The sequence below is a fragment of the Embiotoca jacksoni genome, unplaced genomic scaffold, assembly GCF_022577435.1.
Source record: "Embiotoca jacksoni isolate LCO1_2020_lvr unplaced genomic scaffold, fEmbJac1.0.p SCAF_9, whole genome shotgun sequence".
Taxonomy (NCBI): domain Eukaryota; kingdom Metazoa; phylum Chordata; class Actinopteri; family Embiotocidae; genus Embiotoca; species Embiotoca jacksoni.
This window is the reverse complement of record NW_027185447.1, coordinates 15,951,456-16,078,555: the sequence shown is the minus strand read 5'-3', so window position 1 is coordinate 16,078,555 and position 127,100 is coordinate 15,951,456. Positions and strand designations below refer to the sequence as shown.

Here is a 127,100-nt window from a genome sequence, read left to right as displayed (position 1 = left end):
TCAGTGCACAGATATCGAGCACAGCACTTAATTCAAAATTAACACTGTCTTACGATAATGAATTAATATGCCTGAACCGAGCAAGATGAATGATAACGCAGATGCAGTTACACAAGAGACATAATGGATCAACAGTCATTTCGATTGCTTACTCAAGGTTTTGGTTAACTAACGAGTGCTTCAGATAATACTGTAACAAAGCAGACGAATTCTGAATCACTAAACGACAAAATTCATAGTCCGGTCCTTTTTTATTTTGATCTAATGTAGCCATTAGTTGCCTTGATGCAACAATTGGCGATATCTGAATGAACTTCTTGTGGTAGTTTTATGGAATTATTTTCAATTAACTTGTGCCTTGTCAATTTTTTTTTTGCCTTCTTAATACGTTTATGTCTTTGTGTCCTACTCTCCATTTCCAGTTTGTAATTTCCTTAAGTTAATGTTGGTATGTGTGCTGAGAGGAAGATGCGCATTCCTTTCGTTCATTTGATCAACATTTATATGAACCAAGAACTTGTGATGTTTGGTAAATGCTCAGTCACGTGTGTTTCTGCTCACAGGTTTTCTGCAACATTGATTCTCTGACCTGCTTGAACTTTGAGGGAGTTCAGTTTCCCTTTAAAATGTTTTTGGGGGTGTTTTTTTTATTTGTTGTTGTTGTTTTTGTTGTCAGTGTGATTGTAATCAGTTCCAAAGAAAGTAAAGCGATGTTACTAACAATATGTAGGTTTTGATTAGGCCTCTTAGGAGAGTAAATTTGATTAATATTTTTGGAAAAGTAAATGAGTGCCATGTAGCTCTAAATGAGGCGAGATTGATTCCACCTGTGTCAAGGTAGCACTAATTTCAGAGACCCCTCCTGATTGGTGACAGGGTGTAAAAGGTTTTGAAAGGCAGCAAATTGGTTGGTTTGTTTTGTTTCGGCCTTTCTAAAATGCATGAGGGCAGAGTTTTGTGTGTTGTTTGTGGCAGGTCTGAAATTTATTTGAAGAAAAGCAGCACCTGCCTGCTGGTCCAACAGTCTGACACCATCATGTGTTGTGGTAGTGGTCAGTATATGACCCGAATTGACTACTGCTTTAATCCACATCGCACGAACTGCTCATCTAAGTAAAAAGAAACGACAGTTCATCATTACTTGAAGACATGAGGGTCAGTCAATATAGAAAATTTCAAGCGTAGTCAAAAACAACTTCTGTTTGGAAAAACTGGAGAATCACCCAAGGTTTCAGAGGATAAATGCATTAGAGTTACCAGCCTCAGAAATAACCAGTCAACTGAACCTCAGATGAGAGCCCACATCAATGTTTCCCAGAGTTCAAGCAAAAAGCACTTCTCAACATCAACTGTTCGAAGGAGACTGCATGAGTCAGGCCTTCATGGTCGAACTGCAACAATTAAACTGAGGAGGAACAATAAGAAAAGGAGAACATCTACGGCCCAGAAGCACAATGAGGGGACATTAGCCCTCTGGATATCTGTGTTTTCACCTGGTGAGTCTGAATTTGAGATTTTTGTTATCTTTTTGTTTTTTTTTTGAGGAAAATAAGTTGGACAGATGATATCTGTGTGCATAGTGAACACTGAAAAACATCAACGAGGAGGTAAAGTGGTGTGTGTGTGTGTGGGGGGGGGGGGGGGGGGTGTTAAGGGGAGGGAGGCTTTACTTGTGACAGTGGTGCTGAACGGGACCATCATCAGTTTTTCAACAGGACAATGAACCAAAACACCTCCACAATCACCTGCCCAAAAGATAGGACTGTATATAGAGATAAAAGACACATCCCCAAGTCCTTCCACTGTACAAAATTGAGGCCAAAAACTCCCGGATACTGGCGCTACCATCTTGCGCTGGTGATGCCATTTGGAAAAAGAGTGTACAGAGTGAACAGGGGTTAAAGCCACAAAATCGAGATCACACCCATACAGCCATGCTTTTACTTCTGCTTCAAGTAATATTATCGATACTCGACTGTTCCTGTCCTTAACATGTTAAAGAGGACAAGGTACCCGGTTTTACCGAGGATGAAATGCTTGCGAGTTGCTCTTTGTCGAACCAGGCCAGGAAAACATGAATTCGGTGGAGCTGTGAATGCTACCATTACATAACTGCTGAAACTCCAGTGTTTCCTGGATTTTCCCAGATTATAAATCTATCTCTTGGCACCTTCCCGTTTTGTTGTTTCTCCCGGAAAACTCAGATTTACAATGACTCAATCTGACTGGGAACCCAAAGACACTACAACTGCCCACCTGGAAACTGCTCAAGTCAATCATACTAGACACAACCTTAAATATACTGATTTTTTAGGTCTAATATCTAATAATTATGGTTTTATTGTTAGATGGACCATCCGGAAACTAATCAGAGGGAGCAAATTGAGCTTATGACACCATAATGACTTGTTGAACAAATTTACTAACTTTGTATTTTACAACAGAAGTTAAATGGGAGTCCATGGAGCCTGAGGCTTTTTGGAGCCAGCCCCCCAGTGGCCTTTACTGGTATTTCACATTATGGCACTCCCACATAGGATTCACTTTTTTCAGCCATTGGTTTTCTAACTATTATGCCATGTTTCCAACTGAGCTGCCTTGTTATAGTTTAAAAAGAAATGTGTTTGATGATTAATCCAGGTGGGGGTTAACTAAGGCCTGATGGGCAACCTGGCTTGCAATATACACATATGTATGTATGTATATGTATGTATATGTATATTCATGATATTTTTACATCCCTGAGGGCATTCTGTAGATACAGCCATCTATCTATACCCTTTCTTCATATTTTCCATCAGTGACTTTCATTCCCTCTGTGATGGCCTGAGGGTGTGGCGAATAGAGGATGCAAGAAGAAGGGAATGGACCAGGTCTGATTGTATACCCATCTGAGGGCTGCTTCCGTGGACTGCTGGACCACCTCTGGACACAGACAAAGCACAAATGGAGTGAAATGGAGATGGCACAGGCAGTCTGTGTTCTGGATCCTCTTCAAGTCATGCATTTATTCTGAATGATCCAAAGTGCACCACTCTGTGTAATAAGAATAAACAAATAGCCACACCGCGTTGGATTTATTGTCTTACATCAATATTGATTTATTCACAGATGTGATGGGCTATTGTATGCAGATTGCCTGGTGCCCCTGTGGTGAACTCCTCATCTAATCCTTTCAGAGAGTAACTGTGCTGCAGGGGAGGAGTGGGATCCCCAGAGAAATGAGAGTGGGTTCAAACAGTCAAGAGAACCACAAAACCACGCATGGAAACAATCATGAGGCCTTTCCACCAACCACCGCATCAACAGAAGATATTCACTTTCTAAAGACTCGCAGCCTGGGTGGCAGAGGCAGGTAGAGTGTTTTGATATGATGAGAGTCATTCCGAAGAGGCATAAAGGCGTCTACAAGCTAAGATTGGAAGCGATAATGTGTCCTCCTGGGTCAGTGAGACCACACCACAGAGAACAGCTGCATCTGACCACATTATGGCTGGCGAGGGACAGAGATAAAGGAGAGAAGCTCTGGGCCCATAGTACTGTCTGAAATCAGATTTAGATTCCATTCTTACATTCAAATCATATTATGCTGCACTGCTATTCACAGAGTATCTATCTATCACACACATACTCACGCACTGTCAACATGATCCGACCATCTGTCAGTACTTACCTACACAGAGATTGGAGAGATTGGAGCTACTGTATTAGCTATTGCTTTGACTTCATTTCTTTTGTATGTGGTCTTTGTTGTAGAAAACAGATACAGAACTCTAAATCACATTTGCAACACATTAAACTACTCTAACAAGCATGGACCTTATCGCAGCATCTTTGCATCCCCTGATGAAATATTCAGATTTCCTCATGTACATATATGGAAGAAACAAACAATTCACTTCCAGACAATTTATATCCCATTAAATGCTCGCCAGAAAGTGGACTGACATGTTAATGCACAAGTTGTTCGTGCAGCAATAAATGCTTTGCTTTCATGACTAAAGTCTGAAATATTAATCTGAAGATACAGTATTGGGAATTGAAAAAGTACAACAGGCAGGCTGAGAAAACCCCTGACAGAAAAACTGTTCGTATTGTTTTTGCTGGGTGTGAATTTAAATCCCTGAAGTATCTGCTTGCTCTTCTTCTATTTTTTTTTTTCATTTTCACACAAAATAAGGCCTAAACAAGTTTACCGTCTACCTTATGGGGGACTTAACTAATTGAGTCTCTCTTCCTTTTGGCTTGTTTTATGTTACCACTGAGCTCCTCTAACTGAATTTCTTGATGTTTTTTGTAATCATTGCCGTCTCTACAACTGGAAGTTTTCAAATTTTGAGTTCTTGTCCAAAAGTTATTGGTCCCAAATATCTATTCTGCACAAACGAGACAATCTGTAGATAACAGATTCTCTCTCTTTACCCAGCTCTCCCTGAATGTCGAGCCAACAGATCACACCCACATCCCCCCTGCTGTGTTTATGACTGCTCTTGCAGTAAAAGGTCACTTGTTGATTGGTGCACTGTGTGACCACATAATCAAGGAGGAGGATGATTGGAAATGGCTCTCAGATGAGGCATCATTTGGCTCACCAGATAATGTGCAGTATTTCAAAGGGTGAAGCTGGCTGTGGTGTATATTTTTTCAGAAGTTGTTCCTTTGTGCCCTCATTTATTGCAAAATTTCACCAGCTCTGGAGAGACAGTAATCATCACCAAAGCATTCGTGAAAATATGAAACACGCACGTAAAAAAGTTACTTCTAATGTTGAAGAATAAATCTGTGCTTTGCTATTGCTGTGTTGTTGCTCTGCTCCTGACAGAAACACATTTTTGATCTTGTCATACAACACCAGCAGATTAAGGTGAGAATTTGCCAACAGTTTTGTCTCGCAATCACTAAACTACAATGGAAATATGGTAAACCTGTAAAATCAATCAAATACTAAACATATCTGCACATTGCAAATGGAAAAAAACACATGTTTTTCAAAAAGGTCTAAAATTATAGCCAACCTCAATTTTGAACAATGTAACTGATTAAACCTACTGCTTACGACTCAATAAAATAATTGCATATTTGAATGCTTTGAACAGTTTGTATTTTGTTTGGTCAAATAATTGGGCCAAAAACAAGAGTTCCACCTTATCTTTGCGAGACTGTACTTAGTTTGCCAGCATGTGAATTGGTAGATCTTGAACCCAGTCACTGGAAAACTGAGCTTCAAGTGATTTGTAACTTCAAACTCACTCAAATTAGATTGTTTACACTGTACCGGTATGTATACCGTTGCTTTGCACTGCAATTCAATATTGCCCGGATGGATTACATTTCTTTCTCTGCTCCCTTCTCCATTTGATTTTTACCAGTTTAACCTTTTCGATTTATATTCAAAGGGCTCTTACACCACCGTGTGGCAAGAGCACTCACAGGATTGCCCCGCTGTCCCAACATGCAACGTGGCGTGACATATATACCCACTACTGTCTGATACTCAATCTCTTTTAGCTCTGTTTCGGTGTCCACCGACTCTTTAGCTGCGAAATGCGCCACTATCCTCAGCGGCTTAGCAGCTAGCTAGCAGCAGCTAGCTCACGTTGCCTGCTGTTTGGCGCAGGCAGAGTAATTAAGAATTCACTGAAGTTTAAGATCGACTGGAAAAAAAAAGCTGCTTCATGGATACAGCCTTGATAAAAGCAGGGAAGGTAAACCCAGATAGTCACGTTAATGACCATTAAACAAAAACAACGAGCTTAAAGAGGTCAAAACACTCAACAGATCAGAGGGTAAGGATTGGGTAATAATGTGCGAGTGATCAAGCAACCCCACATTACCCAGACTCTTTCAATTGATCATTTGAGAATATAGAAATATTAATTATTGCAGCTTTTTGTTTGGTGATTTTCTTTTCTCCAAGGTGACTTTTATATATTGCAATAAAAAGTAAATTGTTTTTCTGTTTCTAAAATTTTGAATTGATGTGGCTGGAGATTTAATAACTATAAAGTTATTTCTTTATCTAATTTTTCTCCTTTTTTTTTCAGATAATAAATGGAAATGTCTACCTTCGATGTGCTCTTGTGTTTAAAATCTATCTCCAGGTCAGATTTTTTTCAGTCACTTTCAGACAATTAACCTGTACTCCTCTGATTCTAACTACTCCTTTACATCCACTTAACTGTAACCGTATGAATGCCAAAACTTTATAAGTGGCAATTATTGCACAATCTACAATCTCACTCACTTTCCTTGATGAGTAAAAAGGATGATGCCACAGCAAGTCCTTTCTTCACTTCATGGAATCGGGAGAAGCTGTGATGTCAGGCCATGAGGTTCATGTTCTACAATGATCACAAGCTATAATCGTAATCTTAAAAAGTGAAAGAGCATTAGACTTTCACTTGGAGTAACATTAAAGACCGTTCTTTCTCGCGAAGAAAATTGGTTGACAAAGTCGAAGCAGCCAAGTGGACTCGCTACCATGGCTGTAATTGATGGACACTTGGCATGCTCTGTGCGCCTGGCGATTTGTAGAATCCATAAAAAGAGATGTTGAGGTAATTATGTTTGTCATGATATATTGAAAGCAGGAATCGGCAACCTAATCAGAATGGCTGACAGCTGTAGCATGCAGATGCTATCAGACCTCTTGTCCATGGTGATAAAATGAAAGCGGGTCATTTTAACAGGTAACAGCTGTTCATAGCTAATTTGTTCAATTATGCGCAGAGAATGTAGGCGGAGGTTGATTCTCTGCCCTGAGGGACCTCCTCCCTCCTCTCTCTTTGCTTCCAGAGTGTGCTGAGTAATGGAAATCCCTATCCAACGAAAAAACAACAGCATGAACACTCAGGTCTGTGATGATAAAGAGAACAAATCTTACGCTATAGTTACTGCCAACATAATTATTTAGAGTGATCAATGGGCTCTTTGTCTTTGGTTGGTTGGCCTACTGCGGCTTTATGTAGCCCATTCCTTATAAGCGAACAACTGTGATCATATCAGGCCTGAGAGAAAGCAGCATCATATGTCCAACACTGACATGTCTGAGAAACCACTGGATAATCATGTCTGCCTCGCTGAGAGGAGTGATGTCATCCATTGCACAGGAAAACTGCATTATGGGATGATGGTGATCACTCAGAATTGTAACGTTATTCTTCGCGATGAGAGTTTGTCTCAGTCCAGATTGATTTAATGCCGTGAAGTTTCCCTACAGCATGGGCTTACCCTGACCTTTTAGAGACAAATTTGATTTGGGAACCTGCCTCCTGCGTAGCTGCCCAGTCACTGTGCAATTGCCAGTCCAGCACTTGTAAGCCAGTAAAACCACCCTAACCAGTCAATCATCAGTGGAAATAAGCAGTTGGTTTCATTTTAACAGGTGCCATGACTTACAAAATCCTCAACATAAATCCTTGACATTATTTTTGTCAGAAGATCTTAAGGCAAGTAATAATAGATTTTAAAAGCCCTCCATTTTTCTCCTGTTCTTGTAGTCCTTTAATGTGCACAGTGAACAATAATTTGCTGAAATGTGTTAATTTAGTGCTTTAAAACACCACTAATTAGAGCTGATATTTATGGCTGTTATTCATTTCACCTTTGAATTTCTCTCTTTTTTCCAAGATCACTTTGAAATAGCAGAGAAACTTATAAATAAGTTTGCTTCCTACGAGCACATTGTGTTCTCTCATGGTCTCCTTTACACACACACGGGCATGCATGCACATGCACACGCACGCACACGCACACACACACACACACTGCCTGGTAAAAAAAAGTAGTGGGAGTATTTAAAAAGTAGAATGTTGCTGATTATAATCCTGAACCAGACCGTTCAGATCTGACAGTAAGGAAATGTCAAGACAGACTGGAGTTTTTCCCCCTGAATTATTTACTTAGAAATCAAACCGTCATTTCTGATTCTGTGAGATAATATATAATCTTGCTATCTATCTATTTATTTTCATTGCTTCGCCGTCCAAATTCAATCTTGGATATTTTCAGACTTTTGTCTTTTTCTGGCTGTTCTGTTGTCTGCATAGGAAGAACATTTTTGCTGCCAACTGTGGATATTCTTACTATATGCACATATATACATAAGTGCAATAATTGATCCAAAATATGAGATGTACTGTATATGGATAAATAACCCCCCCAAAAAATATGCAATCATATGCCATTAAAATGATTGCATTTCATTAAAAAAAAAATCCACCAATGTGTTTCCATTACATTCATTAGCTTTCAACTCCAATGAGCTAATCTGTTCTCTAAAAGTAATTTGAGCTCACTGTGCTGAGTTTTAAAATGTCAAAGGTGCAGCTAAGAGGACATTTCAGAGGTGCTGAAAAAGGCCGAGTTTGAACCCTTGCATTAATATGGATGAGGCCAACAGTTACGTCCTCACCTGTTCAACGTATTTAAATATATGCCCTACCGTCCTATCTATGAACATTGATTTTGGATTATTGTTGGTATCTTAATTTTTAAAAGGGCTACGAAAAACACTCCTCTCCTAGCTTCAACTCCATCCACACCTTCTCCTCCAGTGATCTGAGCAGAGTTCAAAATATAGAACAACCGATAGTTGTAAGGCCAAAACCTCCAGTAAGCCTCTGACTGAAAATATCTTCAGATTCTGCTAAACAGGTAGGTATGTTTTCCTTTTTTTTAATCTGAACTATTTCTGTGGGGGATGCCTATTCATCTGCTCCACTCACTGTGGTAAAGTTGACAGCCAACTGTTTAACAGTGGCACATCACACTATTGTTTTGTATTAGGCTATGTACTGTAAATGAACTACTGAGCAGACCAGCAAGGGAAGAAAACATCGTCTACTATAAATTCTGCTCATGATGAAGATGCGGTCAGATGGCAAAATGCCTTACTAATACACACTGAGAATGTGTTTTTTGTTTGTACCAGGCTCGTTAAAGACGCACATAAACATACTGTGACAAGCATCTCGCTATCACCAGGGGGTTCTTTCCAGCACGAATGACAACAGTCAGCCGACATAAGGTTTCCAAGGTGTTTATTCCACCTAATACAAACAACCCAAAAATACTCCACAATTTCTGTTTCTTTGTGTGTCTAGCAGCCACCCTGCTACTCCGTCCTCTGTCCCTCGTCTGGTCACCTGCTTGGGTTTTTATCTGGGTTAGGGAGGGACAATCAGGGATTTGATTCAGCTGGGGCTAATTATTTCCCCTTCCAGGCACCGTTCCCTGAACCACTCCCCCAATCAGTCCCTCCTGCAGCTGAGCAAACCACGCCCCGCCACCACACATACATTAGAACAACACTGGTTATTTCACGAGACTTTTAGCCACAACAGATTGCAAAGTCTGTTTGATGCTCGATTTGTCGGTGTTCCCACTGCTTTGGCCCACATTTATGTTCAATTGGTTGCCCTGGTCTCCTGAGGATGTTTCCCTGTGATTGTATCGATCCCCCTGCCATAGTGAGGTTGAAATCAGCGCATTTAAGTAAAATGTTGCGACAGCTATTGGAAGAGTGAAATCTGACATACACATTAACACCCGCTCTCGGAATTAATTAACATTAGTGATACTTTTCAAAAGCATGTATTTAATTATTTGTGTTGTGTAAAGTCATATCCAAAAATCCATATTTAATTGCAAACACACATATCGGTGTAAAAATGTATGCATTTGTGGATCCATTTGTACATGGTTTTGAGTCATTTCTGTAATCTGTAATCTGATATATGTTCTCTGACCTGATAATTGTGCTTTGTAAAGTCATTCCCCAAAATGATGCAGCCATTTGCAAAATTTGCATAAATTAATCTGAGTAGCTAGCGTGTTTTGGTTTTTAAGTTTACATAAAAAATGTATTGTTTTACAAATGTGTATAGTTTCACCACAAAAATACATAGTGATAATTACACAGTTGTTGTCGGGATCTCCACCTGTCCCTGTTTGTCATTCCCTCTGTTTCCCCCGATCACCCTTCTCCTTAATGTTTCCTGTCTTCTCCCCTGTTTGTTTTTTGTCTGTCATGTGTTCTATGTTTTGGTCTGTGTCTGGAAGGTGTGGATTCATTCCACTGCAGCCTCCAGTCACCTCTCACTACCACGCCTCATTCAGCTGGCACAGCTGGTTCTCATTCCAGTAATCACCACCTGGCAGTATATGAACCCCGGTCCTGCGCTCCATCTGTGTCAGTCTGTCTGTTCGTCTCGCCTGGCACCACGCTGCAGGTCTGTCAGGCGGTTTGCTAGTTCTGCGATTCTGGTTCTGACCCCCTGTCTGTCTCCTGCCCGCTGCAGTCCCACCTGTGTGCAAGTCTGCCTGCTACCCCGTGGTACGTACCTGCTGTCCAGTGTCGATCCACGAAGAATGCACGAAGAATCCGTCCTGTGTCGTTCCTTGGACATCACCAGTTGACGTGTCTTGGCAATCCTGTGCAAGCCACACAGTCGAACATGCCTGCTGTCCTGCGTCGGTCCACTGAGATCACCGGGTATCCAGCCACCCTGCTCAGCGTGGGTCCCCGGAGACCAACTGCCTGCTGCAGCCGCGATTCCGCCCGAACCCCACGCTGCCCGGTGTGGAGAGCGGGCACGTGCCCACAAGCGAGCCTGTCTCGGCCCGGTGAGAATTACGGGGACTACCTTACCTGCCTGCACGGGTTCCGCTGACTCTCCCTCTCTTTCCGGACTAGCGCGAGTGCCTGACCTGACACAAGGTGGATCCCAAGTTGGGAAAGAGACGATTATTGGTTTCCAGCCATCCTTAACTATTTGTGTTTTTTTTTTTTTTTTTACACGTTCAGTTTATTTTCCCCCTGCTCCATTGGAAAATAAAACTATCTGTTTTCTCGTCACCTGCTCTGTGTTTGCGTTTGGGTCCGTTCACCAACACCACCTCATAACAGTTGTAGGTCCATTTGTACAGGTAAATTGTGTTTTATAGACTTTTTTTTTTGCTCACTTCCTGTCAGTCCAATCAGAAAAAAAAAAAAATCCACACGCGCAATGTGCGGTGACTAGCAGGTGGTGACACACGAGCTGACGCAACTACAGCATGTCAAAAGGAAGTTAAAACAAGAGTCTGGCTAGTATCCTGCATTAATACAGCATGAGACAACTACAAGTTGGCTTCAACCAAAAGGTGAAAGACGAAGTGGAGCATCTTTCTTTAACCCAACGCTTGTGATTCAGGCTCCGCTTCATCATTGTCATCTCCAGGTGGCTGTGCTTGCTTACTGGCATTTTCTCACGTTTGCTAATTTTGTGTTATCTGTGGTATTTCTACACAAGCAATGTTGTATGTGAAACATGAACAGCTGCTGTCAAGTAGTGGGAACTTGCAATGTTAATGAGTGTGTGTGTGTGTGTGTGGGGGGGGGCATTTGCCTCGTGTATGATAACCAGGGAAGGTGTCTACTATATTTAAACCACATGCGAGACTTTGCGAGTGCTATTGGGACTCCAAAGGAGTAATATTCACTGTTTTTAAGAATGTATACTGCTCTTCTAGAATATATCTAATGTGAAATATATTCACTCATCTTCACAGCTGTCAGTCAAAGACATTATCTGGTGAGCAGCCAGCAGCCTCTCATTATGCAAAATCAAACAAGGCAGTGGAATTGAGTTTGGTGTCCCAGTGTAACATAAGCAAATATAGCCTGACAACTCATATTGGAGAAGACTTAGAAGTCTGCCTATGCCTGGATATCAAGACAACGAAGACAACGGTTTGGGCAACCACAGGCATGAGATACCTTGTCTGCAGAGTGAACAGAACAAACACGTCTCTAAGCCTCAAATCCATGAAATCTGAAGGAATACGAGAAAGTGCTTTGGCATGATCCATACGGAGATGTCCATCTGTATACGTGTGTGTGTGTGTGTGTGTGTGTGTGTGTGTGTGTGTGTGTGTGTGTTTTGTGTATAAAGATCCTTGACTCTTTCAAGCAGTAGAAGTCACAAAGTCAGTGCTTGCATAAAATCAAGTTGCAGCTGGTCTCCTTAGAAACAAAAGTTGTATATTAATATGCATTACAAAATTCCTATTTTAATTGGTACAACTCGGTTATTTTTCAAAATGTAACATATGGTGTTAAAAGATATGGACTGTGGTCATACACGCAAGAGAGAGATGTCCTAAATTCTCAGGTTCTGCCACTGTCAGACATCCTGGTTCTGATGTGATGCACCAGTGCCCCCCTGTGGGGCCACTCTGCTCTGCCCTTTAGGTACAGTATACGCTATGCTTTCTTCACTGACATTTGCTTTAAAAGGCCACTACCACAAACAAAGTAGAAAAACTGAGGTATAGAAGGACAAAATTTTAAATTGCATTGTTTCATACAGAGCTTGATTTTATGCCACTGTGCTTTAGCGCTCCGGCAATGGTACACTGTTGCTCAGGAGTTCACCTTCAAACTGTGCAGTTCATCACTTCAAAATATCCCATATCCATAAACTGTCAGAGCAGCTAGTGAATAATGACAATGGAATTTTGTGACTATTGTACCATGAATAGCTTCATCCTTTCTGTCCCAGAACTCATAAATAATACTTTAATTTCCCGGAATAGGCAAAGTCATTCTTGTGACATGATAAGAAAAAGAACCCAATGATTAAGGCCTGATTTGTAATCCAGGTGTAACGTCAAGAGGTAGGGATAAATTTATCGTAATGAAAAAAGAAAGCGTGATTATTGTATAGGTGATGATTTTTGGCTCGTATTATAAAATATACTGATCAACCATAACATTAAAGCCACCCACAGGTGAAGCGTTAAGCATAATCCAACGGCCCAGTAATAAATCCTCCCCTTCATAAGGATGATAATGTTCATTTGTTATTCAGTCTGAATAAGAGGTTTCATTTTGGAGATGGTTGTGGTGATGTTGAACTGCACTGGATTATACCAAGAAGTGTTCATTCAATTTTCTCAACCAAACTAATTTAAATGGGAGGGATAAAGTTTAAGAAATACCTCTCGGTATAAACCAGTGCAGCTCAAAAGCACAACAAACTACAGTCTCTAAAGTTACCACTAAAATAAATCAACCCCTCTTACAGCTGTTGCTGTAAGTCCTCAACAACCAGCTCCTTTTCACTGTTAGTGAGGCAGTTGGGGGTATTTACACCTCAATCACATGACAGTTTTGCAGATTTGTTTGCCTTTAAACCTCCGAAACAGTCCCAGTATAAGCTTAATGTGTCCCCTAAAATGAGATACTTTTCTCTTTCGTGTTATGTCTCCGTTTCCCCCCGTGTTCTGTAGCCGAGGTCAATGTGAAATTCTGACTTCTTTTTTTACTCAATAGCTCTCGGAGTTGCATCATGCCAATGAAATAGTTTAGAACTGAACTGTATAAAGTAATTTAAAAAAGAAATACAGTTTGTATTGTAGCACCTCTGAGTTAGCATGACATAACGTTCTCCTTGAGTTCAGCTAAACTTTAGAAATGTTAGACTCATACATACACGAGAGAAAAGGGAAAAGATTATGGTGGCATAATGGGATTTAAGAACACAATGTGACATCTGAATAAACCTTCAAATCTCAAAGGTAATTTTTGTCAGTTGTGGGCTGAACCTTTTCATTAATATTGCTGCCACTACCAGTCAAGCAGATAACAGGGAGATTGTCAGATCTAAAGATTAAGATCTTATTTATTATGGACAAAACATAATTTATGTTTCAAGGTGAGAAATAAATTAATTCTTAGTTTTCTGTCATCTAGCTGTAAAAGCCTTTCAATTATTTTATTTTGAAGATCATTCTCCCTCTGCTGTGATACTGAATAAATTTAAAGTACGTAACGTTAGAAATGTAGTTTTTAAAGGAATGAATTGGCTCAGACAGAGACGATGACCTGGAAAACTTTCACAACACACAATTTCACTTTTTCTGGGAGGACATTTTGGTTTGTGATGTAATTCACTTTGTAGAGCAGTGTGTGGAAAAAATATCACTTTAATCAGAGCACAAGATGGAGAGGAATTGATCTCTTGAGGTTATAGAATTTAATGTGTTGTTTCTTTTAAAAAATACAGTTTTATTCAATCCACTTAATTGTAACCTTTCACAATGTTTGCAATGACATATGTGCTTCCTCCTTTTCTACCAAAACAATGTGGGATGAAATGATTGAAAAAGAAAGAAAGAAAAGTAATTTATCTCTGCTTGTTTATCATCTAATTACAAATGTCACTGTTTCAGCAGATAGAACAAGACAATTAAAATCTCCCTATCAGATCTATATAGTCAGGTTTTTAATAGATTGGAAAATAATTACTATAAAATGTGGAAAATCCAGATAATTGCTGAACGGATAGTTCAGATTTTTTGACAAACAAGATACGAGTTCGTTGCTGGTAGTAAGAGTAATGTGTGGACTTATGCTCAGTTCTGTGGCTAAAGAAGATAGCCCACTGCGCTGGCTGCTGGTGAGACAGGATCCAAAAACAACAGATGGGACCAACATTTCAAAGCATGGCACACAATTCAAAGAAAAATGTGACCCAAGCACAGAAAACAGAATCTTCATCATATTTCTGTTGCTTGTTTCTTCTCTGAGGTCTTTGCATATCGTGAAAATGTTTGGCTTAATGATACTTTATCACTAACAGTGATAATCTCAGGGCCCCATGTAAAAAATACACTGATCAGCCACAACATTGAAACCATTGGCAGGTCAAGTGAATAATAGTGATTACTGCGTCACCTGGCACCTGTCAAGGGGTGAGATATATTAGACAGCAAGTGAACAGTCAGTTCTTGAAGTTGAAGCAGGAAAATATGTGATGCCCAGATGAAGAAAAAAAATGGCAGGTCTTGTGGGAGGTTCCTGGTATGCAGTGGTTAGTATTTACCAGAAGTGGTCTATGAAGGTAGTTTTATGCAAGCATTTTAAGAGCAGATTTCTCACTGCAATCAAGTTATGCTGGTTTTGGTCTCAAGAATTTTCAGAAAATAGAGAAATCTCAGAAATTTGCTTAAGAAGCCTCTATCGTGTCACAAAGTTTTGATTGGGCAGTAGAGCTGTTTAGTTGCAAGTCAAATATTATTCTCACTTTATATATTTTTACTTACAAACTTTGATTTTGATTGCAGTATAATAAATTTAACATCAAAATTGTCTCTTCTGCTTGCATAAACATGACACAAAACTACCTTCATAGCGGTTTATGGAAGAACAACCTTGAACCGGCGACGGGGTCACGGTCGTCCAAGGCTCTTTGATGCATGTGGCCAGCGAAGGCTGGCCTGTGTGGTCCACAGAATAGTTACTGTAGCACAAATTAGTGAAAACCTTAATGCTGGCTATGATAGAAAGGTTTCACACCACACAGTGGATCACTGCTTCAGCTTATGGTGCCACAGTCTGGTCAGTGTGCCCATGCTGACCCTTGTTCACTGCTGAAAGAACCAACGTGTGAGAAGTAGCTCATGGAGCAATGAAAGAAGGTGGCCTGGTCTGATGAATCACATTTTCTTTTACTTGGACGGCCTGCTGTGTGTGTGTGTTTTATCTGTGGATGATTTGGCATTGAAATGCATAAGGAAAGAAGACAAGCCAGCGAAGGCACTGTGAAGCTCTGGCCAAGGTTTTATTGGGAAACATCGGGTCCTGGCTTTCATGTTGATGTTACTTTTTGACATATACCACGTCCCAATACATTGTTTCAGACCTCGTACACCCCTTATTTTCAGCTTTATTCCCTGAAGGCGGTAGCCTGTTTTAGCAGTATAACGTGCCCTGAGACCCTCGACATTGTTCAGGAATGGTTTTGGGAACATGACAAAGAGTTCAAGGTGTTGACTTGGTCTGTAAATTCCCCACATTTGAATTCGATTGAGCATCTTGGTTTTCTCAATGACTTAAGGATCTGCTGCTAACGTCTCAGTGCCTGATGCAACAGGACACCTTTATGTTATGAAGTCCATGCCTCAAAAGGTCAGAGCAGGTGGTGGCATGAGGGAGTCTGTACAATTATTTGGCAGGTGGGTTTAATGTTGAGACTGATTGTTGTATATGAATGTGTCCTCTAAATACTGCAGGATCTGCATTTAATCTAAAATAGGACTGAAGATTAAACTATGTCCAGTCTTACTGCGCTTCAAGACTGAGTTAGTAAAACTGTTTTAAGCTCTTATCCCATTACAACTGTTTGCTAGCTCATTGCTCCCAGACAAAAAGATTATAAACCAGTTCTGCCTCTATTTGTGCCCCTGCAACACTCGACCTCTCTCATTGTATCATCTACCTAGCACAGAAATTAAGATAATCAAACCAGAGATACTTGGTGTTTTTTGTTTTAATAGAGAACATTCTCTCAATCCATTATAAAATAGCAATTAAAAACTTTTTTTTTATTCAGATATTTACATATAAACAAGTTACTGTGCAAAATTTACAGGACATTGGCATCATATAGGCATATCATCATATCTTTGTCTTATTTTTCACATATTTATATGCATGAAAAATAAGACAAAATCTCAATTCAAAGTTATCAAATGACAAATCTACAAATAGCAAACTTAAGTATATACAGTAATAAAATTTGCAGATAAACATTCTTTCATAAAATGACAGGTATAAACACCAAAATTTGCATGTGCACTAAAAATATAAAAAGTTATAAAGTGGGTATGTTTATCTGATTGACGGCTTTTAGAAAACTGATCTGTCAAAGTGCAGTCTTCGTTCTCCATTTCATGTTGAATCAACATGACCTCTATTATTCATAAATATAAAAATGTGGACATACAACTTATTGAAAAAAGTGATTCACTCGTGATATTTAGATTCATTTCTTTAAACGCCCTTTTTAAAATTTATAGCAAATTAATCACGCAGCCTGGATATTTAACATCCCCAACAAACCTTTCCAAACTATAACATCCTAGTTTTAGATTTTCCATAAATTTTGATAATTTTTTTTAATAGTACATGTTTGAGAGGGCAATCCATCATAGTAAACATCCTGCTCAAAGGTATTTAAACCAAAATGTATTTACATACACCATTGAACCCTCTCATTTAAAAAGTCTTCGGTTCTGTGGGTGACACTGATTAAAGGCAGTGAAATGAATGGAAAGCTCTGCTTCTTGGCAGACAATGAGCTTGCTGCCACTACATTTACCACACCAGAAATCTGCAGACTTTTAAAAATCAATTTCTGCAACGATACAGTGGCAATTAACAATCACTTTGGAGAGGATGTTTACCGTGATTCAAATTGGGTTCAGTTCTTGGAGTTTAATCATTACTGAAGAAATTCATGAAAACTGGCTGCTGAGGAGGTGAGAATAAATTCTAACAAACAAATTTAGTCTTAGTCTATACTACAGCTTATAGCCATAGCATATAGTTTCCAAAATGATCAAACGGGTCTGAGTAGTGAATGTGCTAGAATCAGAGTTAAAAAGAGGAATTTCTCCTTCTACCTCTGTCGGGAACTCTCACCATAAAAGACGTTGATGGTAAGAGTTCTAAGACTAGCTGTACATCATGCACAATACATGACATGTATATAAAAAAAAAAATCTTTCTTTCCAAGCAAGCAAAGACAGACAAATAAAGCAAACAGCAAAATAATATAGCACTCATCCTACAAATTTGGAGAGAACAGTTGGATAGATGAAATTATTTCTAATCCATATGGCTTAAATTGTTAAGAAGGCAACTCAGCAGATGAACAAGACCAGTCAGTATTAGTCTCTGTAAAACAATCCACAGGCATTGCTAAAATATAGTATAAATGTGTGATAAATTAAAATCTCAGAGTTTTTACTGCTACAACACAGTGTCACTGAAATGACACTGAGAAGGTTCTCAAATCTGAAGTGCTCAGTTCAGTTAAAGACATTTTTCTTGTGTGCAGAATGAGGCAGTGCATGAGTGAAGTGTGGCTGAGTGCAACTTGTCTTTGAAGAGCAAATCGAGCTAAGAGGCACACTAAAATCAGGGCCAAGTTCCAATATTTGCTCCCTCTCTGCGTGGAAAATACAAAAGGCCTGTGCTTGGAAAAAGTCTTTAAAAGTTGATGTCTCTTCTGTGTTCCAGATAATTCTCCTCCCACAGACAGATGTCTCATAATTCAGCAGTGGGTGATCAAAGAAAGTACGGGGCAGGAAGGGTCTGAGCTAACGGTCAACTCTGCTTCCTGAATGCCGCTGAGTCAGACTAGTCATTTCAACGTGGGCGCTATTTGAGGAAGCCTTTATAGAGCAGGTGGGAGTGATTGGTCCCTCTTTCGTTCTCCAGACAGAAGAGCAGGTCCCTGAGGTTGACTCTCGTGATGCGCTGCCGCATGAACTGCCTGGAGCCTGTTCCACTGGAGCCTCCAGGCTGGGAGGGGCCTGACCCTGAGCCCTGCAGGGTGGCACAAGACGTTTATTATTTTTATTGATTTATTATGTAGGACTGGCTTCCAAACTTTTATGGGGCCGATCAAATTACATCTGCACTAATATATATATATATATATATATATATATATATATTTAAAAAACAAATGCCTTGTCATTCCGTGCCAAATTTCCATATCTAGGTTTCATTAACACCAACAGCTTTTTGTTTTAAGACGCATAAGGTTTGCTACATTTACACGAGTAAATCTCATCAGCGTCAGTGAGCAACAAGTGTTTACTATATGTAGCCTCCACTTGGACAGCCACAACACCCTTCACACCTAAGGGCAAATTTATAGAATCACCAATTAACCTGCCATGCATGTCTTTGGACGGTGGGAGGAAGTCGGAGTACCCGGAGAGAACCCACGCAGGCACAGGGAGGACATGCAAACTATTTTCTTTCGGTTAAAATGGATTCTACAAATATTGAAAAAAGTATCTTTCAGGAATATCTGTAAAGATTCTCAGTCATCATAGTCAAGGTACATTTTATCCAAACGCAACTGGACTTGTTTGAGTTTCTTGAAGACTTTTGATTTGAAAGAGCAGAAGAAGCCTTGGGGATGACAGGTGAAAAGACACGAAACAAACAAGTGCAGTTGCCTTTGGATAACACTTTGATCATTTAGGTAGGTAGGTAGGTAGGTAGGTAGGTAGGTAGGTAGGTATATACTTTATTAATCCCCGAGGGGAAATTTTTAAAAATTTTAAATTTAAATTAAATTTAAATTTAAAATTTAGGCATCTACCCAGCCCTATTAGTTTGTTCATTTGAAATAATTCAAAATAAGCACATTCATCTATTTAAATGGTTCCATATTCCTCACCTCTGCACTAGAACCCCGAACAGGAGAGTCCATTTTCCGTTTTTTCCTCGGGCCGATTGCTGCCAGCGCCGTTAGGTTGGCTTCTCTCTGCCTGATCTGAGCCAGCTCCTGCTGCTGCATCTGAAATATCCAGATCAATCTCACAGACAAATGGAGCATAATTCTTCACAAAGACAGCAATTGTATAGTCACTAATTTTAGCATGTACTTACCTCTTTGGCCTTCTGTTTAAGTCGGAGTTGCTCGGGGTCTTCTTGCCGTGACCGGGACTGCAGTAAGGTAGAGGACATTTTAATATTTCAAGATGGATATGTTCAATTTATTAAATCAATTGTTTTATTCATTCACTCTCTCATACTTAGCAGATCTGTTATCCAGTGACGGTTAGCGGCAGAGGAAATGTATATTAATGACACTGACCCCAGATCACTCGCTCACCTTCTCTATGCAATTATGAGTGTGTGTAGGATTCTTCATGCCAATTATACTGTGTGTCCTTGTTTAAAAGCTGTTACCTTGGCAGCCTTCAAGAGGATTTCTCTCTCCTGCCCTTCCTTCCTTTGTTTCTCCATCTGATCCAGCTGCTCAAAGAATTTGAGCTGGGTTCGCACATCGCTGGCCCGCTCATACCGCTCGTCCTCCTGAAGGTGGCATAAAGTAGGACGTTGCACGGAAAGACGGTAAGAAATAACAAAAGATATAAAAACAGGGTGAGGAGCAATTGCCTCCCCTCCGCTGTCAGATTACCGTTACCAATTATCACCTTGAAAGTCATGTTCTTCTGCTGCGCCACCTGTGACACCTTTTCCAGCAAGTTTTGTAGCCGCTGCTGCGTAGCATGTGAAATGTAGTTGATAACATCTGTGCCCAACTCGCTGACACCAAACTTCTTTCCTGTTAAAACAGGAGTCAGCGTGGATAAAGATTTAAACAGCGTCAGCCCGAAGCCATGCTGTATCTGTTTTTGTCTATATCTACATCTCTCACCGATCTCTAGTGCTATCCGGGTAAGCGAAGGGGTGGTAAGGAAAGTCTCGTCCTTACAGGAACGAGTCACCATGCCAACAATCTCGGAGTTGGTTGCTAAGATACGGGCACTCTCTTCCGACAAGTTGACTCCTGCCATTGAGGCCACATCGTTGATATCATCATCATCCCTGGATGAAATAAGAAGTAAAGAGACACGACATTAACAGCAACTTAGTTTACACTTTTTGTTTTGTGCACATGTAGACAGAATAATTTGGGTCGACTAAGGGTTAGTTGAGAAAAGTATCTGCCAAAAAAACGTTTCATTAATCGTTTAGTCGCAGGAAGGAAAAAAACAAAAACAAAACTGTGGCTTGTCAGTTACGTTATAAATATTATAACATTTTAAAAAAAATGTATTTTTTTACCGACCGAGTTTACCCCACCCCTAGGAAAGTGGCCTTGTGGGTAACCTGGGTGTGACGTATGTCCAGTGATGTTGTTGTGAGAAGTGAGCGACTATTATGTGTAAGGGGTGACATTAGCAGCACGTAGTCGCAGCCACTGAGAAGTGCATGCTGACAGCGGTGATTAAGTTACTGTCAGCGGCTGTAGAAGGTCTGGAGAAGTCCAAGTTTCAGTTTAACAGTTATCTGAATGTGATGCACTGCCCCCACAAAAGGAAATAAAGGCCTGGTTCATGCAACGATACGACGATGTTTGTGCCTCATTTCATCTTTGCAGAGTTGACACAGACAGTAAAAACATGTTACAGAACACACACACACACACACACACACACACAGTCAATAATCTGTTAGTAGTATAAACAGAATTTTGAAGGCTATAACACAAAATACTGTGTTGACATAAATTAACAAAATGTTCAGTGTCCTTGCTGGTTACTGCTTTTGCCGTTAGCACTGTCCTTAGTAGGCGGTGTCTTTAACAGGTGGTGTTAATGTTACTTATTTCATTCTTTGTCAGCTCTAAACCCTTGACTGAAATGAAAAGTTGACCATTTGCTGAAACTAATGATCATTAGTTGACTAATATAATCTTTAGTTGGAGGTAGAAGAAAAAACCTCTAAACTCAATAGTTTCATTTAACTGTAGTGGTATCGACAAGATTCAAGGAAGGAATTAATGAAGTTTCTCTTTGGCAAAAGAAAATACCAAAGACTGAGATGAGCACGCGTCAATAAAAGGAAGAAACTACAAGACTGTCAGTCCAATGACACTGATAAACGTTTCAAAATGTGTAGTGCTCAGTTCAGTGCAGTTCGTACATGGAACTAAAACACTAGAAAGACATTCCCAGAGCAGCACATTGTATGTGAGATTAAAAAATGTTCAACTTTAGTGCTCCCTAATGGTAGTATGAAAAACACACTGAACAAAGGAATTGCACCCAGGGAAATTAAGATCAATGTCAAGAAAGCTAAAAAAAAAAAAAAAAAAAAAACTTCACTAAATTAAGAGCATCTCATTCTTTCATTTAAAAAAAAAAAAAAGTGGAAAAAGAATAATTTACAGATGTGCAGAAAATGTGTGCACTATCAAAAGGTAGTGTAAGGGCCGTCTGTAGTTTAAATGTCAGTGGACCTATGGACCTTTAATTGTCCTGGAATGTGGATGATACCGAGACCAGTATTTAACGGACATATATGAAATTAGTCTTTATACGTCACAAACCTGAAAGTCCCCCCTCCTGCTTCCTTCAGCTTGTTCTTCTGAGCAGCAATGAGAGAAGCCTGATTGAGTACTTGTACTCCTCTGGCCCCTGGAGCCAACGTCTGCTTTACTGCAGGAACTAAAAGTCCAGAAAAAAAGGACAGAAAGCAAGTTTAGATTTCTGCAGCTTACTGAGAAGAATAAGTTGTAGTTGCAGTTAACATTGTCAGTGTACACGCACTATAAATATCTGAATATAAATTCTACTCTAGAATCAAATCTGACAACTTTGTATCCCACAATTACACACAATAGCCACAAGATGGCAGCACCTCCACAGTGAACATAGTAAATGGGTGGAAACCACCACACTGACTCAGAGGGAATCATGTGAGTCTTGCCATGGAGCAATAGTAGATTTACACTGACCACTGACAAACAAACTATATATTCAGTTCAGTGCATGAACGAAATTAAACAGCCCCTTGAAAATTTCTGACTTATGCTCCTATTTTTGAAATCAAAAATACTAGATTTTGCAGCAGCTTTTTTTTTTTTTTTTTTTTTTTTTTTTTTTTAACTTGTTTTACAGTTTGCGGAGTTTTATATGTTTTATGTTGTACAATTGCAAGCTCCTGTAAATATTGCATAGGTTGGTTTAATTTGCATTATTTCATTCCTGAAGGCACTGATTAAAGAAGTGTGAGTATTTCTCAAACACACACCTGTTTGCAGCTGTTTGACCACCTGTGGTTGGCCCACGATGATGCGGCTTGGGGTTTGTCCTCTCAGCGTTACCATGGGAGTCTGAGCCAGAGTCACCTGTGGCCTCACCATGGTCCCCTGCTGCTGGGGCACTATCTGAACACATTCACAGACAAAGAATGAGAAACACAATTTAAGCAACACATGGAAATGGAAGTACAAAATCTTACATGCAACATTTCCCCTTCTATGTACATGGCCAATCACCGCATTCAAACATAGGTATTTTTTTTTCCCCCAGTAGCAGCAGAATTACCAGTCCAGGTTTACTGTGAGGTGTCTGCGTGAGGCTTATGACTGTGGTTTTGGTCGTGGCAGTGCTGGTGGGTGTGGTGGTGGCGTTGGAAAGAGGAGGTCGTAGCACCACAGCGGTGAGAGCCGTGGAGGCTGCCGCAGCAGGCTGAGTGCTCGGCTGAGGCAGCAGGCTTTGCTGGATAAAGGCCTCGGAGTCTGGGGTCATCTGGCGGAGTGCAGGGAGACTTCTCTACAGGCAGAAAGAGAGCACGGACCAAATTTGCATTAAATAAGTGATTATTGTGAAGTAAGTAGCAACACTTTGGGATAAATGGTGCCATTCCTATTATATACTGTACTGGAAACAAACTGAAGTGCAGAGAATTCAGGTTATTCGATTATTGTAATGAGAAGTTTATAAAAGCTGTTTTTTCTTTTAACATTTTTAGAGACGGGGAACAAATTGTCTGCACTTTTCTTCTTTCTTCGCTTTTGATTTTTTTTTTTTTTATGCAACAGAATATGTTGAATAAAACATGAAAATGGCATTGGCAAAAAGGATGGGACCCAGAACCTCATATTTTGCTGCACAAAATATTGAAGCAATCCATGCAAACAAGTGATTTCTGTTGCTCTGAGACTTGTGCACCTGTCAACAGGTAGTTTGGCCCACTGTTCTTAAGCAAACTTTTCCAGAAGGGTTCCTTCTCCAGCCTGCATGTTTTTTTTTTCCATTGATCAGATCATGGCTCATAAAAGGCCACTTCAGAGTGGTCCAATAGTTAATTCTAAAATCTGTAATTTGTCTAAACGTTTGCATACAACTGTATCTGCTGGTGTGTCATTGATCTCACCTTGAGGAATGGTACGAGGTACGGCTGTGGGGAAGAGTTGAGCTCCCGGTATAACCTACTGGTGAAATCTTCAGGTTCGATCTTTGCTTCCTGTTACAAAAAAAATAAATATATATATATATATATCTATGTATATATAAGCGAGGTAAGCAGACTGAAAGAATGTCAAGTAAGATATGAGGATGAGTTTTAACGCAGATGGTGAAAGAGGAGTACCAGCAGGCTCTTGACCAGCTCCTTGACGTTGGCCGTAGTCTCAGAGGACTGTTTTCCACTCGATGCCAGCTTGATCAGCGTGGACAGAAAGTTTCTGCACTTCTTCACATTCTCAAGTGTTTCCTGCAAACATAAACATACAAACAGCATTTCTCTAAAATATTTACACCAGACTTGTGGTAGGAACGCAGGACAGGACACAAAGATTCCCTCAAATGAAGTATCTGCGTAGTTCATCATTTCATTTTTGACAGATTAAAGAGACAAAAGCATTCATGGTCCTCTCTTACAGCTGTGACAGCTGTCGGAGTGACAGTGGCCCCAGTGGCTCCGAGGGGCCCCACCCTCTGTGTTACCGCTGCGGCTGCAGATCCGGGCTGCACTGTGTTGGGCGTGCCCAGCATCTGTCCCGTGGCGGTGGCAGTTCCTCCCAGCATGATGGTGTTCTGTGTGAGTCAGTGAATATGCGGTCATGAGGTGGGACACAGGAAAGTGATATGGTCAGAATAACAGTTTTGACACGTCTGGTTCCAGGGCACAGTACAGTCAGCTTTTACTAAGACATAATGCAATTGTTTTCCAAGTTTTGTTTTTCCAGGAATGAGATAAGATATTGAATGTTTGCTGTCACAGATAGCTGTACTCTGTGAATACAACATACAGTCACAGGTGTGTATCCTAAATTACATGATTGGAGCTTGCTATAAAAAATACAATCTGCAAATCAGACAAGGAAACCAATGGGGTTTAGTAAAAATGTATTCAACTTCAAGGGAATTTCCATGGCCACCGAAATGATTCTCAAGACAGATTAATGCAACCAGCAAGGTTTTCAATGTGAGAAAACATGCCAGCTGGAGAAGAAATGAAAATAAATATCCTGAACTTGATACAAAATCCCAACTTTTCCTAGTAGTTATTGGGCAAAACAAGATGACCATTAACCAATAAATATGGGCCCTGTTTTTATCAAACATTTCAGAGCAGGAAATAAATCTTAACTAGTCCAAAGAGACACGCATTTAGCCCTTCTTTAGCAACAGAATTAAAAACGTATTTTTTTTTTTTTTTTATTCTAGGAGTTGTTCCCTGAAGGTGGATGATAACAGGACAAACAAGCACATTCCATGATGAAGGGTAATTCATTTGAAATAACAACAAGCTCTTTTAAGCATACAGACTGCATTCAAATCTTTTGTGATTCAGTTTGTTTGTCCTCCTGGATATTATTTTTTTTCAGTGCATACTGTTGGCAATCCTAATGGAAGCAAACGTATTTTGTGGAACCCCAGACCACAATGAGCGAAGCAAAATTTGGGGGCTGACTGTGTGAGGTCAGTAGACACAGGGAACATTAAAAAAAAAAAAAAAGAAGTAAGAAAAAGGGCCCTTTAAGGCATTTAGGAAAAAGTGAAGAGCTTCACTGGTTTTATTGAGGTCATAGAGAGGAGCGCACTTTATGTCTAGATTGATGTGGGAAGGAGGGAGTCGATGGGCAGTTATGATCACGATGCCATTGATGTCACTGGCCTCTCTGAGTCATTGTAGGTGAATGTGCACTGGACGCAGCCGTGACAGGTAGAAATGTTATGTAACTTGAAGAGCAAATCCGGACCAGAGAAAACACATTTGATGTTTGCAGCTGCATTTAAACACAAATCTTGTTCTATTAAAGTGTAACGTGACCAATCCAAAGCAAGTTCCATATAGAGGAAAAGGTTAGCTTTAACCTGGTAGTTCAGTAGTTACAGATTAGTTATTGTTGTCACAAACCTGTCTTTAAGTCATGGAACAAAATTATTAAACTCATATCAGTTACCATGCTTTATGGTGGGAAATGACCCTTATAGGTTCTTTAATGGCATTTGGAGCTTCATGATTTTTTTTTTTTTTTTTTTATTTGTCTGGGAATTACATATTCCAAAGGGGTGTATGGTGGAGTTACCTGCAGTACAGGAGGCCTCTGCAGGGTTGTGGTGGCTGTCACAGTGGTCTGGACTGTGGAACCTTGTTTAATAATGGTGGTCGGGGTGACCGGCCGAGCCAGCAGTGATGTACCTGGAGCCTGGAGACCAGCAGGGGATGTGACAGGAGATATTAGACTCCATGAATGGGAAAGTGATGGAACAGATGATAATACACTATTTATTGTTTTATCCTCCCTTATAAAAAGTTATCCTTTATAATAAAAAAAAAAAAAGGGCAAACATTTTTTTTTTTAAATATTATTCAAAAGTTGTGTAACTTTACAATATATACTGTATCAGCTGCTTTTAACTCCCATAGAGGAGAAAAATAAATTTAAAAAAAAAGACTTTCTTTTTTCCATTATCAGTTCTCCATTTGGTCTGTTTCTTTAATTTCTTTCACTTTCCTTAAAGTTGGATTCAAAACTGACTCCATACTAGCTAAAGGACATTGACACAGTAAAAAGGGTAAAAAAAAACAAAACAAACAAAAAAAAAACCCTGACTACTACAGTAGCTGCTAGATTCAGTCAGTATACCATGGAAATTCTGACCCAGTGCCGTATATCAAATTTTGAATCACTTCTTAACATGAATGAGTCAAATTTTCGGTATGTGACTGTGTTCATGTGTCCAGCAGTCCTGTACCTGTAGAGAAGTGATCTGGACAGGTGGTGTGCTGGTGGGGGCTGCAGGCCGTGGCGTCATGGCGCTTTGTGACTGCGACTGTGCCTGCATCTGAGCCAAAGTCTGCTGGTGAATCATCAGCAGCTGCCCACTCTCACTGCGAACCAAGACCATGCCTGCATGTGGCAAACATCCAGAGGTTAAGATGTCAAAGGTCATTGCTTTATTGTCCTGATCAGTCTCACCAACACGCTTGTATGTAAGAAGTTTCTGAGATGAGGGTTATGGACTAGGAGGCCTGCACATGTCCAGCCAGGTACCGATCAGGGCAAAATGAGCCACAAACATGGTACTAAAAATCAAAAGCATTTTGAGCCACAACACATCATGTTGGATGTTGCGAGTTCTGTTGAAACTAAAGTTTTTCTTGCCAGCAATACTTTATATTATATGAGTGTATTACTATGCACTGGAGCCTGGTGTTATAGCCAGGCCAATTCTCCATCATACAGATGACTGCTTGTGTGATAAGTGACTGGACTCTCGTACATAGTAATACACTGGCCTACAACAATGTAGTGAAAGTTACAGAAAGTCCAAACTGGAGAATTAAGGAGTGAAAACAAAAACACGTTTTGTTCTGGAAATGGACACATTAAATGCTGTGATTAAAACATTGTTGTTTTTAGGATTTGTTGTGGCGTATTTTGGGCAGACCAGTTAGCAAAAAGTTTGGATAGGGTAGCTCTGAACAGACACTCTGAACACTTTTTTTTTATTATTATTATTATTATTATTATTGATGGAACTAGATATGAGCAATTCGTATTTATTTAAGTCACTGGGTTACCCCTTTATTAATCCTGAGGGTAATTTTTTTTTTTTTTTTTAAATCCTGCCACTGCAAAACCTTCAAGTGACATTTAAGGACCGAGACAAGCAGTTTAACCCTTAACCTTTACACTCTCTTAAAACACTTATATGCAGCAACACGCCATCGATAGGACAACAGTATGCAATTGTCTCAGACAAGCTAAGACAAACAAATAATAATCAACAGATTGCAACAGAATGCTACTTTGATACCCTATGGAGGTTTGCTGGTTGCCCCTCAAGGCTTTAAATCTGTGCTGCAGTCAGGACCTTGTCCACCTCTAATCTGTCATTTGTGGCCTCAAAAGACAACCACTTCCGTGTCCTCTTTGCTCCCCTGCAATGTGTCTCAAATCATCCCTTTCCTACAAGAGCAGCTAAGAAAAGTGTATGAGTAAAATAACATTTGTGGTGGATAGCAACAAGTTTCTGATTTTTTTTTGTATTTTTTTTTTGCAGCCCCGAATCAGCCTAAAGGGACAGTGTTTCACGGAAAACGTTCCCGATGTTCTTAAACTTGTTAACTACGCGACGCAATTACCTGGAGGGAGCTGGATGTTTTGGATATTTGGGGCGTTTTGTTGCGGCTGAGCGAGTCGAGGTGCCAACACTTGCGGAGCAATAGCTCGTACTCCACCGGGAGGAGTGGCGGCGATTGTTGACGGAACTGAAGTCCTCAAGTTTTGCAGAACAGTCGGACTCCTCGTGGTCGCCGTCGTCCCCGTTGCGACAGCTGAAGCCACGACGTGGACGCCGGTCTGCATTACGGATTTTGCGGAGTCGAGTTTGTGGACAAGAGAGCCGGCCGTGGCGGCGGCGGCGGCGCCGCTGACAGCCGGTGGGGTCAACCCGGCGGTCGGGTTGGCTGCGCTTTGCGAAGCGTTAGCGGGAGTTTGCATAGGTGGCCTCACAAGAGTGACAGTCGGTACGGGTTTCGCAGACGGCTGAGAGGAAATCACAGACGAAGTCGCGGCGTTTTGCGCACTCGAGGTAGTCCGAAATATAGTACTCGGTGTTGCAGACAAAACTGCTGCTCCTCCTCCTTTGCTCACGGGAACAGGTCCGTTGTTTACAAGCGTGACAGCCGGCTGCGAGCTGCCGCTGCCGGCGGATACGCCTCCGGGAACATGACAGTTCACCGCCACGGTACTTCCATTCAAAGTTTGAACGCCGCTCGTCCCAGGTTTCCCGACATCTGGCGCCGCCGTAACAACTCCGCTGGCTGTCCCCGGCTTGGACTGACTCTGAGCGGCTGTCAAACTCGCTCCCGCCGCTGATGTGATCCCGGTCGCCCCGTCCATGCTTGAACCGTGGGGACCCCCACCCCCCCACCCCCCGCTGTTACTGACACCTCCTTGCGGTCCTACCCCTACAGCAGCGGAAACACATCAAAACAAGGAGGGGCGGGGGGGCGAGGGCGAGGGGGGGGGGTGTCGAGCAACTCTCCGATTCGCATTAGTTTCGGGACACACGCAAGTGAAGCCAAGTTAGTTTGAACAACGTGACCAAAAATAGCTGCTGTTAGCTAACCGGAGTGCGCAGCTATCTCACCTGCTTTAGCAAGCTCTTGTTGTGAAAGTCCCATTTTGCTGCCCTGAACATTTGAACTTACTACCTGCAGCTGAGTTGCCGACGTGTTTTGCTGCAGATTGGACCCTTGCCGTTATGTTAACGTGACCCGCTCCTGTTAGTTCAGACTCCAGAGATCCGGCTAGATCACTAACTACTTTTTCGTCCAGCTCTGTGTTGAGGAAAACATCATCCAGCAAATCGGAGCCCGCCGCCATCTTTGCCCAGCTACGCTCGTTCGTGAGACGCATGCGCCGATTGGATGCACCCGTCCGTGACGCTGCCTCACCGGGCGCTGTGATTGGTTCGTCCAAGAAAATAAAGCTTGGAACAAATGGTTGCGAGCTGCGGTGTTCAGTGCCAGCGCCGTCTGACTGCCTGACGGGGAAAGCGACGACACCGCTGGCTGTACCTAGGTGGACCTTATCACACCGTGGGGACTCTCTTAAGAGTTTCTGTGCAATACTACATAACCCTCCACACCTGTGCGCATTACCGAAGCATTCTGTATGCATTTGGTCTTATCGTAGACTCTGAGCTACTCAAAATGGCTGCGTGGATGCTATGTTTTTTTGTTTTTTTTCCCCATAAGAGCCGCAGCAGCCGCCTCAGCGCTCATAGACAGACTAGTGAGATGATGCTGCCTGCAGGTGAAACTCTTTGAGAGTGCAGATCAGCAATAGGCAACCAGTTTGCACAGTTGTTTTTGCAGCATTATGCCCAGAGGGAATTATTTGTGGCAACTTCTTGTTAAAATTGCATGTAACTGATTACATCTGGTCAAAATATAACACACATTCTCCATGTAAATGCTACAAATCATAACTACGAAGTAATGCACATATTAGGCAGGATGACTCAAGAGCATATGTCTCAGTTGTCAGGGGCTCAGTGATTAGTAGTTGTCCTTCCCAGGTGAGAAAGTCCCAATCAGTGGGCGTGGTTTAAGTCACCTGTGGAGGCTTATAAATTGTTTCCGGTTCCTTCAAAGAGGCAGTGGTGCCATGAGATGTGAGTGTTTGTTGGAATTCATTACAACTGTCCTGAGTATTTGCAATTCATGGCATCTACAAAGCCTTATATTGGCTGTAGAATAGGGTTAATTTCAAAAGCCCAAAATCGTTATGAAGGGATTTTGTATACAATTGATAAAACAAACTCCACAGTAGTGCTGGCAAAAGGTGAGTGGTGTAGATGTGTTTCATGTCCGGTCAGCATGTCGAGCAATAAGTTACTTTTTGTGTGTTTTTGTCAGCACAACTGAAATGGAAGTTTGTTAGCTTTATCAAACTTTTTTTTTTTTTTTTTTTTTTTTTTTGAACCAGTCAAGTGTTTTGGAACAGAAGGACGACCTACCGACAGGCCAACACCAACTAAAGAAGATATCTATGAGTACATCACTTTCAGGGGAAGTGATATTAAAGATATCACACTTTGTGAACCTCCAAGATCTCACCATGGCCTTCCTACAGATCCTGCAATTGTACAGGTAGACAAGAACTGCGTTGCTCATACTCCGAAGCAGAGGACAAAGTGTTTCAATACCTAGTTAATGTGTCTTAAGTGGCTTTAACTTCTCGTGTTTAGTCATCCGGTGCTGGCTCTTCAGGCACCTACTCAGCTCTTGGACCATTTAGCCCCCTCCCTGCCTACAACCAGCTTGCTGCCAGCGCTTTACTTAATCAGCAGTATGCTGCAGCTCTTGGCCTTGGTAAGTCAGTGTGTGCAAATTTATTCCAAGAAACAAACCATTAAACCCACACCACTCTCCTTCTTAAATGGGTTGTTTACATGCAGAGTTTGGTTTACGGACGGTGTTATGTTGTGTTCTTCATGCAGGGCCTATACATCCGGGCTTACATGTTAGGAAGGGCCCCATGGTGGAAAAGGCTGTTCAGACGCTCCATGTGGAACGGGTTTGGCAGAGGAGAGGTTTGACTCCATCCCAGGAGCAGCGATGGGACAGGAGGAGGCCCCAGAGCACCAGTGGGGAGAGTTTCCAGGCCAGAGGGGCCACTGGGGCTACCAGCAGAGTTGCAGTGATGAGAGGCAATAAAATACTATATTCCACTAATGGGGTTAAAAAATGACAAGCTTGAATTGTTTTAAAGTCTTTGATGCATTTTACAACTGTATACAGTAGGAGGGAAAGGGGGGGGGTACATGGATACATGTCCATCTGTGTGGTGATGAGCAGTTAAACAAGAGTGGAGATTCTGTTTTTGAATTTTTAGGCCCAGGTGTAACCGCTTCTCTGCAGGAAACTCGACAGCAGAATAGTGAAAACAGGCTGCCACGCAGAAGACGACAAGGTAATTATTAAATCTGACTTCCTGTATGCAATTCAAAAAAAGTCCAACCATCAAGTGCATTGTTTATGTTTGTTTTCTTTTTAGGAGCTCGAAGGCGCAGGAACCGTAGCAGAGGCCAGCTGATGGTGACTAATGTTCCATCTCCCACCCTGAAGTTTGAAACCGACTTTGATTTTGATTTCTCAAATGCACAGTTTATTAAGGAGCAGGTCAAGAGGGAGTTGCAGGACCGGATGAATATGAATGGTTGGTCATCAGCTTAAGTGGGCACAAAACCGCTATTGTAATTTTGTTTTTCATCTGCTTTTTTTTTTTCTTGTCTAGGGAACATGATCAGTTTAAACCTCAACATTATTAATAACAACCTATTTTAGTAGTTGCAAAAAGGCACATTCTGATACCATGATTTGGTCAGTGGCACTGTTAATGTTCAAATCTTGCTTTCACGTTCTCTCAGAAATGTTAGTTTATTTCCATTTTGTAACAGGTACTTGAAATGAAACTGAATCAAACATGACTTAAGAGTCAAGTGAGACTTTACAAGTTGTATTTTTTACTACTCAGTTTGAAGTACTGACAAGGTTTTCGGCTGATGATTATACCAGCGCATGAGCTGAAAGACTAGTAAATAAGCCAATTTAAGACATACTCTCTTCCAATTGGCTTCCTTTTTCTGTTTTCAGATGGAAATTGTGAGAAAGAGAAGAAAGAAAAAGTGGGATTGCACATGACTGAAGAGAAAAATCCTTTTGGACCAAAATGCTACTATGATAAAGCAAAGTCTTTCTTTGACAAAATCTCATCTGATGACAGGTTCAGGTAATCTAGTGTCTTTTTCATCTTCATTATTCAAATGTTGTTGTTTTTTTCTACATAATGGAGCAACAGGCTTATATATTTGTGTCAACCAAAAGTTTCAGATTAACATGGGCAGAGGAGCGCAAACGTAACCTGGAGACATTTGGGGTCCCTGGACGGTTTGTGAGGGGCCAAGGCTTCAGAGGTGGATATACTGGAAGTAGAGGACGAAGCGCTGATCAGATGCTACCTTCTTACAGACCCAGGAGTGGGCTGATGTAAAGTTTGAAGTGTGATACGAGGCACCAAAGCCAACCCAATCTTTTCCCTTATTTCTTTATGGGACTCCATGACCGTGATCAGCAGAAGTGCCTCTGGGCCCTGTATGAAATGGTTTGTTTGGATTTTTTTTTTTTTTTTTTTTTTGTCCTTCTTGTGGCAGTAATCTTCCCCCAATATTGCCATGACTGTATTTGTTTTCTTGTGATTTGACCCCATTTTTAATGTGGGCAATTGTTTCTTGAAAACTTTTTTTTTTCTTTTCTTTTTTTTCTTAAAGGGGAATTATAGTTTAAGTTTGTACCTTTTGTTTTTTGTCAAGAGTCTCCACTCCTAAAAAAAAAATATGTAATGCAAAAAGTCTGGCTTCACCTTGTGGGAGTATCAGTCTTATTATTTGTAGCTCCATGTACTAAATTAACAATGTTACATACTATAAATATTAATACAAAATGAAATACACCTAAGTGAGACTACTGTAAATAAACTACATACTGCTGATCCACTTGTCTCATTTTCTCTGAGATTACATCACATCTATGTAAACCTTGGATTCTAATGCAAGCTATATATCTTTAATCTGGGACAGTAGCAGTTCTTAACCTCTTTTGTTACTAACAATAACGGGTCCTTTTTATCATAAATATATTGGAAATGTTGTCCGACCATCTAAATGACAAGCCACAAAAACTGTAAATGGATCACTTGTCATGAAAATTGCAGAAATCCCTGATTTCCAGTGACTCATGGGAGGTAAATACCTAAATGCTCGGCAGATGTCAGGTGCATGGTGCGAACAAATATGAACACCAAACTGTGGTAGAAGCCTGTGGAGTATTAAAACCATTTATTGGTAGGAAAAAAAACAACTTTTGCAACAATTGCTGTTAGTGCACTGAGCAGCGTGTATACAATGTAGACTGATTGGCTTTCATGAATCAAAGGATACCCCGTTTACAGAGGGAGAGTGGTAGGCTGCTTCACTGTCTGGGCTATACCAAAAGCGGAGGGACAGGGATGTTCCCCAATCATGTAACTGTTTATTATTTGTGTCACTATCTGCCTGTAAATCAACGTGAATATTTTCTTGAAAATTACACGTTTAATTTCATTCAGATAAATCAAGTTGCTTTTGTTTCTTTCCATTGAGGACAGAGAGCTGGTTTGGTCAATACCCCCTTTTTCCTGGTAATGGAGAAACTATGTAACCAAATAGAGGCTGCGCTCAAGATAATAAATATTAGAATAAAAGAAGCGCCTTTATTTCCCATATGACAAAATGTCGGTGGCGTTTTCATCGGCGCGCCCCAGGAGTAAAGGAGAGGTGACACAGCAAACGATACAGAAGGTAAAAAAAAAAAAAATCTTAAAGCGTCGCGGCATTTCTGTTTCAATATTCTGGTATACGAATGGGAGAGTGTGATCCTCCTCCAGTGCAGACAAAGTAGCCTGTGGTGAATATCAAAGAAATGGCAACTGGTATTGTAACGTTACAGTCAATTGAAGGTGCGAGCCAAACAAAGCCATGATGACGGTGATGTAGGCGATCGTTAAAAAAGCTCAACACTGGCGGGATACCTGCTTCCCGGTGATGCTGTCATTCTCGCTGATTCTTCCGACAGTTCATATTTTTGAATGGGAAATAGATTTCAGCTGTAGGCTAGATTTTTGGGAGTTCTTTCCAAGAATTTTAAAGCCCAATACCTTTGCTGGGTTTGATTATAGGTGCTATTTCCCTGGCAGACACCGTTTTCTTGTGTTTAGGTGGTTATAACTTAGGATAGGTAGGTGGTTATAATTTAGGATAGATGGATAGATAGGCTACAATAATGTAGGATGGAGGGAAATGTGCAACACAGGACAACCCCGAGTCCTATATTACCATGCTGCTTCTTTTCCTTGACGGAATGGCTGTTTCTTGCAAAAACGCACAACCCATCATTAAAATAGAGACCTTCAAACGTTGTCCTAAATAGAGAGTCTGAGAAGCTGCGTCTTCATTTGCCTCCGTTATTAGAAAAAAGAAAAAAGTGACCTAGAAAAAAATATTCCAGGGCTGGTTGAAGTTCTGAGACTCCAGGACAGCAATCTCATAAGAGTAATCTGTATTTTAGTGGATACATTGCATTGCACTGCGACTTGAGATACTCCGGACTGAAGTTGTTTTGCTGTCTCCCAAAGATGCTGGATGAAAACCATCATTTAATACAATGTATAATGGATTACCAAAGCAAAGGCAAGACAGCTGAATGCACACAGTAAGTCTTTTTTTCCCCTTACTGATCAGTGCTTTGTGAAAGTATGGTATGGTAAAAAAAAAAAGTACTGTGCAAAATGTTCTCTTTTTGACAGGTATCAGCAGATTCTGCACAGAAATCTTGTTTACTTGGCCACAATAGCTGATTCAAATCAGAACATGCAGTCACTACTTCCTGCAGTAAGTCTGTTGTTTCATTTTAGAAACATACTGGAGATTTGTCCAGTCTTACATCAAATACAGTATTCTTAACATCAGTACATAGGAGAGTGAATGAGTCAAATAAAGAACAAAATGGATGGAAAACAGAAAATAGATGCATATATTATGAACAAATCTCATCAGTGTCATTCAGTTATGACTGCCATTGCAATTAACATATCTCCTCACTTTTAGCCTCCCACTCCCAATATTTCAATGGGTCCTGGTGGGATGGGCCAGAGTGGGGGACATGCTCCAAGCAACCTCAATGACAACATGGCACCAGGACTCCCCCCCGCATCACTAATGCAGAGCCAAATGACCAATGGTGAGAGTTAATCATAAATGTGCATTTTACAAAAAGACTCTGGCCCAGATGAACATTATTTCCACAAAAAGTCACAGCCCGTGTGCAAACTTGCAGCTCCATTTTGTTGTCTGTCCCCTGTCTTGTTTGCTCGTCTGATCCTGACTTTGCTGCATGTTTGTCTGCGGATACATGTCTTTTCTGCCACAGGGATTCTCTACTTTACTGCCTTATTGCCTGCAAGTATCTGCGGTTTTAAGTTCAGCTAATGGACAGTCATATCGTAGCTAAAGTGACTTTCGCTTTCTTCCTATTGCTGATTAATTTTTACATACATCTTTAACATTCATTACTCCTTGTACAACCATGCAAGCTTCCTGTTAAGATGAACTGAATGTGGGACCATGATTAACATGATATGGCCTCACATGGGGACGTGTGCTGGCTGCTCTGACTGTGCGTGTGTGTCGTCAGGCCCCAGCCATGCCCCCATGCAGCAGCAGTGTGGTCAGGTGCAGTCGGCCATTCCCACCACATCCCTCAGCCTGCCAGCCAGCAGCTATGGTAGCTCGGTCTCCGGCTACAGCCACGGTGCGCCCTCGTCCCAGGGTAGCATGATCCAGGGCCCTGGGCCTGGTTATGGTTCTTCTTCCTCTTCTTCCTCCACATCTTCATCCTCTTCCTCCTCCTCCCGCAGCAACCTCAACATGCAGTCCAGCCAAGGTGAGCCAGGTTTAGAGGAGCCCCAACATCAGGATTTGGTCTCATTTCAGCAACACTTCCAGGCTTATGAATTGAACAAAACCCTTAGGGTTTAATTATGATAAACTATACTCGATGCGAGATGCCTCATTTCTTTCTATTTTGTTATTTGGGTATAATGCAAAATTAAAAGAAGGGAGTGATGAAAGTAATACCTTTCAAGTGTTTAGGATAAAATATACTGTAAAAAGATGGATCTGTGCATATCTGTCCTTAAATTCCCGCCAGCGTCACAATCAAAATAACACATTCAGTTCATCAGAGAGGTTTCCTGCCTCTTCCCTTCTCCCTTTTGCTCCAGTTTTAACTTCTTCTTATCTCTGACCTCTGACCCTGAGATGCAGCCCTTCTTTCCCTGGATGTCCATGTGCATTTATTGTTCCTCTGTTTATGCACCGACTTCACTTGCTTTGTTTGCATTTCTACTCCAGAGCAGCATCTTGAAAGCATCTCTTCAAAGACACTTTTCTTTAAGAGACCCCCTGACTGCTATGGACTCCCTTTTGGCTTCCCCCTGTGTCCTGATTGCCATGGACGTCCTCCTATGTTTATTTGTTTAATTATGTACATTTCTGCCAGTCTCTGTTTTGAGAATCCTACATATGCTAATATGCAGTTTGAATTTATTTCTGTATTATAATGTACGAGATCTCTCCCACCGATGATCCCACCTCCTCCTTAGTCTCCATGATGCACCAACAATCTGCCACGCCACACTACTCCTCAGCCCAGGCTGGGGGCCAACACTATCAGGGACAGCAGGCCATGGGCATGATGGGTCAGAGCAGTCAAGGAAACAGCATGATGTCTCAGAGGCCCATGGGATCCTACCGCCCTTCGCAGCAAGGTAGGTGGTCAGACTTCTTCATGCTACTTTGAATCGACACTCGGCTCAGTGAGTTTGTTTGGGTTGTGTTTGAGTGCTACATTGATGGATGGATGTGTTTGTGTGTTTGTATGTGTGTGTGTAACTGACTGACTGAAATGGGTCATCAGGTTTCCAGGTGATCTAAGTGTGTCTTTGGATGACTCGCCTCGAAGTTTTAAGATTGTTAGAAATGCTCCTATTGCTGCTGAAGCTCCTAATTGGTTCTGTCATGGTATTATGATATTAATCAAAGATCATAATCTGAGAGGGATATTAAACATCAGCATGTGTCTATTTCCAAGAAGGAGACTGCAGATGTTTCATTTGTGTCACATTAGGTTCCTGTCTTTGTAAATTGCTTAACTTGCTAAGTCAGCATGTGCCTAATAATAGCTCCCCTCTGTCCTGTTATGTCTTTTGAAGGGTGTAGGCTAGGCACGTACCATGGCTGTAAGTCCTCATTCAACCTGATACACTCTTGTCTTTGCATTACTGGGTGAAGTATTTCCAGTTTGAACCGTGTTATGAAATTGTTGTGTTCATTTTTTAGCTGTGTGACTCGCTCACCAGCCTCTCCCTGAGTGGTTATGAGGCTGTTGCTGAGGCTCTTCTATCAACTATGGCTCGTCGGTCACCTCTGGAAGTATAATATATGTTTCTATGACATTGTTTTGCTATTGTTGCAGAAGTTAAGATGAAAATGTTTTCTATTGTACTGTTCATTTCTGTACGGACACTTGGCTCCATTGTGGCTTGAAAAGGATATTACACTGTGGATGGCTCGTGTGTTGCATCTTCCAGAGAATTTCTGTTCTGTCGGTATTCTATGTTTGTTGGATAAAACTCAAAGAACAAAGTGAGACTTGGAATCTGGAGTTTCTGCACACCACCCTTGAGCAGAGATCAGATGCCCCCTGATAACTGGCTTTCTGTAGTCCTCATTTTCTCCTAAAAATAATCACACTCCATTTAATTTATAATGGAATTATTAATTGCAATTACATCACTTTGATTGGTATTCCTTAAAATTGTGGTTGGCCCAGAAAATGTTCCTTTATATTATTATATCAACCCATAAAAAATCATAGCCAAGGACTTGTAAACACACCCTAAAAACATAATTATACGTGCCACATCAATTTAATTTATCCATAGTCATTTGTAATAGTCTCATAAATAAATGACAGCCACAACCCCTTTGGTGGCCACCTCAGCGGGCAGTTGGTCCAATTGACTGTTAACCAATCGTGGTGTCGCCTGTCTTGTAGGATCTGCACCAATACATGGGACAAGACGCCGCCATGTTTTTCTGTTATTGCTGGAGACAAAAAGTACTCAACAAAATTAAGTCTGATATTAGTCTCAATTCTGTTTCCTGCCCGTGTGTCTGTGTCCGTACTGTCTCCATTTGGTGTGCCGAAATTTCAAATTTCAGATAGTGCTAAAGCAGTGTGTTGAGGAGAGAGCGCAAACTTCCTCCAGGGTGTTTCTTAGCGCTACGTGAATAATGGTGAAGTGAGTAGCCTTGAAAAATGCAGGTTCTGCTTGTGAGTTTGTCGTTGCACATGTATTATGAATGTTTCGCCTGCAACATCTGAATAATAATGTCTCTTCTGTATGTCATTGGGTTTTGCCTTAAGCGGAGAAGTCTTTGCATGAGTTGAATCGTGTTCTCTGCAGGTCATGGGGAGTACTCATATCAGCAGTCTTCATATGGTGAGCAAGGCTACGAAAGGTCGTTTGATGAGTCTTCACAGCATTACTATGAAGGAGGTAACAAGGATTTTTTTTTTTATTATCATTAACTGTTTTTTTTTTATATATTTTTTTCCCAACTTCACATTTCAGTTTGTCCAAGTGCTTCCAAACAAAACCATAGAAACAAAACCATAGTTAAGTGTTAACTCACAGAATTAATGGCTGACAAGTGTACCTGGCATGTATACCTCCAGGTAACTCTCAGTACAGTCAGCAACAGGCCCAGTACCAGCAGAGCTCTGGCCAGCAGCAACCCTTCAGCCAGCAGCAGTACTCCTCTCAACAGGGCTACAGTGGGCAGCCACAGGGATACGGTGAGAACAACTCATATAATCTAGTGTGTGCATTCAGGCAAACATAAACACACACACACAAAACAACCAAACACACAAGCGTCATGTAAATCCTGTACCGCAGGTCCCGGCCAAGGAGCATCTTCCCAGTATCCTCAGTATCAACAGGGTCAAAGCCAACAGTATGGATCGTACCGCTCCTCCCAGGGAGGCCCTGGACCGCAGACACAGAGGCCCTATGCCTATGAACAGGTACATGAAAAATCCCCGTTACTTATTTGCTTTAAGATATATGCATAAGCTGTTATTAAGGCTAATGTTAGATAGAAATCAATCAATTAGTTTTTAACTATTTAATTAAAAGTTTGAAGAAGACTATGTATATATATATATGTATATATATATATATATATTTATTTATTTTTAAAAAAAAAATTTTTTTCCTTCTTATCACAACAGGTACTTCAACTTCTAATGTGTGCTTAGTTAGGTATCCTGGCAGAAATTTTGGGCTGATGGATAAAAACACAGCTATCTATGGAGACTCCCTTTGCCTCAAAGAGCCATAATTGTATTTGACCATGATCTAAAACATTGTTTCCCGTTTCCTTATTTAATTAAGGATAAAAGATAAAAGCTGATTTATGTAGGGATATTGTAATGCAATGGACAACGTAAAAAAAGATACTTACTGTGTGTCTGTCTCAAGAAAACTAAATTTAGCTGAAATCTTTTTACATTTCAGGGTCAGTACGGAAATTATCAGCAGTAAGGCTGTTGGAAGAAAATGTAAGATGGAACGCCTCAACAGTAAAGCATTGGGCTCAGCTGTGGATTAGATGATCTGGCTGCATCCGATTTATTATCCTCTCATTAATCATCATTCTAGCTAAGAATAAATAATCAAATTAAATGTAATGCTCCCCTCTTCTGTTTTGCTTGATACAGGGTTGCAGCAAGTAGTTGAAGGTGTGAAGTGCTACTGGTCCCCTGTGAAAAGTCAGGTGGCCTGTAGAGTCAACACGGTCAATGTAAAAATGTTCTATGGATTAAATAGATGAATAAAAAGGAGCGGTAGAGTTAATATGCCTCAGCAACATGCAAATATTCCTCTCTTTCTTTTTTGGCTTGACTTGCCACTTGTTTTTATCGTATCCCCTACCTTCATTCTTTTTGCTTTTTTTTTTTGCAAACCTACTTTTATGATTTTATTTTATTTTTGCTTTGATGCACAGAGCAAGACCTTGGTTTGTGAGGCTGTGCAGCTATAAAAATCAAATTAGCCTTGAAGGAAATGTTCCTTGATATTTGTTTAATAAACTAGGTCCAGCTCTTGCTTTAAATCCTATCGAGGCGATGTTATATCTTATGATAAGGAATATTAATTTTAAGAAGGTGAAAAATGTTGGTACTGGAACCTGATTTGATCAGGGGGGTTGTCTGTGTTAGTCAAACTGTGATGTGTTGCTGTGTGGTCTAACATTATGTGTTTTCACTCTACTGATGTCTTATGACATAGCTTACTGATCAAAATTTAAAAATGTGTATCATTGTCCATGAGAATTCTACATCGTGGTAGTATTTTTGACAGTATACTTTCAACGGCATTGCATTGCACAGACTGTTATTGTGCAGAGTTAAGAGGTATTATGCTGTGATGCCATTCAGTAAGGATTTTGACATAAAAATGCATTGACACTTTGTCTGCACTTTATTTTGCAGTGATAGTTTATGTATTGTCTGATATTTTGTATTGTAGTGCGATTCAGGCTGTTTTTAACAAGCGATACTCAAAAAGCCAAAGTAACACAGGAACAGGACAGTAACATGTCCTGCACCTCTACTTCAGTTTAAGTGCAATAGACTCAGTCATTCATGTTGAGATTGGTTCTTATGGTGAACTCACACTTTCTATCATTATTTGTAATTTCTTGACATACAACAATGACAAAGACAAGTGTCAGTTTGTCTCTAGTTAGTCAGTGTTATGTCACCGTTTTCAATGTGAGATTTAAGACAATTATTTCTGTATTTATGTGACATATGGATAGTTTATATGAAGTCTTTCGTCACAAACATAAAGCTTACTACCTACTATTTTTTTTCAGTGAAAACTTTGACCTAGCTAGAATAGATGCAGTATTGTTGGAATGTTTTCAGTGAACGTTTTTTTTCTTGTTTTTGTTATTCTCACAAACTCTTAAAGATAGGATAACATTCTCTAAAACATTCTGAAACATTTTAATAATGTTATCACAACACATTTATATAATGTTTTCTAAAGCACGTTATCCTGCTCTAAAAGAATAACATTCTGGGACCACAAAAAAAAAAAAAAATTGCTATTAAAAACATTAAGAATTAGGACATAATGTTGTCACAATGGTATAAAAAACATTTTGAGAATGTTAACACAAAATATTTTTATAATTTTTTGTTCTCAGTTCCCTCTAAGACATTGCATAATATTCTCAGATCTATCTATCTATCTATCTATCTATCTATCTATCTATCTATCTATCTATCTATCTATCTATCTATCTATCTATCTATCTATCTATCTATCTATCTATCTATCTATCTATCTATCACAAAATCAGCATGTATTATGTTATTTATTTATTTAAAAGTCAGACAACACCTCTGTTCATTTTGCAAGTCACTGTTTCTTACAGCTTGATCAGTAATGAGGATTATCACTGTGCTTGTGAGGGTCCAGCTTTGGTTAGGTTAGGTTAGGTAGTTACTTTATTAATCCCCGAGGGGAAATTTGCAGTATTCTGTTGTAATTTAATTTACCTCAGAGGGGTAAAATAACACAATAGTCATTTTGCAGGGGTAATTAAGAATGGGAGATACCTGGCTGTCAAACAGCTAAATAACTATGTACCACTCAACACTGACAATCACAGGCATCTCTATACTGTAATGAATTGTTATCAGTATCTCATTTTACTGTGAACTGAACATGTATGGCAAGTCTTTTCCAGTTCAATGTAGTGTGTCATCACTTGTGGGTGGTATGCCTTGTGTGTGTGTGTGTGTGTGTGTGCGTGTGTGTGCGTGTGCGCGTGTGTGTGCGTGTGTGTGTGTTTGCACATATGTTTGAGAAGGTCAAGTTTGATGTGCATAATCCAAATATGAATGTTATCAATTTATCTATTGTAAGACTGCATTGCCGGATCTTTTCTGCTGTCTTTTGTTACTATTTGTTATATAAAAATAAACTGACATTCACCTTTTGTGTGTCTGTAATTTGTGTATTTGTCAAGGATTGAGAAGTCACATTTAATGGTAGTTATTATCACACTTAAAAGTACAGTTATTAGATCAGAGCTAATGTGTTAAAACTTCACAGATATAGTTTTTTGGAGACTTTTGTGAACGAGTTAATATATTTGAAGATCTCTCACCCTTTCCTGTCCTGTCCTGTTTTCTCTGTTCTCCCCGTCTCCACACATTCCAGCACAGAAGGTGGCGGTAGAGGGCCTCAAAGCAAAAGCAAACGGATGCCTTTCTTTGACAATCGACTAATCACATATGTCGCTTCACGGCTTCGGTAGTTGCATGGTTGCTGTTATGTCCTTCTTGAATTGACTTGATGATTTTACCAGTTTTATATCCGTGAATTAACCCTTTTTTTGGGGTTGTTTTTTTTTGCGATATGGTTAGAGGCAAAACGGTTGAGTTGACATTGACAAACCGTAGTTAGCGACTTTTAAATGCATGTCGATTAAACGGACGGCACAATGTTGGCAGCGTTGTCGAGAGTTAAAAGCTCTCGTTGGCCTTCTTCGGACACACTTTTAAGATGCGTGTTGGGACGAGAAGCTGGAAGGGACGAGTGGAGCTTGTTCAGTCTTGGTTGTTCTCCAGCATCAGCGCTGTGGAGACGGACAGCCGGTGGTGTCCGAGATGTCAGCACATCCAGCAGGCTGTCCGCCAAAGTCCGAGGAAACCCGAAGAAGAAAGAGATGTCTGAAAAGGAGCTGGTATGTATTTGAGCTTTATTGTTCATTTCCGCAACCCAGTTGCAGTTGCTTGACAAAATTGTCCAAAATACGTTTGAAGTCAGTCTGTTATTTATGTATGTGGAATTTTTTTACAATATTAAAAGTAACTGTGGAAAACACGTGTTCACCTTAACAAAAGTCTCCTATTGTTTTGGTAAAAAAAAAAAAAAAAAAAAAAAAAAAAAAAAATCCGATAAGCCTGAAAGCCACTAAATGGTTCTTATCTGGAAGCCTCTTGATCCTGTCTGCCACTCTTCCACTGAATATGCCTTCAAGTTTGCAGGATTCCTTTTTGCAATGGCAGATTTCCACTCTCCTGATGTTATGTCGTGTTATGTTAGTTGACTGTGATTATTTCTTGATGTGGCCCACAGACCCGTCACTTCATAGACTATCGGCGTGTGAAGCTGGCGGCTGGTTCAGGTGGTAAAGGCGCCTGCAGCTTTCACAGTGAGCCCCGAAAAGAGTGGGGCGGACCGGATGGAGGGAATGGAGGTGATGGAGGAAGCATCATTTTCAAGGGTAAGTTGAGTGTCTAAGTGGTTTGGTGTGTTTACCATGGGTATTCTACCACTTCCCCATCCTCTCTTTTAACATGATGTCAAAATTCCGGACTGCCCACCATATTGTCTGGAATGAAATTAAGATTTGAACTTTGGAAGAATGTTTCTGCATTGTGCCATAACATGGTTTCATCCGTATATCTTTATTTGTGTGCTTTCAGCTGACCGTTTTGTGAAATCTTTGGCACAAGTAGTTCCGGTTTACAAGGGAGAGCATGGCCAATCAGGTAGCAGAAAGAACTGTTATGGTCGGAACGGCAGCCCAACTTACATTTGTGTGAGTTCATGCATTTGACCGTGAATGTTATACAATTTACAGGCACTCGCATGTTTCTGGCCTGACTTAACCCCTCCTGTGATGTTTTTCCATTTATTAAGGTACCATTAGGAACTGTAGTGAAAGAGAAGGGCCAAACCATAGTGGACCTCGCTGAGCATGGCCAGGAATATCTGGCTGTATTCGGGGGGGCTGGAGGAAAGGGGAATAGATTCTTTCTTTCTAATGAGATCCGAGCCCCAATGACCGCAACCCCAGGAGTAGCAGGCCAGGAGCGGGTCCTTCAGCTGGAGCTGCGCACCATAGCCCATGCTGGACTGGTCAGAAAGAATATCGATTTGTCAAGAGAAGACTGTTATGTGGCTTTTCAACATTGCAAATGAGTTAAACTATTTTTATTGTCTTTATCCAATCAGGTTGGGTTTCCAAATGCTGGAAAATCCTCACTTTTGAGAGCCATCTCAAATGCCAGGCCTGCTGTGGCTGCTTACCCTTTTACAACACTCAACCCACATGTAGGGATGGTCAAGTACAGGGATCACGAGCAAGTGGCAGGTAGGTGGCTTTAAGCCAACCATTAATATATTATCAGATTACAAATATTCATATTATTCAACAATGTTTTTAACAGTATTTCACTGTATGTGTTGTACTTTTAACTTTTTCTCTGGGCAGTTGCTGACATCCCAGGCATCATTCGAGGAGCCCATCTAAATCGAGGCTTGGGCATCTCCTTTTTGCGTCACATAGAGCGCTGTCGGTTCCTCCTCTTTGTCCTGGACCTGTCATCTCCAGAGCCCTGGACCCAGCTCCAACACTTGCGTTATGAACTGGACCAGTATGAGCCTGGTCTGTCCCAACGGCCTCAGGCTATCATAGCCAACAAAATGGACCTACCCGATGTCCGGGAGAAGTTGGATACTCTTAAAAGCCACTCCACCCAGAGAGTCATCCCCGTGTCGGCTCTCACAGGACAAAACACAGAGGAGCTCATCCTCCACTTGAGAGAGTTGTATGATGGCTACCTCCAAGGTAGTGAGGAAGGCAAACCCACGAGGTGGTAGGAAAAACAATGTGTTTGTGCTCTATAAATATTTCCCTGTAATATATAGTTACACTGGACAATATGAAATGTATTTAAATTGTTTAATAAAAAAAGAAAATTGTGTTTCATTGGTATAATAGTGCTCAATACACTGAAATTGTTTTGTTTTTTTACCATACAGTTTTTGACAAAGAGCAGATTATTCGAAAAAATGTATGTAAGCAAACAAGTTTCCAGTGCTACTTCTAAGTTTTGCTTGACGTTATAACAGATATTGAACAAGGATTTGTTCAGAACACAGATGTAGATTGAAACCGAGAGCAAAAACAATTCCTAAAAGAACCAGCAGAGGTCATGAGTGTTACATCATTTTAAATGATTTACATTTTAAAATGAAACCTCAGGGGTAATTAAGTAAATAAACGTACTACTCCGTGACATGGACATTTGAGGGCTTGTTGGGATGTCCCATATTCAATCACTGTAAATACAGCTCGGCAGAAAATCTTGCTTACTGGAGAAATTGTGGGGAGTAAAACACAGAGCTTAAGACATAGGCTGATAGAAAAGCAGAACAGAAGCAAACTTGTACTTGTTCATTGGCTGTCATTCCAGAGGGGTAGCTGGTTTTAACTGAGCTCTGAACTCATCACCATATTCTGTATGAAGCAGGTTTTGAATATTTACTGGGTAGTGCTGCAGCTCTTAACTAAACCATAACTCAGATGTTCATGGGTTGTTTTGTCATCAGCCTTACATACAGTGCATCCGGAAAGTATTCACAGCGCTTCACTTTTTCCACATTTTGTTATATTACAGCCTTATTCCAAAATGGATTAAGTAATTTGTTTCCCTCAAAATTCTACACACAATATCCCATAATGACAATGTGAAATGTTTTTTGAAATTTTTGCAAATCTATTAAAAATAAAAAAATGAAAAAAAATCACATGTACATAAGTATTCACAGCCTTTGCCATGACACTCAAAATTGAGCTCAGGTGCATCCTGTTTCCACTGATCATCCTTGAGATGTTTCTACAACTTGATTGGAGTCCACCTGTGGTAAATTCAGTTGATTGGACATGATTTGGAAAGACACACACCGTCTATATAAGGTCCCACAGTTGACAGTGCATGTCAGAGAACAAACCAAGCCATGAAGTCCAAAGAATTGTCTGTAGACCTCCGAGACAGGATTGTATCGAGGCACAGATCTGGGGAAGGGTACAGGAAAATTTCTGCAGCATTGAAGGTCCCAATGAGCACAGTGGCCTCCATCATCCGTAAATGGAAGAAGTTTGGAACCACCAGGACTCTTAGAGTTGGCCGCCCGGCCAAACTGAGCGATCGGGGGAGAAGGGCCTTAGTCAGGGAGGTGACCAAGAAACTGATGGCCACTCTGACAGAGCTCCAACGTTGCTCTGTGAAGAGAGGAGAACCTTCCAGAAGGACAACCATCTCTGCAGCACTCCACCAAGCAGGCCTGTATGGTAGAGTGGCCAGACGGAAGCCACTCCTCAGTAAAAGGCACCTGAAGGATTGTCAGACCATGAGAAACTAAATTCTCTGGTCTGATGAAACAAAGATTGAACTCTTTGGCCTGAATGCCAAGCGTCATGTTTGGAGGAAACCAGGCACCGCTCATCACCTGGCCAATACCATCTCTACGGTGAAGTATGGTGGTGGCAGCATCATGCTGTGGGGATGTTTTTCAGCGGCAGGAACTGGGAGACTAGTCAGGATGGAGGGAAAGATGAATGCAGCAATGTACAGAGACATCCTTGATGAAAACCTTCTCCAGAGCGCTCTGGACCTCAGACTGGGGCGAAGGTTCATCTTCCAGCAGGACAACGACCCGAAGCACACAGCCAAGATAACAAAGGAATGGCTTCGGGACAACTCTGTGAATGTCTTTGAGAGGCCCAGGCAGAGTCCAGACTTGAACCCGATTGAACATCTCTGGAGAGATCTGAAAATGTCTGTGCACCGACGCTCCCCATCCAACCTGATGGAGCTTGAGAGGTCCTGCAAAGAAGAATGGGAGAAACTGCCCAAGAATAGGTGTGCCAAGCTTATAGCATCATACTCAAAAAGACTTGAGGCTGTAATTTCTGCCAGAGGTGCTTCAACAAAGTATTGCGCAAAGGCTGTGAATACTTATGTACGCGTTATATTTTCGTTCTTTATTTTTAATAGATTTGCAAAAATTTTAAACAAACTATTTTCACTTTGTCATTATGGGATATTTCGTGTAGAATTTTGAGGAAAAAAAATGAATTTAATCCATTTTGAAATAAGGCTGTAACGTAACAAAATGTGTAAAAAGTGAAATGCTGTTAATACTTTCCGGATGCACTGTACATAACATTGATAGTTAAAATGCATGTATGTGTTGTTTATTCATTTAGTTCTTGTTTCAAAAAAGGATCAGTTAATGCAAAAATACTTTTTATTTTGATGGTGCACCTTATCCTGCATTCAGTTAAAGGAGATTAATAAAACAAATGGGTGCCCCAGCCAGCAAAGGAATAGTAACTGTGTGATATATTATTTTCCAAATTTGCATTAAACAATTAAAATAAATTATAGTTTACAGTGGGGCAAAAAAGTATTTAGTCAGCCACCAATTGTGCAAGTTCTCCCACTTAAAAAGATGAGAGACGCCTGTAATTTTCATCATAGGTACACTTCAACTATGAGAGACAGAATGGGGGGAAAGAATCCAGGAAATCACATTGTAGGATTTTTAATGAATTAATTGGTAAATTCCTCGGTAAAATAAGTATTTGGTCACCTACAAACAAGCAAGATTTCTGGCTCTCACAGACCTGTAACTTCTTCTTTAAGAGGCTCCTCTGTTCTCCACTCGTTACCTGTATTAATGGAACCTGTTTGAACTTGTTATCAGTATAAAAGACACCTGTGCACAACCTCAAACAGTCACACTCCAAACTCCACTGTGGCCAAGACCAAAGAGCTGTCAAAGGACACCAGAAACAAAATTGTAGACCTGCACCAGGCTGGGAAGACTGAATCTGCAATAGGTAAGCAGCTTGGTGTGAAGAAATCAACTGTGGGAGCAATTATTAGAAAATGGAAGACATACAAGACCACTGATAATCTCCCTCGATCTGGAGCTCCACGCAAGATCTCACCCCATGGGGCCAAAATGATCACAAGAACGGTGAACAAAAATCCCAGAACCACACGGGGGGACCTCGTGAATGATCTGCAGAGAGCTGGGACCAAAGTAACAAAGGCTACCATCAGTAACACACTACGCCGCCAGGGACTCAAATCCTGCAGTGCCAGACGTGTCCCCCTGCTTCAGCCAGTACATGTCCAGGCCCGCCTGAAGTTTGCTAGAGAGCATTTGGATGATCCAGAAGAGGATTGGGAGAATGTCATATGGTCAGATGAAACCAAAATAGAACTTTTTGGTAAAAACTCAACTCGTCGTGTTTGGAGGAGAAAGAATGCCGAGTTGCATCCAAAGAACACCATACCTACTGTGAAGCATGGGGGTGGAAACCTCATGCTTTGGGGCTGTTTTTCTGCAAGGGGACCAGGACGACTGATCTGTGTAAAGGAAAGAATGAATGGGGCCATGTATCGTGAGATTTTGAGTGAAAACCTCCTTCCATCAGCAAGGGCACTGAAGATGAAACATGGCTGGGTCTTTCAGCATGACAATGATCCCAAACACACCGCCCGGGCAACGAAGGAGTGGCTTCGTAAGAAGCATTTCAAGGTCCTGGAGTGGCCTAGCCAGTCTCCAGATCTCAACCCCATAGAAAATCTGTGGAGGGAGTTGAAAGTCCGTGTTGCCCAGCGACAGCCCCAAAACATCACTGCTCTAGAGGAGATCTGCATGGAGGAATGGGCCAAAATACCAGCAACAGTGTGTGAAAAGCTTGTGAAGACTTACAGAAAACGTTTGACCTCTGTCATTGCCAACAAAGGGTATATAACAAAGTATTGAGATGAACTTTTGTTATTGACCAAATACTTATTGTCCACCATAATTTGCAAATATATTCTTTAAAAATCAGACAATGTGATTTTCAGGAATTTTTTTTCTCATTTTGTCTCTCATAGTTGAAGTGTACCTATGATGAAAATTACAGGCGTCTCTCATCTTTTTAAGTGGGAGAACTTGCATAATTGGTGGCTGACTAAATACTTTTTTGCCCCACTGTATATGTTGCAGTGGGTGGAGTGGTTGACATGGGTTGCGGTAGCCGTTGCCCTTCAGACATCTGTAAAGGAAGGTTAAGGGACAGAAACAGCGTCCAATGCCGTTGTACCAAAGAGGTAAAAGCCTCTTTCGACACCAGCTACTGTTGCCTGGCCTATATCAGCCTCCTGCCATGGGGTTGATGTGGTTTTTGGAGGCTGTTGTGCCATATTTTCTCAATGAATCAGATATGACGAAGGCACTCATGTAAAGACAAGTGCTTTCTCGACACACAACAGCCCACCTGGTGCAAATTGAAGCCAATTTGACTAGTACTGGCATCCTGTTTTGTGAATCAATATATAATTATCCTCCCTCTCTCTCTCTCTCTCTCTCTCTCTCTACAGTTCAGCCTTCTACACTGTGTGATTAAAAATGACAGTTGCTAGCTTTCCTGCAGTTGTCCTTATTTATTGAATTGTTTTGCATGGTCTTGTTTTCAGGCGTGGTGGAGAGAATTTGGGACGATCTTGAAAAAGACCCACAGATGGAACTGCAACTTCCACCCGGTGTCCTGCTGGCGTCCCACTGCTACCTCCAGGCTGCCTACTGACCCAAGTAAACAACACGCACCGTATTTACAAGTGCAGAGAGTGCACTTACTTTTGAGATCAGCGTTTAGCCGATTTCTCCAAAGACCCCACACATTTGCAGTTTGTTTTTTTTCACACTGCTGCCTGCATACTGTAGCTGCAAGTAAATTCTTATAGTTTGAGGTAAAATAGATTGTAACTGATGTTTACATAACATTCAGTTTACCATTATGTTTTTATACTGAGCCCCAAACCATCAGATAAACTTTCAAACTTTTCGGCTATTTCAGGCGCAACACATATTCATACTCTCTCATTTGGGACAGTTTCCTCAGACTAATATTTTGTGGGTACAGAGATTATTTGTCACAAAATGTCACCTCCAAAAATATTTGTCTTTGCTTCCAGCCTTTTGCCAAAATAAACACCTCACGTAGGTTTAAGATTTTCATCCTTCACTCTCTGACACAACTGAAGCATAGATTAGAAAACTGTTGTTCACTCGTTAGCAAAAGGATCTTTCTCATTATTGAATGATTTTCAGAGCAAGAACAATGTCCAGTGACAAATGACAAGAATGCCTTTTGAAATAGAGAAGTTATTGATTGATATCATAGCCAGTATGGCTGATAGGTTTATGTAGGCAACCGTGACCGAATTTTGAATATTAGTGCAAAGGAAATATCTAGGACTGAGTTACATGTTGTCTGAAATGGTATATATTCAGTCATTGGTACATATTTTCACTGCATGGTCCTCATGGCTAATTAAGACAGAAGACAAGTAGTCGTTTTTTTGTGTAACCACAAAATTGTGTGTGTGTGTGTGTGTGTGTGTGTGTGTGTGTGTGTGTGGACATCTGATATAAGGGGGAAAAAAAATTCACACCTTAAAGTGATCTTTTCTTTTTTTTTATAGACTGGACATGTACCCACCTGCAGACTCAGGCTTGTACAAATATTAACACACAAACCCACACATGTAACACAAAAACAAATGTAAAAAATAACACCTATTACCTATTGTTAACATTCCGTCTGAAAACAACGAATTAATTCTTCTGTATCATTAATCGTCGTACTTTCGTGGGTGTGTTTTGTTTGCACAAGACACACCTGCATGTCGTTAACAGTTACTTAGAAAAACAGATCTGCGGAACCGGTTTTTTTTTTTTCAAACACTGTTGAAAGCCTGACAGCTTCTAATAGGCAGAGTAAATGAATGACACATTTGAACAGTATTATATAACTAGCAAAAACAGTGCATGAAAACTCTCCTAAAATCAATCTTGAGATATCCCCAAAAAAAGTAAAAAGCATTTCCCTATTGTCACTTTAGATAATTATTGTATTAACATTGATTTACAGCGAAAGACAAATGTATGATACGCATCATATAGACTTAAAAAAATAATACTTTTTAGGCTATACTTTGGTAAGTTTTGATTTTCCTAACAGTTCCCACAATACCCGTTCTTCACCATTAATGCTTCAAAATACTACCATAATTTAAGATCCCATCTCACCATGACATGTTCCCACACATCCGACTACATAACTACAGCCCTTTGTGACTATTTTTTTTTGTGCTACCGTTTTCATTAAACCCCTGTGTGTAGATATAGGCTTCATGTCACAAAATAATAAAGTGTGCTCTTGATTTTCATGGCACTCAATTGGATTTCTGTACAGTAGTAAACTTCATCATCTGATCAACAAAGAGTTAACAAGCAATTAAAGGGATAGATCTGAATTAGCCGGGATTAGGGGAGGATTATTTGACACAAGACTTTCGTATTCATTCAAATGTTAAACCAACAGACAGATATTCAGATAATCTTTGGTAAATGTGATGAATGATGACGGTTCACTATTTGTAAAATATGAGACATGTTTTCTCCTTTATCTTACTCTATGCGCTTGTTATGTGTTGCAGGTAAAGCTATTTCTGCGTGAGCTTTCTCGACTCTTCTTATCTCTAGAGAAAAGCGTAATGCCATAGGACACGATCGTAAGACCAGCACCTGACTTTGAACAAACACTGATCATCAACAAGTGCAGTGATTTTTTTTTTTTTTTCCAGTTTAGTTTAATAGTTGCAACATCCTTTTGTCTGAGTATATGTCAGAAATCGTTTCATGATTTCCAGTTTTAAAGAGTCTTTGTTTAGGCTCACTCTCTGTTCATCATCAACATTGCTCATATGAGCGATAAAAGCGTAAATAAATTCTCCAAGTGTAGCTAAAGGTAGTAAAAAATTACAAGTCACCAGAAAGATGCCAAAGGAATCTGATATTGTCTCAGGTAATACTTATACTTCAGGATTGGCAACTTGGATAAAAAAAAAAAAAAGAAGAATGCATTGTTTACAAACTTTGATGAAGTGTTGATGTAGTTGTATGGCTTTCTGCTTCGATGAAACTTAGTGCCTGAAGTTTATGAACTGTAGGAAGTGCTGTCACTTGGCATACAGATTGAAGCCAGAGTGCTAAACTTGAAATCCAGGTTCAAGTCTGGGTCAAAGGGGAAATCTGGCATGGAAATGGCATCAAGCTCAAAGTTGTGCTCCAAGTCTCCCTCCTCAACATAGACATGAGGTAAATAGTCCTCCAGTTCCTCGCCCGGTGACTGGAGAGTGTAAATCTACAACATACACAGGGGGAAAACAAAGAAAAAGGAGATATTAAAAACACTTCAATATTTCCTCAGCTTTGTAGGATTGTGTACATACTTGACATTACATTCTTTAGTAGAATTTGTTCACAGTGTTGGCGCTGTCCCATCCATATCTTGAAAATAGAAGTAAATAGTTGCATTAATTTGCTTGTTTTATATGACAACAACAGCAACAGAAGTCTAATAACAATAGATGTCAGACAAAAACACTTGTAGTTTTATCTCTGAGGATATAAAAAAATAAACATTTTGACATGTCACATGAAAAGGGCAAATAGAGTAGATTGCAGTACCCTATGCTGAGATTGTCTCTGCTGATGTCTCATTGTCGTGGTTGATGATGCACCCATGGACTGCAAAATAAAGCACATATATAGTTAATACTTTTGAAATATGTTAGAATTCAGAGACAGAAAAATGTAATGGCTCAGTAAAATTCTTGAAATTTGCTGCTTTTAACCTGATAGAATTACTCAATGATAACAACAGCAACAATAATTACAACAACAATAATACAAATTTTAGTATTGTGCATATAGAGTTCCTGCAAGTAAAAGTTTTTTTTCCATTGAGCTTTGTCCTTGGGCCTAAAAACCTTCAAAGTGGATTGAGGATTCTTCACTTACTGAGTCAGTCATCACTTGTAGGGAAAGAAAAGCATGTCAGGTCATCAAAGTGTGACATACAAAATTTCATAAATACAGCAATGTTTTCTGTATTTGTTTGTTGTTGTTGTCAGTAAATCTAAAAGTTAATTTGTTCTTGCTTAAAAAGTAAATAAGAACAAAGCTTAATCCCTTTCAGAAGTATATAATTACATTTGTAAAGGGAAAACAATTTCCTTTAACACCGAAGAACTGTACTTTCAAGCAAACATTACTTGAGAGGAGGAGCAAATATTATGGTGTATATTTAAGCGCTGTTTTCAGTTGTGGTTATAGCGAGCTAGCAAGGATTTAACAGTAGAATGGTTTAAGTGGAAACAGCTCAAAGTAAATTAGAGTGGCAATTGTCTATTGTAGTGAAGGAACCTGTAACCTAGTGCAACGTTATAATTTTAGAAGTAACAATGGAGTTCCATGGCACAAAAAAAAATCAAATACATGAGGCTTTTATAATGGGATAAATTCATTTTTTTATTTTCAGCCTTTTCATGAGATTTGTTGACAAAACAAATTGTAGAATACCACTAGACTGATTTTATAATCTAAAGTATGATGCCAGTCGTGCAAAAATTATGATATCAAACTTACCCGATGCAAATTTTTCCTTTGATGTTGCTCAAGTAGGGTGTCACTTTGGCACGTGGCGTACTCTGCTGAAAAGCCACGTGGCACAGTCCCACTTGAGGGCTTAGTGATTGACTGCGAGTTATAATCAACCATAGATGGCTGGAAAAAAATTCCACATTTGTCATGATACATAAGTGAGTTTAAGAATCTTCTTCATGAGTTTGTAATTATTACATGAATGTGTATTTTACAGCGCTTACCATTCTCAACGGCGTAGTAACTTGATGTATTCGGATATTTTGCCTGCTCTGATTGCTCTGTAACGGCTCAAACAACACCTTGAACACAGTAATACAGTTTTACAGTTTTACAGCAGTACCTGACAGTTATATTTATGCTATTTTAATTCAAAATACTTTTGCTGTAAGATAAATTACCTCCTTAGAGCCAGATGAAAGGAAAATGAGCCTACTTTCCAGTTATTTTTTTACGATTTAATAGGCACTTGAACATTTAATTGCAGACTTTAAAATAAAAAACAACCAACTGAAACAAATGTATGTGTTCACATATGTATTATTTGTGTGTGCGTGTGTGTGTGCATGCATGTTAGTATTAGGCTACAGTAATAAGCAGGTATAGGTCATTTGGTAGTAAAGGTATTTACTTTGCAGTCAGTTCCCGGTGTCTCAGTGTTAGCAGTCATTAGATGTTGTCCAGAATTGTCGTTGGGGAATGGTATGCTCTCCTTCTTACATGACATCACAAGAGCCACAAGTAGCGAACCTATAGCATAAAGACACAAATAGTGTTTTTTTCCTTACTTCATCTTTTACCAGAGGAGAGGTTCATGACCAAATTAGAATTTAAAAAAAAAAAATGTATGTCAGTTTCATTAAAAAGGTTTAGGTTAAGTGTGAAAATATGTTAAATGTTTTACTTTTGTTGATAAACTAGTGGCAAAATTATCATTGATGATAATAATCAATTATTTTAAACTTATGTCTTACCTGCAACCAGTAACATGCTGAAAAAAATAATGCCCAGTGCCCCTCCTGCCATTACAGAGCTTTGATCTCTTTTTAAGCGACAGTTTGGCCTTGCTGTGTGTAAGCATTTACACACAGTAACTGACAGGTTGTGGACAGCCATCTTCCCCTGAAGGTCAGACACTTCTAGCTGCAACTCATGGTGTCCAGAGTGAACTGTCTTCTCTTTCACCAGGTTGACTGAATACCCTGTAAATCCAAAATGAAAGCATTATCCATCATACTATAAAATATGGCTTTTAATTTGAAGTGAATAGAGGACATCAGGGCTTTCTCAGCCTCGCACAAGTACTGGCCCCACTGTTGTGGTCCCGCCAAAGATTCATCATTGACACACTGTCAAAACTAGAGGTTTATTTGATACCATTGGCATTATTTTGTGAGCTATTTGATCTTGGCTTCGTTTAGACTCTAACCGAATTGTCCTGAACAAGAGCTCACCTTGCGCAGGGTCAACCCTCCACTTGTCCTTCACATTTCCATGAAGTTTGAAGCTGAAAGGCCCGCTGTACGGCTTTTCATCCAGATCCAAAGCTGTGATGTTGGCCAGAGAAGGTCCACCAGATTGGCACATGTCAATTGTGTTTATAGCCAGGAAGGGAGCATTATCATTCTCATCAGTTATGTGAATGCTGAGAGTTGCGGTGCCCGTCAGCGAAGGTTTACCTGTTGACCAAAAATATGCATTGTGCATTTTTAGCAATGTGTTGAAGAAAGTGTGCAAATTATTTACATTATACAATATTCATCAGAGTCATACCATTGTCAACAGCATGTATTGTGACTAAATAGATGCTGTCTTTAACAAAGGAGGACTCTCGGTCTATGATCTTTGACGTGGTTACTTTTCCAGTCTTGGAGTCCACTGTGATCCAATCAGCTGGATCCTCTCCTTTTTTATATCTGTTTTGGGTCAGAAATGTCTCAATGAAATTCTAATGTAGAATGTTATTGTAAGACTGATATGTGTAAGTGTCTTCGAGACTTACACAACTGTGTTTCCACCGGTGACATCAGGGTCTCGAGCTATGAATGTCTCCAGGTTATGTCCTGGCTCAACATTCTCATGCACCACAGCCTTTTTGTTCAATATATCGAAGACGGGAGGCTCATTGACATCCTCCACAGTCACTGTCACTTGATGGCTGGATGAGCGTTGTCCCGGTTTACCAATTAGGGTGCCACTTTGAGTGACACCACTAACAGTGATTACTTTCCAAAGACCAGTAGTGCTGCGATCCACCACTTCGCATGAATAATAGGGGATCTCATTGTCCACAATAATGCTAATGTTCAAGGTAGGACTGTCTTCGTAATTCAGAGGCTGTAAAAGGAAAAAAAGATCAGAATGTTGTCTCGAGGAGAGATGTTAAAATTCATGTCATCATGTAACTTCACATCACATATTGCAGGGCTTTGTAGGAGCTATCTCTAATTTGAAAACTAGTGCAGAGCTCCGAAAAATTGAACATCTGTTACATTCAGGGCTTTTCCAAACAAGTTTAGACAATGCTCATAAAGCCAATCACAGCAAGGTAAATATCTGCATTTCATATTATACAGAGTTATTATATATGGTGTCTGATGACACCTCCTGTGTTTGTGGATAAATGTGTACGAGGCATGCTCTATGAGCAGAGCATGCACATCAGAAACTTCTGTCGGCAGAGCCGGCTAACCTTCGTTTGGGCCCCATGCTAACTTGGATGGGGATAAAATAATTATATTGTGCAGCTCTTCAAGACATTCAAATTGTTATCAAATCGAATGGACCGAATTGTGTTAGTGGAACGAATAATGTTATAAGGGTTGTGATGCTCAAAACCAACATTGATACAGCTAAGCGCGTCTGTGGGTACAAAAGTCAAGTCAGAAATTCAACACGACTGTAAAGCGTGATAAAAAGTATGTGGCTCTTTTTTTGGCCAATGGCTTTTAAAACTGAGCTTGTGGTGGTTAATAAAAAATAAAAATGAAAAAGTGACATCAGAGTTTTACACGTTTTCACCTCTGAGTGTTCGACTGTCTCTTAAAAACATTCATTCAGTGTACTCTCTGTATACCTTTTTCACATACAGTAGTCCTTCATTTGTCTCTGGATCTGTAGTGATGTTGAAGCGGTTGTTGTTTGTTTCTCCTTGGATTATATATTTTGCTCTCCAGGCTGCTGTATGCTTGGTGTCTTCGTCTGTAACTTGTAGACGTGAAACAAGAATATTTTCTTGTCCTTCTTTCACTCTTCCTGGACCCTAAGGTAAAAAATATTTTGTATAGAAACTGTTGTATTAAAGATAACAGGTGTCATTTCCTTACTTGACATAATTGCTTACTGTTTGTTGTGTGATAACAGGAAGGTGGTTATTTCCATCTTCAATGTTGACTGTGACGGTGCCGGTACTGGAGAGCACCATTGGTTTTCCATGGTCTTTGGCTTCCACTAAAATGGTGTATTTCTCAGCTATCTAATGGGTTAAAAAGACAGCTCAAATACATTGATATCAAACACTTTTGATTTGGTCACATTTAAGGAAATGTAAATTTAAAGATGGACAGATTACATTTTTTTTTATTTATGAATTATGCCATAAAGCGAGGAGACCTCTCACCTCATGGTCCAGACATCCGTAAAATGAAATAGTTCCAAATCCAGTACCAGTACCAGGCAGCTGGGTTATGTAGAACTCCAGCCCATGGGGTTCAGGAGTGACTGAGACTATTCTTAAGTCAAAGCTGTTATTGTCCTCATTTCTGTCATCATCTGTTGCTCTCATGGTCATCACTACAGTGCCTGTTAGTATGAGAAGAAAAGAGTTTTGTTTTATTTCATTTTTGGTCATTGTGACAAATTGTGTCATTTCATAGTAGTAGCAGTAAGGATTACATCAGGAAATTGTTCAAAATGAGAAAGTTACCTTGTAATGTAGACTCTTTTATGCTGGTCACATAATTTGTATGGTCAAACCTTGGAGAGTTGTCGTTTGAGCCCTCAATCTTTATCTCAATTCCAAGCTGTGTGTCAACTACATGGTTTTCGCGATCGATTGCCTGAAAGATCAGCTGTAGTGCAAAGTTAACAATTGTGAAATAATAAAACTACCATCTTCCATACCCCAAGCTCACACACAAAAACACATTTCATCCGGGTATTTAGGGACACTCATTTAATGCTTTCCCTGGCTTCTCACCTGAACCTTAACCATCATAACTAGATACCTAAGATTAACCCTTACCCTAATCTTAGCCTAATTCTAACCTTAACCCCAAAAACCAAGTCTTGACCCTCAAAATTCCAGTCACCAGCCAACTGATGTTATTACCGCCCACTTTTTTTTTCCTCACGCACACACACACACACACACACACACACACACACACAAACGCGCGCGCACAGACCCGCACACGCAAACACCCACCCTTTATACTTACTTATTCAGATTGTCAATGGAACAATGTTTTGGTTGTTTTCTAATTTCCTCTCACCTTAAAAACTTTGAACTTCTCATAGTCCACAGGTTGATGGACAGTAATCTCTCCTGTGTGACTGTTGATTTGTAATACACCCTTGGGTTCCTCATCAACACCTTGACCATGTATCTTGAAAAGGATTAAGTTCTTCTCAATTTGTATCTGTATTGAATGCAAGACACAACAGCATCAAATTTTGTAGTGATCTTCCTGAATCCGTTCGTATGTACAATTTATGTTAATGCTTGGGAGGTACTCACCGTGCCCAATGTATATGGGAAAGGTCCTTCGTAGCCTTCATTAATTGAAAAGGAATCTATGATCCAGCTTCTTTTTTGTCGCAGCAAAATTTCTGAAGCTGTCACATGGACTCCCAAACACTGCAAAACATGGCATTACAGATGTACTATATGTTTATGATAATTTACAGTTTTAAAAAAAGATCTTTAAACACTGAATGTGATGTCACTCAGTAAGTGAAACAAGTCACTCAGTGTAATGTTGACAGACATAATTAGCATCGGTTTATATGATGCTTAAATGTTTAATTTGTAATCTCAACATTGCCCTGATTTTGTGGCCGACTTTGAATGTTGAAAACCAGAACTATGAAATAATTCCACATATCTCTGCAATTCTTAAGTGTCTCATGGTTCTTTCAGTTCTTGCACATTGACAGAAAAACCTTTATTAAGGGTAAAACAATTATTCATTCTAGTTTTGTTTATGTTGTTTGTATCTTTAGAATGAAAAACAATTTTTAAAAACACTTAAGGTATGATGATATATAAATCAGAATTAAGCAACGAGCAAGTAATGTTTTAAAATATTAACCAGAAAAGTGTGCCACCTTAGATATATTCTTACCAGTACAACAAGAAGACTGAGGTGCATTCTCTCCATATTCTAGCCAATCGACGTGTTGTTTTTGAAGGAAGTCCTTCACATAACAGATTCTTCTTTCAATGTGCAGGAGAGACAGTTCAGCTTCGTGCCAATGGAGGTTTTGGTCTTGAGATACCTATAAGTGGGAGGGGCTGTGGGACAATAAATGACCTCACTGAGTTAGACCTTATCGGTTCAGCCAGGCAGAAATTTCTAAGGAAAACTATTGCAATGTGGGTGTGTACATACAAAGCACTGAGTATGTGCCTGTTTGTTCTGAGTAATATGATTAAAATTCTGTCCTGTTTCTGATAAAATAATTCTTTATAAATTATAATAATGGTTATTATTTTAATACACCATTTATTTATTTTTAAACATTGTTACAAAATGGTTTACAGTAGTGCTAAACAACAAATTAAAACAATGGTTCATGTCGAAAGAGGCATGAGTGAAACAACAATGTGTCTCCGGTCAAAATTGTTATATTAAAAACACATGAAATCTCATGAGAACAAATACTTTTTTTTTAGGTTACCAAAAGTACTTTACAAACACCTACCTTGTCACAATGTTGTTTAAGACTGTAAAAATATAACATTATGAAATCAATATTTACATGAATACAAAGTATACTATTTAAAGTATAGTTTTATATTAATGTGTTTGATTGCACTGTAAGTGTCAGTTCAGCCAGGCAGACATGCCTGACATGTAACACTTTATAGGTTCGCTTATTTTTATTTTTTTTTATTTCCCTTTGTTGTAATGTTCCTGTAAACCCAGCTCATACTACATTTAATGGCATAAGCTGATCTGACAAAATTGTAAGGACTGATTTCCACTTTGTAAATTTTGAAAATATTTTAATTTTGTCAAGTTACATCAAAATTGTTTTTGAGCCATTATCCCAACACCACTTTTTTTTTTTGTATCTGTCACAACTGTTTTTTGATGACTGTACTTTTCTAGGGAGGGATGAGTAATGTTTTAATCATACTGAGAGTTTTTTTTTTTACCTGTGAAAAGAAACCCAGAAAGAAAGCATTGTATGACACCAATTCAATTTTATTTCTACAGCCCCAAATCATAACATAATTTTAGGGCATTTTACATTGTAAGGTAAAAACCTACTAGCATAACATAGAGAAACCAACAATTCCCCCTCGAGCAAGCACTTGGCAACAGAAACAGAACCAGACTCAGTTTGGGCGGCTTTCTTCCTTGAACGGTTGGGGTAATGAGAAATGCAGGGCATAAAAATGCAGGGAGAGTGAAAGAGAGGAGAGTAATAGTTGGGAAAATGTAGGGACCAGAAACCTGACTGCACTCTGATAACCTACCAGCATACTCTTAACCGCAAGGTTAAAAGTTGCTTTTTCAGTGCAGTACATTTATATTTTACTTCAATAGCTCATTGTTCAGGTCATGTTAAATATGGTATAATATCAGAACATAGTGCTGTCATGGAGGATTAGGGTTGCATTGGCAAACATAAAATACAAGATATTTACAACTGGACAGCTTTGAAATGTCTTTAGTGGTACTGAAAGCAAGAGCAATTCAACAACATTGGTTATGTTTTATAAGTTAAGTACAGAGCTTATTTCAGAAGCATTGCCCAAACAAGCACATTTTTCAGCTTTGGATTTAGTTACATTGAAAATGCTTGCCTCATCTACCTGACCAAGCAGCCAAGGTCATAGTTGATATAGCTTTAGGAAGATGTGAAAGTAATGCTTGCCAGACCCTAGCTGTAACGACTGCAACTCTCCTCGCATTCTTATGGAAATTGTTGGCTTTTTTGACATATTTAGAAAAGCAAATACTTGATCCTCTTTGAAACAGAGAATTGTGTCATCTTTTTCATAAATACAATTGATAATAAAAAATAGATCATGGAAAAAGTAAGTACACTTCTACATTTGACAAACTTGAAAATCCACAAAAGTAGAATCAGAGATTCCATAGTAGGTGCCTTTGATTTGTAGGGTGACACATTGTGTTGTTGTGTTAGGGTGTGGTGTCATCAGGCCAAACTCTAAAGAGCTCCTTCAGGCCTTCAGAAAATAGGTTGTGGATGTCTGGGAGTCTGACGATGGATTATTTTTTACAATTATTTTAATACTTTTCTCAGTGTGGAAGGAGCATACATGCAGCATAGCTGTAAAACAACTGCTAATTTGTCAGGAACTGGTCAGCCCAACAAATATAGGTCAAAAGCAGATTGTTTGATGCAAAAAGAAGTCTCCAGCAACCCCAAAATTTCATCCATATATCATAATATCCATCTCAAACAACTGTTTCTGTCAAAGTACATGTGCCCACAATCAGAAAGAGACAAAAAGTTCAACTAAATGGGAGGCGTGCCAGGAAAAAACCTTTGCTGTCCAAAAAGAACATTAAAGCAAAACTATAGTTTGCCAATTCACATATCAGCAAAGAACAGGCCTTTGGAATTTTAAGCTTTCGACAGACAAATCAAAGATCAACTTTTTTTGGCCAAAGTAATTTTAGACATGTTTGGAGCAGATTAAAAACAGTTTTTCAGAAGAAGAAAATCATACCAGCTGTGATACATGGTAGTGGAAATATAATGGTTTAGGTTTCGGGGTGCTTTGCTTTCTTAGGGACTGGGCAGCTTGCAGTCATTGATTCAGCTAATAATTCTGCATCATATCAAAAAGTGCTTGGCGATAATGTGAGGCCACCTGTCCAAAAGTTAAAGTTGAACCAGATCCTGATCACACGAGCAAATCCACCAAAGAATAGTTCAAAAAGAAGAGCTGCAGGGTTGTGGAAGGGTCTAGTCAAGGTGGAAAAAAAACAACGAAATCGCATTGAATTGTTTTGGATGGATTAGAAACCTTGCAGCTGATCTTGCAGCTAAGGGAATTTCACATTGTAAAGTTAGCAAAGATTTCCAGGCTGATGTTAGATATTGGTCGACAATTATACAAAACACTTGCAAAAAGTTATTTCTGCTAAAGAGGGTGATTATAGCTTCTAAAACCAAGACTATACTTAATTTGTCCATAGAATAATATTACATCTATTGATGTTTTTGTAAAATACATGATTGAAAAAACTAATTCACCTTGTGCTCAGATACTGTATCTCAAAGAGGATCAAATATTTGCATTGTTCCAGGATGTTAAGAATTTTGTTTTTGCATTACCGTACATGTTCAAGCCTGCACCATATTTAACAGTGTGGGATATTTTGTGGTGAAGTGCATCAGTCATCCCTGTGTGGGAGATTGAAAACTGGCAAAATATAAAGTTTGCAGAATGGCAAACTTGATTTTGGAGACAAAGTGAGCTTTGTGGATGCTGAATAAATACTGAATTCATACATTTTGATCAGACATTCTGAAAAAAACACGAGTATCATTGTAACCCCAATCCATTAATTGAATTATAGGGCTCTTCTCCTTTGTTAGCTGCATCTATAAAGATTCACCTCAAGCTTTGTTTGTAGTACCTGCACCTTCAGTGGGTTTTTTTTTAATTGTCTTGCTGTGTTTTAGTTGATAATGTTTAATTTTTTTTGGTTTTTAAGTTGCCTCGCTGGAGAGAATTTCCACTTGCGAAATAAGGGTCATGATGCTTATTTGTCAAACAAGTTCAGAGTTTCACATTCATCTTTGTGCCACACCTTAGCTACACCTGACCTCTCTGCCAAGTGTGTGTATAGATAAAAAAAACAAGTTCTGAGACTTCTGTTGAGAGACAGATGGGTGTCAGCTTGCAGAGGGCACGCAAAGCCAAAATCTAGAAACACACTGAAGATTGTTTTGGTAGCAATGCAAACAGCTACTGTCTTTTAAGTTTTAAAAGCAGTGTTGAAAAATGGGCTAATGTACACAACAGGTGTGGTAGGTGGGGTTTTCACAGAAATTATAGGCAGGGTTAGAAAACTGACAATCCAACTCAACTTTCTACCCCTAAAACCCATAAAAGAAGAACCAGAGGTTCCTTGTAAGAAATGTTATTGATTGTCATTAGGTTAGGCTCGTATAATGCAAGTGTAAAATGAATTAATGCAAATAGTAGTAGTGGTTAAAATTAAAAACTGCAGATAAGGTTGTCTTCACACCACACAGTTAATAGTTTCTTACAGTATATCAAGTTATATTTTGGTATAGTTTTATGAAAATCATTTCAATAAATCAATACTTCTTTGCCCCTGTCCAGTTAAAATAGTCCACCCAAAAGATTGCTGACAGCATACCCTTCAGCAACAGCAAATTTCTTAGCAAATGCTATATTTGTTTTCTAAAAAAATATGTGAAAGACAAAAGATACAAAAATGCACACAAGAAAGCTAAACATCGACTGTATTATTTAATGTTGTACCAGATCATTAACAACAGGTGTTGTATCTCAAATTGTTGTCCCCAATTGTTTTCCCCGAGTCCGTTGATAGAAGCAGTCTTTAGGCATTTACCGGTTTTAGTTGATTTTTATTAAGCGTAGTTTACAAGATATCTTGGAGAGCCCAACATCAACCTGAGGTCTCTTTGTTGGATTCTGACTTCCCCCTTTCCGGCACATACACTTATACTATAGGAAGAGGTGTTACCTACAGTGAGTCGGGAACATTTGCATAGTATGTTTGTCTCAGTACTTTTCCACTGTCCTCCGTTTGAACCACATCCCCCTTTTGATCTGATAGTGAGTTGCACCCCACTGTGACCCCAACGTGATAAGTTCCTGCATAAGCAATGTGTTCTACAATGCTTACAGTCAGTACATATTTTGAGCTTCTGTGCTAGGATATGTTTACAACAATACAACACATATATATATATATATATCATATCATATCACTTACATATAGGTCGTACCATCACTACCAATCTTAAGGTGTAGACAAAAGGCTGTGTATGTAAATGTGAGTGATACTGCTTGGCCAAACCAAAAGGTCACAGTAGGAGGTCTGCAACCTGTGGGGTCACATACAGTTGTTCTTTGAGGCATTATCAGACGGCTGTCTGGAGGATTCCAGGGGGTGAAGGAAGACAACCCCCACCTCCACCAACCAACAAAGAATACATCAATATACATGACTTTTAGGTGGAAGACAACCCAAATTATATTGTATTATCGTACAACATATGAGCCCTCATATGCACTAAGCAGATCTATATTCCACACAGGCCACTGACATTTACAGTTTGTAAGAACAATACCACTTGTTCCTTCACATAGTAGTTCCTGTTGGAAAGTTACTGAAACCAGTTTGATTTCTGCTAGTGCTTGTCACAATTCTTTTACAACCAAGTGCTCTTGCAAAAGTGATTCGTAGAAAAAAAATTAAGAAACCTCTAGACTTGGAAAAAAAAAATATGCCGTGAGAGCAATCACTCTTATTGTAACAAATTAAAAAAACAAACAAGCAAACACACCCCGTTTTTGTCACGTTATAACATTTCAAAATCACGAGAGAATGGCACGGTGTGCATTCATTCTATCTTTCTGCAAGCGAAATAGAGCAGCTTCTAAGTAATCCTTGTTCTGTGGGTAGCTGCCAGAATGCAATACCTGCTGTAAAATATGCAAGATGTTTAAGTCCATAATGTACAGAACAAAATCCAAGCATTGTGGTACATTGTCTCCCCAAGGATCCAGTCACATCATTTCATTGATGCAGATCACAAACAAGAAGGGAAGAGTGACTTGCTTGGTTTAAAAGTTCCATTTCAGCAGTGCCTTTTAAAGCTGTATGTTTTTTTCTTGACATGTGTGGTCACAGATCTTTCCCAAGGTCTTGAACTTTGGCCCCAAATCATCAAGAAACTGCAAATCATCTCCCAGGTTGCTGAGTGACAGCTCATCCAGTGACTGGCATATGCTGTCCTGTCCCTCATAGGCGTACAGGAAGGGTTTGTAAACTGGGTGGTCTTCATGGTTTCCATCGACCATGTACAGTTTCTGTGGGATTTAGGAGTAAAAAAGAAAGAAAGAAAGAAAGAAAACAAACGATTTAGGTACAACAGGTAGGCAACCTTAGTAAATTGAGTGGTTTAGTCGTTATTTTTGTATATGGCCTTTATTTAGGTTTAATGTGATGTTTAATCCCATTCGCCATGATTGTTTACTGTCTGCCCATCATTGCAGTGTAAATAGTGCACTTTATGGAATTTGATCATCAAAAAAGTTAAGTGCCTTGCAAGACATTCAAGAAGAGTCCCTGGTGATTAGCTCTGTGTGACATGAGATTAACTTCTCTTACCTGGTCAATTTGTTCTTCAACACGCTGATGCGACCGCAGGCTGACAGATCGTCGGTAATTTGATGCATTGCTCTGCTGACAGAGAGGAGGATTGTGAATTTATTGCCTTGATATAATGTAAATGCATGGACTTTCCACTGCTTAATTAACATACTGTTTCTTCAAGTTTATAATGTTGTACCTATTTATTAATAAATATTAAGCACTACTCACCCGGTAGCTGTTCATCCTGGATGTATTCCATGTAGCGAACTAAATCCCCCCCCCCAAAACAACAACAAAAACCTGTTAATTTGGTCCTCTTCCTTCACTTGACCATCTGATAGTAAAGGTATTTGCAGAATTGTCCTTACTTTAGTCATAGCACAGTATGGTAGATTTGTTTTAATACAGAATTTTTTTTTTTTATTTTTTTTTTTATTTTTTTTTTTTATCTTTATCAGGATCCATTCCACTTATGTCACTGAGAGTAGACTAAATATTATACTAATAGGTATTTATAACATTCAAATTACTGTGTACCTCTCTGTCTGTAAAGTATTTTAGGAGAAGATTTGTTCATTTGTAAAAGCTAATTATTTAAACTAATAAATTGACATAGTTTTGAGATATTGTGCCGAATAATTGCCAAACCGAAAGATAACCCCATGAACCAAAGGGGGGAAACCTCCTGCTGCTATTATGTGTTTTAGTTCCAGCACCGTCTTGTGGATTAAAGTAGGCAGTGTGCAGTTTCAACACAGTAATGGAGCTCAGATTCCATGTCCTCAGGAAACAACAGAGGGAGCTAAAGTATTGTCATTACAGTCATATTCACTCACCATGTTCTGCCCATCAGGGCCTCTGAGAGACTCTCTTGGAGTCATACCCATCGATTGCATGTAAGTGTGCATCTGTAGGGGACACAGTCAGACTAAATAAGGGTTCAAGAGTATAAGTAGTAGAGGACAACCAGTCCTCATTTCTTTGTCAATCTGCATGTGCAGTTAAACACTAAAAGGGAATTTGTTTGTGAAATCATCATTTCAAGTCCTGCTCCTGTATTACATTATATCAAATCATAATTCCATAATCCCTTTAGGCACTGAAACACACAAAAGAGAATATTTAAAGACCTGTTACTCACCGTGCTGGACTTTGAGCTGTTGACCCTTTCTACGTTGTGGCTCATTACTTGGGCCGTCTCAGACATCTAGTTGAGCAGAACAAATTAATAAAGCATGCAGTAGACTATACAGTACCTAACAACAAAGCATTTTAACAAGTCTGAAAAGGAAAATGCAGCCACAAGGTTAACTTCTGGATTCTAATACTTGTAGGTTCTTGGAAGTGCACGCAGTAATTCATTTCAATTATAGCTTCATTGGTACATTAATTACATTTGTAATCTATCTGGTACATCTGCCGCACATCATTGTCTCACATTCGAAGGCTACTGAAGCGCTTCACGGCTAACTGCAGTAAATGTGGTCAATACATCTGTAAAGGACAGTTCCTCTGTGTCTTCTTTGTATCCTGTCATGCTACTGTTAAAGTTCATCCTCTGTGCTACTCGTTACACAATACTGTGCAAACCCTCCTTTTTTCCATAAATGACTATCCAGAATACAATTTAACCACCATATTGTATTCCATACCAATCTGGCATCAAAGTAGCCAAATGTTGATTAGAGCTGTAATTATTTAAACAGACACATTTTCTAAACCACTGATTTTCTTTAAGTAACTTTTTATATTTCCCAGCTGATGTCTTTAAACTCTTGCCTTTAGACCCACTGCTCACAATGTGTGTCTGGGAAAAATTGAACCACTAAATGAGGAATAAGGTTTAAAGGTTGAGAGGAGTAGTACCTGCATGGTGGACCGCTTGCTACCATCCGTCACATGTGTAGGACTCTGGGGCAGGGTGGGCTCAGCCTGGCAAAGAGATAAAATGTAAAGAAAATCACATTAAAAAAAAAATTTTTAAAAATGCTTCCTTTTTTTTTTTTTTTTTTTCAAAAATTGCGATGCAGTTTAAGTAGTTTTATGGGTGATTGTTATTGTTTTTTGCAAAATTGCCAGAATCGCTAGTTGAGGAAAATCTGTTTTGTTTCTTGCACTTCTTGTAATATCAAGCATTTTGGTATATTATATTGTATTTAGCAAATTTTTGTTTTCTGAACTGAACGAACCATGGGTTCAAAGTTAAACATGACTCAAAGTCATAAGTGATGTAGCTCTACAAAACAGAGAAATGCATTGGCTACATCTTCTGTAAAAATAAGTGCTTTAAATGCTTTTTAAATAATATTAATTTGACACATATTATTGGCAAAAAAATACAAAGTGCAATCTCCTATGTACAACTAGGAATTGTAATTTAACACCGACAGTGCTGTATCCTGTATTGGACTGATGCAGAAAAAATGCGACGATTGGTAGCCTAATTCTCATTGCAAGACCACATTTCCCATAAACCCCGGCCCTTCTGGTTTGCTTTTTTTCCCCCGATTAACTGGCATGCATTGTTTTTAATGTAATGACTGGTTGAAAAGCCTCACTAAAGGAAGAGTTGCTTTTCTTGATGTTTTGTTTGGAAAGGCTTACTTTGTGTCTTAATGCCCTCAGCAGAGCTTCTACTGAGGATGCAGTCATTGTGTTACCCCCTCTCTCTAATTTGCTCACACAACACAACACAACACAACACAACACAACACAACTAGCGCACCTTGCATGCGGCGCTCCCTCCTTCTTGGTTGTACATGATAAGAGTCTGTTCGCCTTCATCTGGTTCCAAGTACTTAAACGGCTTCTCTCCCCGATCACAAACAAATATGAGAAGCAGTACTGCAGACACACATCAAAATAACACTAAGAACAGTGTACATGTTCCATTTTCAACAAACTGACAAAACTGTATAATTGCCATGGGTACCATTACCCTGAATTAAAGAAGGTTCCCCTAGTTGTAAGATCAAGCTGGGTTGGAAAGCAAAAGAGCAGCATTTGCCCCTCCATCATTACCACCATTGAGGTGCCCATGAGCTGCTACAGTTAAGTTGCTCAGTGGTCCACAGATCAGACTGTGGTTCTTACTGGGAGCTTCCAGTTTTAATCGGTGTAACTGTGCGACAATGGTCAAGGTATTCCTTTAAAAACACATTTTATTCTGTAAAACCCTCCTGAACAGAAAGTGTTATAAAGTTTTAAAATAATAGTTATTGCAGTGGAATCGTAGGCCATATACAGGAGTGTAGTAACAGGATTACTAACATGGAGGATTACTAACAGGAGCAAGGCCAGCAGACAGTAAGTTGTAATTTTATGTCGGAATATTAACTTCCGTTCACACCGAGACAAAGTCCTGAAAACTGAATTATTTTGATCTGATGGATATCTAGGCATTATCAGACTTTGTAATGGTTACATTAAGCTGTTTGATTGTTTTGTGTTCAAATCATATATGCAGTCACTGATTCCCATACTCACTCAAAAATAAAAGCAATCCCGCAATTATCAGTCCAATGGCAGCACCTCCAATACTGGATGAGAGCGGACGTTTGCTGCGGCAAACATCACCATTTCCACAGTCACATACCATAATTTTCAGAGTATCATCTCCAATTATATTCTGTTGGTCCTGAATTTTCAGGGGCACCGAGTAGTTACCATAAGGCAGCGACTTGACACTAATGAGGCCGGTTTCCATACCTGGTGGAGGATTTAAAGAGAGGTGTGTAGTAGCCGTTTGACTGTAAAGGTTTTTTAAAATTTATTAATTTTAGTTTTTTTTAAACTAATAACAATTTACAGATACTAACCAAAGGCCGGGTCTAGTGTCCATCGCTGCTTCAGAGTTTCATCACCCCCCAGGGAGAAGGCGAAGGGCCCACTGAAAGGATGGTTATCTTTGTCCTTGGCAGGCACTATGAGTTTGTTTACCTTGTTTGCGCACATGATGACACTATTGTTGACCAGCCTAGGCACGTTGTCATTGATATCCCCAAGGTGGATGTTTATGGTGCATGTACCTGTGCCTGGAGGTACACCTTGGAAACCACGGCAAAGGAAAAAACATTGCTTCATTAACCAAAGCATTTACTTAACCAGACATCCTGTTTGTTTATCATTACAATATATAATGGAGTTTCTTTATACCATTATCTATTGCCCCAATGATGACTTTATAAACATTAGCGTCATCCACAAAAGGTGACTCTCTGTCCATCTTCTTAGTTGATGTGACTTTTCCGGTTTTCTCATCAATTTTCACCCAGTCGGCTGGATCACTTAACAACTCAAACCTGGTCATACAAGGAGAAATCATTCAGTACAAATTTTGAATTGCACCTTCTGGAAACCAAAGTTTTAGATCTATTTTGTGCTACAATCAAATGGACAGTGGCAATTTCCAACTTAATGTGGGTGCCAGTAAAGGTATTAGCACACAAAGGCAGTCACAATATAAGTACTATGTTACAATACAGCATGCCAGGTTATCAGGGGATTTCTGGAAGAAATGTGTGAAGTTAGAAGCCAACCATTGCTTTGGAAGCTTAGTTATTGCAGATGTATCAACATTAGGTCGTGGTTATTTGGTAGCCAATACTATAAATTACTTGAACAGCTGCTTAAAAAAGTTGGTTTTAAATAGTGTTTTGAAAATGTTTTCATAATAAGCTCAGCAGGCGTCCATTACGTAGTTGCCCTACCTGAAGCTATCAGATTCGATATCATGAACTTTTGGTGTGAACAGCTCCTTTCCTGGCTCCTCTTCTTCCTTCTGGTACACATCGACTGTCTTTTTCTCAAACTCTGGTGGGTCATTGGAGTCAATCATTGTCAATGAGATGCTGACTGAATCTGGAGCTGGAGGCTTAGATGATTTATCGTTACAAACAAATAAGTCTTCAACGTTTTTTACTCCTATCTGCAGATCGAGTAAAGTTGTCCGTTCAAAATTCATCTCCTGGAAGAAAAAAAACACAAATTTAGGTCAGTAATAGTGCAGATGCTGTTTAGGATGTTTATGATAAAAGATTGTTGGACTTTTAGCTTGGCCCACAGGAAATGAACTAAGTTTTTGTCAGTGAGAAAAGCTAAATTACCTTTATGATGCTCAAAATACCATCATTTGATTTTGGGTCAGTTTCAATTTTGAAGTCCTTGTTGTGTTTTTCATCAATGAAGTAATACTTGGCACGCCAGCCATCAGTATCTCGAGTGTCTTTGTCATCTACCGACACTCTCAAAACACTGTCATTGGTGGCCATTTCCATTGCCTCGCCTACGAACTACAAAAAGCAGAAAAGTTTCAAATTACCGTCATACATCACTCTAAAAAGCAACTTAATGATTATGACAATAATAATTCTTGCCTTCCTCTGCTTGAATATTGGTCGATGACTGTTTCTGTCAATAATATTGAGAAAAACCTCTGCATCAGAGAAAAGCGGCTTTGCTCCATGATCTGTTGCTCGAACAACAATTCGATACCTCTTTGCTTTCTGAAACGTATAGAAAAGATTGTTGGAGATATATTACTAAATCAGAATGTGTGTGCTTGTACATGCAGCTATCCACTGATTTAGATACACTAAGTCACTCAGGCTCACATCGTAGTCAAAACATCCGCTGAATGTGAGTTGGGCCGATATGTCATTAAGCTGATCCAGCCCAATCTTGGGCTCTTTTGGTTCCTGTGAAAACACACTGAAGGCGATTCTGGAGTTGTCTGTGTTGTTCTGATCACCGTCCCAGGCCCGCAGCAGCGGAGGCAAGTACCCTTTAAGAATATGAGGGAATGAGGCCAAGAAGAGCAAATGTGTTAGGAATAGGAATGGGAGAAGTACTGTTCGTATGACAGCAGGAGACGAGATGAAAGATGAAACCCAGGTTTAAAATGATTTTTTTTTTCACATCCCGGTTTAACCCATTTAGACTTCATGACAATTGTATAATAGCCTTTTATTTCAATGATGTTTAATACTCAAGAATGCAGGCAGAAAATGTGTATGCTCACCTGCTGGCATATTTTCCTGTACATTTTCTGTTAGTCTAGCTTGGTGAAACACAGGCGCGTTGTCATTTAAATCCTTAATTTCTACATCAAAAGCTAGTACATTGTCTATTGGCTTCTTGCTCGCTTTGTCCAAGACATCAAACTTGATCTGTGGATAAAAGCAGTCATGTAAAACGTTTTTTTATTGGTCAAACATCAATATTAGGTCTATTTATTATCAGAGGAATTGGTAATTTATTATTCGCTCACGTGGAAGTTTTTCTGTTTCTCTCTGTCGATAGGTTTGTGTGCAAAGACGTCTCCACTAGTTTCATTAATAGTGAACACTCCCTCCGCCACACCGTCTCCACTTATCCTGAACATATATTCTTTTCCTTCAGTCTTGTCATTGAACATCTAGACAAAACACAGACAACTGGGCTGTTCGTTTTTGGCCAGAATGCAGAGCTGTCATTGATTTCGCATTTCATTTCCAAAATGATGTCTTTACCTGCGAAATCTTCGTCGGGTATGGGCCTTTAAATTCCTCTTCTAGTTCAATCGTAGACAAGACCCATCTTCTTTTGGAACGCACCAAAAGGTCCTGATCAAGCCAGAATGTAGGGCAATCATACAATTGTTATAATTTATGTCAAAAGGAAGACATTTTAACAGGCTTTGCGATTCCAAAAATGAAACATTTACCCGTCTGACACGTCTGTTGTACGCGCGACCACGAGACTCCACCAGGGCTGCGAGCGCAACCTACACGCATCAGGAAGACAAGGTAGTAATAGTTAACTTGTGTCATCACAGATAAATTTGAAAGTGCTTTTAATCCAACATAACTTCAAAATACTTGATCGCTGCCTCTTACCACACTTTATTCACTGCTCATTTACAGGATTCAATTTATTGATCTAATCTTTTTGTTTGTGCGTTTGTCTCGTTTTCTCTCCATTTTATTTTATTTTGCTTGCAAGATAACAAATGCCGATACCTCTATGGATCCGTTCTTGTCCCTCGCAGGGTTTTTGGGAACTTGAGAAAATTCTAGTTTAAATTGGGGGAGAGGTTGAGCGCACAAATCTCATTGAATTTTTTTTATTTGCCTTTAAACACAAGTGTTTTGAGGACAGCACATAATGCCTTTTACAGTCATTTACAGCACTGAGAAATTAACATAAAATTATCCAAAATTAATCTTACAAATAGTGGAAAGATATGAACCCCTATTTTGACAATTAGTAATATATCTAGTGTCAGGCGTGCAACTTCTGTTTTTGATGATTTGCAGGTAACGTAATGCTTGTATTAGATAGCAATAGTGGAGATATGACAGGAACTATGTGAGAGAGAAATGCAACAAAAGTACCCAGCTGACATCTTCATTTCCAGGACACAGGGTCACCACATTCTGAATCGATCATTTCAGCAATGATGATGTTAGATGTTTTGTTTTTTTTAGTGCTTTTTTGTGCAATGGCCTGCAGTCAAAAGTTCCAAATAATGTTGCAAGTGAACCTTAAGTTTAGAACTTTCCATTGTGAAGAATTTAATGCTTTTACAAACACTGACCGTAGATGTGGAAGAAACGAGGAGAAAAAAAAAAGATGAGGAACGACATGCTCAAAGAATCCCAACCCATCGCAAACTTTATGGTGTCCATCTAAACTCCGAGGCCACTACGGCGCCGAAAACTGAGATTTTTCTGTCTTTTTATGTTTTTAGACTGGTAGAGAGGACAGGTGTTTCAAATCACATGGACTTAAATTGCTGAAAATATTGGAGTTGTCGACAGCAATTAAAAACTCTTTAACCAGGCTAATCAACAACAACATGGCTGTCCCCTGCTTTACTTGATGTCTACCTGAGAGCGCGCGTCAAGTTGTGCATTTACAATTACCTTTGGGAGTACCATTTGTTTGGCGCAATAGAACCCATATTGACTGGAAACTGAAGTGAAACCTCTACACACCTAAAGGCTTACTCACTGAGACACTGGCAGTAAGTGACCCAAAAAAAAAACCTCAGCCATATCACGATAAATATCGCCACAGCAGAAATAGTTGGTGACTCACTGAAAATTATGCAATTTAAAAACACCAGCGCAACAAAGTTCATAAAATGAAAACGTACGCATTATAACTCAACCTAATCCTATAATTGTTAAAAATGTATGTCTCTGGTATTGTATTTCATGTTATAGTTAAGTTCTCAGTCCACGACCTGTTTTCCCCTTATGTAATGCATAAAACTGGTTTTGCTTGAATTGTTAATTCAATGCCTGCAGCCATTTTAACCTCCAGTGTTAACAGGCACCAATGCTCTCTCCATGTAGACATTCTCTACTATTATTCTTAAAATGTACAAGTTATCGCAAGCAATGCAAATGTCTCAACATATATTTTTAAAAGACAAATCAGATATTCAAAGTGATTTTCATATGCGATATTATACAAATCGTTGTTTAAACAGTATGATGCATTGTTAAAACTTGAGATAATTCAAAATTCAATGCCTACCAAGAGAAAAAGGGAAATGATCCTCATCTTGGTCCACACTGCTTGATATCCTCTGTCGGAGTGCAAAGGAACTCAAAGGTACCTTGAATAAGAGTGCTGTGAGGACAAGCCCACAATACCTGCAGGCAGCAGATTGGCTGACTATGCAACAACAAAGGGCTGTTTGTTATGTGCAATGCGATATGTTAAATGTCATTTTTGAACATTCAGTTTTTTGTGTCGGACAAGACTAGCTGTGTTTTATACATACTTTTATACATACTATGCTTATATATGTGTTTTGTGAGAGTGTTTAGTTGATACGATAACAAAAACTTTTCGTCTGGGTGTGCTTGGAAGCAAGGCTCAGCTCAGGTGTACCTCCCTCCAGCTCTGTAGCTCAGGTTACCATGTGTTATTTATATCTGGCTTACATCACATGTAAATGGAGCTCAAATTCATAGGTCCTGTACATATTACACAAAGCAGCTGAAATCACCCTTTAACCAGACTTCTACTGTATTCTTCACTCTCACATAAAGCTGTCAGTCACTTACATTTGATATATTCTGTCCTTTTCATGCATCCTCCCACATGAGCACTGATTGTTGATGCCATTTGGCTCTAGAGTTATTCTATTGTTCTAGCGCCGGCTCAATGACACATCACTGAAAATAAATAGTGCCACATAACTATTTTGTAATCCACCACTATATATCCTATATTAGGATAATTGTCTCCACCTCACCAAAAGCCACACTAATTCACAGGGGTTGGAGGCTCTGTATCTGTTTTTTTCATCTTTGCATGGATGCCATCAAATATACTTCCGTGAAGCTTGAGGTAGAAAATTACCATTAATTAAGAGTGGTTAATAAAAGACCACACCTTGAAGTGGCTAAAACCTAGATGATAAATAAATGTCATTAGTGATTCATTATTCATTCAAGTAGGTTAGAGTCAATGTAAAAGGCATTATTATTAGAGATTATGTTATTCTTCTACTGTCAGATGTTAAACATACTGGTCGTCTCTATGGTTTGTTGGACAGTATCATGGGTGTGCTTTTGGAAACCCAGCATTCATAACGACAACATACATGAATAATTCACAATTCTAGTTCTCAGAAAAAGAAGACCTGCTCTACCAGTCAGTGTCTCAAAAGGGTGGGAAGGTTCATATATTAACTCAAAAGCTGTTTACTAGTAACTGAAGTTAAAGTCTTGGCATGACAATAAACAGGAGAGCTCCTCCCTATTGATATAGCCCCAGGACACCTACGGGTATTCTGTTTGTCACGCTATGATGGTAGTTCTTCATGTGAATCGGTTGTGCTTTCTTTTTGTAATGAGCCACAGGTCTGGTATGTGGGAATTTGGACAACGTTTTGAGTTATGTCTGGTACATATCATAAGATGATTGTGCTGTCTAATACACTACAAATTTCCCTGTCGCTGGTATGTTTTTCTTTACTTTACACCAGGCCTGGCCAACCCGCGGCTCCCGAGCCGCATGCGGCTCTTTGCCTGGTTTCATACGTTCATATCGAAGTTTGTGTTTGTTTTTTGTTTTAAAATCTTTTTATTGATTTTGCAAATACTTTAGACAGAGGTAGGACAGGATTACCCCTCCAAAAATTTGGGATATACAGAATAGTACATTCAGTTGTAAGTCTCTTGGAGTGTTTGTGGTTTTTTTTATGTACGTGTTCGCTTCGCTTGTTTGTGGACTTGGTTGAACTGAGAGTTTGTGTGTGTGAGACAGTGCACACAATGTTCATTGTTGAAAATGACTGGCCTGTGGTCTTAGTACTGTAGGAGTCAATTTCTGTCATTATCATGCTGGTGTGTGACATTTACAATAAATCTGGCTGAGCAGAGGTGTGTGTGTGTGTGTGTGTGTGTGTGTGTGTGTGTGTGTGTGTGTGTGTGTGTGTGTGAGGAAGGGATGGGGTGATGTTCATGTGTGCCCATGTGTATGATGTGGCTCTTTGCGGTAACACAGTCAAAAATGTGGCTCTTAGTCTCTGACTGGTTGGCCACCCCTGCTTTACACCATCTAACAAAAGGGATTGTGTGGAAGGAGAGCTTGAGGACAAGTTCTTTGAGATGTGACGCTGCTGTGGTCTTCCTGTGTAGGAACCACCATTTCTTTCCATGATCTCAAACTTTTGAAAGGTTGGGGGTGCTCTTAGTTTGGCTATTTGTTTATGATCAAAGCCATAAGAGGACTGTTTCATCAAGCGCATAACATCTTCAATATCACCTTTGATGACCTCGAATTATCTATCTGGCGATACCTATGGTTGTAAAACAAGCTGTGGGGTGATTTACTATTGTTGACACAGGTTGAACGAACTCTTAATTTAATATACTGGTGATCAGTTGCTTTGATTACAGAGCATGATTGGGCTCTAAGGAATCGGGGTATTGAGAGAATAGATGCTTTAAGCTAACAGAATTAAACTGATGGCTGAATGTGTTTTTTGACATTATTTAGATGAGACAGCAGAGTAAAGTTGGTCGACGCAATCATGTTTTCAGGTGTGAAGGGCTCTATTTTCCTGTAGGTGTAAAGCCTGCTAAACGGAAATGCAGCTTTAAGCAGAATTTTGTTGCGTCTGCAACTGTACGCTGTGTCCTGGCACCAATGTGTGTGTGCTTAGTTAGGCACAAAATTGTGTACGTGTTAAAACCTGCTCTGACTGAGTCTTAAAGCAGTCACCAATTTTTGGGGGTTTTCGATTTCTCCAAAATCACAGAACACCTTTCTGTTTCCTCCTTCATCTGCTGCAACTGAAGATTTATATCTGAAGCAAAGTGGATTTTTCAATGTGACTGAGCCAGATTTCTTGCTATAATTTACGACATATAAAAGCGGTGTTACCCAGTGAGAAGTGTTTCATGAGTGAGCCGCCAACAACAACTTGTAGAATCTTGTGCATTTTCCATGGGGTTATCTTGTAAAAAACTTGATTAATAATTTTAATATGACTCGAAGACAGGATCAATCATGATTAAACTGTAAATATGTGGTTTTTTTAATTAGTAAGCTATTTCTCAAAGATTGCAGGTTCAACAGTAGAGCAGCTATCTTCACAAAAAGCCCTGGCCTCAAACAACTCTCACTAGATTTTTTTTTTTTTTTAAGTTTTTTTTATCAGAAGCAGTCTTAGTCTTAATTATTAAATGTATTTTGTTTGTAAATCTAATAAAAACAACTTGCAATATATGTATATGCCTTATTGAGAGGATTATTGCAGTGAGTTTTCCATTTTTACCCCTCGCAAAAAGAGGTGCAAAAGAAATATTCATGTTTGTGGCTTCTGTCTATTTAATCAATCATGTATTAATTAATGTATTTACAATATAGCAGACCTCTGCTCCTGTGATTAAAAATCCACCTAACCCTGCATGGACAAAGCTCAACACAACACAGTTATTTGTTACTGTTACAGCTGTCAGACGTGGCCCACAATTATATACAAGCCCTGGTTACTTCCAGTGTGCACAAAGGCAAGAGGTAATAGAGAAATGAAAAATATAAACAAAGCACCCTTCATGGATTTATTCTTCCTTCATTTCTAACTAAGTGAATGGCAGAGGATAACACTTACAACTCTCCACACTGCACGCTGAACAAACACTGCGGCACAGCATGAAAACCTTCCTTAATGTTTTATCTGCGCTTTGATTCAGGAAAGTGGAGCCCAAATAATTTGGTAAACTGACAGTTTGGGGAAGGGGGAAGAAAACTGATCCAGTAGTTTTATTTCCTTCTGTACACCCATAGGAACTTAAAAGAGCAACAGATTTACCTGGGTGAGAAAACATGCCTGGATTTGATTTCCCTGAAGTCTAAAGAGTGGTGGAAATGGCTCTGAATGAGCTTGATTCAAGAATGAAAGTTTGGAAGTCATCACCCAAAAAGACTAGTGATGTAGTAGGTAGCAAGGATTTCACTGTCGGGCACTCCATATATAGGACTAATGGATACAATCACTGACAGTGGTCTGGGACTATGGTTCATTCATTTTGGCCTGCCCAACGGACAGAGCGTGTCACAAAACAAACTCCTTCGGGCACAGTGCAAGCAAAAAGCAAATAGCAGTCCTTGGTGTGATGAAGGGCAAACAAACCAGCCACAGACCACAATGGCGTCAAATAAAATGTAGTAGATGACAATTGAGAGTAAGCTGAAGGCGAACATATAAATCGAGTAGAACAGGAAAAGTGTACAGCACAACAACAAACAGTTTGTGTTGGCACAGTGTATCCTTGTAATTTTACATTCACATTTTTCTCCCTTGCATGAATGTGAATACAGCACTGCGCTTCGTAGACAACACTTATTATGTGATATTCGGAGCACAGTGAGCTTGTCATCGCTCAAATTAAAAGGACAGATTTAAACTTTACAAGGGCAGTACAACCACTACAGAAGTATGAGAAAAGAGAAACCAAAAGCCACTCGTAAAACACAGGAAACTTGAGCAAACACACAGTACATTCAACAGGTTTACCCTCTGCTTTATTTTTATTTCTTTAAATTTGTTGGAAGACGTTCAAATGGGGAACAGATACACACAATAATTAACACTGTAAAAGGTTGTTTTGAAAGCTGCTGTAGAATTGACCTGGGAAATACCTAGTGTTGAAAATCCACACCCTCACTCAAAACTTCACATATACACCCTCACACACCCTCACACACCCTCATACATACACATACACACACACACACCCTCACACACCCTCATACATACACACACGCACACACACACACACACATACATATATTATACTCTATACACAAACAGGTTTGCCATTCATTCTCCATGTGGTCATAATTATCCAACCCTCACATGGAACACTGGAGTACGTTTGTATTAAGTTCAGGTATCACCTGCATAGTTCAGTAATGCAACACGTTGTACAGCATTTAAAACATTTGAAGTAGTCACTAACTTTAACAAAATGGCATGCATTTACAAGTACAGTTCCATTCATGATGCTGAAAATAGTTTACACATGCACACAGCAATAGATTTTTTTTTTTTTTAATTCAAAGAAATTGCAACTTTGTGGGTTTTGCTAACTCTGTGTCATTTTTGTCATATACTGATCTTTTAAAATCGTGAAATAAAGATACATGAGGCCAGAACTTAAACTGGATCTTTGCACTTTAAAACTCTTTACAGTCAGATCTCCCTTTAGGGGAGCAGTGTGTAGAATTTAAGGGCATCTCGCTCTGAGATAAAAGATCGCAACCAACTAAATACAACTCACTACTTCTACATTGGCTACGAGGACCCGCTCACTATATTGATACAAAGGTCTCATTCCAAACAAAAACCCAATGATTCTTCGTTTCAGGTCATGATGCTATAACGAAACATAGTAAAGAATATTATATTGCATTTCTGCCAGTAGATCCGGTTAAATCCTCCACACTACTCCTTTAAACTAAGAGCTGTCAGTTTGGAGTTTTGATGTTTTTAACGCTCACCGCAAAGGCATTTTCACACACAGAAATTCCAGAACAACAGACTGAATAGCTCGCAACAGTTTTAAGTGAGGCACACCTCAATCTTATGAAGGGCGATATTATCCACGGTAATCTAATTGCCAATACAAAACGTGAGGCAAAATGTACTCAGAATTCAGGTATAGCGTAATAAAAGTTAGAAAGTATTATTTGTTTTATACAGTTACTTTAGATTTCAGTTGTTTTCTTTGTAGAAGTGCGTGTGTTAACCCAATATGACATTCTTCCATTTTTCTTGGCATGGCTGTTGGGAATCTGTAATTTTGAGAGAAAATCCAGAGGGGGGAAGTTTCCCTCCAGCAATGAGAGCACAACTTTTGTCATTTGAACCCATCCAGAACATGTTGTTGCAGGAGAGTGGAATGACTTGTATAATTTGCATAAATGTCTTATGGCACCACTTCCAAAAATGGCAGCCAACAATTTGATAGAGTTGTCTCCAGTTGGAAAGAAAGTTCAATGGTAACCAAGAAAACATTCAAAAGACACAGCAAATCACAGCCAGGTCAGCCATGCTAGGGTTTTTACCCCATTACAAAGGTATGACAGAGAGAGATAGAGATTTCAGACTCTGGAGGGAATAAAATTCAGTCTTTATGATGATTAGTTTGAAGGCGTCTTTCCTCCTCGTCTTCCTCTTCTGTTTCTTCATCCCTGGTTTGGGGGACAGAGGTCAGCAGCAGAGTGTCTGCATGGACTTCCTCATCGTCCGACTGGATCACAGGTGTGTCGGCTCCACCTGCGCTAGTATCACTGGAACCGGACGATGTCGAGGAAATGCGAGACTGTGAGCTGCGGTAAACTTCATTCTGCCGTTTCAAAGGTGCACGCTCCCTGTAGACAACTTCTGCATCTTCATCCTCCTCATCTTCATCATCATCATCCTCACCCTCTGCAAGTAGAAGCTGTTAGAACACAGTTGGAACCTGTTCTGCAGTCATTGACAATGGGTAATTTTCACATCTGAATGGCCAAAACTGAAAATTCAAATCACCAAAAACTCTCATATCATCTTTTATTTTTTCCTTTTTTAGATGTTTCGACATAAGCAGGATGTATAGATCACCCAGATGAGTTTCAGTCTAAACAGTGGCTTTAGAATGTGTGGTTGATCAATTTTACCCAAAATGTCATAAAGAGCTTACAATGCCTTTTTATCCAATCTTTCCCAAAGTGTCTTTAAATATGGAAAGTTAACAAAAGTGGCCTAAAATGTCAACATACCTGTATACTTAAAATAAAAAATAAAAATCAAAGACTCGAATTCAATACAGCATAGCATTGTGCCATTTGGCTCTGAAGCAGTTTTTATACAAAATTGTGCACATGCTGTCTGTGAACACTAGTGCAATCCTGTTGTTTTTGTTTCAGAAGTTGCATCCCTTTATAAAATAATACATATATAATATGACACAATATATTCATAAAAATGATTTATTTAATTGATATATATTTATATATTATAATATATATCTTAATTATATATATATTATAATACATATAATATATATAAATAAATAAATATATATATAAATATAATATATATATATACATATAAATAAACATATAAATTAAATAAAGCATTTTTATGAATATATTATATAATATTATATATGTATTATTTTATTTATTTAATTTATATATATATTTATTTATTTATATATATATATTATATATATATAAATATATTATGTATATAATACATATATATAATACATATCATATATAAATAAAAAGTAAATAAATGTATAAATTAAATAAATAGTTTTTATGAATATATTATATCATATTATATATGTATTATTTTATAAAGGGATGCAACTTCTGAAACAAAAACAACAGGATTGCACTCGTGTTCACTATTTAGATATATATATTTCGATATATATGTATGTATATATAGAATGTTTTTATGAATGAACAACTGAAATTAACATATATTTACAGATCTTTATAATGTTTTCAGAGCGTCAAGAATCTTGACAATTCTGGGTTAGTGGTACTCGTCCTACAGTAGTTTTTAAGAAAATCTGCATTGGAAAATCGATTATACGAGCGGCTGTCGGACACTACAGTGGCAGTAGTTTGTTTGTAGCACGGAGGCAAACAGAGCACCTGGTGGTGGAGATGTCAGCGCTCCTTCATCTGTTCCTGAGCCTGAGTTAAGGAACACATCGAGGGCTTCTTGGTCAGATATGTCCATCAGGTCCATCTGTTCCAGAACGTCCACGTTCACCTCCATAGATGAGATGCTACCTATGGGGGCTGCAGCACAACAGCATATACAACATAAATACACACTGAAACAAAAACTGTATAAACCATTTGAATATTGATACGATATCATACAACATATAGTGGCTTTTAAATGCCTAGAAACTATGTATGTAGAATATGATAGTAGCTTCATATGAATCATTCATAACAAGCAGCTGTAAAACTGTGAGTCATCAGCTACTAACTTTTAAAATGTTTCACAATCAATGGCCCCTGGGAGGTAGAGTAGACAGTCACTCACGTTTCCTGCTGTCGATCTGCAAGTGTGCAGAGGGCAAGTAGTTGTCCACATCATGCTGGTAGACCTCTTCGAAAAAGCGCTGTCTCTCTCTGAGCTTCAGGTGCTGAGCAGAATCATTGTCTAGCAGCCTCTGAGAGTTGTCTGTGTCAGCTGAAACAAAAACACAAAACACATCGAAACATTCACTTAGAACGGAATGTTCTTCTGCCTAAGGTGGAGGAACTGTTGCTTAATTGTAATGCGCTACTCTCTTCTTCAAGGAAAACATGGTTCGCCATGTTCCCAAAGAGGGAGGCAGAGACCATGACATATATTATCTCTGGTTCGCGTACAACCAGGGTTTTTTGTTGCGAGTCATTCCCTCTCGTTCCCCCTCATCTCGCGCCTGTCTGCAGTCACTTTGAGGAAAAGTGTAAGATTTAATACTTGAATTAGATTAGGTTTATTGAGCCAAAAATGCTTTTGCCTCACGCGGCCTGTTCTCTTTATGCTACAGCTCTGTAAATTAATGACATGACAGAACAATCAATAGTTACTTCCTTGAAATTAAGGCATCCACTGGCTTAATACGACAGACAATTAAATAACCACGATCAAAATGTGCCTTTAACTACACTATACATAAACGTAAGATGCTAGAGACATGCTGCAGGTATGGAGATTGATGCAGTACATACACGATTCCACAGTGCCAAGACGATTGTGCAATGACAGCTAATAAAGTAACCTGATTTATATAGCACTTAAACAGTTGTTTAGACAGTCATTTCAATAAGATGATGTTAAAAGAAAAATGTCGTTCAGTGAATACAAATCAATATGTAAACATAAAAACTCAACCTTCAATAAATAACATTTCTACAACTTTGTAAGATCAGATAAGCTCTACTGTAGAGCCTTTCATACAATAAATGATCATGCTTATATGAGTAACTCCGCGGCCATAATACTTTTAATCCCACAATTAGTCCTCCCATATGCCTTCCAGTCAGCTCTTTTTATGACTTTTCCTGAGGTAAATTGTTCTCATAATGTTAGTCTGACCTCTAGTGTTCATGATGAGACTCGCATGCAGTTTGAAAATCAATCTGACGACAAATGAAGAATTTTAAAAGTGCATCAAAATAACTATGTGGACGACGAAGTATTTGCTTGAATACCTGCGGCACTTAGACTTTGAAGTGATCCTTTTTGAGAAGCTGGGCCTTTTCTTTTTTATTTCAGTGTTTGAAATTGCCAGCATTCTTTTTTGTCACATTGACCTTTGCCAGCCCGACAGGCTGTGGTTGTGTAATTGTAGTACATCCTTCTCGGCACACATAGAGCCTCTTCCCCCTGGGTGCCATGAGCTGACACTTTGACTCATGTCACCAGTGGTTTTGGGTGGTGTAGTACATGTGTGTTTGTATAAATCGGGTTAGTGTGAGCATGTTCACATAGACGGAATGCGTTCTTATGCCATCATTGTTTAGTTTATGCTCATTTTGTCACCCAGTGCGTATTACATGCACAACAACCCTCCGTGACTAATGTGTTTACATGATGCCAGCAGATGGCTCCAGCAAGCACAGCAATGACATTTACTTTACTACAGCTACATTCATACCTTTTGAGCAACCCTTTTCTCCTGTTTAAAAACAAACACTGCTGCACATTTGTGTCAGCATCCCTCTTTAGCTGGCTCCATCTCTGAAGGCCCAGCTAGTCAAACTGTCAGTCACTCCGCCACCGCCCTGCAGTGGTGAGTGTCCACTGTCATCCACTAATGACAATCCTTTCTGCTGTCATTCAAGCTGTCTGTGGAGGCAGGAAACCACTCTGTTGTTCACTGTCTCTCTGGCCCATATTTCAGCAGTTGTTGACACACAGTCGATGACATAAAGCTTACAGTGTTGTTAAATATAACGCAGTGCCCAGACATGAATGTATCCAGATGGAGGAACTAAATATATTTGAACATGCTGAGTTGTTTATGCTATTGCTCTGGGTACCAGCATTAATGGCATCAGATATAACTGATAATTAATTATAATTTAATTATAATTTCGACCCCACTTCAGCGTGTATTCAATTGCCATATTCCAGTGTTTTACACAACTGCTCGATATGTAGCTGCTGGCTTATCAGATGCCAGAACACTGTACAGCACTTTGTCTTGAAAATGTGCATATCAGCAGTTGTTTTGCCTTTTAATGCATCAAACACAAATGCGCTCACATGTATATGACTGGCCACTGTGGCCCATCTTCCCAGATGGCACTGTGGCAGAGGCTGAGCCACCTTTAACTTTTTTTTGCGGGGTGTCTTTACATTGTATTGCCAGAGCTCTCTGAATTCTCACCCCCGTTGCGTTACTTGACAGGCCTGAGTCAAATGAATGAGACGTCTGCAGGGTTTTTTGTGTGTGTGTGTGTGTGTGTGTGTTTGTTTTAATTAGTTTGTTTTATGGAGGGGCTACAATGTGGCTGAATGCAGCTTTTCAGCATCATCATTAAAACCCCAATTGAAGGTGTACTCCTGTCAGCCATGTGTGTTCATATATTTATACCATTCCTATCCCTAAAATAGTCCAAAATAGTGGATAGAGTAGATTTACCTCTGGCTCCATTAGCCCACACCTCAATAAATATCAACATGCCACTGTGCAAGTCCCCTCGTTGTCCCAGCCTTGTCCTTTCTGTCCAGAAAGACAGCACATTGCGAGAGGAACAGCAGGGCTGAGTCTTGGTGTGGTATTTGGTCTTGCAAAAGGTAGAAATTTAATAAGGGATGTGCTCTTTAAGGAGTCAAATGGCCTCAACATAATAACCTGCCCAAACCCTCTGCCCCCCCCCCCCCCCCCCCCCCCCCCCCCATTGCCACCTCCTAGTGTCCATGATCATTCAGCAGTCATCATTCGGCAGCAGCGGGAAGTTTGAGACGGATAAACCAGTTACTAAAGGCTGTTACAGCAATGATGAGGCTTGATGATGATGAAACTACACAGCTTATGTAAACCTCAGTTCTGCCTGTTGGCCTTATAGAGGTCTCTGTCTCTCTCTCTCCCATTCTCTGTGACTCTCTCGTGCCTTCCTTTTCTCATCTAAAAATCATATTTCATTTCTCAAGTGGAGATGGCCAGTGGACATGTCCAACCCACGCACAGACTCAGCTGCATGTCCCCACCTGTCTGCTCCTGTGTGGGAGAAAATCATGTATGTAAAAAGGCTGACTCATCCAGATAACTTCTGAGTTTCCTACCACCGTGCTGTGGAAGACGTGTAGGAGGTTTCCATGCAAATTGGCTGAGCGTACATTACTAGCATGCTCTGTGTGAGACTCAGATGGTGTTCATTGCCTCCACAGGGGAATTTTTTGCTTTTTGACAGGGGTTATTAACCCCGAAGGATCCTGCTCACATGGCTGTTGGCACATCAAGTCTTTTGTCCCACTTTCAATCCAGTGCCCACTGACATTCAAGAAGATTTTGTGCAAGGGTCACAAAGTCTGATTGAAATAATCATGGTGTTAAACTAGGCTAACTATTCAGTTCTCAGGCTGCTGCTTTATCCTTATCAAGGCTACAAAATACAGGTCATATGGAAAAGATTTACTTTAGGTGGGTGAATGAACAGAGAACAGCTGTAATGGCTGACTTTTGCTTTGTTATGAATGTGTTGGCCTCAGGCTATTAAGAGACATGTCTTATAAAAGATAAAGAAGAAAATAAAAACCAGGACAGCAGATGAAAGGAGAGGTACCGGGCTTCAAATATGCTGGTTACACAAAGGCTTAGTGTATGTTTGACTGCTGACACAGCACTTAACCACATCATGGCACAGTTACAGCCACTGAAGGGCAGTAAAAACAACACTGATTGAGAGCAAATTCAGATTTTTTTTTGTTGTTTTTTTTTTGTTTGTTTTTTTGTTTTACTCCTGCATGCAAAAAGTGGCTCAGACAGTGTCTCCCATCTCCTCGGATCCATAAAGTGACTCTCACTTTAGATATGTGGGTAGGTAGTTACCTAGTTAGCCAGAGAAGTTATTTGTATCTTACATTTAAGCAGATAAACACACAGTTTAACACTTTCCTTACACTTTTGCACTCTTACTTTTGGTGTTATGTATATGTATAATATTACGGGACCTTCAGCCTCAGAGACACCACAACTTAAATATTTCCAAAGTTTGAACGATTCCAAGTTCCAAGGAGTTCATTGGTAACAGTGACAAATCTAGGGTAACGTCCAGGCAGATTCCAGCTCATTTCTCAGCTGCCATCAGAGGAGCCTTTGGAAAGGACAGCTTTGTTTACCCGTTTGGACATTTTTGACAAAGAAACCTAAAAAATGATGGAGGCCATTGTACTGGAACGCAGTTTATTATGTGTCTCCCTCAACATAAATACTCACTTTTTTCATCTAATGCCACGATTTGGACAAATATAAGAGTGACGAATTCACTCTTTGTGGAGACAGAAAGACAAATGTTGTACCACTAACTAACTTAATATTTTAACAGCTCCCTTTTGAAATTGTGATCGGTGGCAGGACCTATGCCCCCTACCCAGAAATCCATGCTCCATCTCAGCCCACACTGCACCACAATTACTTAGGTCTTATTGTTATATAATACGTGTACAATCATTCAGCTGCACACCCCACACTGGACTCCTACTGCATTGTAGTGCATGACGACTTAGCGTACTGCCGTGTTTGTGGTGTATGTAAACAGGATTTTCATGTTCCCTGAGATGGAATGGAGAGAAGGAAGGAAAGAAAAAAGTTACTCAAAGAAAGCAGAATGCGGTTATGCAACCTGAGTCAAGTAATTGCGGTGTCAGTGATTTGAGGTAAAAGGCTTTACAAGGTTTGCATGCCTCAGCGAAGCCAGAATACTGACAAATACAAGTGCAGCGACAGCATGCATTTTATGTGCATTTGTTGTGTCAAAGAAACACACTAAATATAAGTTAATTGGCTTCAATACGGCAAGAAAGACAGCCTTTTTTTTTTCTTGTTTCTTTATCCCTTTTAAAGTGCACATTTTGTCAAACATCGAGATTCATTCTCTTTCAAACACTTTCATTCTTGTATTGATGTGTATCAGATCATCAGCATTCCTTGATGTGTAGGAATCTAACACAAGATTAAGAGGCGGTTTGTGTGTTTCAGAGGAGGTGGGGGTGGGAGCTTCGGGGCCAGAGGTGACGGTTAAGCCGAAGCACATGATTTTTTTTCATCTTCTTCAAGTGTTTGATCATGTGGTCTTTTCCACTGCACTGCTGTACTCCTGATAATCTGCACTGCTAGTCTTTTTATTCCCTTTCAAGTGTTACAAAATACACACTGGGCCCTCTGGTTGTTTTATTTTCAGCAGTATTTTCCCTCTCTGTTGTCTTCTCTGTGGACACATCAGCAGCACCTTTCAATGATAAAAACATTCCTCTCTAAATACGGGGATCCGTGTCATTTTAATGCTACAGTCATACATTAAGAGTCCTGAGCACGGCTGTGGAAGCAGGGAACAAATGTTCCTATTGAACCAGTGAGTCACATGGTGTTGCATTCAATTTCCTTGTTGCAAGTGGAAAGAAATCCCATGATCGTCTTTCTGTTTTCAGTGAACAGAGAGATTGGGTGTTTATGTGTGTGAGAGAGAGAGAGAGAGAGAGAGAGAGTAAAGCAATAACACTGCATGGCCAGTCACATCTGACAGCCCATCTATCTCAAACTCCACCCCTCCTCTCCTCCATCTCCCAATTCCCCCCGGGTCCGGCGATAGTGCCGCACATCTCGCAGCAGTATACAGCCACATGATTTTTAGGAATCACTGCTACTATTTACAGAGCCAAGCACTCCTTTCTGCTGGCCTTGTAGCCACAGCAGTCCATCAAGCATAAATCATTTATGAGTGAGATCACTGCACCACAACAGCCACCTCCCCTGCTTCCCCACTCCCCTTACTGTCCACACACATATCCATAAACACACTGCCATGTAGCAGAAAATAAGTCAACCTGGCCATTTACCCTGTCCTGCCTCTTACTCCAGCACCCAGCACCACCATCATAGCCTACGTCATACTGTAGGAAGCACAGCCTGAAGCCTAGAGCGAGGAATACTGTACATGTTCATATTATATAAATGTACATGTGATCACTCTTTTGTCTTCTCAACCCACTCACTGTCTTCAAGTTAGGGCTGGTTGATATGATGTGATAACTATATTCTTGACAATATAACAACATACTGAAATTATTATTACTTTTAAGAACATACAGTTGCAACAAAATAACTGCAATGGTTTCATATGGCAGCATAAACATAACAGTTGGCCTTCAAATATCCTCGACTGTAGAGCTGCTTTCAGCCATGCTTGTTACTCATGTAATGCACTTCATGGTATGACGTCAACAAGTCTAAATATTGCCATTATCCCTTTTTTTTTTTATCATATTAAAAATTATACCAATATCATCGTGAATGATATGATATGGCGCAGCCCTGCTACATACACTTTATTAGTTTCTTCTCATCTTCTGGTTTGCACGATCCCGATGCTGCGATCATATCTTGAACATTATCTGACCCCCCCCCCATCCCCACACGGTGCAGTGTCTGATCAGATTTTGTATTCCCAGGCTATTCCCCATTCCCAAAGCCATTAGGGCTCTTCACCCAGGGCTAAATGCAAAGATGACCTCCAGCTATGCCCACTGCTCCCTATTTAGGTCAATCAAAACAGGGCTTTTAGTAGTCTCCTATAGCACTCTGCCTGTAGTATGTATACATTAACAAACACTCAGAACACACAGAGACATCAAAGCAGTAAATTGCATAGAGAAATGGCAGACAGTGGAGGTCGTCAGTTCAATTCCAAAACATGACAGTGTTTCTCTAGAAAGCAGGTCAGTGTCAGCATGTCTTTCCTTCCTGCTTTAGCTTAGTCAGACTCTAAGAAGTACTTGTTATCCCTTCAATGTGATTAAACCACATCTGCATCAACAATGTTGCACCAGCATCAAGGCTGTCAGGCCAATGTAGTTACAGAGATGACCCGTGGCTGTTATTATTTCCTTGGATAAGGAGACGTGCATAAGTGTTCCCTATGAGGCTCGGAAATAGAAAGATAAAGTGGACATAAGTAATTTTAGTTTTCAGTGAGTAACGATTTAATTAATCCCTGGGGAGAAAATTACATAACAGCCTTGCCGTAACCTTTTGGCCATAGTGAATGTAACATAAGAAAGTATGAGTCAACATTAATCAGTACTCTTATCAAAGAGTTATCTGTTTCACAATAAAACGTGTCTCATGAAAGAGTTCACTGTTTTTGTTTTGGGAGTCATATGAGGGTGTTATAAGGAAGAAGTAGGGAATTTGCAACCTCTGCGCAGTTTTTTTTTATTGAGACTTTCCTTCACCAGGATATGCTGAAATGTGTTCTGACAATTAAAGTGATAAATGAATGCTCAAAGCTGAATAGGAGGCAGCGTATACAGTTAATGTTAAATTACAGCAACAATGCAGAGTAATTCCCTGTCCGGGACATAAAGTTGTGTCCCACATGTAATGCGCTGTTGGTTACTTACATGCCAGACGCTTGTTGTGGTTGGTTGACCCAGTAGACGACATGATCCAGTGATGTGGGACGACTGGTTGAAGAGTGTTTACCTCTGAGTGTGTGTGGAATTTTCTTGTCACCCCTCCTGTCAAGGCTCCAGGACAGGATGCTGGTGTGTGTAGTGGATGGTCATCTAGTCATTGCATCTCTTGACTTTGATAGCAGGACGATCAGAGACAGTACGTCCACTTCACCCTTTAGCTCGCTTCCCTCTCCCCTTTCGTCTCCTCTGCTCTGCCTTTCTGCTGTGTTCGCTGATCCCCCCCCCCCTCCTTTCTGATCGCCTTTGCTGTTTTTTTTTTTTCTAGGTTTTCCCTCTCACTGCTTCACACTCATCTCAGCTGCCTTTCTGTGTCACACACACACACACACACACACACACACACACACACACACACACACACACACACACACACACACACACACACACACACTCTCTCGCTCACTCTGTCAGATAGGCTCAGTAGGGTTGTAGGGATCTGTGCAGCTTAGACACGAGTGGGTGTGAGTATGTCTGTGTGTGTGTGTGTGTGCGTGGGAGTGTTTGTGTGTGCGTGTTAAGGGGGGTGATAGTGGGCTACGGCATTGTGGCCTGTACCAACTAGTGACTACGGGGCTCAGCAGGATCAGGAGTAGAGACTTTTTACATAATATTGATGAGTATACTAGGAACAAATCACTCTTGCTTTACTTTATATTTAATTATTAATTTACTCACCTTCTTGAATACTTTAGAAATGAACTGTGATAATAAAAGCATAACAAACAAAAAAATAATACATTTACATGACTGACTCTATCTCCTTGCTGTAAGATGTACTCTATGAAATCTTTGTAAAAAATACTATCTAATACTGTTCCATCATGTCATATATTATATATACATTGTCCCTTTTTCTATTGTTTTTAAAATGTTTGTTATTTTTTTACTAGATATTCTTTGACGTCTTTTTCTAATAATTTCAGTAAAAGAGTATTCTAGCAAGATTAATGGTAATATTAATAATGGTAATATAGTATTGCACTTAAGTAGTATTTATTTAGTAAAAGCACAAGCACGAACATACGTGAAATTGATTTTATGCTGAAAGTGCAGTAACATGTATACGAATTTATTATTGTTTTTCCCAAATTATTCAACACCAGCTCACGACAGCCCTTTTGCCATTGTAGCTATCCAGAAGGATCCAAAAACTGTCAACTCCACAGTGAGTTAGGGATTTGCAAACAGCAACTAACAAGACTCCAAGACTACCAAGAGTCCAATTGTGGTCCCATGATATGATTTCGTCACAATTCCTTCGTAGACACAATGCTAATTCGATTTCAAACAACATTAGAAGACATATATTGCAATTTATTACCTTTTATTATAAAATTATTTCCCTGAAGAAAAACTCTCAATTCAATGAGTTTCTTGCAGCAAAATGACACTGTTAAGCAGACAGACTGACCAACAGTCATTGAACCTCGCACAGTGTTGCTTGCACCTGAAAAATTTATTTATTTAATATATAATAAAATATCAATAATTGGAATCTGTTTATCAACACATTACTGTCACTTAAAATATTGCGATGCTACTGTGTCGGTAACCCTAACCCGTATTTAGAAATACCTTAAAGTGCAATGCCAACGACAGCTGATGCTGCCTTTTAAAAAGCTCCCAAAAAGTTTTTTCACTGTGATCTCAATTTCTCCTCCACACTTTAATTATTTTACAGCTGGTGATTTTGGAAATATCTGTCATATAAAATTTGTATCCAGACACACAGTTCTACCGTGCTTGTGGTTCAGGTTATACACTAACAAAACCCTCACAGTATGCTGTCACATATAATTTCATCAGTTTTATAATTTTGCATGCATCACGATGAATTAGATATCTGTAGTGGATGTTACAGAAACGCATCCCGTAGTTGTCGAGATACTTGAGTCCAAACCTGAACCTCAACCTCCTAGTGGTGCTGCCTCATATATTTACACCACACTGTCGCCACCTTGAAAAAACCTCTTTCAAACCCCATGCCTACAATCTTTAAAAGGCTTCCTGTTAATTATTTGAGTCTCCCCTTCCAAACTGAGATCACCCTGATGTTATAATGGGGCTTAATTTTTTTCATAATCCTCATATTCCTTCAACTCCAAAGACAACATTGAGACAAATATTTTCACCTGAAAAGCGCTGAGTAGCGCTGTCTATGACAGGGGTCTCCAACCCATAGTTCACAAATTACCAGTAGCCCACGACCCGGTTCTGAGTAGATCATGGAAGGCTCGAACAACATGTAGTGTTAACATAGACCCACCCCTCTTCAATTGAAAACTCAAAGGCTTACAGAGAAAAGCATGCATATTCCCATTAAAGAAGCTTATTCAGCTGCTTTGGGTGAAGCTCAGGTGTGTTAGATTATATTACTAAACATGATTAGCCTTTGGACACTTTCAGTTTGTCAAAGTAGCTCAGAGGAAAAACGGTTTGAGACCCCTCGTCTATAATGATAAAACTCATTAATATTTAAAATCATTGGGGTTCCCATTTGTTCACAAATCACTTTTCATTACTTAAAAGATTAATAATAGCCCATAAATATCCAGGAAATACCAGGTTGTTGAAAATCCATTTGGCTGGTTTAACTTCTTCCCCTGCTTTGCTTTGTCTCTCCAGTGAGCACTTTAATTTATCTGTCTAATGGCCAGTTTGAATATTACCTTCTGGAAAAGAGCAGCAGAGAATCCTTAAAAGTATTAGCATTTACATTTGCAGACTTGATGGCCAATTCTCCCATTCTCCTTTATTAACAACTTGATAACATGTAGGCTTGATGGCTTATTAGAAATTCATGTTAGTAATTATTTATCAACAGTAGCAGAGGTGAGAATATCTGTTTCTAATATTTCAATCAATTTGAGCGTCAGTATTTTACTTGTTTGTATATAATTTGGAAAATCTAAGAAATAGAAATTACATGAAATCTTGGCTTTTTGCAAATCAGATCTGTTTCTTTTGCGCCTTAGAGGTATTTTAATGCAAGCATGAACAGCAGCAAACATACTTATGTACCAACATGTAATTATGCACACACACACACACATGCACGTTCAGGCACAGCACTAAAAACACACTTATCCCCACAGACACTGTTGCAAATGCACCCTGAAACACTGTCACATATAGGGGGTTAATTGGCACTTAGCATCATGGAGTCCTGCAGGTCCTGACTCCCCCTTTCCCTAATAAAAGGCTTCTAACAGGCAATTACATCACACTTCAGCTGGAAGAGGCTATTCCAGTCTAACCACTAATGTCATAGAAAACTAATTCAGACCATGCAAGGCGATAGGGAAGGATAACAAGATGTGATTCATGGCCTGCCCTGCTATGTTCTGTTGCTGTGGTCATTTATGATCATTTATGAAAATTCCTAGCGTATTCTCCCAGTAACACAGCTTTACAGGCAATCTGTTTGATTTGCATTATATGTCAGACCTGTGTCTATAACTGGAAACACTCCACGTCAGCCATGAACTTGTATAATCTAACACTGAGGCTGGACATTAACGTAAACAATGGTTGACATAGAAGCGGTGAGAGAAGATTTTCACTGTCACTTAACACAAGCCAAGACCTCCTCCACTGTAGAGTACATTACAGTAATTCCCAACAGGTCCTTACACCTCATTCGTGAATCGATATTGGCATCTGCTGGTGAAAGTTGTGTATTACAGTTCAGTTTAACTGCAAGGGAATCTGCAGTTAAGATTTCTGTAAAAACGTACTTCAGTGCAACCCCAAAAGGACTTTGTCACTTCCATAATACAAATGCCATAAAAAAGAATATCATTAAGAAAACGTATACTTTTTCAGATCAGTCTTTGTGCTAAAATTAAATCAAGTGTGCGTTAAATTCCATTTTCTACTGACGAGATGTGTCTTTTGGAAATGAAAGAAAATCATGATCACATTTAAATGTTGTACTTCAGGTTTCATATACTCCCAGGTTTAATTCATTCAGGTGAACAAAAGGGGATTTCCAGTGACTGTTCACAGTGTTGGTGTGTGCGTGTGCATGACTGTATGTGCATGTATGTGTGTGTTGTGCCTGTTGCTCTTTTAGCTTTATCAGTGCTGGCTTCCTCTTTGAAACTGTGTTGTCTCAGTTTTCTGCAGCAGTCTCTGATGTGGTTTTGTGACTCATACTGTGGTAAATATACTCATTTGCGCGCGCACACACACACAGGCAGAGTCACAAACACATGTATTCCCATCTACACACACACACACACACACACACACACACACACACACACACACTACTCCTGGTCACCAGTTAGTATTCCTTTTGCATTAAGGTTATTCTTTGGTGGCGCAATAAACAGTAAGCCTGCTGACATAAGCTGCTGGATTTTCTCGAGTGAACAACACACAGTTACGCCTCAGTGGCAGAAAAAAAAACTAAAACACTTCACGTCTTAACTTCACATCTTCACAGCCACACCAGACAGTAAAGTCAAAGCCCTCAAACTTTATTAAAAAATATCACAATGTGCTGTGTGGGGGATATTCTGGGGGGTCACCATGGCAACAGACATCCAAGTGCCACAGGCGCGAACGTGCACACCTGCCTGCCGGTGTTGCAACTTGTGCCTCTGAGCCTCCCTGTTACACAGTATCTGGGTACTGTTTTCTAAATGTGGCAGGACGGAGAGGCGACAGCCGGGATGCCTTTGTTCTCAGAGACAGGAGCACACATCTCTGTCAAGGTGGTAATTAGCCATTGTGAGACTAAAAAGTTGTGAGAATTGTGCTTGTTCCAGCTGTGAGATGCACAACCGCTTGTGTGAAACAGAGCTTTGTCTCGCCAGACTTTGAATGACAGCTTTTTAGACAGCAGCAATGCATTTTAATTACAACAACCACACTCAATACTTTGTCCTTGCCAGCCGGGCATTTGACAGTTACAGCATATCTACCTGTTTTGGCATTAAAACTTTCTGACAGCAGTGAGTTCAGTATAATATGGCATGCATCAGTTTTGACTTTTTACTTCAGATATTCAAGCCATGGTGCGCTGAGTAAAGTCTGTATTTTGTAATAGTCACACTTCTTTGATTGTGTTGCATGTCTCTGTGGAGGCGCTGTGAAAGTGTGTGCTTGGATGGATCACTTTTGGGTTAACATGATTTGTGATGTCAGCTTTGCAAGGGTGTGCAGAGGTTTTTTTTTTGTCAGTGTCTAAATGAGATCTAGTGACTCATGTGGAGAAAACCGGCAACTTGGACTGGGTGACTGACAGTATCGGTTTGACTCGTCATGCTGAGCCCTGCCACTGATATACAGCAGTGAACTCGGTATCTTGTGGACATTAGTCATTGCTTGATGAAACAACACACTGCACAGTAAACTGGTTTGGGTGACCTCAGAATTTCAAATGTCAACCTTATTTTGTTTTTCTTGTCAGTGGAAATGGCAGATGTGTGATATTATGTATTTTGTGAGTCAACATGACAAAACCCACAGTTTATCATAGGAAGCGGCTATGTTATACCAAAGTTCGAGAAAGAATTTCTGAAAGCTGAATCCTACCAGACATTTTTAGAAAATATTTAAATATATTTACCCGTATACTTTAATGTATAAGAAAGTTGAAAATGTGGCATGTTTAAAGTATTCTTTATTATTTCTGTCTCAGTTTTGTCACCCGGGGGTTTGTATGTGTAATAGCTCATGTTTGGAAATAAAATGGCATTTGGATGTTTCTCGTTGCAGAGCACTTGTCTGCGGGCACGTGCATGTGTGTGAGTGCGTAAATGTATGTATGAGTATGTGAGTCACGCACCACTATCCAGCCCCCTGGGCTTCGAGTTCTGGCGCCCATCTTTCAGCTCCTCTACTGCACACTGAACCCAGTGAACCTTCTGCTGTTTACACTCTCCCCCTCCTCCCATTCGCTCTGTCTCTATTTATCTCTCTCGCACACTCTCATGCTCATCTATTCTCCCTCTCTTGCTTGCTCTCTCCATCTCCCTCCAGCTCCCTACAGTACATCTCTCATTCTCACGCGCTCTCACTCACTTGTGTTCTTAGTCTTTTCTCTCGCAGCCCTTTCCTCTGTCTCTCTTTATAACTGTGCCTCTGTGGATCTACCTTGGCAGATCAAGACTTATTCAGAGTCAGACAGTCTCTGTTTCTATAAGTTTCAGACAGACACTCAGGGTCTTCCTCTGTTAGAGTTGTCTCATTTAATGTCTAACTGTGTGGCCAGAGAAAGAGCCAGACAGAGAGAGAGCAGGTGACAGGGATAAGTGGATTGAGAGATGCGAATGGATAGAAAAGGATATTCTTGCTTTTCAGACATTTAGGCATTACATGTGAGGCGGAGATGAAGATGGAAACACTACAGATATCGTTCTCAACCTCCACCTTCCCTTCACTGCTGTCTTCTACCTCCACATCCTCACCTATTTCATCACTACCATCATCATCATCATCACCACCACCACCGCTCTTCCAAACTCAAACACTCCATCAGGTTGCAGAAAAGTCCAGCAGCTGCTGTGTAGTCAGCCCTCTGCTGCACACACCGAGCCCCCTTCTGTACATTACAACTTTATCCAACAGCGGACTGGTAAAAAAATGTGGCTCTGTTACTGTACACGTCTGTGTGAGCAAGTCTCCTTTTTTCATGAATGAGGATATGTGTGTGGGCATGTGCAAGGGATAGTCGGTGGGAAGGGGAGGGCATGCCACTCATGTCAGCTCCTGCACTAAGTGTGAGATTCCATTTTGAGTGTCCGGCTGATGTAACTTTACCCGTCAAAAAGCAGTCATGTCATCTTTGGGCCCCTAGTTCTGAATTGCTTTGCTTGAAATTCTCCGACGCATTGTGGAACTGAAACGTGCTATTAATAATCCTGGTTTGAGTGTGAGTGAGCCTGTGCTGGACACAGCTTGAAAGCCCATTGAGCTGTGTAGAGGAGGTAAGCAGAATGTGCATCACATGGCATGCACCTCAAAAGAGCACATCTCACTGCGCCAGGGAACAGTTTGTCTCTGCGTGTGGGTTTGCATATGTAGTTCAAAGTGTGTGAACGTGTGCAAGGTACAGTATGTAGTGTGTGCGTGTGTGAAGATGCTTGCAGAGTGTGAGATTGCAATAATGGGAATTAGGCATCCACCATAAGTCACAAGGTTCATTTACATACAACAAGCCAGCAGCTTCACCACCTCACCAGCTTCAATCATGTATTAAAACAACACGCTTGTTACTTTACCACGTGCCTGTTGTTTGGACTTAATTGATGCTGATCCTCAATTATGTCAATCAATGGGATTAATTCTTTTCACCCTGTCACGCTTTTTTTTTTTTTTTTTTTTGTGTCCCCGAGGCAGTGCAGCCTTTCTTGGCAGCATCTCTTCACTTCGTGGCACACGTTGGGAACCCCAGGCCTGGTCACGGATAGCACAGATACACTGTAAACGCCTAATCGGGTATCAAACCAGCGGAGAGGAAAAAGCGCCTCCACTCCGTGTCTCATTCATTATTCACAGCCAGCAAATGAAGTTGGTACAGTGGGAGCAATCAATTATAGATGAGAGAAGGTAGGAGGGAAAGAGAGAGAGAGATGAAGGGGGGTAGAGAGAGGCCTACCTTGCATGCAGCAGAGTGTTAGCATGTCACTGAACATCACAGTGGCTTCCTGCAACCTGCATGCACAGAGCTGCTCAGGTAAATGGGCTCATGAGGCCCGCGAGTCTGCGCAGAGAGCCTCAGAGCGAAAAGTCTTTCGTGCATATTTACCTTTCACACATAGCATTAATTTGATAATATGCTCACTTCTCCACCTCTTGGTTCAGTTGTGTGTGCACTTGTGTCTTTCTATGGCTCACTGCACTGACACAGTCATAGCGAAACTCCATATGGTCTTTTCACAAATGTCGAGCAACAGTCATAACGTCCCCTCAGCAGGTTACAGCTCGCTCCGAAACCAGGATAGAAAATTGATTCAGATGCAGCATTTTAGAATTAACACACACTCTTCGATCTCTTCTGTGTTTGAGTCACACATACACTTTTTGTTTGTCCGCTTCACTCCCAGTAATTACAGTATATGTTACAAGTACCAGACCACAAACAGATTTTCTGAGATAAATTAAGTAGTGATTCTAGGAATTTATAGTAACAGAAGGATTAACACAAAAACTGGATTTTTATCGTTCGAGTTTTTGCTGAATTAGTCAAAATTGTTCTACTCACTGACTGATTCTTTGCACCTATTTATACCATATTCTTTCAAATTCAGTGACTCTACCTTGTGGAAACTAAGTAAAGCAATATTGATAATCCAGTATTTAATTTTTGGGACTTTCCTGGATAATCAAGTGACCCGTTACTTTTAGTCAATGCTCCTCTTCTTTGCCATTTAGCCATTGACACAGTTTCACAACTCACACCTGTGGCACTTGTATTCACATTTATATTCACCATGGGGCCGTCCCATATGTGTATGCATCTATGTATACGTGGACACACCTGCACACTCAAACACACACCACGAAGATCGACATTAGTGAGGAGAGGTCACTGTTATCTTTGTCTTCCCAACAGCTGTCCACAGCCTAATGTGCAGCTGTTTTCAGAGCAGCTCCGTTGTTGTGATTGGACAGTCTAAGTGTGAAGCATTTCTCCGTCACCTCACTATTCGTTAAATGTCAGATATTAGCTTCTGGAGGCCGCTCTGTTTGTGCCGTCTGTATTTGCTGTTTGCGTCTTAGACTGTGCGCTTGTGTGTGTGTGTGTGTGTGTGTGTGTGTGTGCGTGTGCGTGCATGCGCGTGTGTGTGTGTGTGGGCAGATAGGCTGTTTGATGTGAGTCAGATCCAAACCCAGGCTGGTTTCTCTCACATGTGTGTGGGACGCATCCAGATGGCTCCACAGGACTGCACAAATGTCACTCTGATAATGAGACAACAGGGCCTGTTGAAATGCAGGTAGAAAGGCTGCGGTGCATGCTTTTACACACACACACACACACACACACACACACACACACACACACACACACACACACACATACACACAGAAATAGAGAGAGACATGGGGAGAGAAAGAGGAAAATAAAGAGGTAAGGGTAGCCCTGAATGCAAGAAAATAAGTATCACATGTAACCACCATGATGAAAGCATGAATATTACAAATAAATCAGTAGCCTCAAAATATTTGGAGACTTGTTCATAAATTGCCACTTGCACTGTGACCATTTGATCCACAGAGAAACAGCGTGTCGTTATCACCACGGCTAATTATTGACTTCAGCCTGGTGACCTGCAGGACATGATGAACACAATAATATTCATTCACTGACATGTGCTAAAGGACGGCTTCACCTGCATCCCATTCCAGTTCTCTGGGGTCACCGCGGGTCACCGCGCAGTTGCCATGGCAACAGGAAACAAGGAGGAAAATTCTCCTGAGCGCCAAACAGTGACACCTTACGCCGTCTCCGACAGACTCGGTTGAGTTGCACATCAAGTGTGAAAGCAGGAGTGAGAAGTTGTTGTTTATTTAATTCTCTTACGAGTCACAAGAGTGGCCCGTCAACCCCACTCCTTTTCACACTCTCTCTTTTCCGTTCTCTCTCCTGCATAAAAACCCATTTTCACACGTACCCTTGTGGACATTTGCTCACACATATTTCCTTTGTCTGCATCACTCCTGCTCAGTAGTTCTCGCACACAATATATTCCTGTTATTTTGAACAGCAAAGCACAGGTGCAACCTTGTCTGTGTGTGTTTGTAAGTGAGATAGTATTTGCTATTCAAGCTCTCCAACTGCTGTGACCTAATGTAACTATTGCACCTATATTCTCAACAGCTCAGTCAGCCTCATGAGGTTACTGCACCTGTTTGTCTAGCACACACACAAACACATTTTATACATCAGCCCACAGTCGCAAACACTAATCCACTGACACCATTATGATCCAAGACTTATGGCATGTGTGTGTGTTTGTTTGTGTGTGTGTGTGTGGGGGGGGGGGGGGTGGGGTTAGAGTGGGGTGGATGGGTTTGCTGCTGTATCAAACACCGTCCACTGCTGGCAGCAAATTTCCTCTGAGGTGATCAGTTATAGTGACAGGGCAGCAAGTATTTTTAGCCAGAGAGAAAGGACAAATAATGAAGCAGGAAAGACAGAGGGAGACAACAAGGGGATGAGTAGAGGAGAGAGACACAGAGAGAGGAAGGAGAGAGAGAAAGAGACAGCAATAGGGCAGTGAGGGTAAACCAAAACCACCTGGATGTTGCTGACGTTCCGCTCTTCTCTTTAGAGCACAGACTGTATACATCACATGCACACTCGCATGCCCACACATACGATACACACACACACACACACACACACACACACACACACACACACACACACACACACACACACACACATCTAAACGTGCCAGTTCTAATGCTGCCAACAAATTTTAAGCATCATCCAAGGTTTATTCCAACTCAAGTCTTACTTTCACACTTCTGTTAATCATTCCTGTCAGGTGTAATAACATTTTACTTGCCAAAGTGGTTGCTAAAATCTGGCAAATATTGATACAATTTTCATATATGAACTCAAAACTACGCATTTTTGAGTTTTGGACATTTGGTGAGAGTAAACAAGGCATTTGAGGATGTGAGTATGGACTTTTAATTAAAGACAATTAAAGAAAACTTAATTTACATATTATTTTTCATAAATGATAGTTTGGGCAATCATTTCAGTTTTTACATTTATTTTTTTCATCTTTTTTAAAATTTGAGTTGGTGTTTGCAGAAAATCTTGTCTGATTATCTGTATTCACAGATCTTTGTTGTTACCTAATTTAGTACGTTGGTATCATAAACAATAAAATGATGACTAAATTAAATTAAAGTTTAACCAAGTGAGTCTTAAAGTTGAGAATAAGCGTCTTAAAGTTGAGAATAAGCCTGGTTAAACAAGTTTCACAACACTGACAGCATTCACTGAGAAGAAGACAAGGAGTGAGATAATACAACTAAAAGGACAAAGACTAGGATTGACTTCTTCTTTTTACTTCCTCTTTTTCTCAATGGAATTCTTACAAGAGTAAGACTTTGATTTTTAGTTCCGTTGCCACGGCAGCGAGCCGCTTTGGCCTTAGCCTCAAAGTTGTGGGTAAAACAATGTAAAGTGAGCAGAATGGTGGTTGGGACATTCTGGTTTGAACAGGCAAGTCGAGAGGCCTCTGTGCAGCACAATGTCCTTCTCGCTCTCTCTCTCTCTCTCTCTCTCTCTCTCTCTCTCTCTCTCGCTCTCTCTCTCTCTCACACACTCACACACACTCGCATACACGTACACACTTTCTCTCTCTCACTGGTTTGTTCCCTGAGTCAGCACTCTGCCTCAGCTCCAGTTTCCCTATCCCGGCCCGCCTCTGCCCGCCTGCCTGCAGGACACTATTAGGACATCAGTGTGTGTGTGTGTGTGTGTGTGTGTGTGTGTGTGTGTGTGCGCGCGCGCGCGCGCGTGCGCCTTTGCTCGTGTGTGTGTGTGTGTGTATGAAGGAATGTGTGTGCCTTTGTGGGAGAGAGCTACTGTTGCATTTACGTGGTCAGGTCCTCTCACCATCTTATGCAATACGATATTTTTCACTTTGCGAGTAACCCTGGATATTTCTGTCAGCTCCACCGAATCAGCTATTGTACCAGTGCACCATAAAAGATGCACGTCTCCTCTCGCTCCTCAAAAACCCTCCCAATGGGTTTCGCATGTGGTAGTGAGTCTATCTCTGTGTGTGTGTGTGTGTGTGTGTGTGTGTGTGTGTGTGTGTATCTTCTGGATACTACTAGTTCTGCTAACATGGCCCAAAAATAGCAAAGTGGAGAGGTGTGAAGTAAAAACGGAAAGGACACTTTAGTAGAGGAGTAATTGACACGGGGTGAGTCACTTTCACACACACACACACACACACACACACTCTTAGTTTCCTCATGCAAACGCATGCACACACATGCATACAGTATGCAGAAAGATAACATGTAACACACACACAGAGTTGTGAAATTGTCTCGCGGTGGCTTTGTCACTGCTGCTTGTCTATGTGTGGGCAGGAATCACAGGTTTGTGTTTCGCTGCCGCGTGATTGGCTCTTTTTCTCGGTTTGTTTGATTCCATGTGTCAACACAAATTACAGTCAAAGATTCCCCCACTTTTGGCTGAAGGTGCTGCTTCACACTCACTATGCCTTTATAAACTCAGTTACCATCTTTTTTCTCAATGGCTTGGAGTCTTTTATAAGCCTTTACTGAGTTCCGTGGGCCTGCATGCACATCAGAAACTTTAATGTGGTGAGGTGGTAAATTTCCTCCAGACACTTGATTTGAGGGTCAGCAGGGTCAGGTTTTACCCAGACACCCCTGCTGTGTTATTACAGGCTCGTCAGGGTGTGTGTGACAGCCTCTGATCAGTCTATTGGCATTTGAGCTTTTCACTCATGAAAGTCTGTTTGACCACTATTGCACATTGTGAAACACTCTACGTCACATGAGCTGATTGACTGTACATCACTGAGAGTCAACACACCTCACAAATCAATTGTTTTTGTTAAGCTGCTTGAATACTAACATTATATTTTTGAATGTTTTTATTTGTGTCTGTGTTGCTAAAGTGATTTAATGCTATCTCATTGAGTCAGCAGTAACATCAATGAACTGAAGAAACACAATGTTTTTACAATGTAAGATTTCTAGTTGAAGTAAAAATAGGGTTGTTTTTTTTCATAATCCTCTTTTTCAAATGTTTACTCAGCGAGTACTCAAGAGTAATGTTTTTCCCCAGTTCTATTTGAATCCGTGTTTATAGGATGTTGTAGTGTGAATGCAGAAGTGAGAATGGAAGAGAGAGAAGGAGAGAGGAAATGATACTCAGAAGTTTGGCCGGCGCAGTGCCTAATGATCACAAGAGCAAAAGATGCATACACAAATGTGACACACACGCACACACACACCATGTGATCTCTCGATTAGTGCTGTAGTTACACCCTCCCACTCTCTTTGGTTGTTTGATCACAATCTCCCTCCTGCTCCTGGGCTCCAGTCAAACTGAAACTTTCCAAAGATAATGCTTGCTCGGCATGAATTCACTGATGACCTTTTATTGAAATAACTTTTCTTTTTTTTTTTTTAAGTTTAGTGGAAATGTTTGGCTGGCAGAATAAAAATGTATCTCTTCAAGCACATATAATTATCCAAAGATATTTCGAGGTTATGTTTAATATCACTCAAAATCTACAGGTGGATGCAAAAGCTTTAAATGTGTTACAGAAAAACAGAATATAATATATATTATGATGCAGCTGTTATCTTTTTTGGTGAAATGGTTTATCTTATCTCTATTCTCAGTTACCCAATCAAACCTGATGATGTTTTTAAACTACACTGCTTAGAGATAGCTGAACTTTTTAGAGGCTATTGGCAGAACTTTCACTTGACATTAACTTTTTACAAATGGGAAACTGTTGTCTTTAAACCAATACATTACTCCTGTTTTATTTGATCTACTTTTAAAGGGGCTTAAATTGTTTAATATGTCCCATCGTGTGATCACCAAATGTAGATGAGTCGTACAAATATGTCGTCATCTGTCGTGGCTTTTTTACCCATGCTTTACTGGAGCAACAGCATTTAATGTATCCAATATACCTAGGAATTAAATAATACAAAATAAATTTATGAAAAAAATATTAACAAATAAAATATGATTATATATGTAGGAGTTTTTGTGCAGCTGCCTCAGAGAAGCAGTGATTTGTACATTTATGAGCAATTATTTATTCATTCATCATTTTCCATGCCCAGGATTCAGAGATCTTTTGACACAAAGAAAAAAAATTACACAAATGGAATAAGCATTGTCATTTCAATTGTAAAAATAACAAATTGGTGACTCCAATAAGGACGACTGTGAACATTGAGTCTGAAATAAGCTGTCTCTTCACTTTTGCTGTTAACTCTGCGGGTGCAGGCCATAGACTCCAACTCCCATTGTACTGAGGAGAATATTTCAGTTGGAAAGTCCAGTACAGAGCACTTCACTCAAGGTTCAACATGATTTAACCTCTTAACAAGAAGTGTCAGCAGTGAGTCAGTCATTACAAACTTACAATGTGCTGTGCATCTAAACCTTGTTGAGTTTCTCAGCATTATCATCATACAGATTCAATGAAGAGTTGGAACAAGCTTTCTTTGCTTTCACAAGATTTTGACAACTTTAAAGCTGCTTAAGAGACATTTAAAAGTGAGTGTCGAGTGGTTAATTCTAATATTGTTTTTAGATCACGATATAATATATTTAAATGCAATGATATGTGTATTATGATATGATAATTATATTTCAAGTTGTAATGACAGTTCCTTTGCTCTAACTTTGATCTCCAAATAACTGCCAGTCTTTTTCAGATATAGTTGCGTCCGTGAGATAAAGGAAGGGGTTAATGCCGAGTCATGTTCAAGGAACTGGGGCACACAGTACAGTAAAGAGAGCATATGACTTATTGCTACACTACAGCGGATATTCCCATACCTCGCAATGGTTTCACAATAAGATGTATAAATTGTCTTGTTGTGGTTTCAGGCTTGAAAGAAAAGCACATGATGCCACTGCACGTAGATTACGACCATGAAGTGATCAAGCTAAGAAAGGAGAACTGACTTGTTGTGAGTGTGATGAAAACCTCGGTGTCAGATTTGACCAGTTGGTATTACACTTCACCTGCCGCAGCATGTCAATACTTAGTGATTATGTTTAGCTCTTTCACCTACACCACTGTGCCAGGCAAGCACACCTTTTCCATCATCCCTATGGACTGTGATTGGCTGAGGGGCTAAGAGGCTGAGGTGTTGCAGCAAATAGCGCGGGCTGTGGGCTGGTCCATTCTGCAGCTCCAGGGAGGTTAATGAGTGAAGCCGCTGGGCTGTCAGCCAAACATGAGCAGCAATGCTAAGGCTCCCACAATGAGCCTGACTGTATTACCACTGAGCTCTGTCTAATTATACACTCCCAGCGAGGGAGAGAGAGAGACAGACAGCATATTAGGCAGGCGAAAGAAAAAGTTATCAAGTGTCGCTGTGTGTCAGAGGGACTCACTAAGAGGGATGAGTGGAGTTTGAAGTTGTAAGAGTGACATAGAAGGTGTGTGTCAGTGAGAAGGAAGGAGAGAGAGGGGGAGAGGGGGGGAGGGAGGGGGTTGAGAGATCAAGCAAGCTGGGTAGAGAGACAGAGAGCGCACTCACAGGAGAGAGAGAGAGAGAGAGAGAGAGAGAGAGAGAGAGAGAGCAAAGAGGCGTTTAGAGAGTGAGAAGGAGGAGAGGCAGGAATAGGATGAAGGGAGGGAAGGCTGAGCAGTAGAGCGGAGGAAGAGACTCGCAGTCTCAAAACTGGATATTCCTACGTGCCTGCTGCCGCCTGATCCAATGAGTAAACTCTGATACCTGCTACGCAAGGCACCCGGCGAGGTATGTGACCACACCGTTTCCTCTTCTCGGGCGTGTGTGTGTGTGTGTGCGTGTGTGTGTGTGCGTGTGTGTGTGCGTGTGCGTGTGTGTGTGTGTGTGTCGGAGAGCGGGAGCACAGGTGTGTTGGCAACTTTGAATGACGGGATAAACAGACCATGCTGTGTGGTTTGAATGCCCTGAGAACACCGGTGTAAGAGTTGCCGTGGGTGCATGTCATTATGCGAGTGAGCTGGGCTGGAAATTGGAAGAAAATATGTTTGAATTGTTTGGGTGTGTGTGTGTGTGTGTGTGTGTGTGTGTGTGTGTGTGTGTGTGTGTGTGTGTGTGTGTGTGTGCGCGCGTTCGCGCGCGTGCGTGTGTGTGAATGAGCATGGTCTATAGACTCGTGTAAGTCAGCACCAATGTGTGTGGGTGTTTGTGTGCGTGGAAGAGAATAACGGCAAGAGTGTGAACAAGAGGGAGAGTGTGACTGATCCAGAGAGAAGGAGTGTGTGAGAAAGACAGAGTCAGACAGAGAGGGAGAGGGAGAGAGGTGGAGGTTCATCACTCAGCCTGACGGCAGATCAGGGCTTTCAGAATTAGAGCAGTGGGCTTAAATAGCCCTGGTCCAGAGATAGCCAGGGGCCCTCGAGGAGCCCGCTTAAATTGGGAGGGATGGGTATGAGATTGGTGAGGGTGGGGTTAGTCCAGTTGGGGAAAATTTGGAAAGCGAAAGAGTGAGGGAGGTGGAAGAGACACAAAATAAGATGTGCAGATGTTGGGGGGCAAGTGTGGGAAATATCTCATACAATAAAAGGGAGGACTTGTCAGCTGGCAGGTGCATCCGTCATCTGCAATCTAACTTTGTACTCAACCAGTGTAGAAGAGAAAAAAAATAACTAGCAGAACTTCAAATGCCCCCTTTGATTTTTTTTTTTTTCCCCCTCAACTTTGTAACTCTGATTTGAAGACCTCCGCACCCCTCTGTCGAGAGCGCAGAGCTGTGTTTGTGGTTCAGTCACTGACTCCACTCGAATCCCTCCTCATTAGTCGCCATTCTCGATGGAGACACACTATGCCACTATGCACATTTATGATTTCTCTATGTCTATTTCTGCTACAGAAGGCGCTGTCCTTCTGTTGCGGTGATATCCCATATGTTGCATATAGGAACATTTCACAGGTTCAAACACTTCTCAGCTATAGATGTATTTCAGGCAAGACGTACAACATTTGTCCCTGCTGACTTAATCAACTTATTTCAATTATGAGCATGATCTGCTGGAGCGTACAGGAAGTCACTGCAAGATTGTATGTTTCGGTGCTTCATTTGCGAGGAGCTTCTTTTTTTTTTGTTCTCTGAATGGATTTTCTTACTCGCATGTTGAGGAAGGATTCTCTGTTATATCAATGAGAGTTCATGCCGAAGTCTGGTGGTTTGAAAACCCAGATCTCATGTGTTTGTGCTCCATAGTAACGTACCAAGATAAAGTATTGGGGTTTATGTTATACACCTGTATGTACCAGAGATGTGCCCTCATGAAGGATGTAAAGGGAAGCCGAACATAGGGATGGCTCCTTATCTTTGGGGACACAGAAATACAACTTGTCTCTGCGCGATGAATGAGAAATACAACATGTTCTCGAATCGCATGTTTCTTAGAGTACTGTCACCCAGAGGAGAACAGGCCTCTTGTGGGAGAAGGTTGAGTGGATGCTGGCCCTTTAAGAGGTCTATTTTTACAGGGGCACACTCATGCATGGAGCAAGGCGCACAGTAGAGGCAGTGGCTCACGGAGACTGTATCTGCGCTGCCTCACTTCTGTGACTCCAAACAACACATCCTGTAGGACCATAACCTTGTGACTGAGAGAGAGTCATGAAACTTGTGCGGTCCATAGAGGAGCATGTGTTCTTTCAAACACAAGCTCAAACATGAAAAATCATCAGAACTGGTCTTTTACGAGGTTTCTCACCCGACAAGAAGAATCAGCCCTTTTTAAGTGGATCTCTGAAGTCTAAAAGTGATAATGAGTGGGAGTTTGCAATAAAGACACCCTTATGCACACTGTACGCAAATGTGCCAACATTCCCACATACTTGTTTTGATATGCAGATAGCTATGAAAGAAATCTGAAAACATTCATGCCCCCTTCTTACAAACACATAATACACTTTAGTTTACAGACACCCACACACTCCTCGAAAGAAATCACACAAAAAAAAGGCACATTTCAGAACATTTCTACACAAATACACATCCGTGCGCTTGGAGGTGCGCACAGTGCTGTACACCCACGTAAAAAAATTACTTATACATCCTCAATATCTGGACCTAAAATAATCTTCTCCTTATGCAATCTGCATGTTATATAATGCATGGCCTGTCATTATCATAGCGCTCCTTCACGCCCTGCTGTGCCTCTCCACCTACAGCACCACGCAGACAGGCAGACACACACACACACACACACACACACACACACACACCCTGCACCTTGTGTTAACAGTCGTATACTCTACTCTAGCACTCTCACCCACGCTGAGTGTATGCTCTCAAACAGTCACCCAGATGAGTGAGAGGGAAAGACAGAGGAAGACCGAGAGTGGGTGGGGTGGGGAGACTGAAAGACACAGAAAGGGAAAACTTAGAGAGTGAAGCACATTCATACATTTGCATGATTATATGAAGCTGTGAGTGTGTGGCATTCACTTATGTGTGATTTTTCAGGGCTGTATGCCACGGCTGTTCTGAAAACATCCCCGTCTGTCACTCACAGAAACCCCCCCGCCCCGTGGGCGCTGCAGGTTAGCATATATTTGAGCCCACGTAACCCCAAATAACCTTATTTGTGCGTTCATTTTCTATACCACTTTGTTCCCGTTCAGGGGCTTAGAAAGCAGGGATACACTCACCACTATGTTCCGGGATGTGTGAGGCACAATTTCTCAAAGTCACACCTATTGGCTCGCATGTCTTTGCATGTCTTGTATGTCATTGTCTCACAGAACGGAAATAGGAGTCAAACCCCCATCCTTCGTGTTGGGTGGAAACATTTGTAAAAAGATCCCTAACCTAAGCCTGAACTGTACTTTAATTAATCAAGACTGGATGTATTGAAAAGAGAAGCCAAATGTCTTTATAATTATTCCCTGAACTGGCCAATCAAACAATATGTAAATATATGTATCAACACAGGCAGGCAGATTGGCTTCCACATCCTTAAATAACCTGCCTAAATGCATGATATTTAGGATTAACAAAATAAATTATGCTGCACCAACACTGTTAAGGATAGACATCATACAATTATGAATTAATTCTGCGTGTATTGTTGAATCAGTGAAGAGGATTTGCAAGTTCACTGTTCTCAGATCAGCACTCTGACCATTGGAATGGTCTGGGAATTGACTTTGGAGCTCAGCAGAGGATCCAGGAGTGTGATGAGTAATCCCAAACACAAGCCGCTGTTTGAATACAGTTGACACCACGCCAGACTACTTTAAGGTGACAGCCGTCAGTCGAGGTGTCCCATGAGAGGAAGGTGCAGGAAGTGATATTTCATAGGATGCATTTGCATTCAAATCCACTTGTTGAATGTGTGAAGACATGTGCAGTGGTGGAAGAAGTATTCAGGTCCTATAGTACCAATACAGCAATGGGAAAAAAATACTCTATTACAAGTAAAAGTTCTGCAGGAAAAATCCTACTTCAGTGAAAGTACACAATTATCAGCAGCAAAAAGTAGTTACAATATTGAAGTTAAAGTACTGGATTGGTCCCTCTGACTGATAATCATAATATATGACATCATTAGATTATTATTACTGAAGCATCAGCGTGTAAGCAGAATGTCACTGTTGGAGTCTAGACTGCTTTGTCTATTTAATATACAGTAACACCAGATAAACTGTAGGGGTTGTGAGTTTATTATTAGAAGAGGAAAGAAGACAGAAAACAAAGTTTCAACTTTTTCTCTAATCTTTGGTTTTTGACGAGATATTGGGTTGTCTAAGTATTTATTGCAATGAAACAATGTGATAAGTTTAGAGGGGAAAAAAAAAAATCCCTATTTAGTGGTCATCTCGGGCATCTAAAATGTCACCCCGACTACACAGTACTTTTTGTAAGACGTCAGAAACCAAAAAGGTTGATAACTACTGGTTTATTCTTCAACAATGTGCTGGATTTTAAAAGCTTGTTATATTATCTTTTGTGTCAAATGATTTAACTTAAAAGCAATTAAAGCTTTCAAATAAAAAGTATAAGTATAAAGTACCTGAACATAAAAATACTTACTAACTACTGTACTAAAGTACATTACCTCAAAATTATACTTTAGTACTTGAGTAAATGTACTTAATTCCTTTCCACCACTCTATATATATATATATACGTATATATGTATATATACGTGTGTGTGCGTGCGTGCGCTCCGAAGCAAAGATGTGTATTCAATCTGCCAGTTATCGGAGTCTGTTCTTCGCTCCTTGTGTTCGCACAGATCGTTTTCCTTGGCCTTGACTCGCTAACCCTTGTGTATGATCAAGCAGTATGTTCTCCTCCTCCACACTTCATCTACAATAGGGGTCAGCGACCTTTCAACCCTACCACCCACCACTTACACCCACAGTTTTTCAGCCAGGCCTGCCTTTCTGCCTGGTGGAGCCCATGAAAGTAAATCTGCTCCCTCCAACAGACGGACTCAACGTGCACAAACACAATATATTGCACAGTATTGGTTTTGGTATCACTGCCCAGAAAGAGTAACATCTGAGACATCCTGTAGCCTATTGCATCGATAATGTCCTGAAAGCCTGTCCTGAAGTTGGATGTATGTTACCTTTCCTACCCTTGTAATGCTTTCCTATTTATTTCATTCCTTTTTTTTTGTCCTGTGTAACAATAAAATCTCTCAGCAAAACATATTTTTCTAATTCAATTTATCTTTTTCATAATTATTAGCCGGAAAATATGAAACTGAGTGTCAAAAGTTCTCTTTGAAGTGGTATTGGGACTCTCCTATTTTCATTTTGAAAATAAGCATCAAGCCCACTCAATCATATTTCAGTATAATTTGCAGCACCCTCTGCAAACAGCATAAGCAATGTGTTGAGTAAATGACTGTGACCATGTGTGTCTGGGTGGCAGATTTGGTGTGGGAGGGGTTGTAGAGCAGTAGCAATAATGGCAGTGTATAGCAATGTTGCCTTGAATACCAGCAGAGATAAAGGTACTCTAGACAGTATCTGTGAAGCTAGTCTAGACAGTCTCTGAAAATGAATGGCACTTAAGGTACCAACAGGAGACCTGGCCATGCTCTCTCCATGGAGATGTCATCACTATGTTTGCTGACATTTTGCTGCTAAACCAGAGAACTAACAAAAACCCAGTTTGACTGTCAGTCGCCAGGGAACAGTGCCAAAAACAACGAACCTTTGGACTGAAAAGTAATCCTCTGTCTCGCACACGCACACACGCACACACACACACACACACACACACGCACGCACACATGCACACACACTTGTCCGCTCTCTTTCAAGCTGTTTTTACCCCATCAGACTTTGTCTCCCGCTCTCACACTCACCCCTCCCGCCTCCACCCCACTCATAAGCTATTGATCTCATAGCGTGAGAGTTGTTGTTCACATTAAGAACTATGACTTTGGCTAATCATGTCACAAACTAGTGGGAGGGGCTTCTACCTGTACTACTAGCAGTTTAGTGCATGTAAAAAGTTGTAAAAACTTTAAGGAAGGAAATTAGTGAGTTGCAAGAACAAAAACAAAAAAAAAAGCATGACTGTGCATCAGCAGTATGTGACATCACTATCATTGCAGTTGCATACGAATATTTCACCCCATTGGCACATTTGATGTTTATTTTGTGTTTTACATCTTTGTGTTGCGCATGATGCCTACAAACCGAAACCAGCTCTTTGTGGTTGAAAAAAAAAAAGGTGATGCAAATGCCGCATAAAGAGACAAATTATCAGACAGTGGAAAACTGCAAAATTGAAACTCCCATCAGTAGAAACTTAAATGTCAATGAATGACAAAAACATAACACCCACCTTTGAAATGTCAGCCACAAAGTTTACAGAATACCTGTTAAATGTTCCACTTGTTCCATTCTGTGCATGTGTGCACATTTTCATGTGCAGCACACGTCTGCATGTATTTGTGGAAGCAAAGACAGAGGCTGAAGAACACTGCAGCAGTCTGGTCAGAGGAAGAGGAGAACGAGGTGGAGGAATTTTTGCTTCTGCTGACTGGTTGACCTGCATGTAATTAGTCAAGTCATATTTTTAACTGATATTGCGTAAAAGCCAGCTTAAGGAGCCATAGCTGCCCTATTTATACCCCAGGGGCTAATGGCCTGTACCACTACACAGGGGGATTTCCTCACAGAACTATACTAAGCCTGCTTTAGGCCGTACCAGTTTGGATTCACAGGGATTAACCCAGCAATACGTTACAGGCGTCACCCTTTAGTCTGCATCACTCACACTGCTGTACTCTTCTTCCTATCAGCTCTGCACTTGCAATGTTCTGCATATTCTGTCTACAGCTCTGCTATGTAGAAGGTGCTATGTTCCGTTTCTTTTGCTGGACTTATGGCACACCCTGTTGATCTTACTCCCATTTGAAATGAGTAAATATTTGTATCACTTTTTGCAGCAGTAAAATGTACAGGACAGTAATGAGTGAGCACATTTTTACAAAGAATCAATCTTGTATTGACTCTCAGCATGCACGTTTCTGTCTACATGCTGCAAAGTCTGTGTGTGGATGTTTGTGTGGATGTTTGTGTGTATGTGCATGTGTGGTGGTGCTAATAGTAACGCCTGAGCCGTAAGCCTGTCTTCATTGTGGTTGAGCCTGCTGCGGGCAGGGCTGCTGGCTCATCCTGAAGAATGGGTCAGGGCTCTGAAGACTGACCTGGCCTTTTGCCCAATAAGCTATTGCCCGTATCACCCTGTCCTTTTATCAGCTTATCCTGGCTCCTTGTAGAGTAAGCCACCACAAAGCTAGTAGTACTCAACCCCACCCCACCCCCACCCCCCACCACCACCACCACCACACACACACCCCTCCCCCCATCACTGACTCTCCCTGTTAGATGAGAAAATCCATCTATCCAACTATCCAACTATCCATCTCTCATCTCTCCAACTACAATTATCCATCCATCTCCATCTATCCATCCATCCATCTATCCTTCTCCATCCATCTCTCCATCTATCCAACTATCTATTCATCTATCCATTTGACTGTCTGCCTGTCCGTCCGTCCGTCCGTCCGTCTGTTTGTCTCTCTCTCCATGTGTATATCTTTCTTTGTCTCTCTAACTGTCTCTTCATCTGTATGTATGTATGTCTGTCCATTTATCTGCTGTGTCCTCGACCCCCCATCCTCTCCTCCACTCTCCTCTACTCTTCCCTCTGTTCAGATCTGTTACATTCAGCAACAAATTTCTGCTGCATCAGACGCCCATCATAGATCTCCCACTCAGCCTGAAACGTGATCAGACACCCAATACGAGGCTACACATAGGAAGGGTAAAAAAACAAAAAAAACAATGCAAAATGACATTTTCTTTCTTTAAAAAAAAAAAAAAAGAAAGCAGCGAAAACTAAGACAGTAAAATGTTCTGTGTTCTCGAAAGCCTCACCTGTGGAGGCCTTTGACCCCTACTGCTGCTCTAAACTTCCACTATGATTTGTTGAATGTAGTCTGACTCCTCTGACCTTTCTCGTCTCGGCCTGACCCGGTGTGTGTGTGTGTGTGTGTGTGTGTGTGTGTGCGAAATGGACAGATTAAATAGGGCAAAGCCAGAGAGCGAGACAGACAGAAGCAGAAGAGATGGAGGACGAGTACACCAAATGCTTCAGTGGTGCCACAAATGATTGACAGCACTGTGACACCTTTGTGTGTTTGCTTGTGTTGATGTTTGTCTGTGTGTGTGTGTGTTCGATATGCTAAATATCAAAGTCTGCATACATAAGCAGAACACAATAGTCATTTCTATATCTCTGTATTATAGTAAACACTTTATGATGAACCCAGTCCTATTTCTTTCTCTTTCGCTATGACTCAACTGTTACGTGTAAATTTATACCAAACATTGAGTGGTGTTATGATTTATGTGAAATTTCATTTAAGACAGATTTTACAAATGTATCTAAAATAGTTGTGCTGAATACTGATTGCAGGACAGAGGTGTTAATTATCTTTAGAAGAAAGAAATTACTTAATTTGCTTTTCTACAATTAATTTATTTTCTGATCATTTTTTTTTAAATATTTTCATAAATAAAGTATGATTACTCACCATCTTGCCTACCTTGTTTAAGTAGCTTTTGTTAAAAATATGTTGTTCAAGGAGGAAGTTAACTTGCATAAATGTGTTTTTGAAAGCTTCATTGTCATTGCCAAGGTAACTGTGGCACTGGGTTGCTTTCTACAATATAGTAAGAAAATGCTGATTTAAGCAGCAAAATGCTGACAACTGTGCAGCTAAATTAGCAATTTACTGTTGGTAAATGAGCCTCTTAAATTAGTAAGATTCCTGCAATACTTGATCCTTATTCATCCTTTTTATTGTGGCTGAATGAGGCTTTTTACTGAATGTGAAATTAATGCAATGTTCAAAATATTTTATTTCTTTGTTTCAAATCATCTTTAAGATTGTTTTAATTGATAGTTTAAAAACTAGATATTGTTTCAAGTTTTGCTTGCCAAGTCAGAATATTCATTACATTTCCCTTTTGGCCTGCATTAAAAAAAAAAAAAAGCATAATTTAAAAACTGTTTGTTTTTTGTTTGTTTTTTTATTAATCCAGATTTCTCAAATTTTTTTAATTATGCCCCTTTTGTCTCTACTAATTGTGATGCATGTAATGAACCCACACGAATTCTACAGTTGCCAGAGCAGACAGCAGTCGAGCCCACACGACCTCAGCGCACATCACATTAAAAATACAAGGAATTTTCACCTAAATGTCAAAGGAGATGTTGTCACCTCATTGTGAAAATGTTTCAATGTTCAAGCCGATCTTTTTTCAAACACCTAGAAGTCTGATTAGCGTTCCATCCCACTGAGGTTGAGAAGTTAGACAAGGTTAACTAATTTACTGTTGGTGGGTTCGAGTCTGCATTTCGAGTCTGCATTCCACGTCTACGTTTGAAAGGTCAGATGAATTGCTTTTAGAAGTATGAAAGAACATAAAGATTGCTTTTTACAATTAACCACAAATAATGATTTGATTGCTTCATTAAATCCTATTTCCCCCTGTGCTCCACTTAATGTTCTCACTCCCGCATTGCATTTCTGTGCTGATAATTAACATAAGCTTGTATGAGCTGAGGTTTGGCCCTGTTTCTTTGACGAGGAGCAGACAGGGTTATTTGCATAGCCTTGCATTTTCAACTCTGGGCCTGTTTATTATTTTGCAAACGGTTTCTATACTGACAGGTTTCTGATTTCTCGCTGTGAATGAACTACACTGCTCTCACCGATACAGTCCTAATAAGCGGCACCAGCCATACCAGCACACTTCACTTGTGCTGACTGAATCACTGAAGCAAATCATTTAGAGCTCTCCTGCAGTGCTCCTGTTAGCGTATGAGCCTGTATGAGTGCGTGCACATATGAAGTCAAATAAAATGTATTCATAAAAGCTCTTTTAACAAGCAGGTTTGTCACAAAGTGCTTTGATGAAAACAAATGACACAAATTCAGATGAAACTACTGATAAACAAAAAGAAGAAGTCTGTGTGTGTGTGTGTGTGTGTGTGCTTGATGGATGTGAGGTTTAGTTTTGAGTCAGAGGCAGCAGAAAAAGCCTAAGTCTGAGACTGTGTAGGATGAGCCTCCTACCACGTCCCTCCCTGTCTCTCATCAACTGTCTCTCTGTCTCCCCTCTATCCCTCCCTCCCTTTTATGTGCTAGCATGTCTTACATGAGAAAGTCTTCATCAGAAACATGCATTAATAATTTAATTTCTGATGATTTGATTGGTGAATGATGTTTGATGAAAAAGACAAATAAAATGCATGTGGAAAGTATAACAACAGACAGTACAAAGGCAACCTATAGTCAGAATATACTGCTCAGTATCTGTATGGGCTGCATCTTTGACTGTGTGTACGTTTGTGTGCATATATACAAATATATATATATATATATATATATATGCGTGTGTATGCATGTTTGTATCCCTCACAGTGATTAAAGCAAGTGGGCGGCAGCAGCAACTGGTCTGCCTGTGTGGCTCTGCATAGCAGACATGTTTCTCACTGCTAGATATTACTCATTTCCTTAGCCCTTTGCACACACAAGCACATATACACACACACACACACACACACTCTTGACACACACATACTCTCATAGGCAACAGACTCAGAGACGGATAGCAGGCTCTCCGTTTTTTCCCTCAGTTTGGTGGGCTCGCTGGTGTTATTTCACGCGCACAGAGATCAGAGGCAGTGTGTAGCTGGAGGCTGCTGATATCTGCGGGTGCTGTCACTGCCGGTGTTGCCGTGGAGGAGCACTGTAGCACAGTAAGGAGCTGAGGAGTGGGTTGACCCTCTGGGAGGACTAGAAAATGAATGACTGCCAACAATGGGACGTCTGCTCAGCTCGGCCTAAGGTCAGTCTCGCATCACAACAACTACCAACTTCATCCACCTCTGTGTCTGCACCTATGTTCCCTCTTTTGTTGTTGACTGCTTTGCAATTAGCCCCAAAGAGCTTTTAATCCATGTTTCTTTGAGAGCAAAGAAGGCAAAACTAGCCACTAATATTTTGTAGTTCTGTTTTTCTGAGGTTTGCAGTCATGAGCACAGAGACAAACGTACGTTTGACAGCTCTCCTGGGAAATGCGTGTAGAGAAAAGGCGGGATGAGCCAGAGCAGTGCAAATATGTTTGTCAAATCTGAAGTTGTTTGAAAGTTAAGAAATGTAAGCAGTTTGCATTTCAGGATAATAAAAAAAAAAAAATTGAACTGTTCCAGACTGTTTTTGTGTTTATTAGTTTGAAGAAAAGCTAAAAGGGACTTGTATTTATTAATTATATCTAGGCTTACATTGCAAATCAAAAGCCTTGAGGAATATTTCATGGGGAAGGGTGGGGGGGGGTGTAACATCGTTATGCCTGTGATCTGACTATTTGGATATATTTAAATGCAACAACAACAGTAGCTCCAGCTAAACTCCAGCTCTGTGTGCATGTCTCCACAGTGTAGGAGGATTCTGTTAGAAGACATTTCTCTGCAAACTCCTCCACATGCACAATTGTGCTCTTTGTTTTCTTGTACTTTTTTGGCAAGTTTATATTAGGTCTGTTTTGACAACCTATTCTATAATGACTGTCAAAATGACGAGGGTGTAAGAGTCATTTGAGGACAAAAACTGAAACCAGATTTTTATTTTATTTTTAATCTAAAAAAAAAAAATAATCATCTGCGTTCTAGACAACTTTTTGCATTGCAAAACTCCCCTGTAAGATAAAAAAAATTATAATAATGACAAATTCTGACCTTTTTGAATGCTGTGTGTGGCTTTAAAATGTATTTTCAGAATGTTTTTCCATTTCGTATTTTTGAGACATTATTGCAATTTTATTTATTTTTTTATTTCATAGTTAAATAATTTTGGTCAAATGTAATGAATCAATGAGATAATAATAATTCTTTTAGTTAAAAAAAAAATTGGTTAAGATATTAAACATATTGAAAAAAAATCTTTAAAGGAAGATGTGTAGGTGCGGCAGAGAGTTCTGATTGTTCCTCTAATCTGAAGGCCTTACATCTCTAGAATATTGGTGGTTTTTTTTATAAACCACAAATCAACAGCTTTTTTCAGCCCCCATCTTTCATTGAAACTTAAAATAAATAATTTTAACCGGACTTGCATCATTTTAACAACATCTTAGCTGACCTAATAAATGTACATCATAAACATTTCCGATGTTCAACTGTATTCCACCGTCCTGTCAGTGTCTGGGACAATAGATCCCCCTCCTCTCACCACCCAGTCTTCAGTTCTCCACTCAGATGCACGAACAGCTTGCGCCACTCCAACACGTATTCTGTTTTTGGACCAAGTCAGCAGCGGAGTACCCGCCTCTCCATGGAGTATCCCCATCTAACCTCTCTAAACCAACTGGATGTGTGTGTGCAAGTGTGTTTGTGTGGACACAGTTGCCATGGTGACAGTGTGGCGGATGGTGAGACGGCAGGGAGTTGGTAGGCAGTTGAGACAGACTTGCGGGTGAGCGCGGGGCTGAGTGGCTGAACGGCTCTGTGGTGTTGTGGCGGCGGCGGGAACGGCGACGGTGGCTGCGGTGGAGGAGGTAGAGGAGGGAACAGCTGGGCTCGCTGGGCTCGCAGCGCGGCAGCCATCATTTCAAAAGAGCTCATTTAAACCGTTTGGAAAAGAATTAGTGGAGCTCCCCCGCATTCCTCACTGAATGAAACAAGGCTGCAAAATCTCTGACACGTTTGAGGACTCCAACACAAACACACACAAAGACCTAAACAAATAAACACATTCACACATTTCTCCCAGGCCCCCCCCAAAAAAAAAACACACACACATGGCATACACGCACACACACACACACACACACACACGTTTCCCCACACTCCTGCTGTGACACATAATTAATATGCAAAGACACATATCTTGTATCCACAAACAACTGGTGGCAATATCAACAGTGTTTCTGTCAGCTTTTGGGTGGGTGGTGACCAGCTTTGCCTATCACTGGGGGAGTAAGTACAGCCGCCTGAGGGAGTATTTGTGAGTCTGTTGCTGTCCGTGTGTGTGTCTGAAAGAAAAAAGGGTTAGGGGGTGCGCTCGTAGTAAGCCTATATAAAATACAGAGAACACCCGAGGGTGTCGTGGGGGTGTTTCATGAAAGTGGTACAAAAACATATCTACATATTCCAATCATCCCCCGAGAGTCAGAGATGAAAACTCTCCTGCTGTGAGTGCTCTGTGTGTGTGTGTGTGTGTGTGTGTGTGTGTGTGTGTGTGTGTGTGTGTGTGTGTGTGTGTTTTCACACACACATACTGCACTGCCTCTGAACTTCACTGGCTGCTAAATTTATTTTTAGCCCACATGTGGGAGTAATGTGTTTGAATGAAACGAGTAAGTTGGGTAGTTTCAGTCCCACCGCACTGCACATAGGTAATGACTAATTAGCAACAGCTATCAGAGAAGCTAAGAGTTTCTAAACTCTTTAAAGTAGTTTGGAAGAAGAAGTCACTCGCTGATTTCTCTCCATCTGTCTGACGCAGCCGAATGTTTGTTTGTATGTCTGACCAGACTGACAGCTAAGTCTTAACTACAGATGATGCCAGGACCTGACAGACTGTTCTTTTTCAATGTTCACACTTAATCTCTCTTACTTCTGTCTATGTCCCCTCCCTCCCTTTTCACCCACCTCGTCTCTGTGTCTGTCCTCTCTCCTCCTCTCTGAAGGTGAGTGGTGCTTCAGTACAAAAGAATCAACAGTGATCTGACAGTGATGCTGTGTATCAGCCTTCCCCTCTGTCTGCGCCCCTCCTTCTCCCGTGAAGCCCATGTGACCTAGCCTACACCCACACACAGGGGGCCCCCACTGCCGCTGGAGCCCACCCATGAATCCCATCCCTGATCGCGGCAAAGAGTGCCTCCCTCCCAAGAAGAGGGAGTCTCGGCAAGGATCAGCAGAACACCACATCCCTCTGGATGAGTTTAAACCCCCTGTGCCGCTCCGGAGTCGGTCCAGCACAGGGAGAGGGGAGGGAGGCAGGGATCCCAGTGATAGGGACAGAGCCCTGACTAACCCAAACCCCCATCTCCTTCACACTCCTCCACCTCTTCCTGCTCCAGCACCAGGCCTCCCCGTGCCCATACCATGGCACGTGAGCTACCCTCCCTCTGTCTCTCTTCCCCTATTCCCAGCGCAGGTCAGCGAAAGGAGGGGCTCAGGTTCTCCTGCTTGGAGAGATGATCCTCTGGCCTCACCCCTTCCCCACCACTCCAGGTGGCTTAGAGGGGAGGGGCCCCTCTCGTTGCCACCTTCCCCATCTTCTTCCTCCACTTCCTCTTTTAAGACTCCCTTTCCAGCCAGTTCTAGAGAGATGTGGTCCTACATCAACAGCGGTCGGCGGGACTACAGCTCCTCTCTCTTCTCCCCGTCATACATGTTTAGCCACCACTCTCTTTACCCCCAAGACCCAAGTTTAGTTGAAGTGAGACACAGGTTCTTGGGCAAGAGGCCCAATGGCCTGGACGGGCCAGGCAGCAGGACTGCCTCAGCATCCAGGCCTCTGCTCACGGGAGAATACGGGAACGATAGCAGCAGAACCAGACTGGATGTCAGTTCACACAGCTCCCATGCCAACGGTGGACGGAGACAGCAGGAGGATCTAACATCCCATGTCCATTCTGGAGGGCCATTTTTGTCAGACTCTCAAGCTCAGGAGGGCCCCGAGCCACATTCCTCACTGCAGGACAGACATCTGCATGGGATAATCAAGACCAGCTCCAACTTGCTCTCCACCAGTCCCCATCCCCTCGGACCAGACTCCAGGGCAGGTAGAGGGGTACTATTGGACCACCTTGGGGCCACACCAGCTGAAGCCCAAATCTACTACTCCTTGGGATCGGTGTGCCACCCCAGCCCTCAGGCCCAGGCCTACCCGCTCTACAGCTCCTCAGGAACATCTCTGTACAACCTGCACAGGGAGCCGGGCCCCAGGCAGCACAATCTAAGGACCTCACCCCTGGGTCTGCCTAACAGCCATGACAGGTCACAAAGAGACCGGGACAGAGACCAGGAAAGAGACAAGGTCATACAGAGGGACAGGGAGCGAGGTAAAGACAGAGACAAAGAGAAGCAACAACAACAGGACAAAGACCAAGAAAGAGACATTGAGCGCGAGAGACGACGAGACAGAGAGAGAGACCGAGGGAGAGAGTTATCTCCCTCCCATCTTCACACCTCATCCCCGGCCCTTCACCCATCTCCCCCTGCACTCCTACCTCACTTCACCAAGGGTTCTCTGATTGAGTTGGCCAGCGGGCGGTTGAAGCGGGTGGAGGAGCTGCGGACTGAGGACTTCCTGAGGAGTGCGGATACCTCCCCAGAGTTCCACCTCAGCACCTGCACTGTGCTGCTGATTTCCCCCAGCAGTACACAGGGCTTCAGCCACCTGCAGGTTCACCTCAAAGACCGCAACACTCAGGTCAGCTTTGTCTTGAGATAAACAGTATGCTTCTGCTTACTCTAGAGTAGCATATTTATATTCCAGGATAACACATATTTTAACAACAAAAATGAGTGTTGATAATAGTCATAGTTTCAGCTGCTGTTGCCTTGATTTTCTCAGGTTAAAATGCTCTTGATCCATTTCATTAAAGTCGCATTGTTGTGATAATGAATGACAGACTTGAGAGGCCTCTTGGTTGAGTTTATAACAATGTTGTGGTTTTGTGTAGGAGTTACTGAAGGTCTTGGTGGAGTATCCGTTCTTTGTGCAGGACCGGGGCTGGTCTTCTTGCTGTCCCCAGAGAACCACAGAGCTCTATGGCCTGCCCTGCCGCCAGCTCATGGAGGGCGATGTCTGCCTGGCCCTCACGCCCACGCCCACCCAAACCCACCGGACACACTCACGTACCAGCTCCAGGTCTCATCGCACACAACTCCCCTCCAGGGCTCCAGCAGAGTCCAGCAGCTCGCACAGGGAGGAGATGCCACCCCCACCTCCTCCTCCACCGCTTCCTCACCATGCACCTCCAACCACGCCAGCCCCCCCGCGCGCTCTGGCCGCAGAGCCACCGGCTCAGGAGCAGCAGCGGCCGCGCAAACGGCGCTGGTCTGCCCCGGACACCCTTCCCTCAGCCGCAACTGATGAAAGCCTCCTGGAATTACCTCATGGCTCCAAGCTAATGAAGTGGCAGTAGAAACTTGCACATGCATACATGCATACTTACACGTACACGAGCACATACACACCCTCCTTGTCTCTGTTGCACCCACCAAGACAAACAATGGAGAGACCTCAAGGTAGGGTTGCAGGGAAGGAATAAAAAAATAAAAATTTAAAAAAAAAAAAAATTAAAAACTGAAAATGCAAATTACAGGTGTCCACACTGCTGCCCAAAAGATTAATCTTGTCCACTCTAGTCCAGCCCTTTTTGAACCGTTCCTTTCCTTTCCTTTCCTTTCCTTTCCTTTCCTTTCCTTTCCTTTCCTTTCCTTTCCCTCTTTCCCTCAACCTTACTTAGCATTGCCCTGAAAGAAGGAGCAGCTGAAGGACGTCTGGATGGCTCCTTACAGACACACTGAAGACATTTATTGAGACAATCAAGCACTTGTCTGTGTTCACTCTGTTTTTGTAATGGTTGTCCCACACACCTACTTACTGAAAGTGTTTGCTGCAGGGTATTTTCAATCAGTGTTATGAAAGTAAACGCTATTGAAGTGCAGATATACGTATATGAACAAAAATGGACTATATATATATATATATATTACATTACAAATGTTATATACAGTAAATATGCTAAACAGATTAAATGCAATCTCTGTCAATTTTGCAATGCATTTTATTTTCTTTCTTTTTTTTTAATTTTCTTGCTTCTGAGCCGATCCGGACGTGTCGGCCTGGCCAGGCAAGGTGAATGTATGAGCAACTCTTCGCCTTTTTTTATTCTCATCACTGGGAGTCATTTCAAACAAATGTTCGTCAAGGCATTACTCTCCAATATGTTCTTAACATTATCTCTGAGAAAGGGAGAACACTAATGAAAACTGCGTAACAGACAATCCCACCCACACAGACAGGTCTGTGCCACATCGCCTCGACACTCATGGTGTTTTTCCATTAAAAACTGAATGATGGAAAAGAGTAAAAAGTGCAGTACGGCTGAAGAGTAATGGTGCTAATAACACGTTGGAACATGATGCTTTGTGAATACTCTTGACCCCCATGTACTGTACGCTTCTGTTCCCATCTCATTTTTTTTATGTACTGTATATGTTTGAAGGCAGGGAAAATGATGAAAGTATTTTAAACTCAGATACGGGTATATCCTCTGATTCAGCACACTCTCTCACTTTAGTTTTTTTTTTTTTTTTATTTTCAAGATCTTACCTGTTGATTTTTCTTTTTAAATGTTATAGCTACAAAAATGTATATTTTTAAAAATTGTGAATCTGTTATATGATGTTCGCTAGAAATAAAGGGAAAAAAAGCTTTATAGATTTAATTAAAGGTGTCAATTTATTCTCTGTATTTGTTGTAAAATACGATGGACTTCAAAAATCGCTTAGTAATAGGCTATTAATAGTTATTAATATGTTTCAAGTATGTGTTGTTGGGTTAAAAATGTATTATCACCGCAGCAACTCTAGCTGCATGGTAGACAAAAAAAAAGTCACATCACTTTGAATTTCCCTTGATGCATTGCAAATAGGTCAACCATGCGGCCATCATTTCTTCTTCATATATACATTTCGTCTGACAGTACTGAGTTGCTCTGAGGCTGTTTTTCATGCTGATGACAGGGAGGGAGCATGGCTTCAGTAATCAATGTGTATATTGTCCATGCCTACCCCGGCGCAGGGTAACTTTCAGTCTTTGTACATCTTCTTTTCCTCTGTGTTGGCGGTGAGGGTCGGACGCTTCTCCTCAGTCTCTCCCAAGTTGAACCTCTGCAACAGTTCCACTGCAAACAAGGGAACCACCTGGGCAAAGGGACACATTGTAATGCCCAATCAATATGCTTGTGAGGACCTCTACTGGTTGAAAATACAACCGCAGCCGCTACACTCAGACTCTCGCACTCTGAGGTTCAGATCTAGTCGTGGAAGATAGACAAATTGACATACTTGATTTTCAACATGGTATGAAAATCACAAACTTTGTAAGTCCAAACTGTTGGTGTTTGGCATTTGAGAAATTGACATTTGCCAGCAAATCATACACTGTTCACATCATTGTAGACTTGGATGTAACGTTGCTTTTCTTCACTTATTAGGAAACTAATCCTGAACAAATACACAATTAGATGACTGCATTTATAGGGATAGGAGAATCTGTGCTTAATGTGAATTAACAAAACACATGAGTATTTGCCCAGGTGTTAAGTCCAAAACAACTGTAATTGTGATGTCTGCCTCCTAAGAAGTACAGGGGAATCTGTATCTTAAAAGATTCTGATACACAACCAGATTCTAAACAAATGCAATGTTTGAGTTGATGGCCCAGTAAAGACAGTGTATAAAAAGAAAGATTCTTATCTACCACCCACCTGTGCCATGATCAGCTTCCTGGTTTTAGGTACGTTGGGGTCGGGGTACTCCTCTCCAAAGCAGAGCTCGATCTCATAAGAAGGTGTCGGTCCTTTTCCCTGTAAACAGCTCTGGAGTGCTGTAAATTCAGATTGATCAAACAAATTGATTTCCTCTTTACGTAATGTAACATCTGTCATTGTCTTTCAATGGGTGATATTTTCTTCTACCTGAATTTACAGTAAAAAAGGATGACTGGTAGCTAATGAATCAAAACAGCATTTTAGTTGCTGTTAATGGATTTTTTTTTTTTTTAATTTGTTAAAGTATCCATGCTCTGCCTTACCACTGAGAAATGCGGGTATGTCGAGCAGTTTGAAGGTCTTTTCTCGTTCCAGTTTGTTGGGCTGGTCAGTGTGTTTGGCCAAGGGACCGCTCCAGTACACCCTGCCCTGGCAGAACCGCTTGATGAACACCCCATCGGGGGCCACCCACAACAGCACACCCCTCTCTAGGTGACAAAGGAGACGATTCATTGCTTCAGCCATGCTGGAGTGTGGGGACACAGAGCCCGGGGAGGGAAAGGAGAGCTGCTGGGCAGTGCAGGGTCCATAGATCCGTTCATTTCCCAGGGGAACATGGCCCTGCAGGATGAAGCACCCATCTGGGGTCCTGGTGGTCACTTTCATCACCTTCTGGCCCTGGTACAACAGCATCACCTGCATACGAAAGTCTATACACACAGAATGCAATTTATGTTCCAGGTCAAAGTTAAAAGCCCAGCAATATGTTTATTTGGTTGTTTCTGTCTGTATTCCCAAAGCTTTTTTTTTTACCTGATATAGGAAGTGGAGGGCTGAAGAAAGGTAAAGGAGCAGGGGCATGATTTTGAACTTTTTTTCCTGTTACCTCACAGTACATGTGCTCCCTCATCAGGTTGTCTAAAGCAGAACAGAGACAAACTTCAATCAAAAAACTGTTGGGGAAAAAAATAATGTCTGTGTATTGTTTGTTCACAAGTAAAATTCCATCCAATGTGTCCATGAAAGCCTGACAAGGGTTCAAGGTGGCATTTAGATCCCATTTGAGTGAACCAAACTGGACTTAATATATTCCTTAAGTGTGCCTGCCCATGCAGGCCAAAGATTGGGAAAACAATTGAGGAGCACACATTCCCAAACCCCACTCCACACGGTGCACAGACCAAACTAGAAGTAGGAGTCCTCATACGAGAATTAAGGACTACTTTGAATGTTTTTTTTTTTAGAGACTTTTAAGGATTTCCAGATCCCCCCCCCCCTGCGCAGATATCCCATTGATACAGTAGGAGTTTCTATTGTAGTGACAAAACATATGTTCCCTTGCCAGATTCTCCCCCACAAACACGCTGAAGCCAGAAGCAGAGCAGCCAGGGATTAAACCATTGAAGACTAGTGGTAGATTAGTGCTTTTCGCTGGACCACCCAACAACTAGTCTATAGTCAGTCTCAGAACTAACCTGCCAGTATCCAAACTAAACAAATAAAATGGCACTAAGCTGTAAGCTTTACAAAGAACAACAAATAAACAAGACTGATGAGTCCACAGCCAGGCAAACAGGACTGCGACGCACATCAGTTTGAGCTAAATGCTAAAGGCTGGTGGTAAAATGTCATTAGCTTTGCAGATCTTTTGTCTTACCCAAAAATTAAGTGAAGACATGAAGATAAAGCTGGATGAAAAGTTAGGGGACGCAAACGTCTAGTTGTTGAGAAATTTCCCTCAAAAGTAGAAGCATGAACCTCGTGGTGCAAACAAGTTGGTTGAAGAGGGAACGTTTCCTGTGTTGATCTATGATCACAATTCTTCAACTGTTCTATAGTGTTGTAGCAGTTTATGTATGTAACACTTACCAGTCAATGTGTTTTCTTCTTTATTTGCTTGACAGGATTTCATTTGATAATAAACCTACAAAAACAGAAACCAAAGTCATCCAAACGTACTGTAGCATGAGGTTTATAGGTTATATCTTATTGGTATAAATTGACTCCCCCCACTCCCGCCCCAATAACGGTTTCCTGCAGTAACAGGACACTATTGTCTACCACAGAGAACACATCACTTATTCAGAGTCCAATTAAATAAACAAGCTTAAACCCCCCATATTGGTAAAAATCTAATATTGACGGCCCATGTTGGTAATATCAAAAAAGACAGAAGTCAAACAAATTTAACCTGCAGAGGGAAACTAAGAATAAACTAAGTTACATTACAATTTTAATTTCATCCCTGATTATTATTTGTAACTCCAAATTAACACTCATAAAAAGAGGAAATAAACACCAGGAAACAATGTGCCCTGTTTATAGCAAATTGATTAATATGAGTGTGTTCTTCATTTTCTCCAGGGAAATATAACCATTGATTATAATCTACTGTATTGTGTAAATACAGGGCTACATTTTGTTAATCTGTGGTTTATTGTCTGCATGTTTTATTTTACCTGTTTGTCCAGATTATTGGGACTCTTTGGAGACCTCTTAGCCTGTTTGATCACGTGATCCTTTGTCTCAGGAGGTTCTGAGAAGAGGAACAAGTGGGAAAAAGTGAGTCCAAATGAAAAATTCACATACTATAAAGTTAGAAAGAACCTCTTAAAACATTTTTACCTGCTGGCCTGGAAGGCCCGTTGTCATGCTGGATGCAATAGACTTTATATGGCTCAGTGATGTCGAGCTGGTTGCGATTGGGGACCTCCTGGAAGTCCGTGCTCTTGTTGAGTGCACAACGGAGACGGGTTTTCCACATGGTGGGATCAGCTTTATCCCTCCCCTCCCTGTATTTGCCCTTGTACACAGCCCAGGCCTGAATGTAAAGAGTTGAAACATGAGATGATTGAAGGGTTGAAAAACACAGAGGATAATATATGACCTACTGCCTGCTTGCCTGGTTTACTGATTCATCATCATTGTAATGACCTGAAAAATACACAGGCCCACTGAAACTGACAACCTTATTATTTAGCCTACATTTACTTAATTATAAAATATTAAATAAAATCATATAGACTTTGGGATTTTACTGTATAGGCTACCAAATAGTCTTATTATAAGGGAATGAAATCAGCAGAGGCAGTATCAATAGGAAGTCAGAATTGTTTCAAAAGTAGGTGGAGCCAGGGAGGAGCCCCATATGAAACCTCAAGAAAGGTCTTTGCTTTATTTTAAATTCTGTATAATCAGTGACTACTTTAATTAAAAAAATGAATTAATAAATTACCAAAACTAAAGATAAATACGCAGGGCTAGGACTTGCTTCTTTGCATTTCTTCTTCTTTTTTTGTGCAGTTTTTAAAAGCAGTGGAGACTCTGAACCAGCAAACACGGAGAAAACTCCTGGACCATAATAAAATCATTGCAGGTAAGTAGATACTTTGTTTTCCTTTTGTTATAAATATAATGCTTTGGTGTTTGATAGATACATATTCCCGACCCTGGCAGTCATCTCTCATTCATTTAACATTAAATCTGCAAATTCCTGTTGAGTTTGTGATCTCTGAATCTGAGGCTGAAATGTGTCTCAGTGTCTGTTTGCTTGGTGCTGTCCTGTCATAGCTGCTTAAATTGTTGTGTTAAGAGGACTGTTTACGTAAACAGGCTCGTGAACTTTACATCTGAAAACTTACATCTCTTCACAACGGGTGTGAAATGTACAAGTTGTCATTGATTAATCCCTCAATATTTCTGGCGAACCCTTTGTTGTTAAATGTGTTTTTGAACACAGGGATTTCAGAAAGCCTAGTTACAAAATACGTTTTTTTAAAATGGGGACATCAACTTTCATCAAATAAAGTAGGCTATTTGTTGATTTAAAAAAAAACAAAAAACTGATAACTATCCAACTAATGTTAAGGGCCAATTCTGAGTGTTAAGGATTGCAGGCATTATTCGGTTGAACTGATTGTTGCACAAGAGTAATGTAGGCGTATCTCTAATTATTCCAGCTTCGGTCATAATAGAACAGATGAAATTCACACTCTAGAGCCAAAACGGCCCAAAGTATGAGCCAATTAAACCATCTGATTTAAAGATTTCCCGAAATAAAGTGACATTGTGGAT

General features: G+C 40.4%; 9 protein-coding genes across 14 annotated transcripts in view; 4 read left to right on the top strand and 5 right to left on the bottom strand.

The window, feature by feature from the left end:
• Positions 1-16,306: 16,306 nt before the first annotated feature.
• LOC138192933 (transcription initiation factor TFIID subunit 4-like) lies at positions 16,307-28,789 on the bottom strand. The gene is made up of 15 exons (XM_069140629.1): positions 27,968-28,789; positions 26,575-26,729; positions 25,905-26,024; positions 24,250-24,405; positions 23,960-24,082; positions 23,744-23,833; positions 22,912-23,139; positions 22,616-22,751; positions 21,912-22,029; positions 20,235-20,404; positions 20,011-20,141; positions 19,763-19,888; positions 19,460-19,516; positions 19,248-19,367; positions 16,307-18,379 (listed from the first exon to the last, which is right to left on the bottom strand). The coding sequence occupies exons 1-15, from the start codon at positions 28,725-28,727 to the stop codon at positions 18,212-18,214; spliced, it is 2,658 nt and encodes an 885-aa protein (XP_068996730.1). The 5' UTR covers positions 28,728-28,789; the 3' UTR covers positions 16,307-18,211.
• Positions 28,790-28,946: 157 nt separating this feature from the next.
• lsm14b (LSM family member 14B) lies at positions 28,947-32,561 on the top strand. The gene is made up of 8 exons (XM_069140630.1): positions 28,947-30,176; positions 30,321-30,484; positions 30,583-30,706; positions 30,835-31,044; positions 31,230-31,307; positions 31,392-31,553; positions 31,991-32,126; positions 32,222-32,561. Exons 1-8 carry the CDS (start codon positions 30,056-30,058, stop codon positions 32,385-32,387), a joined length of 1,161 nt encoding a protein of 386 aa, XP_068996731.1. The 5' UTR covers positions 28,947-30,055; the 3' UTR covers positions 32,388-32,561.
• Positions 32,562-33,599: 1,038 nt separating this feature from the next.
• Positions 33,600-42,072, top strand: LOC138192739 (calcium-responsive transactivator-like). Of its 3 annotated transcripts, XM_069140355.1 has the most exons (11): positions 33,600-33,732; positions 34,566-34,642; positions 34,737-34,821; positions 35,038-35,170; positions 35,624-35,872; positions 36,594-36,758; positions 38,460-38,552; positions 38,732-38,851; positions 38,955-39,082; positions 39,576-39,619; positions 39,779-42,072. In XM_069140355.1, exons 1-10 carry the CDS (start codon positions 33,664-33,666, stop codon positions 39,600-39,602), a joined length of 1,146 nt encoding a protein of 381 aa, XP_068996456.1. In that variant the 5' UTR covers positions 33,600-33,663; the 3' UTR covers positions 39,603-39,619; positions 39,779-42,072. The 3 variants fall into 3 exon arrangements, with proteins under 3 accessions (XP_068996456.1, XP_068996457.1, XP_068996455.1); XM_069140356.1 differs by lacking the exon at positions 39,576-39,619; XM_069140354.1 differs by having other exon boundaries at positions 39,576-42,072.
• Positions 42,073-42,342: 270 nt separating this feature from the next.
• On the top strand, positions 42,343-44,851 carry mtg2 (mitochondrial ribosome-associated GTPase 2). The gene is made up of 6 exons (XM_069140353.1): positions 42,343-42,822; positions 43,218-43,365; positions 43,568-43,683; positions 43,785-44,003; positions 44,100-44,238; positions 44,359-44,851. Exons 1-6 carry the CDS (start codon positions 42,580-42,582, stop codon positions 44,745-44,747), a joined length of 1,254 nt encoding a protein of 417 aa, XP_068996454.1. The 5' UTR covers positions 42,343-42,579; the 3' UTR covers positions 44,748-44,851.
• A 5,550-nt stretch (positions 44,852-50,401) lies between these two features.
• cdh26.2 (cadherin 26, tandem duplicate 2) lies at positions 50,402-58,899 on the bottom strand. 2 transcript variants are annotated; one of them, XM_069141479.1, is made up of 17 exons: positions 58,790-58,899; positions 58,183-58,302; positions 57,938-58,084; positions 57,370-57,514; positions 57,064-57,245; positions 56,788-56,919; positions 56,521-56,706; positions 55,447-55,781; positions 55,218-55,360; positions 54,899-55,123; positions 54,419-54,646; positions 54,076-54,194; positions 53,669-53,746; positions 53,430-53,567; positions 52,470-52,529; positions 52,242-52,289; positions 50,402-52,143 (listed from the first exon to the last, which is right to left on the bottom strand). In XM_069141479.1, exons 1-17 carry the CDS (start codon positions 58,823-58,825, stop codon positions 51,937-51,939), a joined length of 2,529 nt encoding a protein of 842 aa, XP_068997580.1. In that variant the 5' UTR covers positions 58,826-58,899; the 3' UTR covers positions 50,402-51,936. The 2 variants fall into 2 exon arrangements, with proteins under 2 accessions (XP_068997580.1, XP_068997581.1); XM_069141480.1 differs by having other exon boundaries at positions 51,995-52,143; positions 52,232-52,289.
• A 3,564-nt stretch (positions 58,900-62,463) lies between these two features.
• cdh26.1 (cadherin 26, tandem duplicate 1) lies at positions 62,464-73,607 on the bottom strand. 2 transcript variants are annotated; one of them, XM_069141305.1, is made up of 19 exons: positions 73,553-73,607; positions 71,733-71,792; positions 71,539-71,631; positions 71,298-71,444; positions 71,049-71,196; positions 70,642-70,811; positions 70,405-70,533; positions 70,135-70,320; positions 69,739-69,995; positions 69,185-69,330; positions 68,848-69,075; positions 68,516-68,737; positions 67,755-67,873; positions 66,896-66,961; positions 66,171-66,236; positions 65,866-65,937; positions 65,258-65,296; positions 65,045-65,119; positions 62,464-64,743 (listed from the first exon to the last, which is right to left on the bottom strand). In XM_069141305.1, the coding sequence occupies exons 1-19, from the start codon at positions 73,577-73,579 to the stop codon at positions 64,525-64,527; spliced, it is 2,469 nt and encodes an 822-aa protein (XP_068997406.1). In that variant the 5' UTR covers positions 73,580-73,607; the 3' UTR covers positions 62,464-64,524. The 2 variants fall into 2 exon arrangements, with proteins under 2 accessions (XP_068997406.1, XP_068997407.1); XM_069141306.1 differs by having other exon boundaries at positions 62,465-64,743; positions 65,045-65,116.
• A 3,527-nt stretch (positions 73,608-77,134) lies between these two features.
• LOC138193408 (dysbindin-like) lies at positions 77,135-89,640 on the bottom strand. The gene is made up of 4 exons (XM_069141428.1): positions 89,172-89,640; positions 81,597-81,746; positions 81,194-81,343; positions 77,135-79,970 (listed from the first exon to the last, which is right to left on the bottom strand). The coding sequence occupies exons 1-4, from the start codon at positions 89,212-89,214 to the stop codon at positions 79,666-79,668; spliced, it is 648 nt and encodes a 215-aa protein (XP_068997529.1). The 5' UTR covers positions 89,215-89,640; the 3' UTR covers positions 77,135-79,665.
• Positions 89,641-104,498: 14,858 nt separating this feature from the next.
• LOC138192798 (ataxin-1-like) lies at positions 104,499-121,972 on the top strand. Of its 2 annotated transcripts, none has more exons than XM_069140463.1 (3): positions 104,499-104,726; positions 118,203-119,953; positions 120,207-121,972. In XM_069140463.1, exons 2-3 carry the CDS (start codon positions 118,361-118,363, stop codon positions 120,669-120,671), a joined length of 2,058 nt encoding a protein of 685 aa, XP_068996564.1. In that variant the 5' UTR covers positions 104,499-104,726; positions 118,203-118,360; the 3' UTR covers positions 120,672-121,972. The 2 variants fall into 2 exon arrangements, with proteins under 2 accessions (XP_068996564.1, XP_068996565.1); XM_069140464.1 differs by lacking the exon at positions 104,499-104,726 and adding an exon at positions 115,027-115,364.
• A 59-nt stretch (positions 121,973-122,031) lies between these two features.
• Positions 122,032-127,100, bottom strand: part of irf10 (interferon regulatory factor 10) — a 6,023-nt gene continuing 954 nt past the window's right edge. Inside the window, exons 2-8 of the mRNA XM_069140466.1 lie at positions 125,652-125,847; positions 125,486-125,562; positions 124,896-124,950; positions 123,840-123,944; positions 123,350-123,736; positions 123,024-123,142; positions 122,032-122,457 (exon numbers count right to left, since the gene is read on the bottom strand). Of these exons, the coding sequence (XP_068996567.1) occupies positions 122,344-122,457; positions 123,024-123,142; positions 123,350-123,736; positions 123,840-123,944; positions 124,896-124,950; positions 125,486-125,562; positions 125,652-125,847 (1,053 nt within the window). The 3' untranslated portion in view covers positions 122,032-122,343. The remainder of the gene's footprint in view (positions 122,458-123,023; positions 123,143-123,349; positions 123,737-123,839; positions 123,945-124,895; positions 124,951-125,485; positions 125,563-125,651; positions 125,848-127,100) is intronic.

Coding starts and splice junctions, on each gene's coding strand:
- cdh26.1 (XM_069141305.1), bottom strand. CDS start 73,579: ATGAGGATCATTTCCCTTTTTCTCTTG. Junction 68,738..68,847: donor GACACTAGACCCGGCCTTTG/GTTAGTATCTGT, acceptor ATCCTCCACCAG/GTATGGAAACCGGCCTCATT. Junction 66,237..66,895: donor GCAAGCGGTCCACCATGCAG/GTACTACTCCTC, acceptor CTGCTCAACTAG/ATGTCTGAGACGGCCCAAGT.
- cdh26.2 (XM_069141479.1), bottom strand. CDS start 58,825: ATGGAGAGAATGCACCTCAGTCTTCTTGTTGTACTG. Junction 57,515..57,937: donor AGAAGTTCAAAGTTTTTAAG/GTGAGAGGAAAT, acceptor TTTGCACTACAG/CTGATCTTTCAGGCAATCGA. Junction 52,144..52,241: donor AACAAATTCTACTAAAGAAT/GTAATGTCAAGT, acceptor TGTATGTTGTAG/ATTTACACTCTCCAGTCACC.
- LOC138192739 (XM_069140355.1), top strand. CDS start 33,664: ATGTCGGTGGCGTTTTCATCGGCGCGCCCCAGGAGTAAAGGAGAGGTG. Junction 33,733..34,565: donor CACAGCAAACGATACAGAAG/GTAAAAAAAAAA, acceptor TGTCTCCCAAAG/ATGCTGGATGAAAACCATCA. Junction 38,553..38,731: donor ACAGCATTACTATGAAGGAG/GTAACAAGGATT, acceptor GTATACCTCCAG/GTAACTCTCAGTACAGTCAG.
- LOC138192933 (XM_069140629.1), bottom strand. CDS start 28,727: ATGGACGGGGCGACCGGGATCACATCAGCGGCGGGAGCGAGTTTGACA. Junction 22,752..22,911: donor CTCACAGTAAACCTGGACTG/GTAATTCTGCTG, acceptor GAATGTGTTCAG/ATAGTGCCCCAGCAGCAGGG. Junction 22,030..22,615: donor GGTCAAACAGCTGCAAACAG/GTGTGTGTTTGA, acceptor CTGGACTTTTAG/TTCCTGCAGTAAAGCAGACG.
- lsm14b (XM_069140630.1), top strand. CDS start 30,056: ATGGCATCTACAAAGCCTTATATTGGCTGTAGAATAGGGTTAATTTCA. Junction 31,554..31,990: donor GGACCGGATGAATATGAATG/GTTGGTCATCAG, acceptor TTCTGTTTTCAG/ATGGAAATTGTGAGAAAGAG. Junction 32,127..32,221: donor TCATCTGATGACAGGTTCAG/GTAATCTAGTGT, acceptor GTCAACCAAAAG/TTTCAGATTAACATGGGCAG.
- LOC138193408 (XM_069141428.1), bottom strand. CDS start 89,214: ATGTCGTCTACTGGGTCAACCAACCACAACAAGCGTCTGGCAT. Junction 81,747..89,171: donor CCACAACAAGCGTCTGGCAT/GTAAGTAACCAA, acceptor TTTTTGTTTCAG/CTGACACAGACAACTCTCAG. Junction 81,344..81,596: donor GCAGATCGACAGCAGGAAAC/GTGAGTGACTGT, acceptor GTTGTGCTGCAG/CCCCCATAGGTAGCATCTCA.
- mtg2 (XM_069140353.1), top strand. CDS start 42,580: ATGTTGGCAGCGTTGTCGAGAGTTAAAAGCTCTCGTTGGCCTTCTTCG. Junction 42,823..43,217: donor AGATGTCTGAAAAGGAGCTG/GTATGTATTTGA, acceptor TGTGGCCCACAG/ACCCGTCACTTCATAGACTA. Junction 43,684..43,784: donor GCAGCCCAACTTACATTTGT/GTGAGTTCATGC, acceptor CCATTTATTAAG/GTACCATTAGGAACTGTAGT.
- LOC138192798 (XM_069140463.1), top strand. CDS start 118,361: ATGAATCCCATCCCTGATCGCGGCAAAGAGTGCCTCCCTCCCAAGAAG. Junction 119,954..120,206: donor TCAAAGACCGCAACACTCAG/GTCAGCTTTGTC, acceptor GGTTTTGTGTAG/GAGTTACTGAAGGTCTTGGT.